We start from the raw sequence: 103508 nt of genomic DNA, 5'->3' as shown, positions 1-103508 counted from the left end.
ATTGTAAGTATGTTTTATTTTATCACCTTGTACTTTTATATTTTGACTCAACAGTTTGTTCAAAATTATGACCAGTTGAACAGTTTGGTTTTATAAAACAAATTGCAGTTTGGTCCGAACTTTGAATGAGTTACATTAGGTGGAGAGCAACACTAACAGTCAAGTCGCTGTTATTTTGTTGCAGGAATCCTTAATAATTATTGCACTTACAATTACAAACAAAGCGCCTTTTAGTGATATATATTTTTGGGGGATGGGGTGGTTAAAATAGATGATGCTCACTGTATTAGTTCTAAGTGTAGCTTGTTATGTTGTGTAGAATTTTCGTTTTCTTTTTAACTTTTTACTTTATTGCCATATTGTTGTCAAATTTTTCTTTCTTTTTCATTATGGTCTCTATTAATATATGTTTTACCCAAATATATATGTATGACCGATTCCTAATCTATGGCAAATGTGACGTTACAAAAGCAAACAACTCAAATCTATGGCAGATTTTTGTTTTCTCCAAATCAATGGCAGATCTAACATATTTTGTCACAATTCAATAACGCCATATTACATTGTCGCAGCCGCAAACGATGGCGGAACCAATAGATTTGAACACCATTCTAGATGACAACAATTTGATGATGGTTTACATAAAGATGTGACCTATTATCCAGAAGAGGGACACAATGTGCTGTACCGGTCGAAGTCCGCGATGAACAAGGACACCGCTTTTTTCAGTAACAGATATTTCAGAAAAGGAGTTATTATAGTAAACATTTTACTGTCTACGGTTGGCAAAGCTTATAAAGTGAAACATGAAATTAACGGATACCAATTTTATTTAGATCGTCATAAAGTAAAAAAGATGCCATACCGATAAATACCATACTATTTGAACATTCAAACTGTTCATTTTTATGTATCCTCCTTTTTTTATTTATTAAAAATCCACCTTCTTGTTTGTTAAGGGACTTACGTAAATTACTAGTTGGTTAACTAAATGCACAGATTAAAAAAGTTTATTTTTACGAGGCACATTATTTCAATCTGAAATCTATACTTATGTTATAAATTCATCGTTTACAGGTTTTTTTTTGCCGCCATGATTTTGTTGACCAGTATTTACTGTTTATTTCACAAATGTTTATAGACATGCTTCCGTTGTCGTACATGTTCACTTGTTTAAATAATGCAAGTTAATGGTCGTATGTGTACTGCATTATTTTACATTTGCTATTCATTTTCCATAGACTTGGACACAATAAAAATCCGCAAAAGATTAGGAAATTACAAAACTTGCCATAGATTAGGATTGTTAAAAATCTGCCATAGATTTGGAATGGCATGACGTCACATTTGCCATAGATTAGGAATCTGCCATAGATTTGGAGCCCACCATAGATTTGAGTCCTACATATATAAGAAGATGTGGTATGGGTGCCAATGAAACAACTCTCCATCCAAGTCACCACTTATAGAAATAACCCATTATAGGTCAAATTACGATCTGCAATACAGAACATTGGCTTACACCGAACAGCAAGCTATAAAGGGCCCCCAAAAAGTACATATCTCATTTTTACTCACCGCCTTAGAATGCATAGACTATGGTAAATGGTAGTCTTCTGTCTGTCCCTATGTCACCACTTGTAAGAAAACTCACATTTGCATTTCCAAGTTCTCATGAAAACACAAAATAAGGATCAACGGTTCAAATTATGTCATTCAAAAATTAAAAGACTTTATTGATAAAAAAATTGACTTTGACTCTGTTCTAATATTGCAATAACTTAACTTTTATTTGATGGTTTTTTAACTTTAAACATTTACCTTTTTCCAATGTCATTTCTTTAAACTTGTAACGTTCCCAAAGTTTAAGTTTATGACAAACCATAAGTTATAGGTTAAAGATATTGGGTATGCAGTTGTTTTAACAATGGCATATCTCATTTCTATTGAGTTGTTTGGCCCTTTTTGTCAGTCATGGTTCATTGCCTTTGAATATGTGAATAACTTAATTGCTATTTAATTAGAACAGTTACAATTTACTATAAAAAAAAATAATGAGGCAAGACATTTGTGTGTGTTTACAGTTTATATAAAGTTGAACTATCTATATTGAAAAGGCTTTTATAATAGAAAAAGTTTTTAACTTGATTTTGACTTTTTGACTCTTTTCCTTAGAGTTTTGATTTTAGTCAATGGGAATGATTCGAGTTTACGAAATGGTTTAGTTAAGTTTCTATTTTCTATGGATACATGTACTGTTCATGTACATAAGGGATAGTACTCGGGTCCTATGTGCCCAATTTATACATTCCTTAGCCACTGCATGTAATTTTTAAGTAGCGTTTTGTTAACTTACAGATGTGCTTCTCGGGTACACATTTACACATAAAATGGCCAAAAACTTTTGATTTGCTTTGCAGACAACCAAGAACGAAAAAAACACATATTTAGCCAGATGACAAACAAGCTGTTGATCTCATTAATTTCGACTTTACTTGTAATCGTAATTGTTATCTCGTGTTGTCTTTTTGGCCGACAATATCGAAGAAATAGAAGAAATGCACCATCAACTCAAAATCAAAGTAATACAGTCAATATAAACGGTCATTATGAAGAAATCGATGCAGCTTTAGAAATAAATGTCAACAATAGTTTATCACCAGGAAATGATCAAATTGGAAACATTGAAATGCGCGAAGCCACACAAATGTCGATTTCGACCTCAATACAAACGATACAAGAAATTGCAGAACAAACGATGCGTGATATTTCAATGCGAGTACTTACAGAAACAACAACAACAGTGGTTAGGGAGAATCAATTAAAACTGATAAAAGAGACAGTAAAACAAGTATTATGTGAGAACTACGATTTACAACCAAACAATACACATTCTACTACAAGTACCGAAAGTGAACATGAAACGAATGATGAAAATGAGTATCTGAATCCCTATCAACCGCTGAATATAAATGTTGATAGCTGTGAGCATCCATATTCAAATACAACCCTGAAGGACGATACGTTAAACTATCCCATTGTTACCCTATCTTATCATTCTGAAAATGTAACATCTGAATTGTGAAATGTTGTTTGTATCAGAAAATGTGATTCAGTACATTTGATACATCATTATATTGATTTTCAAACAACCATTTATATGAGTTTACTTTATAAAAATACGCATGAAAAGGGTAAGTTTATAGACAATCACAAACTGCCTTGACGTTTTCATGAGAACACGATAATTGTCCGATATTTTTCAAATATGAAAAAAATTATAATGAACTCATTTGCGCCACAATTATATGCGGTCATGCTTTTTCTGCACAAATGTTTCTCGTATGTCATTGCATTTTGAAAACAACAGTTTTTTGAGGGGCAATTAAACAATCATACAGGTGCGGAATTTTTTTCCAATTTTTTGATTACTTATAAATATGTATATATCTTATACATTATTTAAGAAGGTTGCTAAATAATTCGTTGCTTTTTGTTTGCTTGCTGTTTTCAAAATCTGTCTTATTAGTTTCTGAATATTATGTGTATGTCCGTCTCAAATCAATTGTATATCTGTCAATAACATTTTCTTATAGTACATGTTACATTGGATTGTATAATATAAGTAACAAGAATTTGTACAAAATAAACAGATTCCCCACTCGCACTATCATTTTCCATGTTCAATGGACCATAAGATTGTGTAAAAAATCTAATTTGGCATTGAAATTAGGCAGATCCTACCATATAGAACATGTGTAATAAGTTTCAAGTTGATTGGACTTAAAATTCATCAAAAACTACCTTGACCAAAAACTTTAACCTGAAACTCGCCCTTAAATTATCTATGTTCAGTGGATCATGAAATTAGGGTTAACAGTCTAATTTGGCTCTAAAATTAGAAAAATCATAACATAAGGAACATGTGTACTAAGTTTCAAGTTGATTGGACGTCAGCTTCATCAAAAACTACCTTGACCAAAAACTTTAACCTGAAGCGGAACGAACGGACGCACTGACGAACGAACGAACGGCCGGACAGACCAGAAAACATAATGCCCCTCTACTATCGTAGGTGGGGCATTACAAAATATACACTGTGAGGTAAAACAATTCAAGAAAAGTAACGCAATTAGATTTCATTTTTTTGGCTCAATTAATATAATCAGAAGAATAGAGAGAGGCGGACTTGATAATTGTGACTTTTAAATAGAAATTGAAGCATTTTGATTCTAGCCCAATGAGTTTTGGAGTTTTTTTTCAATACATTAGCAAATATTTTGGACTATATCAAACTTTGGTAAATTAACCTAAAGCTTACAAAATATTGAATGGGTGTTATCGACTTATAACTGTTCAATGACCCACATGACTGATGTCTTTGGCATAATTTGATTTGATACAATGCAAAAAAACACGTATCGGTTCAATATATTTAAAAATATTTCTTTTATAGTTTCAACATTTTGAAATAATTGCATAAATGTTGTTTTCATCAATAACTTGGGTACATTTTTCGTAAGATACGGATTGTATAGATATCACCATCAACATGTTTTTTGACAAGTATTTCTTTTATATGTATTTATATGTATTTCAATGACAATAAGATCACAAAGATGTAGTCTTTGTGTTTAACTATTTGAAATGTGTTGTAGGAAGTATGATAACTATAACTATCATAACTTCATATTTAGAAACAAAATCATAACTCACATTACTTTGTGTAAAACATAGTAATTGAAACTGTGTATAGAATTCAAACATTTCGCTAATTTAGATAAAAATGTATGTGCTGTTTTAAAATGAATAAGATTCTAATTTTTAACCAGACAGAAAAGGTACATAAATTTGATGATGTATTTTTTGTTTTATAGTTTCAATATTGGGGAACAATAATTTTATATGGGTTTTCATCAATAATTTGAGTGCAATGTTCTCACCATTAACATGTATATTGACAATTTTTTATATTATGTATTTCAATAAGAAATGTATTACACAGAAATATTCTATGTGTTCAACTATTTAAAAACTGTTGTAGGTAGTAAATTTATCATAACTATCAAAACTTTACTTTTTTAGAAACAAAAACACAATTCACATGGGTGTGTAACATCATATATAGAAAATGTAGATAGAACATTCCAGTGATTTAGATAAATGTATTTGCTGTTAATGTGAATGACATAGTAACTTTACAACAGACAGAAAACGTACGGAAATTTGATGGCAACAAATTGCCAATGAATAGGACAGATACACAAGATTATATGTATGTACAGGGTAAATAGAGTGCGAATCCTGAAATACCATTTTTACTATATCCGCTATGATATCCTAATGTAGAATGATAAACTGACGATAAATTCATGATTTAAAAAAAAAAAAAATAAAAAAAATATGCATTGTACTGATTACATAAATTCATGATACAGAAGACCAATGCAAAAGGGTTTCTCTGCGCCTACAGTGATCCTGGAGTTCAATTGATAAAGAAATATACAAATACTAAGACAAACAGAGCTTGCAAGAATTTTAAAAGCAACAGATTATTTTAATTTACAGAAAAATGTACCTTATATAACTTTTAATTTTGATTAACTTGGAACAACTTTTTGGCTGATATTAGATTATATTCCACTATGTTGTTTTCGTTATGCGATTCCTATTTACTATCGGATAATGGGACTTGGCTTTCATTTTCACGTATCATTTGTATTCATATGCGATGCATTTTACAGAAGAAAGTTAATCAGTTTTATAATATAAAGTCTTGATTCAGTCGACGCTCTAACAACACGTAAGAAGTCAGGTTGACTGATTATATATGCATACTTTGTCAGTGAAAGTCTGATGTAATATATCAAGAAATTCCGATAAAATTGTTGATTGTTAAAGCCAATTCACGTCACCGTAAAAGCAAATGTCTATATCACAAACTCATCAAACGTCACTTGGAGCTATTTTTCGTCATGCTTGTAGTTTAAAAGTGTCGTTGGTTTTGTTGTAAATACGGCGCGAACACAACGCGGGAACGTCACTTATGTCTGTATATTGTAACGTGAAGACTTTGTGACGTGTCACCTGTGTACTTAGTATTATATAGATCGATTACACATACTAGAACATGCAACGTTTTATTACTTAATTCACATATTCCCGACAGGTTTGCTTGATTGTATGTATAACTGATTGCCTAAATATGTCAATATAGTTTGAGCAAACATTTTCTACAAAGCAAGCAAGCCAACCTAACCTACAAGCATAAGGAAAATTGCTCTTATAGATACATCTTAGATAACACAGAGCGTTCAAAATACAATCTATATTTCATCTTTGAGTGAGTGAAATAAATAAATTCGAAGTTGTAAGAATACAAGGCAATATCAAATACATTTTATTGTTACATATCTACCACGGGTTAAAACTTATCTGCGTTCCAGATGAGGTTACTCGCGGAAATACGCTTGGACGACCTTAATGTACAAATGTATACACTGCTATTTCAAATGAGGAAGAAAACTAAGTGATTCAAAGCAATTACTTAATATATACATAAGGATTTCATATATTTGATTTGATTTGCCAAAGAGTCAACTATTCAAATACCGAATCACAATTGAACAAAGATATTTAGAATTATAAGTCATTGAATGGTCCTCATCATGTGTAAAATCGTTGCTTTAAAAGATACAACAAAATATGAAACAATTAAAGAGAAAAAAAGTTTAATTTGAACTTCAACAATGGACAAAAAAATGTCAAACAACGACAACCAATGAATTACATGTGGATGACTTTGAACAGAATGAAAAATATGTCGGCGTTTACATGTCTGTGAGTGCTCAATCCTTCCCGTACACGAACAACAGTTGTACACAAACTTGTTATATTTAAAACGCCAGAATTTGTCTATTGTAAATTTTTAAAGTTTTAATGTTTTGAAATGCCGCTGAAAATTGCAATGTACGAAAATCATCGTTTAATGGTCAAACTGACAAACCTTTTCTTTTTCATACCTTCATATCTATTTGTATATACCTCTCCTAGCATATACAATATGTACTTATTGTGTGGATAATGGGTTGAAGGTTTGAACAAATGGACGAACAGAGAAGGAATCATTATTAGTTCAATTTTTTTATGAGCCTGTAAGTTATGTTCAATGTGTATCACTAGTAATGATGATATAAATTTTTCTAATAACAGATTTATTTTTGGTATTCTTTTAATGGGGAATACTTTTTTTTAAATAACATTAAAAAACTAAGATACACTTATCAACAGTATTGCACAACATCCCTCGCTAAAGAAATCATATAAAGCCTTTGTTGTGATAAAGGAAGAGAAAACAAGGATATAAGTCGAGAGAAAATATGCAATTACCTTGAAAAAGAAAATAACAACGAAAAGTCAACAGAACTCAAAACACTGTTCGGAAAATTAAAGATTGAGAGAAAAAATGCGAAGAATTAATTCCAATAGTTTATGCCGTTTATATACCACTTCTTGTAGCCGTCGTGTTGCTCATTGTGCGTATGAAGTATGTAATTCGTAATCTGTAATAACTAAGATAATGACTTAAACAAGTGGAACATATAACCTACAGTCATCTGCAAAGACAATCCATAAAGATCAATAATAGCACGATGGCGTCTGTTAAACTAATTACCACTTAAAATCTTATTAATGTGCACAATGGAAACTTTGTGTTATCAAAATTAGGCACAGCAGTGGCAGATCGAAATGGGGGAATGATATTGGGATAATCCGGGTTACAACCAATGCCTTTGAATCGAGACATATGGTAGGAACTTCTCTGATACATGTATATTGTTAGATTGTAGCTACCTATGGTGAGTTGTCTGGCTCAGAACAGGGACTTGGAAATGTAGCAGGATCACTTCTTTTTTATTTAGTTTATAACCTTCAGTTAGAATATAGGGTACATAATTGATCTTGCAATGGAAATTTGCATTAAAAAAATCTAAGCCTATTACACAAGAATCCTGTACATGGCCCGACTTCCACAGGTATTTTATAATTTAATTGTTCCTTACTCTAATTAAAGCTTTGCCATCGGGACATCTAGCGCATGTATTGTATAACACACTATTCCGTTTTCCGTCTTATTTTAGATAACTATCCAGTTATTTTCTGAGATCAGGTCCTTTCCTTTACAATGTATATTGTATCATTAATTATGCTTTACACTTATATAGTTTTAATCTATTGTCGGTATACATAAATATATGATTGATAAACTGCGCGCAAATTAAAGTAATCCTGTTGGAACTTAATCTGCAATACGTTGGATATTCCGTTTCCTTTCTATAAAGTATATATATTGTTAACTATTTGTAATATTGTTAAGTCTTGATCTTGTATTCCGATTTGCAAAGAAAATTAAAATCGCAGTGTATAAGGGATCGTGTACATTAGATTATGAACAGTGAACCCCAAAACAGGCTTCTTCAGTTGACCAATAAACTACGTGTATGAAATCAAGGTCATACGAACCCTGCCAGAAAGCCATTTACACCAACCAATCATTTCATCAACCAAAAACAGTTTACCTTTACTCATAGTATCTGATAAAGAGATCGATAAACAAAAAACATCAAACACTTACAAGTGAAAAATGGAGCAAGAAGATGAAGTCAGTTCCATATGAACCCTGCAAAATGGACACCTAGATTCACAAACATTCAATAACACAAACATAGTTGACGTATTGCTTATATTATCTGATAAACGTACGAAACAAAACACTTAGCATTGACCAATCAGCAATAAACACAAATCAAGGTCATATGAACCTTTCCAGTCGGACATGTACACCTGAGAATGATTATATATGTTAGCGGCAATAAGTGAAATTAGGCATTAAGCTTAAATCCTAGACATTAAGCTTACGCCTAGGCAGTAAGTATATTTACCTAGAACTGATTCTGACAGTTCTGCTTAGAACATATCTAGGGTAGAACTGTTCTTAACAGGTTAGAACAGTTCTATGACAGATTATTCTGACAGTTCTAATGAGAGGTTAGAAGTGATCTCCACTATAGTTGTTACCTTCTATTCAATTGGTGGCTGGTAGTGAGTTATCTTATTGGCTATCACACAATTTTTGTGTTTATCATATTAATATACTGAGAAGGAATAACATATAATTTTTACCGTATGATAATAGCATTAAATTAACAAATTCCATATTTTTCGAAGTGGTGCTTGGCGGGCTGATATGAAAAGTATATCGCATTCTTCGTTTTATCACATGCCTTTCCGAGACTAGTATAAAAGTCATGAAAATACACATCAATATACGTTAAGGTTTTCAGCGAAATACATTACAAGACAATAACAATCAAAACCAAGGGGAAAACAAAGACTAAAAAAAACAAAGGTCATTATAAATAATTAATAAGTAGGCAACAAAACAAGTATTCGTGGTATTTGGATAAAGGAAAGTATAATGTGTAAAATGAAGAGAAAAAATGATAAAGTAAACACATTTATGATTTTTTCTAACATAATTTAAAAGAAAGTTACTTTAAGATTGTGATTTTTTCAAACAGTGTTCATCATGTTTATTGTTAAATTAATTTATTTTCTTCGTCCATATAAGAATATATCATACTTTTGTTTTTCTATTCCGTTGAGGTATATGATAGATGAATTTTATATGTAGGCATGCGGCTCTTTGGCTGATATTGAACCTTGGGCTGATAATACATGCAATATGAAAAATGCAATTTAATAATCTGACAATATCATATGTAATTGACCTGATACGGACTTGACCACGAAAACAGTACCTTGATATCTGATCCATGAAGTTACGTCAAGCTCTAGTGGACCCTGTCTGACTGGTACGTAAAATACCTCAAAACAAACATATATACCAAATATAGTATTGTATTTGTCACAAGTGAGAAAATCAAACGGCAAAAAAAAATATTTCAGGCAGTTGCTGAATCATAAACATGATATCAAAGGCCTTTGAAAGATGTGTGACAGACGAATATATCGAAGCATACGGTTTGTGCATAAAGGATATGAAGCATGCAGGTCTTTTAACCACTGAAATATGAAACCTTTATTCAAACAGTTTACGCCATCGCCATCACATTATAATCACTACGTCTCGAATTATATGACCTTTGAAGCGGGAAGACAGCAAATAGTTTGAAAAGATGCCCATCACATCAATACAGAACACAAACAAACAAACATAAAAAACACTTAAGACATAAAGTACCGATCTGAGTTCTCACAGTTACTATAAGCTATGCAAAGCCTTTAGCTGTCATTTGCCTCATATACAAAATTGAATTGCACAATAGACATGATAGAATATACAGTATTATTTTAGTTGAATGTGATGTTTATGATACATAAGAAAAGCTTTTCATAGTTATGTATTATTCTCAATCGGCTTTGAAATCATGTGAGACTATTCAATTCACGAATATGAGATACAATCCATTTTGTGTATTTTTACATAGTAATAATAATTTCGAGTTTAAGTGAGATAACTCATATTGGATGAGTATCAATCTTTACACCGACAAAGTCTGAAATATGTCCAAATTTTTTTCATAAGAAAAAACATCTAAATTAAGCATACTTATATTAAATAATCATGATTTAGAAAGGTACAGATAATAAAATTATGTTTAAACGACAATGTGCTATTCTTACAAATGGTTCTCTGATTGAGATACGGACAGTGATATTATCAAAATGTACGAGTTTTAGTTGAAAAAAAAACAAATGACAGAGTTTAAAACAAGAGTGCATGCACACGCTGAATAGTCTCGCCTGTTTTACTTACCATTGATTTCATGTTAAAAGTCTTCAGGATTGAAGTTTTACTACAAGTATCAAATAAACTAAAAACTTAATGATTTATGACCACGAAGTCTAGGTCCTTCAAATCCTGTCAGAAAGACATGTACACCTTACCATTATTCCATACGCCAAAAATAGTTAAAATAGTTTGTGGTAATTGAAAAGAGACCCAAAACACAAAAATATTCAACAGTTTAAAAGATACGTTAAGCTTAAGGTCAGATTAAACCATTGCAAACAATTGCTGAACCATGAAAATGAGTCAACGACCTTGATCATATGACAGACCAAAATTTCGTAAAATTAGGTCTATGTACATGTATCTGTAATCAATGTATGAATTATCCAGGTGTTGTATCTTTTGAAATTTATAAAGTTTTATACAATTACTCGCACATCTCCTTTGCTGTATGCCGTCGTCTGAAAGTACAGAAATACCTATGTCTCGCATACTGTTGTCAAAAAATATCCGAAATGACTCAGGCCAGCATTTTCGTATGATAGCGTCGGCGGTCGACGACTATAAGTACAGTGTAATTATTCGTTTATATAAAGTGATAATTAGCTTGCTCTTGGGTCGAACACCGAACAATTGGGCAAAGAATGACACATATGGACAATTGAACAAATACCCGATGTCCTATACATGTTATAGCATAGATATTTAAATTTAAAAAACAGGTAAAAAAATCCGTATACAAAACAATATAATTTTGAATCAAAGTGATAATATGACCTCTTGAGAGCATACTGTTTTACAATTTAATAATTACTACAGTAACTAGATAAAACATGATTCATGCGAAAAGAAAACTATGAAAATGATAATAATTACTTTATTCATAAGCATTACAACTCATAGAATCATTATACATAGAAAATGATTAGATAATATTTGAAATATACAATAATTTAATATCTACATTATTCTAAAATAGGACGGCAAATATACCGTTTACACGGTGTAATAAACTGGGAAATTAAGAAACATATATATATCACAAAATCTTTACTATTGTATTAAACAAAATTACAGAAGATATACCAAAGGGGTATTCAAAAGCCTTGAAAAAAAACTAAAATGAACGGACAAAAAACTAAACTCGACAAAAGACACACAACAGTCTACTAAACCCAACACAGGAAACTAAAGACTGAGTAATATTTAAATTAAACATGTAGTACAATTTCTTTTTATATGAGTGAACCCTATCTATAATTTAAAACATAAAATAAAAAAAAGGTAATGACTTTAATCAATAATTCTTATTAATATAAAGATCCGATGTCCCAGAAATCAGAATTTTATGGAGCTGCATTAACAGGGACTAAGTGTATGTTATATAGCTGCTCAAATTAAGGGATGACATCAAACAATCAATGAAGGATAACAAACTCAATTGAAATAGTTTGGTGGTGGTGGTTGGGGGGAGGGGGGGGGGTCAAACTGCTGCAAGTTTTGTTTAAATTGACATCGATTTTACATGCATCCTAATTGGTCAATCATTTTTTCCCAAATTAAGTTGAGAGAGGGGTAGGGGCCGGGGTCAGTGAAAAAACTGTACGAATTAAGTTGTTTATCCTTCATTGAACTTTTGATGTCGTCCCTAAACCAAATACAGAAAATAAAAATTGTGGTAAAGCTGCTGTTGAGATATCGATCAATCATAGAATAAAGAATAAGACTACATGATACCTTGTGAACTACATTGATTATCAACACTTATTCTGTATAGTAAGATATTATGGTTACCATGAATAAATGAAAGAGAGACATTTAAAGGAACGACTAATAAAAGGTATAATGCAAATAACATTAAAATATAATGGTAGCATACGGCAACCATGAAACGAAAACCACTAGGCTATATAGGCTTCAGACAGACACATAAAGAATGCTAGAGGTTACACATTGAATATTGTAATCAATCTAAATAAATAACTATTAGTTCTTCGCACTTGCTCTTCATTTTCGTTCGAATTCGACACATAAAACAACCGAAAGAAAAATGAGGAACAATTGCGGAGAGATAATTTTAATTGGAATGTATTTAGTAAACTGTCACATATTTTCAAACTTAAATGAAGAGTTAGATATGATTAATGCGGTTGAGAAGCACAATAAAACTTCTTGAGTACAAATATCAAATATAACGTAACCTCATTTTTCATGCAATTTTTTGATTGATTTCAAGCCTAAGAAGTCAATTGTTTGAAAAAAAAAGTAGTTTTACATTACAGCATATTTTGTGTGCACAAATATAATATTTTACATAGAATAATTTATGTTTCAAGTGATATAAAATAACAAAATAAAAATTGCAGAACGTAGTGTTCTGGGCAGATACAAATGTGTGCAACTTTAGGCAAATACGTCTTATAAATCCACGAAAACATAAGCCTTGCAAACTGATTAATGAATGTTGCAAACGCTGAAAACTGAATGTTGGCGAGACGAGAAAATCAAGTTATTTATTTTAAAAAAGTTATCACGCATACATGTATGATTGAAATTACATTCGTTTACAATGTTCTAGCATCAAATAATAAACGATTTTCAAAACAATCAATAACAAGAATGTGTCCAAAGTACACGGATGCCCCACTCGCACTATAATTTTCTATGTTCAATGGACCGTGAAATTGGGGGAAAAATCTAATTTGCCATTAAATGTAGAAAGATCCTATCATAAGGAACATGTGTACTAAGTTTCTAGATGATAGGACTTCAGCTTCATCAAAAACTACCTTGACCAAAAACTTTAACATGAAGCGGGACAGACGGATGAAGGGACCAACGGACGAATGGACGCACAGACAGAAAACATAATCCCCATCTACTATCGTAGGTGGGACATACAAAATGATAACAAAATGTTTATAGAACTCATTAGCAAATATTGTGATACATCTTCTTTTATGGAGAGCAAAAAAGCTCCAAATTAATATATTCGGTACTTGACGCATCAACCTACATAAATCGATGTGTATGTCTCTAGTTAAAGGCAAAATCCAATGTATAAGTTTTGGTGAAACAGGAAAATTTCTGTTTTCTTCAATTGTGTAAACACTTTTTATTTCTGTTAAGCAATGAAATGCTTCGTTTGAGTATGCAATTTACACGTATGATTGACCAATTGTTGCTTCCCCAGCTGCTTATATTTCATGCGTAATCAGGATAAGAAGAAATCTATACAATAGAGATATTTTACAGAGAAGATCCCACGAATGTCAGCGGAAAACAATGTTTTGAAGTTCAAGAAAGACATTTTGCCGTGCTACAGTCCGCTTGATGACATATCGACAACATATTGTAAGCATATTTTTCATGTGAGGAGAGTGTACAATCGTTTACCAAGCATTCTACCGCCAGACGTATTATGTAGACGGGCTAATTACTGTCTATGTGCGACTAGGCATTCATATAATCTTGAGAGTCAGTCCTAGACAACTACATGTCCCAAGAATTTACCGAAAAGACTGTTAGTGGTGACCAAATTTCTGTACCCTAATTAGTTCGTTTATACTCGTGTAAAATATGCATAAGGTATGCATGGGACAAATAGGTTTCCAAATAACTTTGATCACAACCCATTCGTTTGTGTGGCGATTCTTTACCTTCTTATAGTTCGAATAATGTCTTAAATTTTCATATTTTTTTTCTAATCATGCAATATTGTTAAGTACATACAAAAGTATTTGCATTAGCATAAAATTATATTCCTTAAACACTTGCTTTAGTCAAAAGTTTGTCTGATTGGGAAAATAGTACATCTTTTGAGTTTTGTTGAGAGAACTTTTCTGTTAAGTCATAATCTTTCATAAGGTTATGTTGTGCATATACTGCATTTGCAATATTTGTTGATTTCTTTTCCACGTCAGATTTAATATGTTCTCTGCTTTCTTTATGTTTGTTTTTTTTAATTTTTACTAAACAAACAGACACAGCGGTCGTCACTATTCCGATCAATGCGAGCGAGAGCAAGATATAAGCTACGGCTACGAGTTCACTGTTTAACTGCTCTGGTGAGTCATCTGGAATATTAAATTAAACAGTGTAATAATAATACAAGCAGCCTTTTTCGTTCTAGAGAAATCGAAAAAGATTTGTTATAGTTAATAATTAAAAAGCATTGTCCACGGATGAGGAGGTTTGAATTATGTATCGCTTAAGCTTGTGGCTTGTCATATGTATGACAATATCTTTTTGTAAATAAAACATGGCTTTTGTTCCATAAAACAGAATTTAATAGATAAATTGAAACAAACATGCATGGCTAGCAAGCCTACATGAATGACCAAAAGCTTTCAATTATCGTTTATTTAAAGATACTTTGGAGTTTGAGAAATATAAAAATATTTTCGATGACAGCTGGCAGATATCCTTATTTCTTAAATTTCCAATAGAAACTGAAAGATGGCAAAACATATAAAGAGAATACAAAAATGTGTCTTGTGTAATTCAGATGCCATTATGGATTAATACCATTACATTTTTAATTGTTCAGCTTTTGATAACTGTAGAAAACAATGTATTGCATTTTACAAATGTACTAAAGAAATAGACCAGACACGTTAAAGTTTTATGGCTTATTGAATTAAAAAAAAATGTACAGAACTGAACGAACAATGTAAACTTATAAAGGAGATCAATAACAAATTGAACTATTCTGGGTGAACAATTGTGAATGCATCTATCTACTTTCTTACATTTATGTAACTGTATTGAAATATGTTTAGTTATCTCTATACCTTTGTAATTTGGTTTGTGAGAATAAAGATATATGTATAATGTTTCAGTTTTGTCAAAATAAGATATTAAGAAGATTTATGATGATTTTTTTCACTTGCAAGTGAATAATTCGACTTCACTGAATCCTTATTCATATGAACTTCAATTTAAGTCCTAAGTAACTAGAGATGAATAACGCATTCACTATCCGAATTCAGTTATTTGTAAAAGGAAAAGAATGTCAACATTGAAAGTGAAACAAAGGTAAATCAATTGATTTGATGGTATGAACCACAAAAAAGCATTCTCATTCAAGGTGAAAACTGCACGAATTTTCATAATTCTGTCTATAAAATTTGTATCTTTGTTTATGTTTATATCTCTTATATGGCCGTCGGAGGTCAACTCGATAGTTAATTATTTGGTGTCTAGACTAATAAACACACGAAACGAAACTACATATTATCCAGCTCCATTCACTGTAAGTTGTTTGTTTTAGACTTTTTATTTAAGAATTAAATGCTTCTTTTTGTAAATTTATTGGGTGGTAAAAGCGTTGACCGAAGTACATTTTGTATGAAGCGCCGAAGCGCTTCATTCTAAAAATGTACGCACGGTCAACGCTTTTACAACCCTATAAAGTTTCAAAAAGAAGCATTCAATACTTATAATTACATTTTTTAGCTAGGATCATGAAAACACGTGTTTTATCCAGTTTTATTTAATTCACCTGTGCACTTTATTGTGGGACCTCGTGTCACCATGCATGATAAATGTTATTGTCTGGTGCAATTGTTTACGGAATAACATGTGATGTGCAGTTAGCCAATCAGAATATCGTATTATAATGAAACTTACATCTAATGTAATTATAATTTGGATAAAAATTTTGTTATTGTTATAAATCTAATATAAGAATTTGAGTCAAATAAGTGAGCATTATTTGACAATAATTATTTTATTAAAATATACATACCATCCCCCGATTCTTTTTTTATATGCAACATGTCTTCTGTTAAGTTTTTTTTGTCGAAAAATGGACCATAGGAACAACTGTAATAAACATTAAGGTCCTCCTTGTTAAATTGCGTTATTATTATTCCAAATCCACTATGGTCAGTACTTGGAACATACTTCGTATTCTTTGATGGATAGCCATTGTACGACAAGAGGGAAAGTTCTGTGCCTCCGTGCCATCTTTTTGAACAATTCAAACAATCATTTTCAACATTTGCTATTATGCAAAGTAAAGTTACGTTTCGACCAAAAATGACAGGATTTGTCTCTACTGTCCAATAAACTGAAAGAAAATTAAATTCATTTAGACGTAAGTCACATACATGATATTGACTCTCAACCAATTAGCTTATTCATTTACAAATGACCATCAGTATGTAGTAAAAAAGATCAGACGCGGTTTAGGGAGGAGTCATAGTCCTATAATATAAGACTCTGAAGGTTCATATCATTTACATTCAACGTTTTTTATCGGATATGTTTTTTTTTACTATCAATGTACCTCTGAGGTTCAACATTGATAGTAAAAAAAGAATATCCGATAAAAAACGTTGAATAAGGACTAGGCCCAACCTATATCGCCACTTGATGAAAAAAAAACGCCCCACTCTTGTTTACCGACTCGCCTCACTTTTGAAAAATTGTAAAATCAAACTAAACAATCACTGACAACTCACTTATTAACGAAAAGAGTTTGAATCCCACTGAATAAAGATCTGCTAACTCGCCCCACTTATAAAAAATATATTGCTTTCTTTAAGTATGTTAAATTACTGATAGTTTGTATCCATTCGTCCTGGTGTAGTGGTTGTGTCGTGGCTTGATATGCTTTAAAGGTCTTGAGTTCGAATCCCAGCTTATACAAATGATTTTTTTCTACTTTGATAGATATATATATTGGATCCCGCCAAAATGTTACAGAACAAAGAAAAGCATGCATAACAAAGAAACTCAAACTGGGGTGATCTGGCTCACCCCTGTTAGAACAAAGGAGCTGGGATGTAACATTGACCTAAACTCGGAGTTGTGTAACGGTTACACGCCATTATTCCGACAGCCCATTAGTTCGACAGCCCACTGCTTCGACAACCCATTAGTCCGACAACCCAACAGACCGACAACCCATTGCTCCGACAGCCCAATACTCCGACAACCCATATTAAAGTCTGACACTTGTCAAGTCAAGTATTAGGGTATCAGGGTAAAATAAAACTTGTTTGTCTGTATTTTTACGTTTAGATATGTTATAATATATTTTAAGAAATAACTCCCTATATATAACATAAGGCTGAGGTAGTTCGAGTACTTTCTATACACTCAATTCGAAATCTGCATAAATAATAGAACAGAAAATATTATTTCATTTTCCAAATTAAAGGGTATATAAACAGCATATAAATCAAGAACAATCAGTGATGGTGTGAGCTACTGGTGATGCCCCCGCACAAATACTTCGTTGTTTAGTTGTGAATCTGAAAAAGCCTCACACCGTATAGCTGACTTATATAAACCTTGAAACCAAATTTCAGAAATCAGTGTATTGTAGTTCCTGCGATAAATGTGAAGAAAATTTTCAACTTGGCTGTCATGTGAAAAGTGTTCGGTAAACAGGATTTTTTTGAGTAATCGAATCTGAAAACGTATTACACGATATAGCCGACATCAATGAACCTTTCAGAAATCCTTGTAGAGGGGGAGGACATGGGTAAGGGAGACGGGGAGAAAGGGGGTAGGAGAAAGGAGAAAGGGGTGGGAGAAAGGAGAAAGGGGGTAGGAGAAAGGAGAGGAAGGCTGGGAGAAAGGAGAAAAAGTTGGGGGGAAAAAGAATATGAAAAAATAAAATATCTCTCTTTTTTCCGGTAAATTAAAAAAAAAAAATAAGAAGAGAGGTAGGAGAAAGGAGAAGAGGGGTAGGAGAAAGGAGAAGAGGGGTGGGAGAAGAGTACCCCCTGTCCTCCCTCTCCTTGTAATGTCGTTCATGAAATAGATGCAACGAAAATATCCATGAGACGGTACGACGAACTGCCGGACTGGCTGACTGAGGAGTGGACGGCTGAATGGACGGACAGACAGGATAAACAGGATATTCTCAATTTTGCGAAGCGGCGGTATAATGATTGGGTCAACATTCAGGTTTATGTACCCTTTTGTAGCCATTTTTGTACGAACTTTTAAACTTCAATTGTATCAAAACTACAGATATAATGAATAATAGATATAGGCCATTGTGTACATATTCCAAGGGGAAACTTGATGCAAATAGATATAGGAAGATGTGGTGTGAGTGCCAATGAGACAACTCTCCATCCAAATAACAGTTTAAAAAGTAAACCATTATAGGTTAAAGTACGGCCTTCAACACGGAGCCTTGGCTCACACCGAACAACAAGCTATAAAGGGCCCCAAAATTACTAGTGTAAAACCATTCAAACGGGAAAACCAACGGTCTAATCTATATAAACAAAACGAGAAACGAGAAACACGTATATATTACATAAACAAACGACAACTTCTGTACATCTGATTCCTGACTTAGGACAGGTGCAAACATTTGCAGCGGGATTAAACGTTTTAATGGATCCAAACCTTCTCCCTTTTTCTGAAACAATAGCATAACATCACACAGCATTAATATTTTTTACTGTCCCATTGCATTTAATAGAAAAAACGGACTTTGTCGCAAATATATCAAGATTTTTATAGAAAATCCACAGCCTTTATCCTTGTACTCTCACATTTGGCAATTTGATGACTGATAGATATAGGATTATTGCATTCAGTGCTAGCATTGATTTCCTTAAAACAAGTTTATAAATGTAGCTATTGGTTAAAACAAATATAAATATGGCCAAAATCAAGTACACTTTTTAGGGTGCGCTCGACTTTAGTGACTCAGCACGAGGTGTTTTGGAATTTACAGGTTGCTAGTTTACTAGTCTAGCACATCATAGAAAATCAAGTGAGTAATTTATGTTTCAAATTTTATAACAAAAATCTCTGTATTAAAGGCTGTGGATTTTCTATAAAAAATTTGATTTTTGCCACAAAGTCCTCTTTTTCTATCAAATGCAATGAAACAGTAAAAAATAATGCTTTGCATCAAGTTTCCCCTTGGAATATGTACTAAATGGCCAATCTCTATTATTCATTATATCTGTAGTTTTGATACAATTGAGGTTAGAAAAATTCGTACAAAAATGGCTACAGAAGGGTACATAAAACTTAAGACTTTAAAATACTAATATCATATAGTTATATGATATAATTATCTTTATACCACCGTAAGCCTCAGTCACAATCGGAGCCAAATCAAAATAGGAAAAAAAAACAACTACATGTAGCAAATTGATATCAAATACCAGTCAGTATCAAACCGTGTACTACATAATTCAAAAGAACTAACACTATAATCACCATTATTCCCCCTATAATAGTAAAGTTTTCTTGTGTTTACTTAATCTAACTTTTCAAAGTTCTGACATGTGATAGGCTGAATATGCTGAAAGAGCTCCTCCCTCAAATTTTGATAATGTGGGCATCCGATTGAAAAATGACGATCATTCTCAACTTTATCAGCTGTACAATACGATTTTTTGAAAATTTTGGCATTTTCAATTCTTATTGTAATGGGTGAGCACCGATTCTTAATTAACATATGAACTTCCTTTCTTAAAATCAATGATATCTAAATATTTTCTCCTTGAAAACAATCTTTAAATGAAAAATGAGTGTCAAGTTTGCCACAATACACATAATGTAGTCAGTTTTTACAATAAGACAATTTGAGAAAGACACAATCAGGACAAGAAGAATGTCACACATGGTCTTAGATTTTTTACTATTGATTTGCTATTGGCATTTATATTGCACTCGTTCTATTTGAGCAGTCAAAAGACGTTGATTGTATATATTTCTATGTCATAAACAGTCACCGACCCGATATCACTTTTTCTCATGATTTAAAAAAAAAATAGAAGTTGCCGAAATTTTCATGTCCGTCATATTTGTTTTTCGTAATAAGTTTTTTTTGTAAATCATCAGTCCTGCTCTTCCTTCAACCCTTATAAAAGAGGCATGACATTTTTCTAGATTTTGAAATATTAAGCTCGAGATATAAAATTGGTATCACTACAAATAAATTGAGTGTCATCTCTCAGACTAAGTCCGATTGATCGCTATTGGAAGTGCTGTGTACTGTCTTCGTATTTCGTGGCGAACTAGAACAGCACAGACTGACAGTGGACACACAATATACTGAGACTTATATCCCGCTTGGTAGGAATAGTTGGGATCAAACGGACAACCACCGTGAATATTACAGAGAACGGAGTTGGTCTTTTTAGAGAAAACTTACCCATACACATAAGAAAAATGCATAGTCGGAATAATGGGCTGTCGGAGTAATGGGTTGTCGGAATAGTTAGTCCTATAATATAAGAATCTGAAGGTTCATATCATTTACATTCAACGTTTTTTATCGGATATTTTTTTTTTACTATCAATGTTGAAACCTCTGGGTTCAACATTGATAGTAAAAAAAAAAAACTCAGAGGTTCAACATTGATAGTAAAAAAAAAATATCCGATAAAAAACGTTGAATGTAAATGATATGAACCTTCAGAGTCTTATATTATAGGACTAGGGTCACCAAAGGTTCTCAACGCCTAAATAAAATAATTCGAAATACAAATCAGGAATTCGTGTTTTGAAAAAAATAATGATTTACTGGCTTTAAAAATTGCAATGCATGTGTTGATTGATTATCTTTTTTCGGACGTCAAAGCTATTTAACAATTGCGATGTCGAATAATGTCATCTTTTAACTTTTTTATCAGGTCTAAAAAATTATTTTAGAACGAATGCATAATCCACTTTCAAAAGTTGTGCAAATACATAACATATAGACAAAATATACTTCTGCCCTGTCTTTTTCGTACTTGAAAGTTATTGGATAGTAAGAAAGCTATTTGGATTAAACCTTGTGAAATTTGCATGCATTAACGGTATTGTATTGGTAAAAGTGTTCTGCTATACTAATACTACTTTGTGAAAAACACTTGGCAACATTCATCTTATTTATATTAAAATCGACCCAATTTACATAGAAATGGACGACTTCGTGCATTTTGTGATCGCAAATAAAATATGTTCCGGACCATTCGCGTATGGTCCAAATACTCATACGGCCCGGACACATACTAAACATTGACTAAAGTAATATTGCGGACCATTTTCCAATTTTCATGCGGTATCCTTATTTTTTTTCTCTCGCTCAACTTTCGCGTTTGTTTTTACATGCCAAGACCTCTTGGAGCTTTCATTATATAAAGTGTGTATTTTGCTATAAATGGTTGAAGGCCATACGGGGGCCTATAGTTTGGTAACGCCTGTTGGTCCCTGGAATGAATTTGTATGATTGTCTTTCACACCACACATTCTTTTTTTTACATGCAGTTATATCTATGATCAGTTATATCTATGATCAGTTATATCTATGATCAGTTATATCTATGATAAGAATGAGAATTGAATTGTCATAGAGACAACGATCCAACCAAAGAGCAAAACAAGCCCAAGACAACATGTATTCGTATCAAGGGAATTGCTATAAATATATTTATTTCAGGTTAATAGTATTGGCCATACTCAAGTTATAAAATAGATCTTGTCGTCAACTTTGGCAACCAGCTTCTATGTTTCTATAATGCACCGTTCATCTTTTTTTGGCCTCGACCTTTCCATTGGACAGACAATTTTGTTTTCGACTATTTCTAAAAGATGCATTTATTTACTAAATTAAACAGGACGCATTTGTTCCTCCTGTCCCAAGTAAGGAGCCTCTGGCCTTTGAAAGTCTTGTATGTTTATTACTTTTTGTTCATTTATTTGTTTAGGAGTTAAGTACGGCGTACATTTTCACTGAACTAGTACACTTTTTATAATAGTTTTTCAACATCGCTCTGGCAAAAATAATGATGAATATAACGCCTACCCATGTTAAAATTACAATAAAGTATAGTTTGTATCAATTATTTCTTAAACCTACCATTTTTGTTGTCTGTGTTGGATTTGTGTGGCATCAAAAAATACAAGAGTATAAACTACACAGTGCAACTTCTAACAAGAATACAAGATTAATATTTAATTTCAAATACGACCAAAAGTAAAAATTTGCTTGCAGCGGAAAAATTCAACAGTTTGATTTTCAATTGAATAAAATAATTGTTATAATTTACACACCGTTACTTTTTCCAATATAAATATTCGAACTATTTTGTTTGTTGCTTCCTTTATAAGTTGACATCATTTTTAAAAAGACCAGTGACTTCGATCTTTAGTAGACTATAAAGGAGGTGTTCATTTATATCTTTCTTCTGCTGTTAGTTTAATTTAGTTATTTTGTCATGAATGCCATCTCGTATGTTTTTGAATAAAGGGGTGTCAGGTTGTCTTATACGTCAATGATACACACACCAAAAAAAAAACCGACAAAATGTAAAATAAGGTGCAACATTCATTCTCCATCAAAAGAATACATCACATGAATGTATTTTTTGTAAGAAAAATACCAATTTCGTGAAAGGTTGTGTGTTGGACTTCAGAGCCAAGGCAAATTGACAAATATCTGAATGAACGGATCGATTTATTGTTTAACAACAAAAACACAAACAAAGGCCACATGGTTAGCATTGAATACATAGAAGGTCACTCATAAATGATTTTGTTCTCTTAATCAATAAGATATTTTGTGAAATAACGCGGGTCCCCATTACTTAAAAGTTGGGTTTTTTTTACAATGAATAAACTTTTTTTTATCATTTTTTATTGATATCAGCTCTGAACATTATCATTCTTCAAAGTGAAACTGTAGTAAGTGATGGTAAAACAAATTATTTAAAACAAATTCCTTAAATGATTTTTGAAAAGAAAGTTTCATATTATGTACAATGATGTATCAAAATGTGTTAACAAGTGACTATTTAATCCCCACTTGAAAGCCTCTGATAGACTGAGTGAGCATCAAATCATCGCCAACGACAAACAAGTTATAGGTGAATTTTTCAATATAATTACTAACAAACGTTTTACCCACAGGTCTATGATACAGATTTTTTATATTTTTTTTTTTATTCAGATTTTCAATTTTCTATATGTATAACACATATCTATCACTTCTGTGCATGTCTCACCTAGTTTCGAGTGATTTAAATGACCCAGAGAAAATACCCAATTTTACTATCCATACTAAGAAACAAATATCTTAATAAAAAAAAAAATCTGTATCATAGACCCCAGCGCCTGTGGTTTTACCGTCGACCACACTGTTATGAATTTAGTTCTAAATCATATAGTAATGTATAAAGTATATTATAATGGTTGTGTGGCGTTCTAAACTAGATTTTAAGAATTGTAAATAAATGTTTTTTCGTCTAATCTAAAACAGCTGGGATGTAAAATAGTTATCCCACTCGGACTTGGTGTGTTAGTGTTAGATCACCGTCATCATCATCCTCTGGCCTCCGGCCATCGGGGTGATATCTTACACTGCCACACCGCGTCATCGTGGGATAACTATTAATAAACACGGTCTTAATTATTCACAGGGCACTCAATTGTATGAGTAAACATAGATATAATGTTCAGTGGCGGATCCAGAAATTTTCATAAAGGGGGGGGGGGGGGCATCTTGACAGGTTTACATGTATACAAATTATAGTCACTTTGATCATATACATCATTGAAATGTGAAGTACTACCGGTAATATGTTCGAATTTTTTTCTATTTACGCCCCGCACTGTTCTGTAGTCATTTTGTAATGTGTTGTTATTGTCTGTCCCCTTTTACAGACTATAAGAGTAGACATGAATTTCTAATCATACATGTAGCTTAGTTTTAAAAAATACTCGTGTGTCAATGTTTGCTACAAGTACATGTACTAGGATAGATTATCAAGGGATATTTTGTTTCACTGTTTTCAAAAAAATACTTACCAGATTTATGAGATGGATCTTCACTGTTGACTTCGTTCATATTATCTGATGAACTTGAGATAGCTACTATGGTTGAACCCAATAGAAAACACAGTGCTTCATATATTGTCATTCTAACCTACAATGATCTGAAATGGTATTGTAATTACTGTACATGTATTTACAAATCACTTTTATATAACTAGAGTATATGTAAGCACAGCTCACACATATGATACTAACCTTACTCAATCCTAAGACCCTATAGTCAAGGTTTACCATATAGGAAAAAGAAAAGGAAATAAGATTTTATACAAAAAAGGGTTACAATTAAAAAAGGGCATGTTATCTCCAGTTGTCATGCTTGCAAATAAGGTTACTAAGTCGGACTATAAAGTTTCAAAAGACTTCTTCTTTCTGAGCCAAACGGTAGAAACTAATGTTAATATGAGAGTACAAAAAAGTCACAACCTTCAATACCATATCAGGTACATTTTTAAATAAATGCAAAGACGACATGATATATACTATTAAATTACATGTCAGGGACAACAGGGTCAGTCAACGACTCAGTGCTCTGATTCCCAATGTATGTCATTTAAGTTTAGGCCACAGCTTGCTGACTATTAGTTTAAGACCATAATACAACAGTGTTTTTACCAGCAGTTTAGTTTAGAGATAAAGGTATGAGTGCCAATGAGACTTCTCTCCATCCAAATAACAATTTGTAAAAGTAAACCATTATAAGTCAAGGTACGGCCTTCAACACGGAGCCTTGGCTCACACCGAACAGCAAGCTATAAAGGGCCCAAAAATTAGTAATGTAAAACCGTTCAATCGGGAAAATCAACGGTATATAGATAAAGGAAGATGTGGTGTGAGTGCCAATGTATAGTCTATATACAAAAAAAAAAACGAGAAACGAGAAACAATTTGCTTACACGGTCAGTTATTATTTGCTACTATTTGAAGTCACTTTTTCCTACTCGTGCACATGCGACAGTAAACTTTACTGTGACTGTCAGTCATAATGATTGAATTGAAATACATGTACATGTATATAGACAGTATGTATTAAGCTTCATTGGGGATAGACATGCTAATGAATTAGTATAATATATTTACTATCAATAAAAAAAGTCATTAAACTAAATAAATGTATTGTGCATTGTGCAATAAAATTGATTACACGCCATTATTCTGACAGCCCATTGCTCCGACAACCCATTAGTCCGACAACCCAATAGTCTGACAACTCATTGCTCCGACAGCCCAATACTCCGACAGCCCATAAGTCCGACACTCATCAATCAAGTATTGGAGTATTAGGGTAAAATAAAACGTCACGGTGTCTGTCTGTATTATTACGCTTAGATATGTAATAATATATTTTAAGAAATAATTCCGTATATACATAAGGGTGAGGTAGTTCGAATACTTTCTATACACTCAATTCGAAATCTGTATATAGAATAGAACAGAAAATATTATTTCATTTGCCAAATTAAAGGGTATATAAACAGCATATAAAGCAAGAACAACCAGTGATGGTGCGTGGTACTGATGATGCTCCCGCACAAATACTTCGTTGTTTTCAAATTGGCTGTCATATAAAAAGTGTTCCGTTAACAGGAATTTGTTGAGTAATGAACCTGAAAACGTATCACACGATATAGCCGACTTCAATAAACCTTTCAGAAATCATTGTAATGTCGTTCATGAAATAGATGCAACGAAAATGTCCATGGGACGGACGTACTAACTGACGGAATGGCTGACTGATGAGTGAACGGTTGAATGGACGGACAGCCAGAGTTAAAACAATATATTCCTACTTTTGCGAAGCGTCGGTATAATGATTGGGTCAACATTAAGACTTTACAATACTATATCATAGTAATAATATGATATACGTATCTTTATAACACCGTAAGCCTTGACACAATCGGAGCCAAAACAATTTAGAAAAAAAAACCTAGCACATTGATATCAAATAACAGTCAGTATCAAACCATGTGCTACATAATTCAAAAGAAATAACAATATAATCATCATTTTTTCCCCATATATTAGTAGTTTTCTTGAGTTTACATCGAAGATTTATCATATTTATCTAACTTTTCAAAGTTCTGAAATGTGCTAGACTGAATATGCTGAAAGAGTCCCTCTCTCAAATTTTGATAATGTGAGCATTCGATTGAAAAATGACGCTCATCTTAACGTTATCAGTTTTATGATTAGACAATTTGAGAAAGACACAAGCAGGACAAGAATGTCACACATTGTCTTAGATTTCTTAATTTTACTTGTTGTTATTGGCTTTTATACTGCACTCTTTCTATTTGAGCAGTCAAAAGACGTTGACTGTGTATTTCTATGTCATAAACAGTCACCGACCCGATATCACTTTTCCTCATGAATATTTTTTAAAATAGAAGTTGCCGAAATGTTCTTGTCCGTCATATTTGTTTTTCGTAATAAGTTTGGTTTTAAATCATCAGTCCTGCACTTCCTTCAACCATTATAAAAGAGGCATATTTTTCTAGATTTTGAAATAAGCTCGGAATATAAAATTGGTACATGTATCACTACAAATAAATTGAGTGTCATCTCTCAGACTATGTCTGATCGATCGCTATTGGAAGTGCTGTGTACTGTCTCCGTATTTCGTGGATTCACATTCCCGAACATGATACCGTATTCATAATTGGAATTGCTAATCTTTTCTGAGCACATATTTCGTCCTAGTTGTCATCTTACTTTTAGGGATCTGGGTAGGTTTGTCACAGTGTCTCTTTGTTTTACTCAATTTGACTGACGCTACATTAGTCCCGTATTTCTGCGACAAAATTAATTTCAATAAAACTAAGACACAAGGGGGTAAAAAGTGTTGCAACCAAAGAGGGCGGGTAGTTTTATCCAACTCCGATATATTACTTTATGTAGTTATTAGTGATGAAACCTCACTCCTAAGATACGCGAAAAAGGGTTACCGACGATCTTGTGAAAGAATTTATATCAAGACACACACAAAAAAAACACAGGGAATTAGAACAGCACAGACTGACAGTGGACACACAAACGATGAAATGTAAAGAAAAAGAAAATAACCAGACACGTAAAACGAAAGAGGGACCAGGGTAAGGAATGAGCAGTTGCAATAAGCATGTGTATCAACTCCAATATACTGAGACTTACATCCCGCATCGAAAGAATAATTGGGATCAAACGGACAACCACAAATATTACAGAGAATGGAGTTGGTCTTTTTAGAGAAAATTTACCCATACACATAAGAAAAATGCACTGTCGGAAAAATGGGCTGTCGGGGTAATGGGCTGTCGGAATAGTGGGTTGTCGGAGTAATGGGCTGTCGGAATAGTGGGCTGTCGGAGTAATGGGCTGTCGGAATAATGGTTGTCCGACTAATGGGATGTCACCATCAAATTAACGGTACCAATTTTCTTGCACTAGATGCGCATTTCGACAATATATGTCTCTTCAGTGATGCTCGTGGCCAAAATATTTGAAATCCAAAGCTTATATGATCTTATATAAAAGATGAAGAGTTATAGTCCAAAAAGTACAGCCAAATCCGTGAAAGGAATCAGAGCTTTACAAATTAACTGAAATGTAATTTATTTATTTTTCTTTTCATATCTTCCACATTGCAACAATGTTAATTTAATACCCGAAGAAAATGTGAATATATCCAAAATCGTTATTTCCCTAAATTAGTTGGCTTGTTAAAAAAAAAGTCGATAACAAAGAAGGTAGGGCCACACCAATTTAATTTCTTGTTCTACGGATTTTTGGACTCCAAAATATGGGGCGAGCGAGCGATTTGAAAATTTTAATAAAAAAATATTTAATTTGCAAATTTTTGAGGCGAAGCTTGAAAAGTAAAGGCGAGCGATTATAATTTTTTTTGTAAACATTAAAAAGTAGATTTTGACAATATTAAAACTTGATTTATCACTTGTACGTTGACATTTCTTTAATTTCTGATGTATTTGTTCCCTGTTCACCAAGAAATAGTTACATCTGGTATATGCATGTGTGACTGACAATGAGACAACTCCTTATTTCAGTCATAATCAGTTTGGGGGCAACCCCTTAATGTTATAAATATCCCTTTTACATGTTTATGAGGGATCAATATAAGTTATAATATATTTGTTTGTATAAAAGAGCTCATATTTTCTCAAAGAACTATATATCTATCTGGTATTAAATGGTCAAAACATGTCCAAGAATTTTGTAATATTCCCGGACTTTAACCATGTTAACACATTTACTTTAACAGTTTAATATTATTCAAAATAAGTGGACCCCTCTTTTAGAAAAACTTGTTTAAAATATGATGCAACTCTCCTCTTTTTGAGTACAAAATTCTAAGTTTTCAAAGGTTTTGTATAGAAGAACTATACAAATCCTTGGTATTTCTGTTTTCTTTTCTACATCAATAAAATGACCCCTTATCTGATAGAGGGTTGTTCTCAGCCTGATAACAAACACAGGTCGAAGTACGGCCTTTTACACAGGGCTTGGATATAGACCAAACAGCAATCTATAAAGGACCCCAAAATTATAAGCGTACACAGTTCGAACAGGAAAACCAACGGTCTAATTTATATATATATATATCCAAACACTGTCAGGAAAATACCAAATTATGAACAACATCAACGAACGATAACTGCTGAACGACAGGCCCCTGAATCAATCAGGACAGGTGCATAAACATGCAGTGGCTATAGATAGTTTTGTTTCGCCAGCATACAATATAATTGCAGTTGAAGGCAAATCCTTCAGAAGTTCTTCGTACTTTATTCTAACAGCGAACATGTTTTGATAGGGAATATAAGTAAGGCGGAAAGAAACCAATTGTTTGTTCTTTACATGTATTTCTACGCTGTTATAAATTTATATCGGAGCACTCCCTCTTTGGATAAATAGGTTTCATGCTGAAGCAAATATTCTCACAGATATTTACACCTTGTGGTGGGATGATTTTATGTTTAAAGTCGTTATATACAGGTTAGACTGTGATTTTAAAACAAATGTTGATATCTTTTTATAATATTTACAAAAACAACGGTGCGGGAAATGGACATGATTACATTTCCGGATGCGGGAAGCGGGAATATAAAAAAAATAAAAAAAATATGTTTTGAAAAAAATAGGTGCGGGCGGGTCCGTCGAACAAGGAATCAAATTGGTGTGGCCTAGTGTACTTTTATAAATTTCTTCCATGAGCGATTTGTTGTTTTCCCACTAAAATCAAAAATTCATACTATATAATACATGTTGTCAATAACAAATCTGAAACAAACAAATAAACAAAAACAAAATTACTTGACCCGACCTAAATATATTTATGAGTAAAAAATAAATCATTATTATGTAGTACATGTATGTGATAAAATGTTTATGTAATCTTCTATTAATAGATTAACACTAATCAATACTGTCTGTTTCTAGTTTTTATTTTGATAAACTGCAACTCAACTCTGGCAGTTGCACTTAACCCAGTATGTCATATCTGACCTTTCTCTCGTGAACCATCTTTACAAATACCCGTAAGATTGTTTTTTAAATTTTCAATAAGATAAACAACAAGTGGGTACAGTTTAAGGTTCTGTTTAACTGGAACTCTACTTGCCATTTATTTATTTAGGGATACCTTGCAACGAGACCTAAACTGGCATTGTTTCAGGCCACGCGTAAATGTAGTTTTAAAGTAAACGTATCCATCTTTGCTTTACTTATCATTTCTTTTACTTAAACCCCTTGCTACCCTCTATTATACATTCTATAAATTCATTCTTGCTGATGTGTCATGTCAAATATTCCAAGTCGTTAACTTCCTGTAATAAAGCTTCGTTAAGGAAATATACATGTGTATACATGCAACTATGGAAAAAGTGACCTTCTGACATTTTTGTTGAACAGGAAGTGCAATTTGATATCAACCTATTCTTTTCTTCTTTTATATATTTTTTAAATTATCAAAACTCACCTTTAAATATTTGTTTCTAGGTCAGATTATTCTATTTTAAGATGTAAAAGGTGATTTATAAGTAATGTACGTTTTCAAGTATAGCCATAATTGTAAATATGTGTTTCTTCAGGGGTCGTTTTAATATTGACATCGTGAAAAGTACAAAATAACAAACAAAATTTTCATATTGTGTAAATTCCACGAAGGGTTATTGGTAAATGAGGATATAAATACCCTTCATAGAACGACATGGACGAAACCTTCTATGTGTTTCCGACATGCGCATTTGTACGACTTTGCCCCCCGCAGAGCTATAATAGAAAAAACAGTACATTAACGGGTGTTACACGGACACTTTTTAGATGATACATGGACTCTTTTTAGTTGTTACACGGACACTTTTTATGAATAGAATCACCCGTGCATGATCAGTGAGATGATGGGGACTTTTACTTTCAATTAGATTTGAACTTTTTGGTTCACCGACTTATTTCCTGTCTTTTATTGAAAAAAATATTTACGTTAGCATCAATATCATTTTTCAAACATTTCCAGTAAAATACTATTCATATCAGTACACTAAGGGATTAGAGATTCAACTTAAAAAGGGGGGGGGGGGGTACGGCTTTCTCCTAAAATAAATATTTTGATCCCAAATTTTATGAAAAGAAATGTATTATGGTCAAGCAGATGGTTTATTCCTTGAATGCCAACATCCTTTGATCTACCGACAATTTGCTGTAAAATCATGTTGGCATTCGAGGAATAGGTGCAATAGTTATCACAACAAAAGTGGATGCTTTTCAAAACAATCATTCTAATTAAACAGAAAGGTAAATTACAGGTAGTTAAATCACATTGACTTTCATGTTTGTAAAAATGTTGAAAATTCATTCAACTGCTTGAACCAATATGCTCTTCTCTAATCTTTGAAATTGTTGCATCACTAGGTCTTTGGACTTTGATGCTTCTTTCTTTCTTTCTTTTGTATTAGCTTCCTATCTAAGGAACACCCCGCAATGGGTAATGAGGAGTATTTACAGTAGTGGGTAAATCAAAGATTTATTTTATATTTTTTAAAGTTAATTACAATAGGGTTAAAAAGTAAAAAAAAAAAAAAAAATAAGGTCCAAAGACAAAGGTAAAAATAATCGATAAAATAAATAATGTAAAAAAGGGCAAGTAGACGTGCTCTGTACATATGGTGGAGAGTTTAACGTGGTTAAGAAATAAAAATACAATAAAATGGGGATGGAAAAATATTCACAGGATTAGAAAAAATGTACATGTTTGGAGGCATAAAATCTAAAACTCAACTTGTCCATCATAAGTAAAAAAATAAAAATTGATTAGGTACAAAAGTTACTAGAGTACATTGTATACTGATCATTCCTAGAATTCACATACTTCCATTTGAATTTCACTTGTATTGATGCTTTTTTCAATATTTCTATAGTTTTGTGTGCTGTAATTTTCTTCTATTTTATTTGATGGAATTTCTCAGAACTTTGTATATTCTCATACTTTTTTCATAGCATAAAAAGAAGAACTTGTTGAATAATAATTTTGTTTGCAGACAGAGAACACAGAAAACAATACATATAACATATTAAAGTAAACAGATAAGCAGATTGAAAAAAGAACTTTAAATCTTCAAATGTGAATATTGTTGAATATTTTATACAAGCCATTCAGCCATTTTCATTTAACAGTTTATTACAAGTGTAAAATTTAACAAATTATTGTTCAATCAAAAAAGTTAATAAAGTTTATATTTACTAATAAAATATTCAATATGATATGGATTGAGATGATAAAATCTCTAATATCCTTTTTTTAGTTTGAAATAATTGTATTTTACTAGAATTTCTTATTTTTATTTTCTTAAATCTGAGACTACTATAACACATATGTAGTCTCAGCTTAAATCTATAGAATTCATGATACTTTTAACCCCAAAATCTTCTATATTTTCTTATCAAAAAGTGATTAAATGTTGCAATTTTATCAAGTTCTCTAATTAAGTTTTACAGTTTAATACTTATAAAATCATTTAAATAGTTATAAAAACACCTATTGTTCTTATACAAACATCTATTGAAATATTTTTGTTGGCATTCAAGGAATAGGTAACATATAAAATGTTGGCATTCGAGGAAGACACCAAGCAGATGACTAATTAATGTTTTGCATGATTCCTGATTTTCCGAATACCGTAAATAGTGTTAATTTAAACAATTAAAACATTTGGGTGATGGCGTTGAAAATAAAAAAGGAACATATACCGCCCCCTTTATGAATCAAAATATTTAGTCAATAAATGTTTTCTTCAATATATGGACATGAATAGTATTTTGATCAATGCTGAAAGTAAAGAAATTATGATACTGACGTGTATATTTCGATAAAAATAAGACAGGAAATAAGTAAATAAAAATCAAATCTTATCAAAAGATAAAATCCCTATCAACTCACCAATGCACGATTGATCCTATAAACAAAAAGTGTTCATGTAAATATAATACACGTCCAAATAAGCAGCAAATCTAGAATAAAATCATGCAACTTATTTCATCAATTTTGGGCGGTAAGCTGCGATTGGATCATAATGTAACATGTGTTTAATCCCGATCAACACTTGCAGATCTAGAGACGAGCATGAATTTATAAAAAAAAATGAAGTATATGCCTGAATTTATATAATATTTTAAAAGACACATTCCATTTGTTCATAAACATTTATATCAGTGGCGGATCCAGGTCCAAATGCAGGACAAAACAGGGGGGGGGGGGAGGGTCCACCTTTATGTCCCCATTTAAATGCATTGTTCATTCAACTAAATATATTTCAGTTTTATTGTATGATATCAATTATTAATTTATTGTGTGTCTTGCTTGTAAATGTATAAGTATACATGTAATTGTTAATGTATAATTTAATTGAACGTGATTTAAACGACAAATTAAATTTTCAAGCCGCTCATATTGTGAGTTCACCACGATCTAAATTTATTTAAGATCGCGGTCAGCGTGGTGCGATCATGGTCTAGTGGGACTGCCTAGGGTTTTAAGGCCATAAAACTAGATGTAAAATTGCATTGTCTCCACTATTCAACGCATTTTATTTTTTTTTTTTTGGGGGGGGTCCAGGGGAAGGGACTAGGGAATCACTGAATCATGACTGGAGCGGCCCCCTTAGGTCAGTCAGCGCCCCTTCCTTATGAAAAGTTCTGGATCCGCCATTGCATCGACCCCTTTAGAATTCTGTCTACTTTAATGCGTAGTAGAATTAATGTCGATACCTTTAGATTGGGTATTTTGGTAAATTTTGAGAGTCTCTAAGATTGACCACACGGAAATATAAATTTTTTGGTTATGTTTATGTAACAGATTTAAAAAAATGTAATTTTCGCATACCCCGCTATGCGATTGTATTTTGTATTTAATAATATAAAAGTACTGTGTTTAGTACAGTTCATGCCAACATCTAATTTTGGTTCAAATGACATACATGGATATTTTACCTTGGATTGTAGGCATTCTGAGATTACTCTGACGTCCAACGGCTGTTTTGCAAGAGAAGCTTAAATATTATGGAGATTGCATCTCTTGAGTCACTTTGTTGAAAAAATTCAAAGAAAAAAGTGTCTGAGGACATATTTACCACCGCTCAAGCTTAGAAGTTAAAAAGGTACATAACACTGGTACGATAAATGACTCCCAACCAAATTCAAAGTCATTTTGTGTGTAGTGGGTCTTAGCATTTTGTATGAGCTTCATAAAATTTGGATGAGACAAATTTCAAGTTGTATACACAGGCGCTTGGGTCTTTAATACAGATTTTGTTTCTTAGTATGGATAGTAAAATTTGGTATTTTCTCTGGGTCGTTTAAATCACTCGAAACTAGGTGAGACATGCACAGAAGTGATAGATATCTTCTTTAATACTAAAATTACGAGGTCCAATTTGTCAGCCGTCATCGGGTAAAAACGACAAATCAAAGAATTCGACTTTATATATAACTAATATAGGACAATGGTGTACATTAAAAATTACACCACTCAAGACCCTTTTGTTTTCCAAACAATTGATATTGCCAAAAATTAACAAGTTCCGGGTCGAATCCGGTACCGATACCAATAGTATATTCACCTGCTACCTATTACCTTATCTGTACGTTCCGCATTTGACAGGCGCACCACCGAACGGTGTATTAAGGATTTTGCTACATACACGGTTCATAATCAAAGGGCTGACACTACTAAATTCAATCATTGTCAAATTGTTCCCTTTTGTAGTTTTTATCAGCAAGATTTTCTAAGATAACTAATACAGTATAGTACACTGCTGTTAATAATAAGAAAAAATACTCCATTCCTGGATAGCCAGAACCTTTTGTTTTCCAAATAATTAATATAACCAATAATTGATAAGTTCCAAGTCGACGGGTTCAAACAGAAAGATTTGAAAGCAGAGAAAACTGTGTATCTTATAATCGACATGACAATACCAATTACTAAAATAAGGCTAAATAATATATACTTAGGCATAGTTATATACTTTAAATCAGTCACGGACTCGCGATATCACGGGTGTGTAATTGTGTATTATAAATTTAGAAAATTGAATATTTTAATAAAAAAAAAAAAAATCTGTATCATAGACCCAAGCGCCTGTGGTTGTATATAGAACATTAATTTAGATGACTCACTGCTTAAATTCGAAATCTGTCTCATTCTTCAAGTTTTGGTTTCAAGAATTGTATCATAGTCCCATAAAATGTGCATGAGGCAAACAGAAGTAAGGGTGCGGAAACGAAAATGAAACGGACTGAAAGTCGGACGGAAGGACAGACGGACGCTCTTGAAAGTGTAACACTTTACGCCCTTGTTGCATGCGACGGAGTCATACACATTGTAACCGCAAATGTGGTTATTGTTTTACTTGTCGTGTTATCTTCGTATGGAATTCGGAACCGCAGTTTTTGCATATGATTACAATAGACTGAATCATTGTTAATCGGAGACATAACAGATATTACGTAATAAGAACGATACCTCTTGATATCATTTTAAAATCGATTAAACCAAAAGTAGTTCGCGATAAGTTTAAAATATGAAAGAATAATTTAATTTTGGATGTAACACGTCTTCTGATTGGGTGACGTTATTTTGTAATCAGCCCGTAGACATAATTTAGTCATGTGACCGTGACGTTATCAACGTTTTTTCGTGGTTTTCTACGGTTTAGAATGGAATTTAGAATTAAATTATAAGAAACGACTGTTATATTTTTTTCTGTCTATTCGAAATAACATAAAAAATGTGGTTTACACTGTTAAATAACCCGCTGTGCGCCTAATTCAGTGTGCACCAATTTTTTTTTAATGTAAATTTCTTCATAGACAGAAAAAAATTACAGTCATTCCTTAAATCAAAAAGGCGTGGGATATACCTAAATGAGAAAGCAACCAACCACTTAAGGCAGCAACCATTTGATTTTCGGGGGGAAAAAAGTTGGTTTCCAGTTTTTGGAGAAAAAAATAATTTGTTTTAAATAAATTCTGAAAAAAAAAATGATTTGCCTCACCCTCAGCTGCCACTATATGTAATGGTAAAATTGACAGAAAAAAAATGTTTCGCGACTTGTCGCGAAGAAAATAAATTGTTTTTCGCCGCAGGAAAAAAACCATAGCCCCCCCCCCCCCCCCCGCAAATTAAATGGTTGCTGCCTAATTCAAAGAAATGTTTCCAATGGATTAACAGGCGTCAAAATGAAGTCAAACTCATGCGCTTGAGGTATCAAATCTGTCTGAGGGAAAAGTGGGCCCCCAATGCTATCTCCAAACCATCCTAAATCAGAACCACAGTTGAAGACTAAAACTGTGAAATAATTTTCAAAAGGTAAAGCTACAATTTTGAAGAAAAAAAAATAATGCAATTTACTTTGCTTCAAACATTCATCAAATTTCCGTCTGATTCGATTTTCCAAAAAAGCAAGAAAAAAATAAATAAAAAATGTACGATTTGCTTGCAAGTCAATAATTTACCTAATTTAAATGCATGTAGCCATGTACGTATTTACCTGACCTTCAATTTTTAAATACTCAGCTGGAGATTGTTTACGCATGAGTAAAACAAGTTCAGTTATTTATGTTTAAAGAATAAAGAATATCAACATTATAAGTGACTAGAGATTGAAGAGGAACTTTAAGATCTTTTTCGTTGTCTAATTCCAAAAGCTCTGTATACCAACATGCAAAAACAACTGTTGACTGGAACGTAATTTGGACTACCTCGCTCATCGTAGGCTATGTGTTGATCATAACAGGTTTAATACTATTGCAGTTGATGCTTTTAGTTTTTTTTAGACTCGCCAGTTTCCTACCATAATTTAAATGAAATTTTAAAATGTTGAACTTGTGTCAATATGTGGTTACATATCAGAAGTGATTGGACTGTTTAGGGGCGAACAAGCCTAGGATGTTTGAAGGATTCGTTATTCCAACTGAAGAAAGGGCACTGAGCATACCAAGGTAAAGAAAAGTTATTTTTTTGTTAAAATACTCTACTTTTTTTCCAATCCAAAAAGTGTGCGAACATCCTTACCACCCTATCTCCTTTTTAATCTATATATAGGTATTTTGAACAAAAGATTTCTGTATTTCTGTCAGGAATCTACAAATTACTTTAATTTAAAAGGTATAAAGCATTGCTTTTATGCTTTATACCTTGATCGCCCCTTGACAGTCCAATCACTTCTGATATGTAACCACATATTGACACTTAACATTTAAAAATTTCATTTAAATTACGGTAGAAAACTGGCGAGTCTAAAACAACTAAAAGCATCAACTGCAATAGTATTGGCCCTGAATGTTATGATCAACATATAGCCTTCGATGAGTGAGGTATATACCATAATCAGTTTGCTGATTAGGAAATTCAAATAAAATAATAAATACATGTACATGTATATGTATATGTCTCTGATAAAATGATGACTGTATTTTCCTTTTGCTATTACTAAGTTTATATATTGTTTGAATCAAGTGCGGAAATTAACGTTAGAAACATAAAAAGCGTTTTTCTGAAATCAAGGAAACAAATAATGTTGAATTATCCATTTAACAAAGTATTTCAACTTGCTGGACATTTTTATTGGCATTTGAACTTAAACAAATAAGTGGTTTTTGTGTTGAGCAGGGTTGCGAAGCTAAGACGACAATGCTTATTTTTGTTCTTCTGCAAGGTTGGTGTATTTTATTTTGTAATTAAGATCTTTGCTTTTATCAAACGAGAAGAAATTTCAACAGATTTGTGTGTCTTCCTTTTTATTTTCGCCGTTTATTTTGTGTATATGAATTGACAAAAAAATTACTCAACGCATTACACTGATGTCTGCTATATGATTTATAGGTCATAAATTTCATCGTTATAAAAATAGACTATATTATAATAAAGGATTTATAATTTGTTTATTAATGAACCAATTTCATTTATTTTCTAATCATCCTCTTGTCGCTGATTACGAAATTTTAAATTATTTCAATCACCGGATTTTTACGAGGAGGGTCACGCTAAGGTGACTTTGAAAACGGAAAATATGTCGGCGAATTGCTTCCTGGAAGCAAGAAATTAAAAAAAGTAAACTTCTTCTAAATATGGACAAATCGAAGAATGTTCTTCATAAAAAAGTAATTGTACATAAGTTTAATAATGACAACTATCCATTTTGTTATAAAAATAACATATGCATCATGTTTTTTTTTTAATTTGAGATTTCACATGACTATAAATATATAAAGCATTGCTTATTGTACATGTATTATGGACTTAATTTAATTTCACATATATTTAAAAATGTATATTTCTAGATATGCAGCAGAATTACTTGGTGGGGACATATTACATTCATGTATAGTATAATGTCGTAAATTTTATTTTCCTGGGCTTACCAACATTTTTTTAAAACTTTTGAAGCATTGGATTCATTTTAATTGAATTAATTGAATTTGTAGTGACTAATTTTTTCTTTCTTTTTTTTTAATATTTCAGTTGCATTGATAGCAGCAAATGACGGCAACACATGCGCTAAGAAAAATGGAACTATTACGAATGTGTTTTCTAGTGTTGGGAGTACAATTGTTCTTGAATGCCACATGCATAGTTTTGACAGTGTGCCTAGCTGGTCACTTCAAGGTGTATCCTTGTCTGATGGTAACACCATTTATACATCTGACAAACGATTCAAAATTGTTGAAGGTCTTCGAGGAAATCGGTTCAATTTACAAATATCAAATTTGATGAAGGCCGACGAAGATAAATATTGTTGCGAATATATTTATCAATTTAAATCTATCGAAAATTGCACACTTTTACATTTAGTAGGTAAGTACGTCGTTTATTTATACCGAATGTTTATTTTCTTTATAAATAATTAACGAATAAATTGATTTATATATTTTTAAAACTGTTTGCAAATGAATATTTACCGATTAAAGTTTTAAAATAAACCATCTACTGAAAAAAACCTTTGTTCCATACTTTCTGTACAATACCATTCTTATTTACAATTACAAAACATCGGGTACCCAGATCCGAAATCTGCAGAGGATTCGAATCCAAGAAAGAATTATACGAGGCCTCCAGTTGTCAATATGGGGAAGATAAACCTGGATCATAAAAGATAAATAGAATGTATATAGTCATTTAATATTGTTTTCTGCTTCTATTCTGTTTCAAGTGCAAACATAAAATAAGTAAACATGATTATGGTGTACCATTTGGTTCAAAAGGTATTTTTATCGGTTAACAGCTATTTTTATCGGGTAACCGCTATTTATATCGAGTAACCGCTATTTATATGTCGGTTAACCGCTTACTTTATCGATTAACCGCTATTTATATCGAGTAACCGCTATTTATATGTCGGTAAACCGCTTATTTTATCGATTAACCGCTATTTATATCGATTAATCGCTATTAATATATCGATTAACCGCTATTTTATCGGTTCACTACTTCTTCTTAGTGTTAATAACTTCTTATTTATCGTCCATGCACAAAACAAATAATTATTAAAAATAAGTAAGTGATTGATGAATGAGGTATATTGCTTAACCTGTTAAAACAGTAATTTGAATTGCTTTAATACTCCTCCAATTTTGGTCAATTGAACATATTTAAACGTAACATTTATGAATAATTACCGAACTATTTAGTATTCCGAAATGATTTTGACAAGTTCGTGTAGCATTCGTCAGAAACTATTTTTTTGCAGCATGTGACTAGACTTTTGCAAAGGAAATATCATAATAAAAGATATCACAAACACGTCAAATGCTTGTCTAATTCTGCTATTTCAATTTTCGAAATAATGATGTGTCGAAAGAGACAATAAATCGCATACATCGAGTATCCTGATCCAAAATCCGCGAAGGGACCCGAATTCCGAGGATTGCAACACGGTTGGCATGCACGATTGAAATATATTATTGATATTAAATAATACAATATCACATGCATGTTTTTGAATGGCTATATGTATTTCGAATTTCATATGTTCAGAAGATAACAAAATTTCGAAGGTTAATTACAGCAAAATGCCTCCAATATGTGCTAAGTAAAGGTAATATCTTTGGTTAGTTTGCTTGCTAGCTGAACCGTGCAGTCATTATAAGGTTAGGCATATTACCTTCCTTTCGGAGAAGCCTAGTCCTTCAGACAGATTTAATGGTTATCTTTCAGAATAATCTACTCTTAAAGGAGGGTAGTATAACTTACTTAATAATGACTTTACAGTTCAGCTTGCAAGCAAGCTAACCAAATTTATTACCTTATCATAAAGACCCAAGGCATTTTGCTGTAATCAATAAGTGATTTATTTCTCTTAGAAGAAATTCAAAGGTCCTAATGCAGAAACTATACAGAACAATATATTGTACTTATTCAATAGGAAACTAGAACGAACTAAAGTTTACAAACCTCAACCAAGAGGAGATGACTCTGTGAAAAAGTCATATTTGGTTCGCATTAAAGGTAATGGTGTGTCATTTAAACAAAGAATGTCATTGTTTTGTTTATCTATTGTAGACATTTTAATAATTCCAAATGAAAGCAAAGTGATTACCAGACCAGAAGGAAGTACTTTCACTCTATCATGCCTGTTTCCAAATAATGTTCCAGGATTGAAGACGATTTCTTGGATTTCAAATGGAACTATTCAACATGCAAAAAATACGAATATATTAAATCTTACAGTATTGTTAACATTGGATCTCCATGGACAGAACCAGTCATGCAGAGGCTTCGTTCATTGTTTGAACATGTCATTTGAAAGCGTCATTCAGTTCAACGTTACATGTAAGTATTACACCTTGGTTTGTCAAGAGCCAACACATTATTATCGTGATTATAAGTATTCAAATGACTCGGTCTATATAAAAAATGCACACATTTATAAAAAATATTAAAACGTAGTCACATTTTTATATCGTTTGCAGTTTAATATAACAATTAAAGATTGATTGACCTATTCATAAATGTGATCACATGCTAAATAAATATCATAACCTGATATCATGTGTTTACTTAAATATATAAAACATTATGGATTTTTTTCTGACGGAGTTTTTATATATTCCTTTAGATATTTTGTTGGACAAAGTATTTATTTTCAAATTGATTCATCAACTTTCTGTTCAGACTCTGGTGACAATTAACAAAGTCTTGAGTAGGAACAGCAAGTTTTCGAATACCAAAGAAATTTGAGAAAGTATTCGCTGTATGCAGGTGAAGTTGGTATATTGCTACTAAAGTGGGGGAAGCGGTATTTTCAAAATTAAAGTAGTTAAATTACACCGGAGTATATTTGTATTAAATTCTTACGCTTAATTTTCAGGAAATGAAACTCATCTTCAATTCCACCCTTGCAAACTGTAAAAGCTAATTGTAATACTTGATAACATAGTATGAGTAAAAAACACTATATTTTTAACGGTGTTGTCCTTTAATATCGAAGAATCAATTTCTATTGAAGTAGAATGGGTGATTAAAAACTCATTCCTTGCTACATCAAATAATTTGAAGAAAGGGAACCTTAGTATACATTGCCGAAATAAAACCATTAAATATTTAGAATTCGCTCTCTTTCTCAAGTTCTCAAATAGTGTTGGTAAAGTAGAAAATGCTTATTTCAGATTTGCCTAAGGTAAAAGTAAATATTATCCCATCTTCATTGTTGAAAGAATTTGATCACGTTAGACTTACCTGTGTGTATGAATCTAACCCAATTCCAAGTGTTATTATATGGACACACAATGACGCAATCGTACATCGTGACTTTGAATATTACATACATAATATATCAAGAAAAGAAGATGGAGTCTACCAGTGCAAGGTCAAAAATGCAATTGGATATGGTGTTGATGAAATAAAGTTAAGTGTCCAGTGTAAGTCTTTATCTCTTACATTTTGTCTTTTGCAACTTAACACTAGTCAACAAAAGAAACGATTAATTTACCATTAGATACATTATGATGACTTTTGAAATAGGATAAAAAAGAAACGATACCAAGACTTAGTTAGAAATCGGACTATTTGGTCTTATTTCACGCTACTTTCTCATTAGAACAATTAATTTAAAGCAACGTTAAACGTTTTATTCATAGGTTTGAAAAAATAATTCTTCATATTTCAAAAACCGATATTATAATATTTTTTTTATATTATAGTTTATAAAAAAAATTACATTGTCAACGTCTTGCCACACCCATTTATCGCGAATTAGGTCTTTCCACTTTTCTGTGGAAAAACCTATTGTATTTGTTCTGATTATTTTTATTTTTTTCCCCGCCAAATTTTGATTATTTTTTTTTGCATTACATGTACATGTAGTTCAAAGCCAATACCAAGTGATAAAACAAATCATGTGTCTAAGACTAAATGATTAATCACTACGCAGCCAACATTGAATGCATGATGTGTAAAGACGTCATTAACATTCACGGAAACACATGACTTTGCACAATGCCAAAGTATAAAAGATTCCAATAGATTATAGAACAAAGCAGTGTAAATGTCACAGTTTATAATAATGATACTACGAATAGTTTTAATTTACTGATAACAACATCAGTATGTATACCAATACAAAAAAGAAAACAATTAAAAACCAATTCTTCAGAGAACAATTGAAGGTCTTTCCACCTCGATAATAAGAATAAAATTTTAAAAACGATGCTAGAAAAGGTCACTCCTTGTTGATGTTATTTGGTTCTTCAAACTGATTTAATAAAAAATAAGATGAATAGGTATATGCAGAAGACTTAATTGTTTTATTATGAACAAAAAATATGTTTTAGCAAAGATCAAAATCTAGAACGTCAAATTAACCTTTGACCTTGACCTCAATTTGAAGGTCATAGGTCAGTGATCTGAAATCTAAAGACGCCAGGTCAATCACTAGTTTGGTTGTGGATAAATACTGATTTCGAATACATAAGTGGAGAAAACTTCTATAAGGGTTAACCAAAACACTTTGACTGAAATAGGTTGAATTAGCCCCTTATTGTTAGTTATTTGGCAAACACATCATATCATTAACTGTCAGAGTTTCTTTTGAATAACGATAACAAGCAAAATTCAAAATTATAACATGACCTTGACCTTTAACCTTGACCTCAATTACCTTCAAATGCACAAAGGACTTCATATGAAAGACTGTAGGCCTCTACGATGTATAACGTATGAATTTATCCAACAAATCGCCTATCTTAAATTTTCAAAAGGACATAACTCCCATAAGATGTCTTCTGATCAATCCAGTCAAATAAAACCAAATCATTCTTAAGAGTAGACGAACAATTTGGTGAAAACAGTTTGTTAAAATCTTTTACGGTTTTAGAGATATTGCGATAACAAGAAAAGGGGAAGCGGGGAGATAACTCCTTTAAGAATAAGTGTTCGGTCACACAGGGTGAGTTTTGAAACCCCCATTACTGTACAACATCATTGGCCAAAACATTCATTCGATATTGAGTAAGACAAAAAAACATCTCAGACGGCAGAAGAAAAACAAATAATCAGAAGAAAAACAAAAGGTCTTTCCACGAAAAGTGGATAGACCTAATAATCAAAGAGTTAATTACATTTGATGAATAGGAAAACGTTTAGAATAAATGTCTCTTATCTCAATGGCTGGGATCGTAAAAGTTTGTTATGTTACTGTGTATGCTACAGGGACACATTTAGTACAGGTTTTGAATTTAATGTGAAGTAACGAAATCCATGACTTAACAATTAACCATTTATAAATTAATTACGTTCATTATTGTTCGTTTCTGTGTGTGTTACATTTTAACGTTGTGTCGTTTGTTTTCTCTTATTTTTGAGATATTAAGATAAGACGTGACACGGTACTTGTCTATTCCAAATTTATGTATTTGGTTTTGATGTTATATTTGTTATTCTCGTGGGATTTTGTCTGATGCTTGGTCCGTTTCTGTGTGTGTTGCGTTCTGGTGTTGTGTCGTTGTTCTTCCCTTATATTTAATGCGTTTCCCTCGGTTTTAGTTTGTTACCCCGATTTAGTTTTTTGTCGCTGGATTTATGAGTTTTGAACAGCGGTATACTACTGTTGCCTTTATTCATTAGAATCCTAAAAGTTACAACATACACGGGCATACTGTACGAGTTGTAATATATTACTCATGCAAGACAATACCAGAGGTGTTTTACCGTTCAACAGTAAAATTAACAAATGGGAAGAGAAGTTATTCTTTATTTTCTTGTTATATCACTTCTTTCTGCCATTTTGTTTATTCCATGTTGTAAAATGGTCTTATGCATATAGTTAATAGATATGGTTTTCTTGCCAATGAGAATACTATCTATCAAAGTTTAAATGAAGTTGGTAGAAGAAATTACACGCAACGGCACAGCCTTCATCAATGAAAAGAAACATTTCGTACATTCAGCTACTAAAGACCCCAACATGAAAAATATGCAACAAAATTAAATAAACTGACGACCAAATTTATAACAAAATAAATTACGAGACAAATAACAGGAATGAACTAACGATTACCACTCAATTAGGGCTAGGATAGGCACACAAGGAATAATATGTTTGTAGGCGACAACCCTTCCGTAACCTGGGACTGGTGTAAAAATATAACATGGGAATAAACAACAAATATCAGTTGATAATCTGAGTAAGTATTTCGAGTGTTGTCTATCAAAGGCACAAATGAATATTACTACCGATTTTGCCGCGAATTCTACTATCATCTAAAAACATCAAAGGCGGTAAGAGCGTTATCTCATTTCACAGTCCAAAATGGTTTTCCTAAATAGCCAAGAAATTATAAAAAAATACCCCCCGGAGGTGATACATTCTTAAACATCATCATAATGTTCTCGCAAAGACTTCGTCAGCTTTCTCTTATATAAAACTTGAGATAGGTTTTCGTGATACAGCAGGTTCCTGTTCTTTCGTTATCAGGTAGACGTTTCCTAAAAGGCGACCAAGAGTAAAAAGCTACTTTTCGTATGAAAATATACTTTGTTTCGTTGTGAGAAAATTATATTTTTTGTAACTGAGGCACGTTAATCGGATAGTCATGAAATCCTTTAATCCAGACATAGATAAGATGACGATATAAAAAGATACATTTTTTCATTATTCGAAGGCAAACTGACAACGCCAGCGAAAACAAACGAAAACGACAAAAATCCCCCCCCCCCCCCCCCAAAAAAAAATAACCCCAAAAAAAACCCAGTCAAGGTGGATTATAGAACGATTGCAAACTTTTCGCATTTTGTAACGCAATTTTCAGTTTCACGGAAGAAAAATATCTTCTTTGTTATTATACAATACTTATGAAATAAAGCGATCTTTTATAAATCGACAATAACAAATGTTCATATTGTTAATTCATGTTTTAATTGATAACTGTTAAAACACTAGCACATTCAAACAAATATTATAATTTTATGCAAGTTTTATAAATTGTATTTGCAGATGCCCCTATAATGCATATTGAACTACTTCCAAACTCTTCACTTCTTTGTAATGCCACTGGATTTCCGAATAATTACACGTTTTCAAACTGGGAACATTTGTCGATGGATGGGCACAGACTAAGGATGATAAACAATGCAACAAATTTACTTAAGTTTGATTTCAATGATGATGATGATAATCCAATCTACTCATTTGATGGCCTGTACGTTTGTAAAGTTAGCAATGGCATTCCCGATGAGCATAACAATACAATGCAACGTGGATTTAAAGATGTTTATTTTCCTGGTAAGACTTTACGTCACCAAGCGTTTGATTAAACATGTACTCCTTTAACATAAGGCTATAGGGTGCACGGTTGTATTTCCGGGCCATAATGAATAATGATGGCAATTTAAGAATTTGCACCACTTTTCAGTTTATTTCTTACACTGTCAAATATTCTACATAAACACTGAACTGAAGTTCTTTCACTATACTTTTTCAAAAATTCATTTTCACTCGTATGTACAATTGTTTCATATTTTTCTACACCTGATTCATCCCTCAGTTTTGGGAAGTATGTTCAGCTGGTGCTTCTTTTTCCAAATCACATTTTTCAAATACATTGACTTAAGTAGGGTACACAAAAGAGCATACTAAATTCTGGAATGCTAAATCTACCGTGCTACCTATAAACTAAAGAGTTTGATATACTTTATTCCTATAAAAAAAACACATGTACGCTGTGTTCATGCTCCATGATTGTAATATACCCCCCCCCCCTTTTACACGCCATTTTATACAACCTGTCTAAAACTGAATCATAGTATATCTATATTTGATTCTGATTCAAATTAGATGAGACGATGTTCATTCTAAAGCTCTGTATCAATCTTCTTTCGTTTAAACTAAATACAATTTGTACAAAATCGTAGAAATATATTTACCTGACCAATGTTTACATTCAATGTATTGGGAAATATTCCGTCTAGCAATTTCGTAATAATAGAAGTGTGATCCTGATTATATATTGATTTTCCCCAGACATAATCAATAATAAAGTTATGCTACTTATTTATATATATAGAAGAGAGGCCAAAAATACGAAAGGAACATTCAAATTGATAATGTCAAGGCAAAAAAATCCAAAACAAAAGGTAAAAAGACAAACAAAAGTATTTAAAATACAACATAGAACCGAAAGAATGAGATCTCGAACCCAACCAAATACAGGAATAATTTCAGTTGCCCATACGGGTAAGCAGTTCTTGCTGCACATGTACGTGGCACCGGTCTTAGCTTGGTAGGCTGAATTTTACTCTATAAGAAAATAATTAAATCAGAATATGCTACGCATGGCTATACAGTTTTGTCGATAAATATCCCAAAATATGTCAAATGTTTAAACTTGTAATATATTATATACATAGGGCAACACTTTACACTGATTTTATTTGCATAAGGTCATATTGACTCTTCCTTAGCTAAATCCATTTCAATTGAATTGTGAATGCACGTAAAGTATATCTGTATATCGTAATTCTCATCAACAACTTGTCTGCATACGGTAAGTTTTACACGTAATTTATCTTCTGTTCCTGTACACATGATTTAAAAAATTTCCAGCCTTTTAAGTTTAAAACTGATATATAGCATAGTTGATAGATTAAGAACAAAATGTCCTGAAGATGCCAGATAAAAAATAAGAGCTGACTATATTTAAAGAAAATCATTGTAGAATACAGAAATGTACCTTTTAAGGACAAATACCTATCATCTCATCTGTTTTCCGGAATTTTCAGCCAAAGATTTTAAAAAACCTAATAATTGATGGGTAAATATTACACTGTAAGGCAATTTATTAGAATGACATACACATTTTGAAATTAATCGCAAAAGGAAATTTTCAAAAACGCCTTTATGCCGGCGTCATACATTGGCGTATGGAACAGCGTGCACCAGACGTACAGAGAAAATTGACAAAGTCGGTGAACGTAAGTAGTACGCCAGAGCAGTACTAAGCAATCGTTAAACGCGCGTTGCATAAGTATGAAGTATGTCGAAATGCAAGTATACACGCTTATGAACGCTATAACTCGAGGAAATTTTTTTAGACAGAATAAAAAGTTTCATCCAGCTTAAGCCTTTGTCTAGCGTATACTAGTACATGTACGCTACATGCACGTAATTCATACGCTACAAGTGCGTTGAAAACACTACTGATAAGTTTGAGACACATTTTGGGCACGTTGTATATGCTGCAAGATTGTTCGACTTTAACTAAAACGTATGCGGGTGTGTGTTTACAACAAACACCACATAATAATACGCATCAGACATGACGAAAGCACGGATTATCGTCTTTAATACGACTGGGACGCGTCTCAAATACGTGTAAGTGACTTTTTCCTTCTGTAGCGTGAATTCCATCTACGTTAGTCAAACGTCAGACATACGCTAACATAGGTTACTTGAACGCCCGATAAACGCTTAGGTATGCCTATGTACGCCCAATACCCTCTTAAAGCTCGTTGTGCACACGATACAGATATGATTGACAGGTTGAATGAATCCAAAATTACTAGCGTATTGGCAGCGTACATGATTGTTACCACGCCCGGCGTACGTCAGAGCTATACGCTGATTTGTGACGCCGGTATTATCTTTGTAAAGGCATGCCTTTTCTGTAAATGTGATATATTTAAGTACTTTCAATGTACAACCAAAAGAGAAGTTCAATCACAAGAACATATCAAATGATAGAAGTTTTATGAAGAATGTTTCATTGGTTTTGTATAATAAAGTGCCAGTAATTTAAAAAAAAAAACAGTTTTATGTGTATTTTTGTATGTTTGTTTTCTATATTTGTAGGAAAGCCCTATTGTATTCCTCAAAATAAAAGCACAGAGATAAGGACAAGAACAGAGCCGGTTTCTATTACATTTATTGTGTATAGCAGAACACCTGTAAATAGTACATGGCAGAAAGGTCGATTTCAGCTGAAGGGTTCTTCAAAATACGAATGTCAGAAAAGTCAAACAAGTACACCCGTTAAAATACATGGGGTATTAGTAAATCTAACAACATTTACTGTGAATCTTCTTATATATAATCTAACAGACACAGACTTTGATACTGTTTACACCGTTTATTTGTCCAATAAGCACGGAAATTCAAGTTGTTCAAAAGACTTACTAGAAGGCAGTGAGTATTTTGATATATTTATATTATATTTAGTTTGCATATCGATCAATTTTTATTTAACTTTAATTTGTTTCAATAATTTTTAAACCAAAAATGTCGTTAAATGAAACACCCTGAATTTATTATGCTTTTCAATAACATATTAAATACATGTTTGGTCGAATCACTGAGAGAACCCCTTCGAAATTATTGAAAACTATCATTCTGAATTGAAAATACTATTTTGGCGTAAGTTAGATACACCCATCCTCATACATTGTAGGTTTAACTAATATATTCAAAGCCAACAGCAGGAATTCAGACGACGTGATTTCTTATCATGACGAAAAGACATCTATTATAGATAATTTCAAAATTTAAATTGATTAAGGAATTTAATCTTCACTACTGCCAAAGAAGAACATATAAGAACAGACTTTAAGAATCCTTATTGCTTAATTTCTGATAGTTGCAATTACTTATATAATATGTCATATTTTAAAGCTGTACCAGATAAACCGAGCAATTTTACCGTTAAACCATTACGTGTTAGTTTTGAAGTCACTTGGAATGCAGGATTCAATGGTAGATATCCTCAAAGTTTTACCATAAATTATCGTTCAATAATGGATCAAAACTGGACAACAATTGCAACTTCATCTAATGAACGTCACAAAAAGGTTCAAGGTCTCCTAGAAAATATGAAGTATTTAGTTTACATGTATGCACTTAATGTCATAGGAAAGAGTGATAATACAGACAATGTGACAATTCAAACACTTGAATCACATGCAATATGTAAGTGATTATATATGCTTTGTACTTAGTATTTATCATATTAGAAACACACATGTACACGCGTCTATATATATATATTATGTATACATAGATACTTTATTAACCAAGGTCCAAATAAACGATTATTAGGTCATGACATTTGTATAATATTTTGTTACTTTGTATCGCGAATTCAATAGAGGAGTCATCATTTATAGATTTATTATGTATAGTGAAAACATGAAATGATTATATCTGCCTATTAGATTTGTAATTAGGGTCATACTTGTTACCCATAATTGTAGTTATTGTGAATAACCAAAGAAAAGGATTCTCCATGGAAACATGTTTTCTGTATGAAATATAACTTTGGGACATATCATATCATAACATCTATGAAAGATGTGTGTAAGTCCAAAATTAAGGCAAATTTTTAATAGGTGCAAAATTACTAATTTATAGCCCTATTGCATTCTATGTTGAATTCTGCAATTTCAAGCATTAATGGTTTCTTTGTCTAAAGTGTAAATAAAATGGCAGTCAATTCATGTCAAAACTAAACCTTGTCCTGCAAAGAGGTAAACAAAACAACATACATTTAATAAAAAAAATAGAGTACAGGTTCCCGGAAGTTGGATAGTACAAAAACCTACTATCTGAACAACAGGGCAAATGTGCCCTTCTATTATAATTTGAAAAACTTCTACATTGATAAAAAAAGCTTTGAATTTAATACCAATACTACTCAAATATTTGACTTATTGACAAATATACAGCTATGCATAGGAACTATTTTGGCTAGAATATGTACTACTTCCTAAACCTATTCTATGGCGGATTTTCTAGTGGTGAAATTTATGGCATGATCTGAATTCGGCACTCGTCCCAGCTTACGGACAAAACATTTGTAAGTAAACATATAAAGGTCTGTAATGGGTGAATATCTATAACCATTTGTGAAATTGACTTTCATTGTGGTAAACCGAATCAAAAAGGTAGCTATAAGGATTCCGAAGTGAGGAAATGATATATTCTGAAACAAACTTTACGAGTGAATGATGTTCCGACAGGATAATATAAATAAGAACTTCTTACTCTGTGCATGAAAACTTTTTTACCCAGCCATTATAAGAAAACTAAGGTTTCATGTAACTCAGGCAAAGTTGATCTTAGATAGATTTGGCTACTGTTAAAATACTAACCATTTAAAAAGATTTTTTTAACAAACCAAACTGCAGTGTAAATGCACAGTTTGCCTTTTAATATGATATTTCTTTGGGTGATGATCAACCTCTTTTAACTGATGCTATTTAAAATCAAATTGTTATTCTGTGATTTAATCCCTAATTCTATATACTTAGCAAACCGTAGCAACAATATTAAATATAATTATTTGCTTGCAAGATTCAATTCTAAACAAAGTTGCTCTATCCATCGTGGGATATGGATGATGCAGAACATATTGACCCTTCCCTAGATAAAAGGTCGCATATTTTTATAAACCATATAGAAATTAAGAAAGAAAGCAGAAAATCTTTCAAGTGTATTAGTTTTTGAGTCCTGAGTAATTCCATATGACACTTTTCAATTGTGAAGCTATAGTTTGCCCTTGACCTGGATTATAATGCAATTTAAAAATCTGCCATAGACTTGGAGAAAACAAAAACTAGATTCAATAGAATGGCGTTTGTGGCGTTATATGTGCCATAGATCTGGACCCCACCAGCAATAAAAATCCTCCATATATTCAATAAATGTATGACCTTACTATTTGTGGTTTTGGAAGCCAGTGTAACATTTTCGGCTATGAACATTTCTTCGTCGACATGCAACTGAACAAAGAGAGATAATTCCATATGCCAATGTACTAAAAAAATAACTAATCAAAGGATTCGTTAAATAATGTGTTGTTTGGTCACTTTCTTATTGAATTCTTCGATTAGTTATTCCTTAATTTATTTTTATGCCCCACCTACGATAGTAGAGGGGCATTATGTTTTCTGGTCTGTGCCTCCGTTCGTCCGTCTGTGCGTCCGTGCGTCCGTTCGCTTCAGGTTCAAGTTTTTGGTCAAGGTAGTTTTTGATGAAGTTAAAGTCCAATCAACTTGAAACTTATGTTTCCTATGATATGATCTTTCTAATTTTAATTCAAAATTAAAGTTTTGACCCCAATTTCACGGTCTACTGAACATAAAAATGATAGTGCGAGTTGGGCATCCGTGTACTATGGACACATTCTTGTTTATAATTGTGTTTGTCATTATTTATTTTTGTAGCTACAAGACAATCGTATTCAATTAATCTAGTGGCTTACATTTCCACCTGCTTATGCTGCATAATTATGATATTGTTGGTGTCTGCTTTCTACGCACGATTTAAAAAAATCGTGTATGCAGGTAACTATCTTCATGTATAGATATGTGATTTGTTTGATATGTAGTTTAAATTTTCTACATGTGCACTTTTTAAAGAAAATTTATTGTAAAAAACAAACGTTTATGTTCTCGTGAAAAAAAACACTCCTTAGATGGAATAAATTAGGAAGGAACAATTTTTTTTCAAATCAGAAATCCATTTTTTTTTTAAAGTTTTTTTGTTGCCTGCCCTATCGCATCCTTTTCTGTACACGAATGTTACATCGTTACCTACTTTAAATCTATTCTGTTAGGGTGGTGCATATACCAACATAGCATTCTTGGTTTACGAAATGTCAATTAGTTTAGAATGTAATTAATTATTTGCAGCATACATAATGATGATTAATTAGATTCATTACAATATTTATTTTGTAGGACAAAACAAGAAAAAAACAAAGAACAGCAAACGCGACGATTTTTGTCGAGTAGGTTTAATTTGATTTATTTCAATTTTATCTTATTTATTTTTATTTTTTTTTAACTTTCAAAGTATTTTCAAAAAGTAAAGGAAAATGTAACTTGCAGAAAACATTACCAGATTACTCTGCAAATACAATGTGTATACCAAACTCATTGCATCAAAGATTTCTAGCCAAACGAAGATTTAAGAAATTAAAAAAATCTTTCTCCAAACAAAAAAAATATAATACGTATCGCGCGATTGCTCTAGATTATCCCATACCTATATGTTCGTCCCGAAAATGTTGTATAACAGTTGGCAACAGTAGATGTCTGATGTTCAAATCTCATCAATCTATGTAGAAATTCCGATCTTTTAAACCCTGACAACCATGTTCAACACACATTCCAAAAATCAAATACTGCCCATTCATACTTACACTGTTGAAAGATCGAACATCCATGTAGAATATACATCCGATTTTTAAATCTCGGACTTTCATGCAAAATATACATTCCGATTTTTAAATCTCTTATAACCATGATAAACATACATTTCCAATGTTCAAATCTTGGACATCCATTTAGATTATACAAAAATAAAGTTATGAAATAAAACCTCGATATGAACATCGAATGAACTCTAGCTAACCACAGCGAAAACGTTATCGTTGACACATTTATACAAAATGCATGTCCTGTTATGTATGCATCAACAACCTTTAACCACCTTGTATATTTTCCTTCAGTCAATATTTCAATCGCGAAATTTACAAATTAGACGACAAAAAAAAAAGCTTATGAATTCAGTTACATACGTATTGAATTGGTCAACCCTTTACGATAGGAACAATATATATCATTTATGTTATTTCTTTAACATGCTGGAGTACATTTTGTGTCGAGTATATGTCCCTCTTAAAAAAGTCTATAAGATGTTGACATGAACGCGCGAACGTATCGATTGAGATGTTAGCGCCTATCATCTGTGTCAACATAAAGGGGGACCTTAACGATAAGGAACATACAAAACCCTTATCATAAAAACGACCTGTTGGCAAACGTTTTGTTTAATTGAGTCTTAGCGCAAGTAAGACAAAACTTAAAAGGAAACATTTATGAATGTATTCAACTAAATGACGTGCTCTGTGTCGAAGCCCTTGCTGTGACTGTAAGATAAAAAAAAACAGAAATAAAAGCGCTGTTTCTTTGCTTTATGTGTTTTTAGCTGTACATGTACTGACTTTGTATCACAGTTGGATATCCATTATCTTTTTGTTATAATACGCCTTGATATCATAATTACATGTACACACTAGTTATTTTAATGTATCTACATGTAGCAGAATTGAAATCCACTTACCTATCTTCTATCAACTAATGCTATCTTGAGAGAATGACTAATTTTTGGTTCAAATTTACTGTGATTTCTAAAAGAAAATAAGTTATATTTAAAACGAAAAGTATTTAACAATATGTGAACATATTTCTTGAACATCTATTTTTATCAAATGATTTACTTTCTTTTATTTGATTCATTTTACAATAAGTTACTATTTAAAGTAAAGTAATAATTCCATGTATTGATAAATGTATATATAGTGTAATCTCAGGTGCTTCGTCTGCGAAATGTCAATCGTCCTTAGCATCATATTCATGACTTAGCTTGAAAAGATGATTGTTTTGTTTTTCCTGTAAAACACTCATTAGATATGGGTAAAATGATTACTTTTTATGGTTATTGGGATCCGAGAGTTCTACATTTCTGGTTCACTTGATCTTTATCTCATTTCATGAATCAATGATCAAGTGTTTAGTTTTCGTTGTCAAGTCCTTTTCCGATACTATCACCATTTACCATTACTAGTATATTAAGTATATGTAATGATCACACATAGTACATGTCCGTTTGGCAGGTTTCAACTGACGCTGACCTCATTTTCATGGATCTGTGATCAATGTTAATACATGTTGGATAGGTTATTTTTTTTTGAAAATATTATAAGCAAGCAGAACACTGTATCTGATGTATGAAATGATTTTCGGTGCACATTTTTGTCTGGTAGGGTTCATCCGACAATGACTTCATTTTCGTGGTTTTGTGGTCAATGTCTGCTTACAGATACTATATGCAGTACGTCAGCTATATTTGGTTTATGGAATAATTGCATAGTGTACATGTTTTCTGGCATATACATGATCAAATGGACCTTTCAATTGTTCATTTGACAATGTTCAGTTTGCGTTTTTAGCTAAGTCTGTTTCTATGATCTACTAGTAGCCGGCTAATATTATGTTGTGTATGGTATAATGTTAACATGTCTGTATTAAAGTGTTCATCTGGCCTTGACCTCATTTTAAATGATTATTGATAATGTTAAGTGTATGTTATAGTTTTTAGAAATACCTCATATTACGACTTTCAATATAAGTTCAAGTAAGATAAGCTAATCAGCCGAGACATTTCAGCGTTTGTGCTTACATTTTTTTGAATAACAATGGACGGCAAACTTACTTTCTTAATATTAACATGATTAACTTTAAAATTGAAAGATTTCAGTAATTTAGAAAATATGTGTTTCATTGTTCCTGATGAATATTTGGTAATTTGTCATATTCATGTATTTACAGCGGCACTCAGTTTATGAAGAGGTGGTATTAAATCCTGCAGATAATGGACAACGATTCATCATAATCACTTCATCTCCTGCATAACATTAAAAAAATTTAAACTTAATTCCTTAACCAGATGTATAGATGCCAAAGACTTCTACCAGTACTTAAATACAAAGACATAGATTTTTATGTTTTTACTGCTATTTATACTGCGTCCGCATTTGTGAATCATAATACTGTGTGTTCCGAAAAAAGTATATATTCAAATACTACTCTTCTGAACAAACGCTTACACTCTATGACCAACACATAGTCAATGATGAAAGAGTAATCACACTAAGAATACATTCTAAATTTATAGTAGATATAAAAATATGTGAGACATGAACAACTCTCCATCTATGTCACAATTTGTAAAAGTAAACCATTATAGGTCAAGTTAAGATCTTTAACACGAAACATTGGCTCAAACCGAACAGCAAGCTATAAATGGCCCCCCAAAATACTAATGTAAAACCATTCAAACGGGAAAACTAACGGTATATACAATATAAAAATGAAGAAACGAGAAACACTTATGAACCCCATCAACAAACGACAACTACTGAACATAAGTTTACAATTCATCATATGTTACAAGTGAATTTTAACTAATATTTTACCAATACAAAGGTAATATTGAACTACATGTCAAGGTGGAAAGTATAATCCTTCTGCATATTTTAAATAAATACTCAGATTGTTGCAATCATCACTTCTATTGCAAATTTTATCTTATTAATTAGAATATTTATCATTTATCAGTTAAAAGGTTTTGGTAATTAAACCAGGAAAGATAAGTTGGTGAGAAAATGTAGTCATGTTGATTAGTATGGCCTGGTTGTGATGTTAGATTTTAGAATTAAGATCATTATAATCTTTATATCTTATAATTACTATTATCAAAATTATTTTGTCAATTATTTAATTAATAATTGTAAATAACTTTGCTTTCATGGGCTCATAAATTGGAATACAAATATTTTTCAAATATCTTATACGAAAGCAGTGATACGATAAAATATCAGTTGAATTACAGCAGAAATAGACTGACGTAATTAAGATTTCATTACAGTCGTCTTATTTCGCAAAATAATGCATATGCAAGGTGCATGTCAATGATTAGTTTCTTAAGAACCTGCTTCCGCCATTATATATAATTGAACATACCATGTACCTAATGGTATCCAAAAGATCATAGGCATAGGTGATTAGCGCCCACGCAACGAAATATTTGATAAACAATGATTATAATTATAAGCGACTAACTAATAAACTGTTCTAAAGATAACTATGAGGTATAGGTTAAGACAGTTAAGCTACACAGTTATACACTTTAATCTAATTGGGAATGCAAACACAACATGCACAATGTTTAATCAGTTGGGATTGAAATAGCTATGATATCATGTGAAAAAAAAACGTAAATTGTAACTAGATTATACGAAAGTTTTTTTGTAATATCTGCACTAATAGCTTTTAAAAAGTAAGATTTTAAATAAATAAAAAAGGAACCTTGCTATATCGGTTCGAAAATTTATAAACATTTCATTGAAGAATTTAATACAATATTGAAATATTTCTATGTCAATAGTGTACAGTAATGAGTTAATTGTGATGTTTTGTTTTAGAGGGGTTAGTTTTTCCCATTGACAATATCGTTGAATAATACACATCATCTGTTTCTAACAAACCCATGCAATGCATATGACGTTCTCTGGATGTGTCGCTTACATCTTCATTAGGATCTTATTCACATTTGCTCGACTAATATATGTTATACATAGATATAAGAATATGTTGTGTAAGTGTAAAAAAGACAACTCTCCATCCAAATAACAATTTTAAAAAAGTAAACCATTATAACATGTACATATATTGGGATTTAGTCTTTTCAATGAATATTTTCATCGTTCAGGAATATAGTCCCAGGCATTTTTTTACAAATATATTCACTGAGTTACTCAGAATATGTTAAGAAATAAGTTAAAACATGAGAAATGAGTCTATATTTACGAAATTGAGAAACTTCATATAGAATAGAAATATTCATTTTTCAAATTGAAGGCCTCTAATGGGTAGCACGACAATTAAACATAAACAGTACAATTAGATCCCCCTCCTCCCAAAAAAGAAAAATAAACATAGATATAAAAAAAAAATCAAACATATTCACACATGAAAATAATCTACGTTTGCATGACAAATCCTTTTAAATCCTTTCGTTGTTTATTTTTTGCACATTTATTAATTATATTCTTCATATTATTATGTGAAGAGATTATTGTGACATGGTTTATTATCAGCTGCGTAAGGATTCTTACTCCTACATATACATGTGAACTACTTTTGTTTTATGCATGATAATTAAAGAATTGTTTTATATTATATTCTATTATTTAAATTTCAACTGAGATCTATAGAATGGGAAAATCTTCTTCAAACAATTAATCTTAAAATTTGAATTTTGACATATGAATGACACATGTGATACTTCATGGTTTTTGGTCAAAGAAAGTGTCCACTACTGACCTTCTAATGTAACGATTATCAAAGCTGCACATTATTACATATTGTAGGTGAAAATACTTTTTGCTATATTATTGAAAGACGACATGTTATACAGATGATAAGTTAAACATAAAATTCTTACCGTTAACTTAGATCAGCTTCGTTTTTGTGTGTGCTGATTCTATATATAACATGTGTAACGCATTTTTAGAAAACATTTTTTTCTCCTGAGTTTTTTTATTTGCTGTAAAATTGCGAATAACAAAGCAGAGTGTCCCGTTTATCATTTGTTTCGATAGCTGCGCGTTTTTCTGGACTGGCGTCCCGATTTAACAGCAGGAATAGATATTTCTTTCTACTTTTACCAATTTTAATCAGAATCATAGACATTTCCTTGTACATTATTTGCCTTAAATAGACATTTTCACATGTTTGTTCTATGGTCTGCAACATCTTATCGTATTGGCAATTAATACATTGATCTAAGGTTCCGCCATCGAGTTCAATATGTGAGATAAAGACCGAGTTACTCAAATGATTACTCAACCGAATCAAATATTCAACTTTGAAATTTATTGTAAGATTTGTGTAAAAGGTCGAGCTTACATATCAGTAACTTTTTTTATATTAAAAAATATGTGCTTATAGGAAGGTGTAGAGGAGTATACAGAATGAGAAATATGACAAAAAAATAATGAATAGCAAAAAATGGTACACAAGATACATTATAGACAACAAAAGAGTACAAAAGGATAAAGAATAAATGTGAAAAGTACAAAATAACTCAACTTTTAAAAAAACTCGGGCCGTGTATAATAAAAACAGTAGTACTGTTCATGTCGACAAATCATATACAGACACGTCGGATCATATATTTAAAATATATACTATGATGGTCCTACAAACAATGACTGGTGTTCACTTTGATTTGATTTCTTACATCAATAGATACAATTCCATCCTTTAAGCCTTCAACAATGAAAAAAAGTAGCAGATGCGATAAAATGTATAACTGATAAAATAAGGTTTTTCGAAAAAATACTCTAAATAAACAGTACAAGGCATGTGAATGTTCACTTTTACTCATGAAGTTTTTAAATAATTTTCTAAGTTTTAAAAATATAAATAAATAAATTGAAATATGATGATATGAGTGCGCTATTATTTGCCACATTATCGATTGTTCATATGCTCTTCAACTTCGTAATTTATTTTGCCTTTTTAACTTTTTTGGATTCGAACGTCACTGATGAGTCTTTTGTAAACGAAACGCGCGTCTGGCGTATGTACTAAATTGAGTCGTGGTATCTACGATGAGTTTATTTACACTATTGTTATCGATTGACAACAAGTAATGAATAATCAAACATGTCAAAAATACTTTTCATTATATATGTTACGATATTCAACAATGCAAATCTATATAGTAACGGGAACACTCAAATGATGTTGACAACCTGTCTTGAATTTGTTGAAAGAAAAAGAGTATGAAAATGTCTTATATGACTCAATAATAGATAATTTAGACTGATTATTTTGTATTTCTATAATGGAATACCAGAGAAGGAATACGAAGGACCATCTCACAGATAGTATACACACAAAATATTATTTTTTTAATGTAAAAATAATTGTTTGAATTTATTTCGGCAGGCGAACTTAAACACATCATATTATTCTAAAACGGTTTAAATAAAGTTGTATGAAATATCATATATAGTTATCTCTGCATTGATATAGGAACTACTAAAGAAATCACTGTCATTTCTATCCTATATGTATACTGTTCTACGTAAGAAAAAATATCTTACCGTACTTATTTTTTTAAATTAAAATGTTCCTATTAAGTGTACAATATAAATCACTTTGAGTCATGTTCATCGTAATCAGAATTCAATGGGCGTATATCAAATAAAAAGACCTTAAGTCCTTTGTTTTCATGCATATATATATAATTATCCTTTTACGTTAGTTTCTCTTCTGTTATTAATTCTAACATCGAGTTTACACTCTTTTAATATGAGGTTTACAAGCGTTTTGAGTGTTTGTTTTTATTCCACATTGGCAGTAGGCATCTAACAAAAATACTCAATGGACGGGAGCGGCTACTTGTACATCCAAAAACACTAAGCATGGCTCTGAGAGCACTCGCAGTTACTAACAACTAGAACTATGTGTTTTTAGGTATGTTTAATGTAGCGAGTGTTTTTTTTGTGTTGATTTGAATATTTCGGATGTTGCTTTCTTCCTCTTTTATAGATGATTTTTGTTTGCCTCAGTTTTAGTTAGTTATCAATATATTCTTGTTGCTTAATCGATTGATGACTATTGAACAGCTGCATTGAAAAAGTCTTATTCGCATTCATAGTACACTCGTTCAGACTCTTACAACTCTTTAAACTTAATCTATGCAAAAACAACAACTTCAATGTCTTGACTAGCAATTGACTAGTGTTTGCTGATTTTTCCTTTACAATTGCATTCAGTAACTATTCACACAACAGAACAACAATTGATTGGTTTACGTATCTAATCATTTTGATCATTTTTACTTTGTAGTTTTAGTTCGTGACGCTTAAACATCTATAATTGGATTTTTTTGTATACTTATCTAAAACTATGAGATTGTGCTTTACATAAAAAGACTACCTTTTTCAATTTTTATAGTTCGTTCTTATGTTGTACTGTTATACCACTGTCAAGGGTTAAGGGGAGGGTTGGGATTCCGCTAACATGTTTAACCCGCCACATTATTTATGCATGTGCCTGTCCTAAGTCAGGAGCCTGTAATTCAGTGGTTGTCGTTTGTTCAATGTGTTACATATTTGTTTTCGTTCATTTTTTTTACATAAATAAGGCCGTTAGTTTTCTCGTTTGAATTGTTTTACATTGTCTTATCGGGGCCTTTTATAGCTGACTATGTGGTATGGGCTTTGCTGATTGTTGCAGGCCGTACGGTTAGCTATAGTTGTTAATGTTTGTGTCATTTTGGTCTTTTGTGGATAGTTGTCTCATTGGAAATCATACCACATCTTCTTTTTTATACTGATATGTAAATATTTTGTGAGACAAAAATATTTGTATTTTTCCACTATAAAAAACAATTATAAAGTTTACGTAAAAATGATATGGATGTTATTTCATCAAACTTTAATGCATGTACCAAGTCAGGTATATGACAGTTCTTGTCCATTCGTTTTTGGTGTGTTTTATAATTTGATTTTGCCATGTAATTAAGGGCTTTTCGATTGGATTCTCCTCTGAGTTCAGTTTTTTTGTAATTGTACTTTTTAAACTGTTTCCAACGGCGTGAAAACACACAAATTCCTTACTCCTTAACATTCTTAAATGAAAAAAGATGAAGCAAACGCTAAAAGTAAAACATACATAAGGGTGGTTTTTGGTGCATCCCTTAGTTTTCTTCGGACCGGCATAATTTGTATTTATAGAGATAAAATTGAGAATGGAAATGGGGTATGTGTCAAAGGGACAACAACCCGACCGTAGAAAAAAAAACAACAGCAGAAGGTCACTAACAGGTCTTCAATGTAGCGAGAAATACCCGCACCCGAAGGCGTCCTTCAGCTGGCCCCTAAACAAATATATACTAGTTCAGTGATAATGAACGCCATACTAATATCCAAATTGTACACAAGAAACCAAAATTAAAATAATACAAGACTAACAAATACCAGAGGCTCCTGACTTGGGACAGGCGGGGTTAAACATGCTTGTAAAATTTTAACCCTCCCTCTATACCTCTAGCCAATATAGAAAAGTAAACGCATTACAATGCGCCCATTAAAATTCAGTTCAAGAGAAGTCCGAGTCTGATGCCAGAAGAGGTAACCAAAGAAAATAAACAAACTGACAATAATACATTAATAACAACAGACTACTAGCAGTTAACTGACATGCCAGCTTCAGACTTCAATGAAACTGATTGAAAAATTATGATATTCATCTTCAAAATCAATCAGATCATTGTACGTCGTGTAAAAGCAGTAAGTGGAATAAATTTAATTACTTTGGACAATTTCAGCACCACAAGATGTTGATGAAGACATATTATAAAAAAAAATAGAACCATATGTGTAACAGTTAAGAAGAAAAAGCTTAACAACATCAAAAATTCAAAATGTCATTGGACAAAGAGACATTTAAAGACTCGCCTCATTTATAAATTCGACATATGATCATATGACAATATCGAAAATCACGATACTTTCTGATATTTATTGTAACTTGAAATTATATTATTTGTTAAACATAATAAAACAAAAAAAACAGGATTTAAATAATTTCCCCTTTTATATAACTAAACGAAAAACTTTATGTTTTGATATATTTAAGTTCACTTAGGACATTTAAGTCGAGAATATATATTTCTATGCATGTTTCTAATGTTTTGTAAAACTTATCATGTTAACGAACACTAACTTGTTTAATCTGTTACTTTAACGTGTTTACAAAAACATACTTTTTTTATGTTTCAAATATTTGTTATACATAAGCCATATTAAGAGGCTACATGACTGACCATGTATTTAATGTAGGTGATAAAATTGTTAATGTTTCAACTAAGAACAAGCACCTTGGAATATTATGGACGGTTGACTTATCACCGAGCACAGATATTTAGCATTCTTTTAATAAGAGTCGCAATGTCAATTTTGCTATAGCCGGTACTGCATCTTGTTTGTCAAATCCGTTGACTGTGTGTGGCCTCTACAAGAAAATAGTTTTTTCTGTGGTACTCTATGAATGTGAGCTTTGGAACAGGATAAAACCAAAAGACATAATGTATCATGAAATTTTACAGCATTTCATTGTTAAACATATTCAAGGCTTCCCTAAACGAATACGATCAGTTATGTGTGAATCTATGTCTATGACCAACCTTTATAGATAACCTATACTAGTTGAAAACGGAAATTGATGTTTCTGTACTAGCTTTGCGAAATGAAGGCTGAATAACGTATTAAAAAAAATTTCATTAATATACTTTTTCTTCTTTTTTCGGAGATATCAGCAGAAAAAAATATGGATTCATCCCAGATGTAATACATTTTATCAATATTTTGACTTTTTAATTTGCTGAATAATTATATGACTTAGGGCCAACCAAATTTCAGTGGAAAGCAGTGTCAATAGTGCGACTAACCTGAGGGAGATACGCCAAAGGGAAGATCGAAAGCGTAGTGATAACGATTTTATAAGATTTCTTAGATTGTTGGAGAAAAATGGCTATGATTTCCTGCGGCAATATGCAAAAATAGTGGCAGATTTCTAACCGCAAAACATGTAGCAAACATTTGGTCTACTCCCCCGAATAGCGGAAAATGCAACTTATTTAGACACTTTGTTTAACATACACTTTAACATTAAATTAATATGTGCACAGAACTTCAAACACAAAGACACTTATATAAAAGAATATCAGAAATGCGTCTGGCGTACTAAATTATAATCCTGGTACATTTGATAACTATTTACACCACTGGGTTGATGCCACTACTGGTAGACGTTTCGTCCCCGATTATATCACCAGCCCAGTAGTCACCACTACAGTGTTGACATGAATATCAATATGTGGTCATTTTTTTTTTTATATATATTTCCTGTTTACGAAATTTTTAATTTTTAGAAAAAACTAAGTATTTTTTTTATCCCAGGCATAGATTACCTGAGACGTATTTGGCACATCTTTTTGGAATTTTCGATCTTAAATTTTGTACTTGTTTGGCTTTATAAATATTTTGATATTAACGTCTCTGATGTAGGCGAAACGCGCGTAGGGCGTTCTAAATTATAATCCGGGTACATTTGATAACAATGACTAGTGACAATCTCGTTTACACACTGCTTTTCAAATCAGACGAGTTAGTGTCTTACTTTCTGTTTGGCAATCAGGAAGCTCTCTCAAAATTTTAACATCAGAGGATTGTTTGGAAGTCCTTAAAGAAGTTATAGTCTATTATATAATGTCAAAACTTTGTAATTGTACATAATTCATATATGCATGTTGTCAATCTCCTAACATGCCTAAAGGAGGAAATACAGTATGCTGATGATGATGATATTTTGGAAAAGTATCAATTTTCTAACGTTAAATGTTCACCCTGCATATTTCTCAAAGCTTTATTTGTATTAAATATTGAGATAGCTAACTTTACCCCGAAACTATCAAATTCAATATTACTTGTACTGTACCTTTTTTTTTCATTTATATCATAGAACGGTTTTATTTTATGTTGTCAATACTGATAAATAAATCCTATACCAGATCAATTTGTGAATAGTAGGTATTCCTCATAACTATGAAACATTTTTCTATAGATACAATTATTTTCAAACACACATGAAAAAAACCAGTTTTTGACAATATCTTATGTCTGTGTCATTTTATATCATAGTTCTTAAAAATGTCGTTCTAGTTGCAAAATACGTTTAAATAGTTCGTGAAAAACAACCCTCCTTAACATTTGAATTGAATTTTTGTAACTAGAACCAATGAAAACAGAAACTGGAAACGGAACATAAAACTGAAAAAAAAAGAATTTTGAAATACTGGTTATCATAATAATGTTTCTTATTATCACAGTGTTACAAAAAAAATATTTGTTTTCCGTGGAAGTTATTTTTCTTTCGTTTCTTTAAAAAGATCTCACTGTAATTCTAAATATTTTTAGAGTAGGTACGATCGATTATGTCATCAATTCTACTTATAGCGTATATTGTTATGTTATTTAAAATATTCTTATTTATAATATGTTATAAATAGGTCACAACAACGTAAATGTATGATATGAGCTATAGATGAAAAATTATCTTGAATAATAATTCAATTTAAGGAAATATTTAATTATTTGTTCCTGGTGGAATAACTGGTTTAGAATGTTTGTTGCAAAAAAGCAGATAAGATAGCACTGGTAATAAAAACATTTCCAGAGTAATTTCTTTTAGAAACGATAAGTTGACAAACACCCTCTGCTGGAAAAAAAATAGATCAAAGTTATTGATAATAGCTCAGAACTTTTTCTCTGTGGTAATCAATGATGTACTGAAGAAAATTTGGCACCATTAAACGCGATTGGTAGATAAATACAAGCAAATGTTCGGAGTAAAAGGATGAGCTTTCATGACTTAATCTTAAATGAGATACACAAAGAATATGCGTAACCGCAGAAACGCTGTTGATAGGAAATTAAAAATCTTGTTTTCAAAGAGTAATGATTTATTTCCGTTAGAGATCAAGACCTTTTATTTTCCCTTCATGACTGAATTGTATAAATTTACAAAAAAAACAGCTGTCCCTTTCACTCTTTAATGTTCAGAAATGACAGAGGCTCTGTTTGTTCTAATCGAGAAGAATGTTTTTATCATGTAGCCAAAGTTGAATAATTCAGTAGCAGAATTATACGTTATTTATGTAAAATAAATGTCAAAAGTAAAGATGTACGTTATTTTATGTTAAAGAATGGGGAAGGGGTCAACATTTTTATGTCTCTTATAAATTGCGACTTTAAGGAGCGGATTTCATAGATATTTTTGAACACTAGGGGTCATTTTATCATCATGGTTTAAGCGAAACCTTGCAACCCAACTCCAGATAGTAAACTTATTTCTCGTTGGCAATCGGCAGCACATAACCTACGTCTTCTGCCGCTACGGAAGCCGATATAATAGTGTTTAGCCAAGAGTTAATTAAGGCAAATTGTGTAACGGTTACCATGAAAAGCAAAATGGTTTCAAATATTCATAAAATATGACTGAATGATGACTGACTTGTTCGTAAAAAATCATAGTTAGTCTCACGGTGATATATCCTTACTAGAAGTCAGCAATATATTTACCAACAAGACCACTGTGCAAATAATTATTTATGATATGGGTAGGCATTATATTTGTCGATATCATAATTTGATTTGATTTTTGAAGTTTTAACGACACTTGTAAGCACCGCATTTAGGTTATTTTGTGGCGGTCATTTTTTGTTTTTTGGTGGAGAAAGCAATGACTCATAGCTTGGAAAAAACATTCCAGCAGAACCTGCATACGAATTATATATCTCCCCATACATACGATATTCCAGATTATTAGTTCCTTGATAGGCAGCTAGACATGCATTTAACAAAGAGTTACAAGTGGTGAAATAGAAATCAAGATTTCGTAAATTTTTCCAGCATTGGTTGATAGTCATGGAATATCTTTTTCACAGATGATTACCGGAATAGTCGTTACTACAATGCCGTCCTCTTTACCACAGTGTGACCTATCAAATTAGACAATTACCGGGTTTGTAATGAAATGAGCAATACGGTGGGTACCACATGTATAGAACAGGATCCTAGATCTGACACCCATCATTATCTTTAAAGGGTTTGTGTTGATCAGTTTTCCGTATTTGTTTGTTATACTTTTGTTTGTCTTTCAGAGTTAAATAATGCGTTATCAGCTTATTTTAGACTCGTACTTCGCATGTACAAAAACAAACTATAAGTGAATTTAAAAGGTCAATAGACGTTCATTTTATGTTCTATCATATCAGATACAAATATTGACTTGAACATATTGTGTATTTTTGTGTTCCGGTTACTAGTATATGAAATGCCTTTTTTCCACTTACGATTAACATGTTTGCACAGCCAACTACAATTGAATGTGAAGTTTTAAAGTAACTGAACGAATTATAAAGTATTCTTTTAGAGTTAAATAATGCGTTATCAGCTTATTTTAGACTCGTACTTCGCATGTACAAAAACAAACTATAAGTGAATTTAAAAGGTCAATAGACGTTCATTTTATGTTCTATCATATCAGATACAAATATTGACTTGAACATATTGTGTATTTTTGTGTTCCGGTTACTAGTATATGAAATGCCTTTTTTCCACTTACGATTAACATGTTTGCACAGCCAACTACAATTGAATGTGAAGTTTTAAAGTAACTGAACGAATCATAAAGTATTCTTTTAGAGTTAAATAATGCGTTATCAGCTTATTTTAGACTCGTACTTCGCATGTACAAAAACAAACTATAAGTGAATTTAAAAGGTCAATAGACGTTCATTTTATGTTCTATCATATCAGATACAAATATTGACTTGAACATATTGTGTATTTTTGTGTTCCGGTTATATGAAATGCCTTTTTTCCACTTAGTCAAATGCGTTTTGTTTAAATATACTTTTTCACTTTTTTTGGTCTTTTGGAAAATGTTGTTTGTGCTGTTTTTAGACCCTTCTACAACAAAATTTGTTTGACATGCACACGTATAAAAATTGCGGTTTTTATCCAACGCAGTCATAGGTTTGAACGTAGTTTTCAATTTAGACTCGTTTATATTTTTTGTTTGGGCATGTATCATATTTTCCCTCCGGTTTATATGATCCGTTCATCCTATATATTGACTCTTAAAATTCAAGAGTTAATCAAAAAATGAGGGCACTTTCTCTAAAAATGAGGGTACTTTTTATATGGCCTTCCAAATACCGTTTCGATCCCTAACATCACTGAAGAGACATTTATTGTCGAAATCCGGATATGGTGTACTAAAGAAATATTGACACCGAATGTTTGTGGCACAACATCGTTGCCACAAGTTAACATTTTTTTTTTCTGTGACGTATTAAATTTATATTAAGATCCATTTTGTTACATGTTGTGATCAATTTTATTTGGCAATCGTCAATGGCAGTCAGCAGGGTTAAAGAACATCAGTTGTTCGACAGGTTAGTCAAATGCGTTTTGTTTAAATATACTTTTTCACTTTTTTTGGTCTTTTGGAAAATGTTGAATGTGCTGTTTTTAGACCCTTCTACAACGAAATTTGTTTGACATGCACACGTATAAAAATTGCGGTTTTTATCCAACGCAGTCATAGGTTTGAACGTAGTTTTCAATTTAGACTCGTTTATATATATATAGTGGTCGTGTGGTCTAGCGGGACGGCTGCAGTGCAGGCGATTTGGTGTCACGATATCACAGTAGCATGGGTTCGAATCCCGGCGAGGGAAGAACCAAAAATTTGCGAAAGCAAATTTACAGATCTAACATTGTTGGGTTGATGTTTAGACGAGTTGTATATATATATATATATATATATCAGTCTAAAGATTTGCACAACGGTACTGATATAAGGTGTTATAAAACGAAAATGTTGTTATAAAATCGTGTTGACAAATATTTCGGCTCAACAAATGGCCTTCTTCTTGTGTCACAAGTTTTAACAATACTGATACATAATGTACAAGGTGTGAAAATAGATCAGTGATAATACAGGTAAGTTTTGGTCGATTGATTTTAATCCTGAATATCATAATTTAAACAAAACACTTTAAATCAATATACGTGACTGTGTATATTAACAATAAAAATAAGTGAAAAACAAGACTGTTAGTATTTCTTATTCATGCCGTTTGGGTGATGTACATTAAGTTCCTTTATCCAAAAGCTTTCCCGAACCTGTCGCTGTGTATCACTCCAGTGAATGTTCTGTTCAATCACTAGAATTTTCATGCGGTTAAAGTCATCAAGTTTGTGATCCGACTGTCTGAAGTGCTGAGAGACTGGAAGAAGTGGCTTCTTCGAGATATCACTCCTATGGCCATTGAGGCGTTTGTGGAAAGGCTGCTTTGACTCACCAACATATTGGAGGCCACAAACCGAACATTCTAGTATGTAAATAACATTCATACTTTTGCAGGTAACATTGCAAAATATCTTATAGTTATTTTCGGTTGCCTTACTGTATCGCCTATTCTAGACGATCCGGTACATAGTAAATTTGCTGGTTGGTCCTTTTTATAGACTTATATATATATATATATATATACAACTCGTCTAAACATCAACCCAACAATGTTAGATCTGTAAATTTGCTTTCGCAAATGTTTGGTTCTTCCCTCGCCGGGATTCGAACCCATGCTACTGTGATATCGTGACACCAAATCGCCTGCACTGCAGCCGTCCCGCTAGACCACACGACCACCTGGGCTCTCAAAAAAAGAGCTTTCGGTGGCCATATGTTACCTTTCCACGTCAGTTTTAATCTAGCGGCGTACTACAGTACATGATATATAAGGCATGAAGATGTTATTGTTACAGATCAGCTAAATTATCTATAGTAAAGGATCCTACAAATTAATGTAAGATACAGTCACAGAAAATAATTATATTCATAAGTACGTCTGAGTCAGTGACAACCCTACAACAGATGTATCCATCGGATCGCCATCAATGATGGTGATACATGGCTGTGTACATAATGTATAAACAACTCGTCTAAACATCAACCCAACAATGTTAGATCTGTAAATTTGCTTTCGCAAATTTTTGGTTCTTTCCTCGCCGGGATTCGAACCCATGCTACTGTGATATCGTGACACCAAATCGCCTGCACTGCAGCCGTCCCGCTAGACCACACGACCACCTGGGCTCTCAAAAAAAGAGCTTTCGGTGGCCATATGTTACCTTTCCACGTCAGTTTTAATCTAGCGGCGTACTACAGTACATGATATATAAGGCATGAAGATGTTATTGTTACAGATCAGCTAAATTATCTATAGTAAAGGATCCTACAAATTAATGTAAGATACAGTCACAGAAAATAATTATATTCATAAGTACGTCTGAGTCAGTGACAACCCTACAACAGATGTATCCATCGGATCGCCATCAATGATGGTGATACATGGCTGTGTACATAATGTATAAACAACTCGTCTAAACATCAACCCAACAATGTTAGATCTGTAAATTTGCTTTCGCAAATTTTTGGTTCTTTCCTCGCCGGGATTCGAACCCATGCTACTGTGATATCGTGACACCAAATCGCCTGCACTGCAGCCGTCCCGCTAGACCACACGACCACCTGGGCTCTCAAAAAAAAGCTTCCGGTGGCCATATGTTACCTTTCCACGTCAGTTTTAATCTAGCGGCGTACTACAGTACATGATATATAAGGCATGAAGATGTTATTGTTACAGATCAGCTCAATTTCTATAGTAAAGGATCCTACAAATTAATGTAAGATACAGTCACAGAAAATAATTATATCTATAAGTACGTCTGAGTCAGTATATATAAAATGACCGAATAAATAGTCAACGACTAATCTTACAGGGTAATGGATCATGTAATATGATTCTGTACACTACAAAATATAATATATAACAAGTCAAAAAGGGTACAACATCACCATTAAATAACTATAAAATGAACAAATATTAGATATTTCGGATAACAGATATCCTGCTTCAATAATAGCACGATGTCAAATAAATCATGTCAATATATTCAGAAACTGAGAAACTATCTAAATCTTGCCATTTTTACAGTTTAAGCAAACACCACAGACAATGGTAAAATTTATAAATTTCCAAACACGGCGCAAAGATTACATAGATATGCCAAATAAAAGTAGTTATTTGCGATGTGCAATGTTGGGAGTTTAACAAGTTTTACGGTTGAGCATGGTTAGAGTTTACATTTGCAAATGTGTTAAGAACATACATGTTATCAATGATTTTGATAACATAAGAACGTGTGTTTTGTAACTGCTACTTTGCTCTAAAAGGTTGTGTTGTGAACTTATAATTGGGATATATATTGTTAGCCGATATCTTATATATAGAAACTTAGTTAGTATTTATCTTTATTTTAGTAGTGGTACTTACAAATATCCCATTTCGTCATAACATACAATATCATTTACTACGCATACAATTCATTCTACAAATACTCTCGAGAGTAAGGGGACGGTTCACCACCCGCATACATGTTAAACCTACCACATTGTGTATACGCCTGTCCAAAGTCAGAAGCCTGTAATACAGCGGCTATCATCGTTCTGTGTGTCATATTGATTTTCGTATATTGTTTTGCATAGTTTTAATGTTGCGGCTTTTAGATGACGACTTTAGATTATTGATTTTCTCATAATGATGGTTGCCTTTAATTGCTGACATTCACTTCATTCGCACTTTTTTATATTTATTAGTTGAAACACATGCAAAAGTCTGCTCTGTTATTGATTAAGATGAAACAAACTATACAATAATCATTTCAAATCTCTCTCTCTCTCTCTCTCTCTCTCTCTCTCTCTCTCTCTCTCTCTCTCTTTAAAACACACATGGAATTAATTGGCTGTTGTGGTCATTTTGTTACTCCTGTTACTTTATTTAGTTCTATATTATTTCTTTTCCTTTCACTACTTGGTTGATCTGAAAGATAAATATTCCTTAGTTAAAATTATATAAAGTTATTTTTTTCAAACGTTTTATTTTCTTCTATAAAATGAATCACATTCTATTATTTTCATAGCGGTTGACTTAGCTTGCAATATGTTTTCTTTTCTTTAAGAATCCGTACACCTTTACGTATATTACATCCGATTTTATATACTTTAAAAACACTGTCCAATGAAATGTTGTCTAATACTGTATTGAAACGATATCTAAATTTAAATCTGTCTGATCAACACGTAAATCTCATTTTTTCTTTATATCATGACAGTTTAATAAGAATGATATCTTTATGAATGAAAACTCTTTTTGTCATATATTATGAATCATATACATTTTGTAGTTTTGTCCATGTTGTGTCAACAAAATTTTAGTTGTGCTTACCCTTACTTTTATTTTCACAGTTTTATTACAAATAGATAAAGAAGCCATTTATGAAAGTTTTTTAAAATCCTTGTTATGTTTTCATAATGTTTGCAAGACAAATAGCGCCTATAGGAAGTGTAGAAATAAGCAAGAGAAAATCGATTCCAACCTAGTCTGCACATGATTATCTCAAAAACATAGTTGCGGACCTATCATTTTTTCGGATTTTTCAGTTCCGTTATCTTGTTATCCTACCAATTTATAACAGTTTAAAAAAAAAGAAGCTTTTATTTTTAAATAGAGGGACGAACGTCCTCTTTATATGTCTGCACTTTTTTTTACATACCTTTCTTGGGAGCGATCTTCTTTGACCATCTGTTTCTTGTCATACATACCACAATAACAGTTATAATTATTATGAAAAACAGGCAACCAAAGACAACTCCAAGGATAATTGCCAATCTGAAAATGCAATAATCAACTTTTTTTTTATTTTCTGTATAATTTTATCAAACGCCTTATATGAGAAAGATCTATTTTCTAAGTACATTTGTCTTATATCCGTACTTTTATTTATAATTGCTTGTGGGCCAACATTATAATGGAGTAATATTTGTCAACGTAAAAACTTGTCGTAAGTGTAGTTTATAGTAAGATTTGAATCACGACATTATATTTGTTTTAATAGTTTAAGGTTACATCAATAGGTTGTAGAATGATTGGTAGTTTGGAATATTTTGGTAACGTCGGATCAATATGAATAACTTCAATGAATATATATAAGAAACGGAAGTAGAATTGTTCATCAAAATGAAGTAAAAATAAGAAAATGTTTACTCAATTTCTTGTGCATTGTAAGGTTTTAAATTGGTATTTAAAAAAGTAAAATGCTGTTGTTTACAATATTTCTGTTTGGGCAGTCGTTTGCAATTTCACCCTAAGAATTTTTAAATTCTCAACTTCAAAAATTATGTCCGGATTGACCTTTATTAGTAAACCCTCGAGATATAAAAACAAGTCATAACTGTAGCGCTTCCGATGTACTGAATGTATAATGTGCTATGTTGATTCCAAAACTAATATACTAAGTACAAAAGTATTGTGTTAATAAAAGATATTATATCTTTTCAACATGTAAGTTTATCCTTCCACTTACTTTTCATATTTATTTGTACAACATTTATTTTCACAACATCCAGTACTACAGGACCTCGAAACAGAAGTCGATCCTTGGTAAAACTCACAAGTGTCTGCTATCCCTGATAAAGACAAATTAAGAAATATATTGTATCCTGAAATCAGCCAGCTGTTGTTTAAAAAAACAGTTTAATGACAAATGGTTGCTCTATTGTGCTTGTAAAAAAATGTCTCTTGTTATACTACTGCTGCCTTAAGCGAAATATAACTGTTTATGTAACAAATCATTTTTTATTCATTTTTGTGGTCTGCATTCAATTTATTACTATAATTTGAAAATAGGTTTTTTTCTTCAACGGTAGGTGAAAATAAAACCTATATTATAAAATCATTTTAATTTGTACCATAATACATGAATACTGTTACAAGTTATCGCCAACGATACTACACAGTTCAAGAGATAACATAACTGTATTTTATTCCAAGTATTTTCAATTTGTGAGTAAGTAAATGCCATATACACGTCAAATCAAATCAGATAATCAAGGACAATGACTAATCAAATCAAACCATGGCAATCTGCATTCCAGTAGTCATTTGCCAGTAGGTTACTTCCATGGCGTACATTTGATATTCAAAAATGTGTGTAAAACAAATTTGTGTAAATTATAAATTAAAATGTCATTTCTTTTAATACAGTATGAAATTTGCCATATCTGTATCTAATCATTGGATATTTATCGTTGATATGGAATAAAAATATATGTTTGTTTACATTCTTTCAACCTTTGAATGAGGAATTACAATTCGGAAAAAAAAGCAATTTAGCCAACTAAAACCAATACATATAAACATATGTTAAAAATAATGTTGGAAAAATTTAGTTTTAAGTTACTACGTGTATCACGACATGATACTGGTTATCCCTGTGAATGTTCTATATTCAGATTTGCATGATGATAATAGCTGTAATGAAGTATCCTTAGGGCTTCGGTCCAGTTTACTTACTTGTATGCACATTAAAAAAGAACTTCTAATCTGGTAATTTAACGATAAATTTGTTTTATATCATCTCTTTACAGAAACCGCAGGTAATTCATATCATGAGTTTGCATACATAAACATTCATTTTCAAATTTACGACCGATTACACTCATTTGACTTGTTGAATCAATATAAGGTGTAAGTAGTTAACTACAATCCTTCGTCTCTTTAAGGTTCACTGAAAATGTTTTGAAAATTGTAATTTAACTGTTTATGATGAAAACTTGCACCTCAATCATGACATTAAATTGTAAACAGTATTTTAAAGAAATGAATATCGGTCGCTTATGAATCAATTGCATCATGACGTTATTTTTTCAAGATCATAACAGTTTGTTCTAATCGTGAACGTCATCCAAAATGTTATATGGCGTAAGCCGTGAAATTAAATGTAATTATTTTGCTTTTCTGATACCAAACAGGCAAAGTCATAAACGCTAACCAAGTGAAACATTATACATTTAATGTAATTATACATTATTACATTGACGCCATAGAGAGAGAACACTCCAAAAAATGTAACACAACTAAACATTAATGGAATGAGACATTCTATTGCTTTTCGAACATGTTTTTTTTTTTACCTTTCATCCTCCTCATCATACTCAGCTGTTCTGTGGATTTATGTTTGTTTATTTTGCGTGGGATGTTTTATTTTTGTGAATGGGATGTGATGTCTTTTTTTTTAATCTTTACTACATCATGGTTTGTTTATCTGTCATAGAATGGTATTTGACAGAAGTTGCGGAATCGTGGCTCTTAGGTTCTTGTGATATTTTTTGAAAATTATTTATGACAGTTGTTGTCCATTCTTTTGATGTGTTTGAGCTTTTTATTGCCAAGTGATTAGGAACTTTCGGTTTTGGATTTTTATTTCGGAGTTCAGTCCTTTTGTGGTTTATTTTTTGCGGAATTTGGCCTGCAACTGTGTCAAAGCATATACTAAAGACCCAAACCTAAGTTTCCGCAGCTACTTTGATAACTGAATAAAGAGTTATGTCGAATTCAATTCTGGTGTCGATTAAGAGGAGCATCACATTGGAATTCGTTTCGATAATAATTAGGTGAAATCTAAATTAGACGTATATCCTAAGGAATGGAACATATGGATCTTAATGTTGGAATAGTCAGATCGCGATCCGATTTGTAGAACATAATAAAATATTGATAGTATACGTAGTTATGTGAATGGAAAGATACATAATTTCTTAAAAATAATTAAAAATATTACCGATGTTTTTTTTGTTCTAATAATTTTAATGAATTAAGTTTAAATTAATTTTTTTTCAATTGAATACAAATAATAAGTCGCATTTATTTTTCAAGCTATAGATGGCATTTGGTTTATTTTTTACATGGAAAAACATTTATGTTAACCTTAGTATAATGTGCTTTCAGAAATTACAAAGACTCATTAGGGTCATAGGACTTGTAACAAAACGAAATATGTAAATTGTCTATATATTCCTTCAAAAACTCGAATTGACCTTTGTTATATTCCTTTATACGTTTATCTAACGAAGTTTAAGAAAATAAGTGGTAATAATTTGTTCATTATTAGTAAAGACTATCGTTATATAAATAAAAAGCGTACATCTTTTCATTGAATTTCAAACGCTTACAAATTCAAATAAGTTGCATTCCTGTCGCAATATATGCCTTTCATACAAATATCTTTTAAATCAATTAAGGAATCTAATACTTATATATTCATTACAGGTACATGCTAGTGTGTGTCTGAAATCTAGTTGCGGTATGCTTAAACAATTTTTTGAATATTAATGATGCATACTTACAGATCTGCATTAAATGCACATTAATATAAAAGTAATTAAATATCTGATTTGATACCTCAGATGCATTGAGATTTAAAATCAGGCTATTCGGAAATCAATCTGATTTTCCGATGGTGTGCAAGATGTTATAACGCGGATGATATATACATGTTACTAGTTGCTAGGCAAGCTCATTATGTTAGATGTTTGTATACAATTGTATTCTACAGTTGGAGACCTGAATATTCATTTAATTCTATCAGATGGCAATTTTACATATAAAAATGTGGGATGTCTGATTATTATCTGTTCTGTTTTGTATTTTAGGTAGATTCATGGTAAACAAACTGTACCACTATCTAGGATTGTACTATTGCAGTAAACATTCAGTACAGTTATTTACCGAATATCACAAAATATGTAGACAGATGTGTTATTGTATTGACTAGAATGTTTTTCGATATGAAGAAAATTTGCTGATTTGTTGCATTAACCAAAATATTTAATCAAAATACCAAACATATGTGTTTTAAAGGGGAGAAAACTCTTTTTGTAATAAATTTATACTGCAAAGATAGAATTTTGTTTTTATTTTCACTTGTACGAAAAAAACAAGTTCGGTGACACCCTTTTTTTCTTATTGAAACATATAATAAAACCTATTGTCTCACAATTTATTTTTAAAGTTCTATCTCATAAATATTTTGATGCACAAAAATTTGTTTTTTCTAAGCGAATCTAGGCAATTTTCAACGACTCGTAGCTTGAAAAATAGCACGGTGACCCATCCTTTTATTATATTTTTGAAAAGAGTATAGTAAAATCATCATTTCGGAAAAGTATAAGAAAATTATGTCTAGGGGAAACATATACCTATAATTTACCTTATTTACTTAAATGGCGTGATATATTTTGGATCAAAAACCTCATTTTGCTTTACAATTTTGCTTCTGATATTTCTGGTCTAGAAAGCGATTTATAATTGCGTTTCGGAAAAATATAAAACGTTTCAAAGTTTTCAAACCCGTCGTGAGCTGTTATGTTAAGTCTGTCAACGTTACATGGTGCCATTCAACCATATGTATCACAATTAAAAATTAATCATTATTCTGTAAATTTCCAAATCAACAAATTATGCAAAAAAATTATGTAGAAAAAGCTCAGGTTTTTTCTTCTTGAAGCAAAGTTGATTGAATACGGTTTTTAGTGTTAAATTCGGTCTTTTTTGTCGAGCCTTCGACTTAAGTAAAAAATAAAGCGAGACAAAGCTATCCTACATTCCGTCGGCGTCGTCGGCGACAGCAGGGTCCACAAATATTCACTCTGTGGTTAAAGTTTTTGAAATTTTAATAACTATCCTGGATTTCTACCAAACTTGGACAGAATTCTTCAATTTTTTCCGTTTTTTACTTATTAATGGACTTAGTTTTTCTGCCAGGAAACATAACATTCACCCTGTGGCGTACGTTTTTAAAATTTTAAAACATTTCCTAAACTTTCCTGGATTTGTACTGGTAAATGAAATGAGTTTTTTCTACCATTCACTCTGGGGTTAAAGTTTTTAAAATTTAAATAACTTTCTAAAACTATCTTGGATATGTAGCAAACTTGGACAGAAGCGTGTTTCTGATTGTAAGATAGTATCCCAAACTAATGTTGTTACTAAAAATACATTTTTGTCGTATTTTACTTATAAACGGACTTAGTTTTTCTTCCAGTTAACATTACATACGGTCTGCAGTTAGAATTTTGTAAACATTTAGAACATTCATAAACCATCCTGGAATTTTATCAAACTTGGACAGCTTCTAACAATCAAGTAAAGTATTGAGAGGAATATTTTTATTGAGTTTTTCCTCTTATTTTTGAGTGTGCGATTAACAGCAAAAATAGACGAGACACTTGGTCACGCAGAACCCTTACGGATTTTTAAGATTATGTTCAGATTCTAAATATTTTGAATCGAGTGACAACGATATTTAATAAATTTCAATAACATAATGATGAAGGATTTGATCAGTAACCATGTAACTATCTATAAAGGAACTCATTATATAAAAAAAACAGTTCCTGGAACATAATATATAATCATTACACTATATCGCTATATATTTGATCGCCATATATTACTTGACAGTATTCCCTTACGACTAGAATGTTCAATTAGGCATTAGTTTTGTACAATGTTTCAAGATAAAAAAAAACAAACATTTTAATCTAATGAACCTGAAAAGATTTGTCAAAAATTTCCCATTAAAGCGCTGGCATATACAACCCAAGAATGCCAAACATTAATATTTTGGTGAAAGCTATATTTATTTAGGAAACAAACCGCAAATGAATGTTTAATATACTAAATATTTAAGTCAGATAATGTGTTTTAACAAACTAAAAGTTAAAAAATCTTTCATATCAATTTTTGTGTCCCATAGTCTAGTCATCGAAACCGGTACAAACTGTCCCATTTTCCTTGAATTTCTAGAAAAATCAAATATTGCGCTATTTATGTTACGTCATGATTAGAATGTCGATTCGTGTTTTACCAAAAGTAAACTAATATATTACATTATTTTAGATAAAGTATGATAACAAGAACTGAACTATTCACATTCTTAAGGAGCAAAATAAACAAATTAAACAAAAACCCATGTGTTGAAATATTTTTGTGTTTTACTTATTCATGCTGTCTTATCGTACGGTACATCCTCCATCCAATTCCACTCTTTATTTCTGTAAATTTTTCGTTTGGTTCAAATATATCAGTTTAAACCATCTTATATATTTTTATTATTTTTGCATCAAGTATTTATATTTCTACATTTAACTTTCAAAAGACTTACCATTTTTAATTTGGCACAACACTAATATAAATGTTTCTAATAACAGGCTCTTTCTGTTCATTTCCACTTATACAAATGCTTAAACAACTTCTCTCATCATGAAATAAGTGTAATATTTGTCACATCACTGTCAAGACAGCCTTTATACATGTTGCAAGGCTTCTTTTAAATACTCGATATCATATAATAACAGTTTTTGATTGATAAATTGGTGTAACCTTTAATACCTTTTTGACATATAATTGAAAAATAAATAGTAAAATTTATGCTTTTGTTAACCTTTATGGGTATTACCTCTTCAAAAGATGAAAAGAGTTCAATTACTACCTATAACGACAACAGATCGACTTCAGGTATTCAAATCGATCAAGCCGGATTATAAATGCACCTTTCAATAGTTGAACTGTAGCACATTGAATAATAAATATTTATATATTAGCTATTGGCACATTAGTTTTATAGATTATATTAAGTTCAATATTCAATTGATAGAGTTTAGTTCATATGCATGATGCTCTTCAAAATAGGACTGTTCATTTTTCAAATGACCTGTTTAATATTTAAGTTAGAATGTACTGACAAATAGTTTTAGTTCGAGTTAGATATAAGAACATTAATAATGTTTGATGTGTTGAAGCTTTTGATTTTGCCATTTGATTAGTTTTGAATTTTCCTCAGAGTTCAATATTTTAAATTTGTGAATTTACCTTTTTTTTAGAAACATTTTTACAACAATATTTCTCATTATAAATGATTTGCAGGTAAAATGAGATGTGAAAAACTGTATAGATCTAAAACAAATAGCTAAACATGATTTTTTTAATCTTTAATCGAAACGTATTTATATATTGAAAATATGTCAACATCGAAAAGTGAAACAAAAGACCGATATCGCCAGAAAGTTCTATTTCGTTGAATGATTTGGGATATATAAAAACTCAATCATATACCAGTATTATTATGATTAACGTTTTTTTAATCAGTGACATGGCAGAAAGATCTGAACGACTCGTATATTTATCGACAATATCCGGAGATATCTCGATAGTTAACGAGATGATGTCTAGTCTAAAATAAGAAACTATTTTTATTATTCGGACATATAGTATAATATCATTTTTTAGTATGTTATAAATCAAATACGAAAAGGAGTAGGTCCGGTGAGAGCCCTTTTTGGCCCCAAAATATAGCAGTTTTACAAAATTGTTAAAATGTAAACTTTTAGTTTTTTATTGGATAGTAGAATGGTTCTGCTACATAAATATTGGCTGTTTTTGACAATACAATGCACATATATTGAGTACTAGCACCATTAAGTCATGCTAAATTACTGAAATCTTCATAATTCCAGCATTTTAGTTAAATTTTAGACGGTTTCCGTGTCAAACGAAAGTGGCCGCATTCGTGTTCATCCAAAATATTGAAATGGAAGTTGTATTTGATGATAATACATAACATATATAAAGATTTTGCATGAACACGGATGCGGCCACTTTCATTTTTGACAAAAACTATCTGAAAAGTGGCATTTTTTCGCATATTTGGTAGATTTTTCTTATTTTAGCTTAAATCGGATCGTTTTTAATGACTAAAAGAGTTAAAATCTTTCACAAACAATAATTGAATCAAATGAAATAGACACTTAAGTGTTTAAAAAGTGGTCAAAATCTTTCGTCAGATGAAACTGAAATTCGAGGCCAAAATCGGTCCTTACCGGACCTACTCCTTTAGATAACGTCGATGATCGCGATCATTACAGCTGATTTCCAATTTAGACTTTGTATGATAAAAATGAATAAAATTCCATTATAGGTACTACCAAATAGTATGTGACAGTAAAAACATACAACATCAAATAACAGCATTTGAATTCTTCGAAACTATGAACGAACCACACAAGGTCTAGATATAACAAAAATGGAATAAACACATAAAGCGTACGGGTTACACAGTTTACGTGCACCCGCCTCCCCCCCCCCCCAAAAAAAAATAATAAGAAGAAACACAAGTAGGTTATACACTTCTGTTTTACTATCCAATATCCTTGTAATCACATAGTATAGATAACATGTGATATAAAATGATTCAGGTATCGATTGTTTAATCTTGATTGCACGGTTAAAAATATCCTGCTAAATAATGAGGCTCAGTAATATTTATCAGTCTTTCAATAGATATATAAATATAATATATATGTTATGTATGTATGTCTTTATTGTTTCGTGCCTTACCGACACAAAACTAGAAAACCAAATAGGCCTACTGAAAGCAAAATCTATTTTGTAATCATGTATTTAATGACTTTTTATGGCATGTCAAATTTATATCAATTTTGTTCTGACTAGCAGTTTGTGGACGTGTTGTAAAACACCTAGGTATCGGCGGTGTTTCTTTTTATTGATTATATTTAAATCAACACATGCGCACAAATGTAATGCGGCTGGCATCGGAGGATAAACATGCAAATATTTTTTCCATGATATTGAAATAACATTTTTGATGACGTCCTGTTGTGATAATTATGCATGGTTGTAATTTACTAAAACTCGATTTAAAAAAAAAGAAATTTATTATACTCATTTCTAAAACGTACTATATCAAATACAAAACTCAAAAGGATATAAATACACAACACATACTTTAACAAAATTTTATGCGAAATAAAACAAAAACCACTCTGGATTCTAAAAAAAGAATGTTTTCTCGGAAAAAGTATTCTACCTTCGATTATTGCGTGACATTTTTTAAAATATGAATACAACTTATTTATAACTTCAAACAACCGATTTTGGGAACAATTGATTTAAAAGTATAATTTTATTGCACACTTATAAATGTACAATGTATTTCTTATCTATTTAAACGTTTGTTTATTGTAGTTGCTATGTACAAATGTATGGACTTTTACAATACATTACACAATTCGTTTCAAAGGAAAGATTTAAAATCAAGTACGTATATACTAAAAAAAGCGAAAGTAAGTTGCGTATCTTTTTTAAAATGGTGTCTTTAAACATTTTTTGAATGACTTGCGAATATAACACGTACGTTTTTAAACAGTGTGTTAGTTTTCATTTGAGAATTGAATACTTCATTTGTTTTATTGCGGTGTCAAAAAGTTGACCGAAGTATATTTTGTATGGAGCGCCTCATCCTAAAAATAAGCTCTAAACAACTAAAAAATTGAGCATTTAATACCTATACTTTCATTTTTTGCTAGGATCATGAAAAAACGAAGTTTTCATTTATTTACCTGTGCACATTTCTGTGGAAGTTCGGTTCATCAGGAATATAACATTTTATTTTAAATGAAAGATAATTTCAGGATGACGCGAGATCGCTATTAGTTCAAATCACTCATGACTATGTGTAATGTAAACATTTTATAAGCTTCAACAATCGATATTTGAATCATTTTATATCACACATTATGCATTACCTTTTCTTCTAATGTTTTAATTCTGAACTTGATATTTATAACATATTACAATTTCATACAATAACATTTGTTTTGGACAAAATAAGTATGCATAGAATATAGATGTACAATGGCCTTTGTGTGTTTATAAATATTCGGAAATTAAAGCTCAACAATTATGTTGGAAACCTCTGGTTACATGACATAATTGTGTGTAGGGGCGAAAGATACCGGAGGGATTGTCAAACTCATAGATCGAAAATAAATTGAAACCGCCATGGCCAAAAATAAAAAGACTACCAGTCAAATAATAGTATAAAAAACACAACATAACAAACTTAAAACTAAGCAACACGAACACCGCGAAAACTAGGGGTTGCCTCAGGTGCTCCGGAAGGATACAGATCCTGCTCCATATGTGGCACCCGTCGTGTTGCTCAGGTTATCACAAACCCGGTCTATTATATTCGGTAGGTCACATTCGTGGTGAAAAGGGAAATGGATTGTAAATAGCGGAAATTAAGGTTAAAGGATATTGTTAACTTCTTATCTTTTTTCCTAAGAAGTTCCTGTATGAAGGCAGCCTCAAAATAATAAAAAAACAAGTCGGCAAGAAGACGGGAATTATTGGTTTTCATTGGAATGCCTAGAAGAGTGTTACTTTCACAATTAAATTATTTAATAATATAATATATAACTATCGATAATATAATTATTAAAAAAAAACATTGTCTAAATATTTATGTTTTTGTTTACAAGCGAAGTGACGAAGTCAGACTGGACTAAAAGATTATTTATATCTGTATTTCTGAATATAACATAAAAATCTAGTTAGACACGAATACATGTAGCATTGCAACAGCTGAGGGATTATTTAAAGCGAAAATGTCACATACACAGACGTTACATGACTGCAACGAACACAACCTGCAATGCATTCTTGTAAACCAAAGAGTGATACGAAACGACGTCAGTCTCGTTCTCCAATGACATTAAATACTACACAAATCACATTACCTGACGAAAAAACAACTCCACGTGGAACAGGAAATCATTTAAGTCAACGGTGAGATTTTTAAAGACAATTTTTGAAGTGTGTATGTCTTTTTTCCTATATTAATTTCTAAAAACACACATAGAAAAGAATGTACCTGACTAAAGCAAATGAACATACATATGTGAATAAGTCAGAAATCTAGGATGCGTTTATTTTTAATAGAAAATGTCTTGTTTGTTTTTGTCCATTTTGTTTATGATTTTCTCAGTTTACATTTTTTTTGTGTAACTTATTGTCATGGATGAATCGAAGAGCGTTCCCTTAACATTAAAATCTATCACAATTACATTGTAGTTGGCACATGCAATAAAGTCTTAAAATATAAGATAGCGCTTAGTGTCTAAGTTGGTAAAAATTGTAAATCTTAAAATAAATATGTCTTGTGTTGGTTGTTTTTCGTTTTTTTTTTATTTCAATACACGCATATCATTTCTAAACATATTATTTTACACATACCAGAAACTTTTTTCTTGTATTATAACTTTTGTATATCTTTTTAAACCATTGTGTAAATATCACAGTTCGTAAAAAGAAATCGGTTAATTGGTCATTTTGTATATTTTCTAGTCTTTCACCTCTGCAAATTTCGTCTTGGTCTCCAAGAAATCTTACAAAACCACCTGACATCGTTATTCATTCACCTCATAATGAAAAAAAAGAAATATCAAAAGAACATTTAGCAGTTAAAAGTGTCAGAAGGAAACGGACAAATTCTCGAACCAGACGGCGTAAACGATCAAGTAGGTGTTTTTATTAAGTAGCACTTGACGGAATTTACGATGTATAATCAAGATGTCTAGATAATAAATCAATTTCTAAAAAAGAAAATCGACGCACCCCAAATTATACATACGAAAATTATCTGTGACACTGAAATGCATGTTGGTGAAATGGACTCCAGAAAGGAATTAAAGTACGGATGTTACAAATCTAAATATTTAAAAAGAAAGGGACGAAGATACCATAGGGACAGACAGACTTATAAATCGAAAATAAACTGAACACGCCATGGCTAAAAATGAAAAAAATCAAACAGACAAACAATAGTACACATGTCACAACATAGAAAACTAACAAATAAGCAACATGAACCCCATCAAAAACTAGGGGTGATCACATGTGCTTTGGAAGGGTAAGCAGAGCCTGCTTCCTGGTCGGTTGAAAACAAAACTTTACAACAAAAGAGATGATTTCAGCTTTCCAATTATGAACTTTCCATTTATATGTAGCATCATTCCAGCATCGCCTGCATATATTATACGGACTTTATATCTCCCAATTGATACAAAATTCCCAGGCTTGTGTTTACTATCATAATTTCCTTGATACAGAGTTGCTGCTAAAAAAAATCTATTAAACCGTGAGTTCAAAATTGTGGAGTCGAAATTATGCCATCGTAAATTTCATAAATGCCATCGCGCGTTGGTTGACCATTAATGAATATTCAATTTACTCAATCCCTTTTCACGAATGTGACTTGTGGAGTAGGATCTGCTTACCATTCCGGATCACATCAACGCCCCGAGTGTTTTGTGGGGTTCGTGTTGGTTAGTTTTTAGTTTTCTATGTTGTTTCTTGCGTTTCCCTATTAATTTGTTTTTCTTTTTCTTTTTGAGCTATTCGTTGTCAGTTTATTTTCTTTTTATGGTATATATAAGAAGATAAGATGATGAGTTTGAATGTCCCTCTGGCATTTTTCGCCCCTCTTTCATATGTTTTCCATCTGTTTCAATACTTAAATGTGTATTGTTGTTGTTTTTATTACTAAGATCATTGAGGTTATTAGGAACTACATGTACCCTCTCGTATCCTATAAGTATTGAAAACATCTGTACAATAGTCTCTTTACAATTTACAGGTGACTCCAACAGGAGTTCACGTAATGACAAAGATTTCAACTTACTGGATGACAGTGCAAGGTATATGTAAGAGATTAAGAACATTTGTTGTGAATTTGATGATTTAAAACAACTTAAAAATGTCTAATTGAGCAATATTTTGAAAAGCCAAATTCACGAAAAAGCTTCAGTAATGTATTTTTTTTTTCATAAATAATAATGAGATTAACAATAAAAAAGAATATTGTAAATGGACCTCTTTGTCCCCATATGATTCTAAAATTACACAACATTCAAAAGTCAGGAGTAATATTAATAATAATCTTCTTTATCGTATACAAAAGCCGATGTGATATGATTGCCAATTGGACAAATCTTCACAAGTGACCAAATTAAAAACTTTAGGTAACCGTACGGCCAACAAAGAGCAATACCAATATTTATACACAAAATACTTTATGTCATCTCTGTAGGATAGGTCTATCGTGGCTACATTTCTGTCATAATAACACCTTATGTAAGAATCCGGGGTTTTGATTGGTTGATAGCCAGTGTATTTTTTACCAATTCACTGTTATCAAATGAATATCGTTCATTTTAAACGGGTATTTGCTAAAAGGATATGCCTTTTTTACCCTCTCAGCCGTGATATTTGCCAAAAAATACTCTATCCGACTGGATGCTTGTAACGTCAAGATCATCAATGCGAAAAATACCAGTCTTGAGAAAGAATTTCCCTCGCCTTACGGCTCGTGAAATTCAACATTCTCTCGACTGATATTTTTCCGCAAATAACCCTCCTTAACATGATATATCTGTTCAATATTCAGATGTTGTTTAGCATCTTCAGCATTGAAGTTATTTAGGGTTGTATTTTTCTTCTGGAACAAAAGGGGTTGTAATTCAAATTTTCTTACTGCTTATTATTGATAAAACCACTACTGTATGAAATGCAAAAAAATAAAAGGACCACTTGTTATATTTCAAATGAAAATTTAATAATGTCTTTTATTTTCTATTTCATTTTCAGTCTAAGACGACTAAGTGTATCGGACAATGGTAAGTTATCAGTTCATCGGTATAATTTTACAGTTAGAGAAGAGCTGTAACTCTCTAAAACTTAACATTTGACTGTTCCATATGTAAGTGTTCTATTGGGTACTTTTAAGTTTTTTGTATGATTGAATTGTATCTCTTTTGCCACTAGACTTGTCTAGACTAGATTACATGATAATGGTTTGTACTTTACTCTAGAAACAAACGTAGTGAGGATTGAAATCATGTTTTAATGTGATCATAGAAATGATATAAATGTTTTAACACATATATCATATGTGAAAAAGCTCTATGTTCAGTGTAAACTACTGTAATAAAGTAACTCAGAAGTTTCGTGGAACTTTGATGCATACATGTAGCATAAAAATCTATGTTACATTTGTATTTTATTCTTTAACAATAATAAAAAAATACCAATGTCGAAACTTAAATTGGTCAGTATATGTCGTAAAAATTCAAACAATTGTATCAGAAAGAATTAAGATTCTGACCTATTGATTAATAATTAACATTCAATAAGTTAACCACGTTAACAGGGTATAGACAATAATTACAGTTCTTCGTATACTTTTTAATCAACTGTTTTTCTTAGTTTCACTTATACGTTTATAGGAAATTTAGAGACGCTCCGATATGACTTTTTTATTTTAATTAACTAAGTTAAATATAAAACACAAATAGCGAACTCAAAAATTCAAAACGGAAAGTCCCTAATCAAATGTCAAAATCAAAAGCACAATCACATTAAATGAATTGGAATCAATTGTCATATCCCTGACCTGGTATAGACATTTTCGTAAACATAATGTAGAAAATGGTATATTGAACCTAGTTTTAGTCGAGATCGATTCCTAATTGAAACAATTCACTTGTTTTTCAGAATCAAATTATTCATTCGAAAGTGATAGCAGGTAAATAATTTAATAACAATTCGTTTCAATGATGTACGCAAAATGTTTTTGTTTAACACAGAAAAACAGTCCTCTTTTTCACATATACTTGTTTATTGCTAAGGTAGCACAATGCAAAGCTTGTATACCTCTAATTCCCCAGTTTTAAAATGCTGTAAGTTTCTGTATGATGCTTGAAAACTTACAAAAGTGGTATTTATGGATAGCGAACAAATTACTCTTTCAAATTAATGCAATTTTAGCATTATTCAACAATTGTAATCAATTATAATGATAACTGTGTCTATTAAATTTTAAACGAAATTTTTACTTTTAATTGAAATTAGTTTCTTTATGGACACCCAAGAAGGTTGAAATTATAATATATTATTCCTAGTGCCAATATCTACAAAAAGGGTGGATAGAATGTATAGATCAAATTGTACATCTAATCAAATATATTCTACTTTTATGTGGTAAGGATGTTTACACTAATTAGAGATTCATGAGAGAATGGAATACGATAGCAATAATTTGGGACACCATGTTGTAGCTCCTGTTGTGTTGAATAAGTTTGCGTTAAAATTTCTCCTACAGTAATAGAGATCATAGAGCTAAATTATTTCCAGTGAACCGAACAAGATTTTGCCATTCATTGCATAATAATTAGTTACATAACGATTGCATAACAAAAATTTTGCATTCATTTAAAAGATTAATCTTATATTAATCTATATATACCTCTTTTATTAATTTATATGCAGTCTTGAGAAAGTAACAGCATTTTAAAGGTTGTAGATGGGAAGTAGAACAATCTTTGTATTATGCTACCTTAATTGCAACATATCAATCGGATTTTATAACGGCACCCTAGCAGCTACTTTGATCAGTATTATAACAATACTGCTCACAGTAATAACAAACGACCGATCTAGACGTTATAAGCAGCATAAATTAGTTATTTCGAACGTAAATGTTACGTTTTTGAAAATGTAATGTAAATAGATTCGAAAAGCCACTATTTCAAAATTTTGTTGAATAAACTAAGCTGAACGTGATGATCGTATAGGCAGATTTCCAGATTGCTTAATTTATTGTTAAGGTACATATATATATATATATATATATATCATAACTCTCTTATTCATTTAAAAAAATGTTGCAATATATTTACTTCATGGCAAAGTAATTATAACTGTCCTTGCAGACTAAAATATTTCGGGTTCTGTTGAAGTTATATATATAGACTGTCTTATAAAGAAATAATAAATTGGCTATTCCGTTGGTAATTAAACATACACCAACCGTCTTATAAGCTACTAAAGAGGGGCGAAAGATACCAGAGGAACAGTCAAACTCATGCCATAATTTTACTATTTATATTATGTTTTAAATTTATACATGAATAAAGAATCAGTTCTTCCTCCTCTCTACTACAGCATGATTATGTACTACTATATACCAAAATTTAGTAACTAAGTGAACCCTCTGTCATGACTATACACTCCTACATCTGATGTGGTAATTAAAAACATCTAAATCACATTATATATTTAATGCTTGTAATCGGGTTTTCTCCCCGTAAACCAGGGGCAAAGTTAACCTCTGTGTTGTGCGAAATTTGGTTTAGATGGTACCAAAAATCATGAAAAGACATTGTTTGGCTCGTATAATTTTTATAACATTCTTGACAAAATATCGACTTTGACCCTTTGACAAAATATAAAACTTTCTCACTTTATCCAAAAATTTTCAATAGATTTTTTTGACAAGTAACAATTTTGAAACATTGAGAAACTTTTTAAATATTTCCTTGACAATAAAACTTTATTTTAACGATCAGATGATTTTAACAGATTCATCTCCATGTAGCTTTATGTACAGCTTTAAGCTGCTATATATACTTCAAATGGAAGTTCGGATTGTTGAAAAGAAACACATAATCGACAAAAATCATACATGATTGTTTCAGACGTACCTCGCTTAAACATTGCATATAAAGTAATGTTATGTGAATCATTTTTTTTTTTTAAGTTAGTTTTGGTAAAAGGAAGATAATCTAATTTTAATCATGTTCCATTGTAAAGTATCCTACATTGATTTTGCAATTCTTGTTAGTCTTTTTGTCAGTTAGCTCCTCATTTGTATTTTTCTTTTGCTATGAGAGTTCCTTATGAAGGTCACTCTAAAAAAAATCGTCAGACGCAACTGATTTCTTAAGTCTAATTTTCAATAATTGTATTATATGCCTTATACTTATCGTAGGTTGACACTAAGTATAGGCAACGTTGCTTATGTTCAAGTAAAAGCAAAAGTACCAACTCCAGTATTAACTTAGAAGGGGAAATTCATAAAAACAAATAAAAAATCCTAACACTCCAATAGGTTAAAAAGGTTAATCAAACACTACCAATAATAAAATTAGTTAAAAATACAATAAAAAAATTAATATATTTAATACGTCCGAAAGTAAATAAGTATATACAGTATGCATAAAAAAAGGTTTACTAAAACAAAATGATGTATGCAGTCGAAAATCAGGTTTATAAGGTACACATAACATAATATATCACTAAAGTTAGATATCAGTATACCAACAACGCATCAAACATGTCAGGATTATAATAATAAAACATAACGCATTGTGTTATAGGTTGCATTTCTGTAAATATTTACAATGCAATTTACCCATAGGAACTCCTTTTATGGCTAAAACTGTAACACGAAGTTTTGAAAAAAATCTTATCCTAGAATTGACACTTCATATGCTATACAATTTTTTTCAAAGTTCAAAATATAGGGCTGTGCGGCAGATTTTCAACGTTAATATGCCCTGAACTTTTCAGAGTTCCTTATCCGTATTTGGCACAACTTTTTGGGAATTTTGGATTCTCAGTGCTCTTCAATTTTGTACTTGTTTGGCTTTATTAATATTTTGATATGAGCGTCACTGATAAGTCTTATGTAGACGAAACGCGCGTCTGGCGTACTTAATTATAATACTGGTACCTTTGATAACTAATTTAACTAACACTAATTTTCTCAACTACCCCTATCTCGAATGAAGGTTTACCAAAGTTTTTAACGTGAACAATATTTATTGAAAAAGCAAAGTGTTGTTTACGATGTGTACATGCTTCTGTATGAAGATGTTATTAATGGTAAAACAAATTGGGTTTCTTATGTACGAGAGTTGTTGTCTAATCTTGGCCTGATTTTTTTTGTGGATTTCACAGGATGTAACTAATGAAGTTTTTGATATTGTTAAAAAACGTATTACTGATCAATAGTTACAAGAGTGGTCCACATCTTTATATGATTGTGAAAAACTTTGCATGTATAGAAGAATCAAGACAGATTTTTGTCTTAAAAATTACTTAAATTTCTTTTGTGATGTTCGATTACTTACGAAACTACGTAGTGGGACACTTCAATTAAATATCGAAGTTGGTAGATATACTAATACGCCAAGAGAATAACGATTGTGTCTTTGTTGTAACATGAACGTTTTTGAAGACGACTATCATTTTGTTTTAGTTTGTCCTGTATACAGACCTGTAAGGTCACATTATTTACCAAAATACTTTTGTTCTTGGCCAAATATTTATAAACTGGACCAATTGTTAAAAGCTGTCAATAAAACTGTAACTATAACATTATGTAATCATATTAAGGCAGCATGGAAAATGAGATGTCAAATTCTTACTTAACTTTGTATGATGTGTTGTTTTCTGCTGTTTATTATTGTGTCATATATGTGATATATGTTTTGATTGCCATAGCATGTAAATGCTTTTTGCAAATAAATAAATTCATTCAATATGCACATGTATATATATTGGTAACATTTCCAAGTTATGTCTCTATGAGATGGAACACAGAGAGCATAACTGGGAACCAGTATGTAAACAGAACTAATTTTCTATGAATATTCTAAATCTCCCCAAAAGAGGCGTGGTTTGAGAAACAGCTGTATTTACAAAGTGCAACCTAAAAACACCATTCTCAAATAAGAATAACTGATTATTCAAGGTCTTGTTTTTAAAGATTATACAATGAGAAGCTAATGTTTTCTTTCATTTTTTTTGATAAATTGGAAACTTTTAAAACCAAATGTTACCTTAAGTAGTTTAATTTCATCTTTTATGTTTTTTACGGATTTATTATAGACTATCCAGTCCTAACAGTGTACTCAATGGAGGTATGTAACATTAGTTTTATGATTATTGTAAATATGTAATGACATTTTAAAATAAACTACTACATGAAATAAAAACACAGCTGATGAGTCTAAACATTGTCTAAAAGACTGAAAGTTGTTATTTAATTTATTATTAATTCTTTCAAGAACTATTCAAATAAAAATTACCGTTTCAGAGCAAAATATATTTGATAAAAATTTCATGACTCAAGAATGTGACTTTTTGGAATTTGTGTAAGATGTTCTGACTTCTTGCATTTTCCCCAACAATACAGGATAAAATATGATGCCCCATCATTCCCATTTTTCCTTTCATATAAGGCCTTAATAGCTAATAAAATTGTATTTACCAAAATATAAGCAGATTCGAGATTTCTTTCTTTTTTTTTGAAACCAGAATAATACAAATGCAAATATAAGGTCCAAATCCGAGTCTTTTTTTTCCTGCCATTTTTCAAACTGAAATAACTAAAACTTATTTAGCCTTTTACCTATTTTGTTACTAAACTTATACTCTTTCGACTTAAACATGTTAAAGTATCAACTTAAAATTCTTGATTTGTACAATTTCACTTTAGTACTTTCAACAGCGTCTTTTACCCCAGGGTGACTGTGAATTAGAAATATAATCACTACATGACTTCTTCCAGTCGGCAATAAAAACCTTTGTTAAAATAGGGTGTTTGTTTGGCTGTGAGGGATGTTCTAGTACGCAGTTACGTCGATCAGAATGGGGATGTTACATTCGATACCTCGTGTAGAAAGACTGCCACACTCTGTACCCTTGTAATAACTAGTTGATGGGTCCATAGGTAGCATGATGATGGCTATACTTGGTGATTGGGAACTTGGGAACATGGACGAGAATAGATCCGGGATGGATCCATTACTTAATAAAATTTTGAAAGAAAAACTAAGAAACCATAAGGTTTACTTTGAAAACCAAAACTACTTTTTGGTTAGCCAAAATGTCTGTCCCTATCCGACATAACTTCATTTTACAGTGGCAGTCTGATTTCTTCGACTTCTTCATCACACGGCCTCAATTAGACAACCAACTATCTATTGTTTTGGTTGTTAAATTGTTCTCGTTCTTAAGATGTATGAACTGTTTGTCCCTGGAAAACAAAAAATCAACCAATCGTGTTTGCTCTTTAAACGTTATGATTAATATCAAAGATAATACTTTAAATTTAGATAATGATGTTGATGGGTGCATTAAGTTGATTCAGTCATATGTATATAATTAATTACCATTACCATTATTAATAGAATATTTTGATCCTGTAAGGGGACATAACATTCTAATACGAAATAAGACGAACTGGTGAATGACATAACTCAGGAGTATTAAACTAAAAAGGTTCCTCACATTTTGTAAGTACTACAGGGTCATGAATGCCTGGATGTTTTTTTTTAGAAAAAAAACCCAACTTAAGTGTTTAGAATGGTGATAGCATTTTAAAGTTAACAAAACCTAATACTATTTTATTTAACCAACGAAATGTTAGCAACTTGACCATATAAAGCCTCGAGGTTCAAACGTCTTAAACCAATAGTATCGACGCAGTGGTCATAAAAAGAACATCAAGCAACACATGCAATTTGAAATGGATGTGGTGGGCACGCATTAGACTCTTCAGTTGCGTTCCAATTAAAACATTTTAAATGCGTTTGTCGTTATCAAAACATTATGTCTATTTAAATAATCGATTCAATATTTCTGTTCGGTTGAATATGTACTCGTAGAAATAAAAACAGTTCTTAATGATTATTTTAGGACGTGCATTTTTACAGATCAGTAAGTTATATATTAACGTATGTTTAAAGAATGATTATTTTTTGTTGTCGCCTAATTATTTTTTTCTGATTGATATGCTATTTTCATCTACTATTCTTTAAAAATGAAAGAGGATGATACCAATGACCAGATAAATCCATATGTCGTAGAGAACAAAATAAAACATGACAAAAAATGTAAAAAAACAACAAATGAAAAGACTAACAATTGTTTGCAAAATAACCAAATTTTTAAAGTTATGTGATTGACACCTTATAATGGGTCCTTGACAACTCTTAACTGCAGCAAGATGGCAGATTATCAGCATATGGGAAGCAGGGATGTCGCTGTAAAAACTGCACGTATTGTTGGTCATCACCATTTCACTATGAGTCGTTTTGAGAATAAATCAGGCAATAAACGCTGTTAAAGACATTCCGAGATAATGAAGACCCCCCTATACCATTTGCTAAGGAAAATCAAGCATAATGAAGGTTGGTCAGAAGGAAACCCTTTGCATACAAGACAATAAAAAAAAAGAGTGGTAGCCATACAGGAGCTTTTTAACAAGAACTGTTCGAGATCGACTCATCGCTACTGGTTATCGTGCGATAAGACCATTCGGAGACCTTTGATAACGAACAGACACACAGTTTTCCGTATCCAATGTAGTGCAGAGCTCGCTAAAGTTGGAAATTAGCATCGTGGAGGAAGATCCAATGTTCAAATGGAATTCGGTTCATCTTCCTTGGCACGATCGTAGCCCGGATTTCAACCATATTGAGCATATTTGGGACACTTTTGGGCGAAAGGACACCCCAGTTCAAACACATCATGAAATAAACAATGCCCTTCATCAGAAATGGTTGCTGCTACCTTAGCAACAAATTAGTCGATTTATGGCAGGAATCAGAAGACGTTTAGATGCGGTTATCCGTTTGAATCGAGGCTGCTCACAAAGTACTAATTATTTGGCGTATAACGATCAACCATGATATAAACAGTCATCTAAGGATTAATTTTGAAATGTCTGACATTGAAAAGTTCGACTACAGTAAAGGTTGTAAAATGCATTTTTTTTGTACAAAAAACACTCCATTTTGGTATTAAAATTGTGGTTATATAAATCATTTTTTTTCAAACATTTTTTGTTCGTTTCAATGCCAATGTTATCACAAACTATGTTTCAATAATATTATACACATCTTTTATTATATTTCATCCAAAAAAACAGGATGATTTTTCAAGTTTTAAAAAATCAAGGTGTAGCAATACTTTTTTCCATGTGTATATATAAGCATCTTGTGTTGTAGTGTTGCATGACACTGTCGCGTTGTTTATAAATGATACTATTTGCCATGATCAATTGAAATTCTCGAAATATTAAGTTTAACTGTTTTGTCTGGATGAATGCGATTTCAATAATTGCTTGTGATAATATATGCATTCATTCGTATAAGGTGTAGAACACTTTTTTGTTGTTTTAATGTGAATATCTTTTATTAACTAGAATAATATTTGAACAGTTTTTAAATAAAAGTCTGTTTTGCAGTCTCTCCAAATGTGTATCTGTACTGGATCGAAGGGGACAATATTATTTTATGAATCACAACAGGAGAGGATATTTTGCGATATTTAATTTTCAAATGTGTGGAGACAAAATAAAACAAGGATCTGAAAAAGATATTGAACGTTTGGATACATGTTTCACAAAACTTGGATTTCAAACAGAAGTACTGCAAAATTGTACAACGGCAGAAATGGGCCGTGAACTTAAACGATGTAAGTGTACTTGACTGTACTAAATGACTTATTTATTTACGCTAATCTTCTACATGTAACTGAACTAACATATCCACGTCATTAATGTGAATTTTTTGGTATCAAAATTTTATTGATTATATCTTATCACATATATGTTGTAGTCAAATTATAAATTCGGACGCACGAAATGTATAGAGAGTTATTTTCTTTTTTAAGGGGTTTTGATCAGAATTAGTACATTTAACTAAAAATGATTGGCAGAAATAATAGTGCGTGTATATATTTTGTGTGAGATAATAAAAATCAACCAGTTTTATGGTTTCAACTCAAACAAGATCAGGACATGCTTTCGGTTTAGTTGCAAATGGCATTATGTCAAGTTCAAATGTAACTTCTAGTTATGTAAATAGCTAGTCTTTCTTTTTAAGTTATTCATACTAATACCTTAATTCAATGTATTGTAGTAATGGCAATTGACCAAACAGATTGTGATTGCTTCGGAATGGCTATACTAAGTCATGGGGAAAATGGACGAATATCGACTCGAGATGGATCTATTACTTTGGAAAATCTTATAAGAAAAGTTAAGAAATGTGAAAGTTTACTTGGAAAGCCAAAACTAATTTTTGTTCAGGTAAGTTTTTATAATTCCTATCAACCATCTATAATTTGTTTTTAAATTGTTAGATAGTGTTTCATCGTTTGGCTTTCTGTGATATGACAAATTGGTCTGGAATCATAAAACGATTCGGTGGTGATTTTGTAAATTAAGTATTAGGGAACCATATTTGATTCAAGGTCTCATAAACATGATACACATCCGTATTGCATAAGGCTTATTTAGAATTATCTCAATTCACCTGTTTTTAATAATTGTGGTTAGCATTTGTTCTGTCTTTTTAATTGATTATCACCTTTATGATTTTGCTTGACTGTAAAAAGTAGTTTTGTTTATACTTACATCTTTCTTTTTGTAATCTAATCTCGGAATTAAAATTAAACGATTTGTTTTGTAGAGTTGTCGACTGGACCATAATTTGACTACTGATGCAGCCGTCGTACAGAGTATACCAAAACTAACAATTGAATCAGACTTACTGGTATCTTATGCTACTACGAAAGGTAAACAAATAAACATAACTTCTTTCAAATGAACTCTATAAATGTTGTATAATATTTAAGGGATGACTTACACATTTTTCTGTATATGAAGAAATAACATTGAAAATGTGGTGCACACTGAATAACCCACGTAGAGGGCTATTTTAAAATGTGCACCACATTTTTCATTTTATTTCGAATAGACAGAACGAATATCAATCATTCCTTATGATTTAAATCTAGTTTTCATTTTAGGACAGAGTAAATCACGAAAAAAACGTTGATGACGTTACGTCTACATGACAAAATTATGTCTATGTGCTGATAGACAAAACACTGACAGCCAATCAGAAGACGTGTCGTATCCCAAATTAAATCATATAATATTATCATAGTTTCACAATATCTAAAAACTAATGCATTTAACAAACAAAAGAAAAATTGAGGCTATATAAAATTAAGAAACAACAAAAAGACAACAACACGATCAAAAAGCAGATATATGTCATTATAATATCAATGTTACGAAACACCCGATTCATAAAAAAACACGTTACTCGTGTGTTATTGAACAAACAGTATGTTCTTCGACGATATAGAAGTGTCTATGGAATACGTCAAGCTATCATTCGTCAGCATTCCGTAAATACTTTCCGTAGATTCAACAGTGGTTTTTTAAAATAACTATAACAATCTAAACATTTATTAGTTCACACAATACTTGTTCTTTTTTTTTTTTGATGAACAAACCAACAATTAATTTCAAAATATAAGTATTCATGGTAATTCTGTATAAAAGAGGTCTGATGCATAACTATTTTGCCTCCTCTGCTATATATCTAAAAAAGTAAAAGAATGAGCGATAGCAATCTCCGGCGCAGAGCTCACATGTTCGTTCCGTTCAATACTTTGTAACACTACACTCAATTAAGTGCAGTAGTGCAAAGCATGTATGGAACGGATATGAACTCTGCGCCGGAGATTGGAGCGATAGATGAAAATAAAGTTGTTGTATCACTAAATTGTGTTTGTGATCACTGAACGTCAAATTTTGGTTAACAGGGTTTTCACTTTAAAATATAATGAATATGAAGATGCAAAAGTATAGTTGAAACCATAACCATAACTATAAAAAGAAAGCATTCACTGTCTACAAATGCTTGCATAATAAATATAAAAAAAATGTATATTACCTGCCTCTTCTTCCTCTTCTTGTACTCCATAAGCCCCTCAATAATTTTGAATCCCCTTGCTTCCCTTAAAGTATTTATTGTATCTTCACTATTACTATCTGCATCTTTTATTTACCAGTTATCAGTTGTGCAGCAAGTTTCTCGTCATTTTCTTTAATTCAATTCTGGAGACTTGTCCCTTTGCTTCAAATGTTTATTGTGAATCTTAGGTTAATTTTATTATATTTTTTGTAAATTTTGAAATGAACCCAAGTACGTATCTGACGCTTATATAGCTAAAGGCTAAACTTTTACAAATAAAATACCTTTACATGGCCCTGTTCCAGTCAAAAAGTCACACTCTCGAGTAGGCACACATTGCAGATCAGACGACTTTCCTGGTATTTAAAGTTCTTAATTGGCGTAGGCATAAATTTGAGAAACAGATATCATATAATATTAAGAAGAAAATTAGCTTCTGAAAATATCATTGGTTTGATTCGCTTTCTCTCCAATTACAATTTTACCCTTTATAAATATCATCAGTGGAGTGTTAATTTAAACTCATATTTTTTATCATATAGGAAATGTTGCATATCGAAGTCCTGATCTGGGATCACCTTATATTCAAATACTAACAGAAATACTGGAGACAAAAGGCGACAAAGAAAGTCTATTTGACTTATTGACGGAAGTTAATGCGAAGCTCCAAGAAATGGTCCAATCACTTGGTGCTAGCTGCGAACAAGTATCAATTTTTGAGACTACTCTAAAGAAAAAACTACAGTTTGACAAAGTATGTTGAACGATTTTCACCTGGATTCTCAAAAATGTCATCAGGGTTACCGTATAGATATTGTTCAAGCGGTTTAACGTAAACAATCAAAGATATGCTACCATAGTTACCATATAAAAGTCTGTGAAAGTAATCGTGCACAGACATCGAAACAAATCTGCCATCAATTTCACCCTATATTAAATATCCTCCAATGTTTCAAGGTGTTTTGACTGTTCGTCTCACAGATCTCGTTCGACAGGTTTATGCATAACGATAACTGAGAGAAAAAAGGATATCTTCCTTAAAAACTCTACTGCTCTATCTTCACAAAATGTCAAGTTTCTTTTTAAATAGTTTTGCCCTTGTGGTGTATATGTCAATGAGACAGCAACCTAACACAAATAACTAAAATGGCTTTACACACACTATTTACGATATATTAAACATTTTACCTAAAAGTCTCTGAAAATGCAATTATCAGAGACTATCAAAGGTCTAATATGAATGTAACTTACGGTAACACGATTAACACAGCATATAACAGGTTTGACGTGAATGTTACTCTATGGATTCTAAAAAAGCCCTTTAACACATACAACTTAAGGTTTGTCGATAATGTTACCCTACAGGGTCTGTAAAAACAGATACGGACTCTGTAAAACCAACTTCACAACGGACTTTCAAAAGCCTGTCATTCGTGTTACTTTTCAAATGATTTGTTATAAAAATGGCATTATCCTCTAGTCGTAGTGCCTAATTCTGTGTCAGTAATTTATAATCCATTATCATATCATATTTTTTTTTCTCATAAATTACGTATTTTGTTCCAGATTGTTGCAGTTTATACGAAATATTCGGATGGAAGAATCGAATATGAAAACAAATTGGAGGAAAATATTCAAGAACAGACTTATGTTAAATCGACTCAAGATTTAAGAAATTGAACAGTTAATAAACACAGAATTTAATGTACGGGTAGTGAACTAATCATGTATATGCTGTTTTGCCTTAAACTTTTCACAATGAAATTTGTAACATGTACGAACGAGAAAAATATTAAAGTATTTACATACTATGAACTACAATTGGTTTTAACAACACCTTTAGCGAGGACATTTTGAATAATCATGATTCTGAACTAGTGATGAATCATACGTGTAGATCTTCCTTTAACATTAAATACCAAAATAACGCCAAATTTCCTTACAAATAATACGATATTGCCAAGATTTATACAATGAGGTATGAAACTCTCCGGATTTTGAACTTTTTTTTAACAGTCAAAACCCGCCTTTATGATAACTGTGAATTTCAATAATATAGAGGCTGGATTTTTTATATATGGATAGTGAAGTTATCGAAAGATAATTATGTTTAAATGATCATGAATTCAATAGAAGACCCTCTCCTCGTGCTATAGTACTATGTAACATTTTAAATTATTTACTATTTACACGTCACGTCAAGTTATCCGTATTCTAAAGTGTAATTTCTCGAAGGTAACATCACATGAGCTATAAAACCTTTGATACAGTCATGACTTTTGTACTCAAATTTCTCGTTTAAGATTATAAATTGATTTCAAAATCACTCCAACAAAGTTGACCTTGGGTGAATATGGCTTTACTTTTAGAGTCTCTTTTTGGTAATAAAGCTACTTCTTTATAAACTTGGTTTTCAAATGTTTGAATGTGAGTGTGAGCATTCCGACATGGAGTGTATATCTCAGTATATATGACAGGACTTGCATATTAGCCAGTTCAAATGTTCTTGACAGAAATATTGCTACTTGCATGGACGCAATTAGCCATGGGAAACACGACGAGTATGACCAGTGAGGCAGGAAATACAGATCATTCCGTAGAACCATAATTGAACTATTGTTCTGCGTAAAAGAGTTATGTTGCTCTGCTGCCCCTTTAACTATTGTATGATGTATGTCACTATTAATGTTGTGTCAGTGCTGTAGTTCTCTATCACTATATACATCCAAATATAAAAAAAGAATATGTGGTATGATTGCCATTGAGACAACTGTCCACAAGAGAACATAATGACACAGAAATGAACATATATAGGTCACTGTACGACCTTTAAAAATGAGTATAGCCCATACCGCATAGTCAACTATAAAAGGCCCCGAAATGACAATGTAAAAACAATTCAAACGAGAAATCTGACGGCCTTAATTGTTTAAAAAAAAAATGAACGAAAAACAAATATGTAACACATAAGTTTACAAACGACAACCACTGAATTACAGGCTCCTGACTTGGGACAGGCACATTCATACATAATGCGGCGGGGTTAAACATGTAAGCGGGATCCCAACCCTCCCCTTAACCTGTGACAGTGCTAGAACAGTACAACATACAGTAAGAACAAACTACTTGTATAAAAAATCAGTGGAAAATGCTGAACTCATCAGATGAACAAAAATACAAGTGAAAGTGGCGGGTTTTAATTCACATACGATAAAGTTCGAGGGTAAGACATTCAATTTTACTATTGATCCTATATATATACATTTTATATGAACATGTCTTTGGGTTAGACAAGAGATATAATATGATGTGTATTTATCCACAATGATTCGTCAATGTATGTTAACAAAAGTAACATGGTGGGTGTCCCATGTTTCGTTGCACTTGCGTTTGCTCAATCAATTCTTTGGTGCAGATTGTGATATTCAATCTTTAGTTGTCTATGTGATGTTTGGTAGAAGGTTTTTTTTCGTCTTTTATCTTTTTGTCATGCTGTTAGCTGTTGTATTTATTTTTATTGACCTTCGGCATCTCTTCCCTTTTTACTCATAAGATAATGACCAAAATAATAAAAAGATAGAAAATTTAAAATAAACGAATATATCTGAAGGAGTTCATGTTATTTTATCATTTGAATACGTATGAAAGGTTACAATTTGCCAGTTCCTCCATTTTTGAAACACTGTATATGTACATGTAATACTATTTTAAAAGTGATTTCTTTAGAAATTGATGAAACTTTTCAGTCCAAGCGTTAATTCGATTAATATTGAAATATTTTCAATGGCATGTCTGCATGCGTATTTTAAGTTAATAAGCGTGACTGTGTATTCACCGAAAACGTATTTTTCAGCGTTATATTGCTATTATAATTCCAATGTAACCCAAACGAAAGCAGTAGGTGTATGAAGTCAACTTCAGACCGGATTCGTCTACCTCAGCATAAGAGTTAAAATTGATGGTGAAAGTTCCATAACTCTGGATAGTCCGAGATTACTCTGTTTGCCAGACAAGCTGGGCCGTGGGACTCTGTTTTTTTTTATATTGGACGAGCTCTGACGTCCCACGGCCCTAGATTGTCTGTCAAAACAGCCGTTAAACGTCAGAGTAATATGGGACTAAACTCTGGAATGATAAATCAGTACAATGTTTAGATGCACGGCATATTATGTTTTATGTTCACCAATTCCAACAATAATGTAAAGTTTACAATAAATAAATCCAAGAAAAATCAAGTTATCATGGTTCAACATATGAAAAATAAATTAAATATTAATTCGAAACCACTTAAAAATATTTTAGTTTACCCAAACACTACCCAAAGGTAGAGAGAGTGGGTAGGTAGGTTGGTAGGCATTTTCATTGTTTTTCAGCAATAAGACATTGAGGTGTCAGAAATGTTTCCATCGTCCTGTCTGTTTCACATCAGGACAACATAAGATTTTTAGGAGCAAGCTATTTTCTGGATAGGTAGGGTTAGGGCAAACAAACATATTATTTGTAATGGCCTATGGCAAACAATGTCCAGAACTTCTGAAAAGACAAATAAGAATATAAAACAAAACTTCGAAAAGGAATCCCAACAATAAAAAAGGGATATAGGAAATCAATCTAATCATACTGTAGTGAGTGTTGGATGGTGTAGAATTTGCCTTAAATCTGACGCGTAAAGTCCAGTAATTCTAGAACAACATACATCAAAGAAATGTTAAAATCGAAAGAAAGCAATCCACATGTGTTCAAGTACTAACATGTTTAAGTAAATTTGAGTTATAGTAAGAAGTGTTGACAGATATAGAAAGACGAACAAACCAATCTTTAGTATTTCATACTACGTATTATGCTGGAAAAACGTATAAAACGAAAGAACATAGCATGATGTGAAAATTATATTTATTGCAAACAGTTTGACTAGTCTAGGAACATTCCGTTTTCAATTTTCCTCGGAGTTCAGTATATTTTGTCATTTTACTTTTTAATATCAATTCGGTATATGTTTTACTCGGGGAAACAAGTTGAACTCGATAAGCAGTGCTGATAAAAGCAATTGTCAAACATTTAAAGTCCACACGTTATGAAAAAAAATGCATCGAAGCTTTATTGACTGATGCTTGCTTTATGTCCAGTGGCAATTATTTCAGGACTATCATCGATGCAACGAAAGACAAAACATTACATAGTTATCTTTAGCTTCTAGGTAGCAACCCGATATTCCTTATAATTACCAGTGGCGGATCAAGAAATTTTCATAAATGGAGGCCCACTGACTGCCTAAGAGGGGGCCCGATCAAGTCATGCTTCAGTGATTCCCCATATAATCAACCAATTTTTTGACGTTTTGAATTAATACTCTTTAAAGTGTATTGATTATTAATCGGTTAAACATTCAGAAGTACGCAATTGTTTTGTAAAAAACATCAAAGTTCAAATTGAAATAAAGTTGTTAAATTCTCAGTACAGTGAAAAGAAAAATAGAATAAACATATAAAACAACACTTTTAGTTTACTGTGCTGTGAAACATCATACCGATTAACGAATTCGTGATCGCGCGCTTTCTTCCTCCAAAACCAGATAGAGAAGGTTTTTTTTTGTTAGGACCACAAATCAATCCTTTTTAATGAATATGAAAATAAATTAATGTACTTAGGTGAGGACTACTTGTTTTTTCCTACGATACAGGGTAAAATATTTTTACCCATAACAACCATTTTTTTTTTCATTAAACGTTTACCAAATTTAAAACAGATTCTGCATTTCTTTTCTTTCGATTTGAGACCCCAGATATACCAATGCAAATATATGATAAAAGTCCGAGTCAGCTTTGATCAACCTTGCCCAGCCATATTTTTAACATTTAATTATCTCAAAAGGGAGCTTTAAAACCTATTAATATTTTTATCCCATTTTGTTTCTAAAGTAAACTATGCTCCCCCAACTTAAAGTTTCAATTTTAAGTTCTATAGATATTTTTTTTAATTTCGACTTAGTCATGGATTCAAGTATGTAAATGTGTCCACACCAGTTAAAACAGTTATACTTGTCAATGAGTTGAGTGTTGCCTTAGTGGTATCAAATCACGTCTCCTTGTTTTATATTGTAGACCACTTGCTTAAACTGTTTTAAAAGTTTTTTATGTTGTTTCATTGGTTAATACACATATAATTATATAACGGTCCGAATATGGTTTACAAAGTAGTGAAAAATGGGTCAAAAATAGTAAAGGCTATAGAGAAAATGGATCAAAATATTTCAAAACAAGAATCTGTCCATACATAATTATATGTATAGTAGTACACGGATCATCATGCCACACTCGCACTTGCATTTTCTATATTAAGTGGACCGTAAAATTGCGATCAAAATTCTAAATTGGCTGAAAATCACAGAGAATAATTACCAAGTTGATACGACTTCAACGTCATCAAATACAACATTTACCAAAAACTTTAATCTGAAGCGGGACAGACAGACAGACAGACGAACGGATGGACGCACAGACCGAAAAACATATTGCCCCTCATAAGTGAGGCATAAAAACTATGGTGGTGATATATAATCAAAATAAGAAAAATCATAGGAATTCCAATAAAATTTAAAAAAATAATGGAATGATAATTTAAGAATACAGAAATCAACCAACCCCCCCCCCCCCCCCCCCCCCCCCTTGTTTTTTACCCTTTCGTGATTAACCTGAAGTTATATATCATGTCTGACAGTTTGTTATGGAGCACCGGAGCCAAGTAACAAAGTTTTGTTAAATTATTATACATTTGGTTATTTGCCAGTATTTTCAGACCGCGTATTGGTTACTTTCGTTTTGGATTTTCTGAAAATCCTCACTCTTTATAATATTTATTTACTTCTATTTTTACATAGCGACTTGACCTAGATTATGAGTCAGTTAGTTACAGGTTTACTTTGCCAGACACGTCATTACGATTGAATGGTATTTTCCATGTTTAAATGTAATCTTTCAAGTGACCATAAAAATCAAGCTATCGGGGATTCCGGATAACCCACTTGACCTTGTTGGACATTTAAAACATTGGGGTTTTCCGTAAACATACGATAAGGTACACTACGAGTGTCTGTCTGTGTGTATTATGTAATGATATTTACAGACAAGAACATGCAGAAGTGGTAAGTAAATTCTATCTATAATTTAATATACTCTTGAGAAGCACAACGCTGTATAATATTAGCAATTACATTTCATACACATGTACCTCAATTTTGAATAATATGCA

At 31.7% G+C, this 103508-nt stretch overlaps 3 protein-coding genes and 1 long non-coding RNA gene across 6 annotated transcripts; 3 read left to right on the top strand and 1 right to left on the bottom strand.

Moving 5' to 3' along the window:
* Window positions 1-13610: 13610 nt before the first annotated feature.
* LOC134721588 (uncharacterized) lies at window positions 13611-57691 on the bottom strand. 3 transcript variants are annotated; one of them, XM_063584685.1, is made up of 5 exons: window positions 57673-57691; window positions 53728-53794; window positions 24599-24726; window positions 16566-16889; window positions 13611-14892 (listed from the first exon to the last, which is right to left on the bottom strand). In XM_063584685.1, exons 3-5 carry the CDS (start codon window positions 24708-24710, stop codon window positions 14582-14584), a joined length of 747 nt encoding a protein of 248 aa, XP_063440755.1. In that variant the 5' UTR covers window positions 24711-24726; window positions 53728-53794; window positions 57673-57691; the 3' UTR covers window positions 13611-14581. The 3 variants fall into 3 exon arrangements, with proteins under 3 accessions (XP_063440755.1, XP_063440756.1, XP_063440757.1); XM_063584686.1 differs by lacking the exons at window positions 53728-53794; window positions 57673-57691 and adding an exon at window positions 41853-41912; XM_063584687.1 differs by lacking the exons at window positions 53728-53794; window positions 57673-57691 and adding an exon at window positions 30600-30631.
* On the top strand, window positions 40685-58585 carry LOC134721586 (nephrin-like). Its single transcript, XM_063584684.1, has 8 exons — window positions 40685-40946; window positions 41783-42034; window positions 45607-45894; window positions 48460-48792; window positions 49276-49569; window positions 51825-51944; window positions 52341-52390; window positions 54996-58585. The coding sequence occupies exons 1-8, from the start codon at window positions 40910-40912 to the stop codon at window positions 55077-55079; spliced, it is 1458 nt and encodes a 485-aa protein (XP_063440754.1). The 5' UTR covers window positions 40685-40909; the 3' UTR covers window positions 55080-58585.
* Window positions 58586-83107: 24522 nt separating this feature from the next.
* On the top strand, window positions 83108-91779 carry LOC134723576 (uncharacterized). Its single transcript, XR_010108117.1, has 6 exons — window positions 83108-83156; window positions 84275-84335; window positions 85285-85313; window positions 86191-86221; window positions 90370-90401; window positions 91674-91779. It is a non-coding gene; the product is annotated as an uncharacterized LOC134723576 (long non-coding RNA).
* Window positions 91780-93712: 1933 nt separating this feature from the next.
* On the top strand, window positions 93713-98075 carry LOC134723575 (caspase-7-like). Its single transcript, XM_063587151.1, has 5 exons — window positions 93713-93963; window positions 94410-94579; window positions 94962-95067; window positions 96803-97014; window positions 97827-98075. Exons 1-5 carry the CDS (start codon window positions 93783-93785, stop codon window positions 97938-97940), a joined length of 783 nt encoding a protein of 260 aa, XP_063443221.1. The 5' UTR covers window positions 93713-93782; the 3' UTR covers window positions 97941-98075.
* The last annotated feature ends 5433 nt before the right edge of the window (window positions 98076-103508 follow it).

Source organism: Mytilus trossulus, chromosome 6 (assembly GCF_036588685.1).
Source record: "Mytilus trossulus isolate FHL-02 chromosome 6, PNRI_Mtr1.1.1.hap1, whole genome shotgun sequence".
Classification (NCBI taxonomy): domain Eukaryota; kingdom Metazoa; phylum Mollusca; class Bivalvia; order Mytilida; family Mytilidae; genus Mytilus; species Mytilus trossulus.
Note: the sequence above shows the minus strand (reverse complement) of the source record. Positions and strands in the feature narration are given on the sequence as shown.

Excerpts from the sequence above, each read along its gene's own strand:
- LOC134721586 (XM_063584684.1), top strand. The coding sequence starts at position 40,910 with ATGTCATTTGAAAGCGTCATTCAGTTCAACGTTACAT. Across the intron at positions 42,035-45,606 it reads AATAAAGTTAAGTGTCCAGT|ATGCCCCTATAATGCATATT; the intron begins GTAAGTCTTTAT and ends TTGTATTTGCAG. Across the intron at positions 52,391-54,995 it reads AACGCGACGATTTTTGTCGA|CGGCACTCAGTTTATGAAGA; the intron begins GTAGGTTTAATT and ends ATGTATTTACAG.
- LOC134723575 (XM_063587151.1), top strand. The coding sequence starts at position 93,783 with ATGAATCACAACAGGAGAGGATATTTTGCGATATTTAATTTTCAAATG. Across the intron at positions 95,068-96,802 it reads ATCTTATGCTACTACGAAAG|GAAATGTTGCATATCGAAGT; the intron begins GTAAACAAATAA and ends TTTATCATATAG. Across the intron at positions 97,015-97,826 it reads AAAAACTACAGTTTGACAAA|ATTGTTGCAGTTTATACGAA; the intron begins GTATGTTGAACG and ends ATTTTGTTCCAG.
- LOC134721588 (XM_063584685.1), bottom strand. The coding sequence starts at position 24,710 with ATGACAATATATGAAGCACTGTGTTTTCTATTGGGTTCAACCATAGTA. Across the intron at positions 16,890-24,598 it reads AGATCCATCTCATAAATCTG|TTTATTGGACAGTAGAGACA; the intron begins GTAAGTATTTTT and ends ATTTTCTTTCAG. Across the intron at positions 14,893-16,565 it reads AAAAAAAGAATCGGGGGATG|ATGACTCACCAGAGCAGTTA; the intron begins GTATGTATATTT and ends TTAATATTCCAG.